Source organism: Coturnix japonica, chromosome 26, assembly GCF_054131305.1.
Source record: "Coturnix japonica strain WE chromosome 26, WE-NBRP24, whole genome shotgun sequence".
NCBI lineage: Eukaryota > Metazoa > Chordata > Aves > Galliformes > Phasianidae > Coturnix > Coturnix japonica.
In genome coordinates this window covers 5,055,677-5,192,150 of record NC_140688.1, presented here as the reverse complement: position 1 = coordinate 5,192,150, position 136,474 = coordinate 5,055,677, and the positions used below count along the sequence as shown (strand labels likewise).

At 46.6% G+C, this 136,474-nt stretch overlaps 12 protein-coding genes and 2 long non-coding RNA genes across 28 annotated transcripts in view; 10 read left to right on the top strand and 4 right to left on the bottom strand.

Moving 5' to 3' along the window:
- LOC146756746 (zinc finger CCCH domain-containing protein 11A-like) overlaps window positions 1–5,276 on the top strand; it is a 10,152-nt gene extending 4,876 nt beyond the window's left edge. Inside the window, exons 3-4 of the mRNA XM_085524252.1 lie at window positions 4,722–4,805; window positions 4,981–5,276. Coding sequence (XP_085380378.1) covers window positions 4,722–4,805; window positions 4,981–5,276 — 380 coding nt within the window. The remainder of the gene's footprint in view (window positions 1–4,721; window positions 4,806–4,980) is intronic.
- A 14,118-nt stretch (window positions 5,277–19,394) lies between these two features.
- Window positions 19,395–21,679, bottom strand: LOC146756745 (uncharacterized). The gene is made up of 2 exons (XM_085524156.1): window positions 20,726–21,679; window positions 19,395–20,353 (listed from the first exon to the last, which is right to left on the bottom strand). Exons 1-2 carry the CDS (start codon window positions 21,651–21,653, stop codon window positions 20,256–20,258), a joined length of 1,026 nt encoding a protein of 341 aa, XP_085380282.1. The 5' UTR covers window positions 21,654–21,679; the 3' UTR covers window positions 19,395–20,255.
- A 748-nt stretch (window positions 21,680–22,427) lies between these two features.
- On the top strand, window positions 22,428–23,754 carry LOC146756744 (protein MANBAL-like). The gene is made up of 2 exons (XM_085524157.1): window positions 22,428–22,810; window positions 23,249–23,754. The coding sequence occupies exons 1-2, from the start codon at window positions 22,592–22,594 to the stop codon at window positions 23,354–23,356; spliced, it is 327 nt and encodes a 108-aa protein (XP_085380283.1). The 5' UTR covers window positions 22,428–22,591; the 3' UTR covers window positions 23,357–23,754.
- An 18,204-nt stretch (window positions 23,755–41,958) lies between these two features.
- LOC146756743 (uncharacterized) lies at window positions 41,959–43,737 on the bottom strand. 4 transcript variants are annotated; one of them, XM_085524296.1, is made up of 4 exons: window positions 42,968–43,731; window positions 42,818–42,881; window positions 42,555–42,665; window positions 41,959–42,457 (listed from the first exon to the last, which is right to left on the bottom strand). In XM_085524296.1, the coding sequence occupies exons 1-4, from the start codon at window positions 42,973–42,975 to the stop codon at window positions 42,383–42,385; spliced, it is 258 nt and encodes an 85-aa protein (XP_085380422.1). In that variant the 5' UTR covers window positions 42,976–43,731; the 3' UTR covers window positions 41,959–42,382. The 4 variants fall into 4 exon arrangements, 2 of the variants coding, with proteins under 2 accessions (XP_085380422.1, XP_085380421.1); XR_014937391.1 differs by lacking the exon at window positions 42,555–42,665 and having other exon boundaries at window positions 42,968–43,737; XM_085524295.1 differs by having other exon boundaries at window positions 42,602–42,665; window positions 42,818–43,735.
- Window positions 43,738–55,313: 11,576 nt separating this feature from the next.
- On the top strand, window positions 55,314–64,254 carry LOC146756742 (hydroxysteroid dehydrogenase-like protein 2). 2 transcript variants are annotated; one of them, XM_085524294.1, is made up of 11 exons: window positions 55,314–55,368; window positions 57,140–57,303; window positions 57,721–57,819; window positions 57,953–58,067; window positions 58,300–58,469; window positions 59,281–59,379; window positions 61,080–61,274; window positions 61,766–61,797; window positions 62,692–62,884; window positions 63,441–63,569; window positions 63,946–64,254. In XM_085524294.1, the coding sequence occupies exons 1-11, from the start codon at window positions 55,352–55,354 to the stop codon at window positions 64,056–64,058; spliced, it is 1,326 nt and encodes a 441-aa protein (XP_085380420.1). In that variant the 5' UTR covers window positions 55,314–55,351; the 3' UTR covers window positions 64,059–64,254. The 2 variants fall into 2 exon arrangements, with proteins under 2 accessions (XP_085380420.1, XP_085380419.1); XM_085524293.1 differs by lacking the exons at window positions 63,441–63,569; window positions 63,946–64,254 and having other exon boundaries at window positions 61,766–61,855; window positions 62,738–62,854.
- An 8,075-nt stretch (window positions 64,255–72,329) lies between these two features.
- LOC146756741 (kinesin-like protein KIF20B) lies at window positions 72,330–76,208 on the top strand. The gene is made up of 6 exons (XM_085524251.1): window positions 72,330–72,365; window positions 72,618–72,704; window positions 72,827–72,943; window positions 73,136–73,274; window positions 74,575–74,759; window positions 76,137–76,208. Exons 1-6 carry the CDS (start codon window positions 72,330–72,332, stop codon window positions 76,206–76,208), a joined length of 636 nt encoding a protein of 211 aa, XP_085380377.1.
- Window positions 76,209–76,796: 588 nt separating this feature from the next.
- On the top strand, window positions 76,797–79,639 carry LOC146756740 (uncharacterized). Its single transcript, XR_014937399.1, has 4 exons — window positions 76,797–76,997; window positions 77,650–77,761; window positions 78,193–78,264; window positions 79,512–79,639. It is a non-coding gene; the product is annotated as an uncharacterized LOC146756740 (long non-coding RNA).
- Window positions 79,640–82,608: 2,969 nt separating this feature from the next.
- LOC146756739 (kinesin-like protein KIF20B) lies at window positions 82,609–90,332 on the top strand. Its single transcript, XM_085524290.1, has 7 exons — window positions 82,609–82,880; window positions 85,315–86,518; window positions 86,959–87,097; window positions 87,827–87,949; window positions 88,349–88,510; window positions 89,461–89,646; window positions 90,260–90,332. The coding sequence occupies exons 2-6, from the start codon at window positions 85,371–85,373 to the stop codon at window positions 89,629–89,631; spliced, it is 1,743 nt and encodes a 580-aa protein (XP_085380416.1). The 5' UTR covers window positions 82,609–82,880; window positions 85,315–85,370; the 3' UTR covers window positions 89,632–89,646; window positions 90,260–90,332.
- LOC146756738 (kinesin-like protein KIF20B) lies at window positions 90,260–95,314 on the top strand. 2 transcript variants are annotated; one of them, XM_085524291.1, is made up of 6 exons: window positions 90,260–90,379; window positions 91,889–92,090; window positions 92,524–92,604; window positions 93,333–93,459; window positions 94,000–94,142; window positions 95,154–95,314. In XM_085524291.1, the coding sequence occupies exons 2-6, from the start codon at window positions 92,082–92,084 to the stop codon at window positions 95,232–95,234; spliced, it is 441 nt and encodes a 146-aa protein (XP_085380417.1). In that variant the 5' UTR covers window positions 90,260–90,379; window positions 91,889–92,081; the 3' UTR covers window positions 95,235–95,314. The 2 variants fall into 2 exon arrangements, with proteins under 2 accessions (XP_085380417.1, XP_085380418.1); XM_085524292.1 differs by lacking the exons at window positions 90,260–90,379; window positions 92,524–92,604 and having other exon boundaries at window positions 91,966–92,090.
- A 560-nt stretch (window positions 95,315–95,874) lies between these two features.
- Window positions 95,875–96,831, top strand: LOC146756737 (E3 ubiquitin-protein ligase PHF7-like). The gene is made up of 4 exons (XM_085524250.1): window positions 95,875–95,917; window positions 96,184–96,275; window positions 96,367–96,453; window positions 96,703–96,831. The coding sequence occupies exons 1-4, from the start codon at window positions 95,875–95,877 to the stop codon at window positions 96,829–96,831; spliced, it is 351 nt and encodes a 116-aa protein (XP_085380376.1).
- Window positions 96,832–99,057: 2,226 nt separating this feature from the next.
- On the top strand, window positions 99,058–116,762 carry LOC146756736 (testis-expressed protein 264 homolog). Its single transcript, XM_085524155.1, has 5 exons — window positions 99,058–99,171; window positions 99,790–99,860; window positions 100,901–101,073; window positions 112,128–112,349; window positions 116,328–116,762. The coding sequence occupies exons 1-5, from the start codon at window positions 99,068–99,070 to the stop codon at window positions 116,463–116,465; spliced, it is 708 nt and encodes a 235-aa protein (XP_085380281.1). The 5' UTR covers window positions 99,058–99,067; the 3' UTR covers window positions 116,466–116,762.
- A 2,290-nt stretch (window positions 116,763–119,052) lies between these two features.
- Window positions 119,053–122,292, top strand: LOC146756735 (protein MANBAL-like). Of its 5 annotated transcripts, XM_085524285.1 has the most exons (6): window positions 119,921–120,016; window positions 120,077–120,552; window positions 120,665–120,763; window positions 120,880–120,919; window positions 121,302–121,495; window positions 121,935–122,292. In XM_085524285.1, exons 2-6 carry the CDS (start codon window positions 120,529–120,531, stop codon window positions 122,034–122,036), a joined length of 459 nt encoding a protein of 152 aa, XP_085380411.1. In that variant the 5' UTR covers window positions 119,921–120,016; window positions 120,077–120,528; the 3' UTR covers window positions 122,037–122,292. The 5 variants fall into 5 exon arrangements, with proteins under 5 accessions (XP_085380412.1, XP_085380414.1, XP_085380413.1 ...); XM_085524286.1 differs by lacking the exons at window positions 119,921–120,016; window positions 120,077–120,552 and adding an exon at window positions 119,053–119,362; XM_085524288.1 differs by lacking the exons at window positions 119,921–120,016; window positions 120,077–120,552 and adding an exon at window positions 119,066–119,362 and having other exon boundaries at window positions 120,838–120,919.
- A 5,612-nt stretch (window positions 122,293–127,904) lies between these two features.
- LOC146756734 (E3 ubiquitin-protein ligase Itchy-like) lies at window positions 127,905–132,539 on the bottom strand. 6 transcript variants are annotated; one of them, XM_085524280.1, is made up of 7 exons: window positions 132,024–132,531; window positions 130,980–131,100; window positions 130,212–130,317; window positions 129,929–130,025; window positions 129,351–129,423; window positions 128,578–128,675; window positions 127,905–128,236 (listed from the first exon to the last, which is right to left on the bottom strand). In XM_085524280.1, exons 4-7 carry the CDS (start codon window positions 129,993–129,995, stop codon window positions 128,058–128,060), a joined length of 417 nt encoding a protein of 138 aa, XP_085380406.1. In that variant the 5' UTR covers window positions 129,996–130,025; window positions 130,212–130,317; window positions 130,980–131,100; window positions 132,024–132,531; the 3' UTR covers window positions 127,905–128,057. The 6 variants fall into 6 exon arrangements, with proteins under 6 accessions (XP_085380406.1, XP_085380405.1, XP_085380410.1 ...); XM_085524279.1 differs by having other exon boundaries at window positions 130,980–132,531; XM_085524284.1 differs by having other exon boundaries at window positions 127,905–128,151; window positions 130,980–132,531.
- A 1,457-nt stretch (window positions 132,540–133,996) lies between these two features.
- Window positions 133,997–135,933, bottom strand: LOC146756733 (uncharacterized). The gene is made up of 3 exons (XR_014937355.1): window positions 135,001–135,933; window positions 134,851–134,914; window positions 133,997–134,698 (listed from the first exon to the last, which is right to left on the bottom strand). It is a non-coding gene; the product is annotated as an uncharacterized LOC146756733 (long non-coding RNA).
- Between the last annotated feature and the right edge of the window lie 541 nt (window positions 135,934–136,474).

Genomic DNA, 136,474 nt, shown 5'->3' with positions numbered 1-136,474 from the left:
TTTTTGTCTTCTTATTTGGTTATGGAGTGTGACATTATAATGCACACTGGACAGAACTGGATTGCCATGAAGATTCTGTACAATAGTGTTACATTGAACTTGGAGAAGTTGTAACTCCATTGTGTACTGTGCTGTTATCTTGAACTTGAATGCACCGTTCTCTACAAGTTGACTAAGTGTTGCCATACAGCATTTCACAATTTTTAGGCAGATTGCTGTTGTGTGCTTTCAGGTTTGTAGTCACTGCAGCTGCATCTCTTTGGTATGTTATTATGACAGTTTCATTGTTTTTTGCATATGTTTAATGATTGATTCATTTGCGGAATAGCCTTAAATGTGCAAATCACCTTTGGGGTAACAGGGAGTATGCAGGGGAACCTTTACAGGGGCTGCAGATAATAAAGAGGGGGGAGATGTTGGGTATTGGGCAGGTGGTGCCTGCATGCACCAGCAGTGGAGTCATGGAGGTCATGGGTATCTGATAGGGGTGGTCACCTGTACCACTATATAGGGTTTGTGGCGCGGCATTAAACTGGTACTTTCAGCGTTACACACTGTGTGTTCTGGTTAGCATTTGGGCTGCTGTGCTAACAGATGTGTCTGGGCTTATCTTGTTTTAAAATGGAAGGGCTCGTAAGGAGCAGAGGGATGTGAGGTATTTCTAGTCCGCTTCATGCTCCCGATTCCAGAACCCTTCCAATTGTGAGGAAACAGAAGTGCTGAGCTGTGTGCGTGTTCCATGGTGCAGAGTCCAGTGACAGTTGGTGCCCGGCGTCTGTGCAGGGCAGCACCGAGGTTGTTAGAAGCATAGGAATCTGCCAGAGAGGAATCTGATGTGAAGGTACTAAAGGTAAAAGGCAGCATTTCTATCAGTACTGGAGGAGGGTAGGAAACTTTGTCCTTAAGTGCTGTTTTTGTTCCCTTTGTCATGCAGTCAATCCAGAAACTAACTTGAGAACCCGACTTCTCCTCTCTTTAGTTTAGATTTGGGGAAATTCTCTGGGGAAAAAAAAAAAAAAAAAAAAAAATTCCTCGAAAATTCACTAGTGTCTGTGTGAGTAAAAGGTTCCAACCTTTATTGACTATCGGAAATGCTTAGCTCAGAAATGTGCAGCACTTTAATGAAAGAGTTCTGAATCACTTGAATTTGATCTTCTGTCTGGCCTGGTTGCAGGTTTTACTGCATTTGGTACCTTAAAAAATACAACAACAAAACAAATCTAAAATATCAAAATATTTGATTTTTACATCAGAAAAGAAAAAAAAAAATGAACCAACCCAAACCCTTGTTGTGGCTGAGCAGAACTTGCTGCAGCTCCATGCAGTGCTGAGTTACAGTATACAGGCACATGTGTGTGGATTTGTGTATTGATACGCACTGTCATGCTTTTGCTGTACAGGTAATAAAGACGGAGGATGGTTTTTGTGGATTCTGCAAAGGTGAAGAATCCTTGAAGACCAGAAATTCCAACTTACAGAATTTGACATAGGCAAAGTGAGGAGGAATATTCTTCCTAACCTGTTATAATTAATTAATTCACGGATTCAGTGTTGGTTCGGCCTACAGGAGAAGTGAACTGCAAAGCTTTGAAGATCACTGTATTTGCTGAGGTTGTCCAGGTGGTTGAGCTTGAAGACCTGCAGCGGTCAGACAAATGTGTTGGGGTTACTCACTGCTGTCACTCGTGGTGTTGAAGGAGGGGCTCCATTGGAGGGCTTGCAGCCGTGCAGCCCAGGGACTCCGTGCTGAGTCAGGTTGATGTTACTAGAGTTTGACCAGTGTTGAGGAGGGCAATGTTTTGAAACAACTGCTCCTGAGAGACTGATTGAATGAAGAGAACAAAGCTGGGAAGACGGGTGGGCATTCCTCATCCTTTTCTGCTTTTTGGTGTTGTGCTTAGGGTTCCTTTTCAAAAGAAGATTTCACTGATCAAGACTGTAGAAGACTTTCAGTCCAAGGAAGCACGAGCCAGCTCTTTGAGAAGCACAGGAAGAGCTGCACAGAGATCCCCGAGACCAGAACTGCTTCTGTGCGCTCGTCCAGCATGTCGATTAAAGGAAATGATTGCTATTTCTACTTCTATTCCACTTGTAAAAAGGTCTGCTTGGGTTTTTTCCTTCATTTTTTCTTTCTTTCAGTTCTGAAGTTAAGAGGAATGGGTAGAATAAGTAGAAGTATTACTGGTCTTCAGCAAACTTCATAACTAATTGCATTGTACAATAGAGCAACTCGCTAAAAATGAGCTCAAAGCATGGCCAGTTCTCAGGCTGTACTATTTCATTTTCCTCTCTTGGTTTCCATTGGGTTACAGGGAGACAACTGTCCCTTCAGGCACTGTGAAGCCGCTTTGGGCAATGAAACCATCTGCACGCTGTGGAAGGAGGGCCGCTGCTTCAGGAATGTCTGCAGGTTCAGGCACATGGAGATCAGTGTGAGTGTTGGCTCCTCAGAGTTTATCACCAAACCCACTTCTCATTTCTTTAGGTGGGCTGAATGTGCTTTTGCAGATTAGGTTCATTTGCTTTGAAATGATGATGGTTCCTACGGTTAAGAATAGGGGAGGAAGCAGAGGGAAGAGAGCTCAATGGCATTGGTATATCATAGCAGAATATTCTTGTAGTTGATACCAACAGTGTTCTATCAACAGATACTAAAGAACCACATCAATCAGACAAGCATTCTGCAAGGTGTGTTAGTTTAACCCCTTCTAAACTGGTGTCCTCACCCACAGAATTCTAGGAAAGCTCAGTGAGCCTGGTGCTCCCAGCCTGCGCACGCTTCAGAGTGGTGTTTGAGTGCTGCTTTGTGGCAGTCTGCTCACTGGCACCATCTGGAGCTCAGTCTCCCTTTGCAGATCTTAGGTCCACATTACCATCAGCTCTTCTTCCTTTCTGTCTTCAGAAAAAACGCAGCATGATTTCCTGCTACTGGGAGAACCAGCCAGGAGGCTGCCAGAAATCCAACTGTGCCTTCCATCACACCAAGGGACGTTACCTCAATGGGGTTTTCTTTCCACCAAGCCAAAGTGAGTTTGTCTTTTTTAGGTACGAAAGATTAACTCTATTACTCACAGGTGGGTATAGTGTCATAAAGAATGCCAGGTAACGTTCACTTGTGAGCTGATAGATAGGTTCAGAGCTGAACTTTGTGCGCTTCTGATACCTCAGTTTATCTTGCATGCTCAGCTTCTCTCTGCTCCTGTGGCCTTTGCCTTGCAGGTTGTTCTCCTGCATTTAAGCTTTTTCTGGGTGTCAGGGAGATGAATGTTGTGTAGGGGGGGATTTCTTTGTTCACAGAGAAGCCATTTGGATGGGCAAGTGGAGACTCAGCATTTATCTGTGTGGGTTTTCAGCCTTGCCTGCCATCTTTGTGCAGTGGATAATCTGATTGAATTCCTACCGCATAACTGAAGAGACTGATTTTTTCTTTGCTTGTACAGACCAGCTTTCTAAGGAGGGAGAAGAAACAAAAACACCTGTCCAGCAATCAGCTGAAGAAAACCATCATGGATTGCAGATAATTTCCACTACAAAATCTGATGCTGATACAAAACAAGGTATTCCAGGATTAATCAGAAGCACTTGCCAATTAACTCCAAAGCAATTCATTGTACAAACACAACAGAACATAGGGTTGCTGAATGGAATCAGCTATTTCCATGATCTTGTTCCTACCTTGTAACTTCATGTGCCTTTCAGATTAGGAAGGTAAACTCCTTTGTTTACATCATTAGAGCAAGACGAGGCCACAGCATGGAGTTTAAGTGCCTGTATGTGCATCTTTTCAACCAGTGGTGAAAGCCACATTTGCTGATAGAGGAATCTAATGTCATATGGATGGGATAAAGTAAGGGATAAAGCCTACTTTTAATATCCAGAAGGATGAAAGGAGGGCAGCAGACAGACATCAGGTCCATGGTGCTCTTAGCTGTTAGGAGAGCTGACAGGGTTTGTTCTGCATGCTTCTGAGCAGGAGGCAGTTTGCAGAGCTGTGGTCCTCAGCGTGTGCCTCTGTCCCTCGGTCTCATTTACTGCTCTGTGTTCCCAGATGACAGTTTGAATGCTGGAATAAAAACACTTGGATCAGAAGGACCTTCAGGAGCTCCTGCTCATCGGCTCAAATCTCAGATTGTTCGTGTGCCTAAGAAGGAGAATGTGCGGACACTGGTCAGCACTGTGATGCTGCCTGCAAAGCAGGGTAATGATGAGTACCTTTGCTTCCATTTGGTGGCTCCTAAGTGGAATGGATAAATTACAATTGGGACTTACCCTGAGTGCATTACAGTTGCAATATAATTTTGTGTCAGGGCTGTCAAAGTGGTGTCTTTTGGTTGTATTTGTTTTGGGTGGGAAATGGGCTCACAAGACAGTAATTCTGTTGGTTTCTGTCAAATAAGCACTTTGTTTTTCTTTGTTTTAGGGGAGGTGCCTGTGAGTCAACTGAATACTGCTGATAAACCTGGAAAACGGAAATCCTCTGTAGGTAAGGGCTGCTTGTGAGCTGCTGTTTGGCTGCCTCCACGTAAATGGGAGGGCACTGCTGAAGCAGGAGGGAGGAAAGTGTGTCGTGGGTCTGTGATGACTCCAAGTGGCACACAAGTGTAGCAGCTGAAAGGTGAATTTGAGAACATACACTTGGAGAAACCAAAGTTTGTGGTTGACTTGTAAAAATCTTTCTCCAAAGGAATTATCTTAGGAATGTTGTTGTTTTCTCTCTGTAGCTGATGTCAGTGGCCTTCCGCTGAAGCGCAGCCTCGTAGAAAGGCTGGGGAAGAAGATCGAGGTTGACAGAGCACCAAGGAGAGGTAAATGGTCATCGGTGTTTGCTGCACAGATTCTCTAGGCTTTCTGCTTATTCTTTCTCAGGAGCATTGTTGTTGGGAACACGTATATTCTGTAATATTATGACAAATCTGGAAACTTGAGCTCTCGTTGTAATTTCTTGTAATCCTTATGCTTCTCCTTTCTTGATGATGACAGAGAAGGGTGCCAAGCCAGCAGGGGAGATCTGGAAGAAGAGACAACTGGAAGAAGAGAAGCAAAAAGTAGAAGAGGTTCTTACTGAGAAGAGATCTAAGGATAAGCGCAAGAAGAAGAGAATTTTCCCTCCACCTGAGCCTGGTAACGTGAAACTGGAAGAGCCACCGCGTAAAATCAAGCGATTGGAAGAAATGCATATTAAAAGCTTAGAAGAAATCAAGCAGGAGAAAGCCCTGCGGATGCAGCAGATCGCAAAGCCAGCAGGTAACGAGGTGTTTCACTGTCTGCTCTGCTGAAGTGCTTCCCCTGTCAAGCAAATGGAGTTTGCTTAGAATTGCCTGGGCTGTTTCTTACCAAATGCAAAGGCAGGAAGTGCCAGGATGTCCATCCATGTGTTTTTCCATTGAATCCGTGGTGTCTGCCTGCTTCATTCTGGAGAATTCATTCGCTGTGAGGTTTTGTAATTCAGTTTCTCCTGTACTTTCTTTCTGCCGTGTTTTTGGTGTGGCATGTTCTGTGTGTTGACGCCAAGGTTATCTTCATCTTTGGCGTGTTGCTTGTTTTAATATGTAAATGTGTTTGTAAAGCCAGGATTGAGTCCTTAACATGGGGGCCAACCTCTGTCAGAAAGGTCAGGGGGGTGAGTTATTCATTGGGCAGGTGAGAGAGGCTTTGTGAAGAGACAGCATGTGAAGGAGGGAAGAGCTTGGATACTGTATGGACTGCGAGATGTCGCCTCTCTCGTGTTCTTTGTTATTGAATGTGAGGAAATAAGCACATGGAGGAAACACTGGCACTCAGGTTTCTTTCTATGCTTGCAGTTGACCAAGTGATTTTCTTTTTCCTTGTTTTAAAGCACCTGGAAGAGAAGAGGAAAAGACTGTGGAATGGAGCAGGGCTGCTCCCAAAGCTGTCTCTGCACCCGCAGAGGTGAGTCCCTTCTGTAGATGGACACAGTGACACAATTTCTTCACATGTTCTTGTGTCTCACTGCTCACCATGTGCCACCATCATGAGTGCATTCCTACCTTCCTGCCTTTGGTGAAGAGCTGCAGCCATGTTTCACAATCCTGGTACTTTCAATGGCTTTCCCAGACAGCTTTGCACTCCTCAAACTCAGAATTGATCTGATTGTATCTGGCAGTGAGGCAGTAACCCTGCTGGCACCAGGTACAACTTGTGAGGTTAAGGTGGGAGCACTGGATACAAAAAGGTCACGATGGCTTCGTGTTCAATGAAATCAGACTGTGGGTGGATATTGTGTAGGGGAACAGGAATGACTTTCTGTTGCTCAAATAGAATGTGGTATGTAACAGCTCTAGCACTGTGCTGATTTAAACGAGCACTGAAGAAGAGGAGCCTCCAGCTAAAAAAGCAGCTTTGGTAAGGAGGGGAAGAAGTGTCAGTGCTGTCCTGGTCAGGCTGATACTGAGATACAACTCCTGTAGAAAGTGTGGAGAACTGAAATGTTCTGCAGGTTTCCTTTCAAAGTAGTCACTGTGTGCAGGATGCTGGATGAATGACAGTGTGTGCACAATGCTCTGCAGCCCTGTGATTCCTCTGTAGTGTGAAGGAATTTGTCCATTAATGCTGCATTGTTAAAAAGACCTGAGGTGCTCTGCAGCCTTCATGTGGTTGTTAACATCCTTCAGGAGCCCCTTAGCCCCTGTGTTGGGTTCAGGATCAGCAGTGCTGAAGGAGAAGCACTGCAGAGGAAGGATCTCCTGAGCAATCATTGACTTTGTCTTCCTTCTTCCCAGACTGCTGCTCCAGCCCTGCCGGAGGTCAGCCTGCTCACCAAGGCTGTAGAAGATGACACTGAAAAGTTCATCTCGGAAATCTCAGGAGGGGAAATGGAAGCAGAAATTGACTTGGACCTGGAGAAGGATGAGGATGATTTCCTTCGTGAACTTTCTGAGATGACTGACTGTTGAACTGCGTAGTAGTTATTATAGTATGTTAAAAAAAAAAAAAAACACAAACAAACAAAAAACCAAAAAAAAACAACAAAACAACAACAACAACAAAAAAACCTTTAATTTAATAAAAACCTTTTCTTTTTGGTTGGATACCCCAGGGTGATACTTTACTAAAGGAGGCTTCACAATAATGAGTCTTAAAGCACAGCTGAACTGGTAAAAGATTGGCAGACTGCATTCCATTGTCCTGAGTTTTCCTGCGGGTCAGAGTTGAGGTCCTGTGCATCCATTCCCTGATCCTGGTTGGCTCCTTTCAGCAGCAAGAGGACAAAGCAGTTCTGTGACAGCCCAGAAGGACGTCCATCTGTGTGCTGCAGTGCCTGGCAATTGATCTCCTGATTCAGTGACGCTTTGAAGGCTTCAATCTCAAGCTCCTTCCTTCCCCCTCCCTTGGCCATGCTCAGCGTTGGGTGCAGCTGGAAGCTTCTTCGGTGCTCCCATTTCTCGGGCAGTCCCCATGTCTAGCCTGGAGTTCTGCCAGCTCTTGAGTTTTTTTGGTGTATGCCTTTGTTTATGACTCGAATCCTTTAAGGCAACTTAATGACAGTGTGGGGGTGGGAGGGAGCAGAATTATTCTGGTGTTTTGGACCAAATGTGCCACCAAGGCGGGGGGGTGCTCCCTGCCTTCCAGTTATCAGCAGTGATGCAGCAGCAGTGTGAGAAGCGGGAGCTGCATGCCACTGCTGCGTTATTCCCTCCTTTCCCTTTTGCTGGATTTCCAGTGCTGTTTGCTGGCAGAGCACGATGCTGTGCTGATGATTTCTGGAAGCCAACACGTGTGCGCTTCGCTTGTCTCAGTTCAGAGTGCAGCCATCCCAGCCCTGCTGTGGGCACAGTGCAGCCCTGGCCCTGCTGGAGGATGCCGTGGTGACTCTGTGCTTCAGCAGGGTATTGAGTGGTTTTCTGCTGCCGCTGGGTGGGACTGTGCCCATGTCGTGTCTGCCATTGTTACTGTAAATATTTTATCCTTTCCTTTTGTATTTGCCTTCTATTTAAGATATTGTATGAACGTAGTCAGGCTCCTCTGTTTGTGCCGGCGGCTCTCAGCTGTGTTTTTAAATAAACCTGGCACAGGACAGCAGTGCTGTATGTCTGCCTGCAGCTCTTGGAGGGAGCAGGAGGGGAGCCAGGAGTGCTGCTCCAGCAACATCCTGGTGCTGCTGCCACCAGGGTTACTGCTGTGCTGCTGTTATGAGCTCCATGGAAGAGATGAGCTCCAGCACGGCCTCCTCACACTTATTTGGCTCTGAAGCCTTCAGTTGCTATTGGCCGTGGCACATTCCATGCAGTGTGAATCTCTCTAACAGACATAACTGTATCAGTGGAATTGTGGGGGCTGGGAGGGAGGACACAGTGCTGCTGAGAGCAGGGCCAGGCAGCCCAGCATGCTCAGCACCACAGCCAGGTGAGGCTGGCAGTTCAGTTACAGGTGTGTGTGCAGCTGGTCACCACTCAGCCTCCCCCATTGCAGCTCCCCGTGTCCCACAGTTCCCCCATCCATGTTCTCCCGCTGTCCCATTGTCACCCTGCCACACCACTGCTGTGTGCACTAAACCTTTATTGCCCTCCGAAGAGGTCCTCATTGTACACCACCTGCGCCCGCTTGTCGCGGTGTGAGCCCTTGGCACTGTTCTTTACGGCTGTTGGGGCACAGGATGGGGGCAGGGACTCAGCACTGCTGGCACCCCCACACCGTCCCTGTGCCCCCCCAGTGCCCCCCAGCTCACCCAGGGATCCCCAGAGCCTGGTCAGCTGATTCCATCTTCTTGTAGGTGACAAAGGCACAGCTGTGGGGGGGTGAGGTCAGCACAGCTTCCACCCCATTCAGCACCACCCCACAACAGATGCACCCATACATCACTGACTCACCCACAGCTTTGCCCACGCCCCCTGCCCCTCTGCCCATCCTGCTCTCGCCTCCCCCGCTCCTCAGGCTCCGGCTCCTGCTCCCAGTCCAAGCGGCTGTCGCGCTCTCCCCTCTCAGGGGGGTCCCCATGTCCCCCACCAGCTTCAGGGTCCCGCAGGTGCTTGCTGGTGCAGACGAAGCTGGTTTGAAAAAATTGCGGGGGCGGAGGGGGGGTGAGCAAAATAAACACAGAGTGAGGGCACAAATATGGGGGAGAGAACAAAATAAAGGGATAGGAACCACAAATAATGAGGTGGGGGCAATAAAGAACTGGGGGGGGGAGGGGGATGGCACTCACCTCTCATCGGGGTACCATCCCGTTCTCTGCCATCCACGATGTTGTGGGAAGCTGTGGAGGAACTGCTCGAATGTATTCTCTCTAAGACAGGGGAGCAGGTATCTCCTAAATGCATATCCGAGCTGGTAAAATGGGCTCATATGAATGGACACCTTCAGGAGGTGGCACTGATGTTCACTGTAGCAGAATGTCGAGAAATAGTCGACCATATGTGGGACTTTGTTATCTCCAAAAATAAGGAATACAAAATAAATACACTGAAGAATATGCAATCCGAGCGGCAGATTGCTGCTGCTGTGGTACAAGCTCTATCCGGACCTAGTGCTCAGTCAAGGTCAGAGCTTGACTCCCTGTTACCAGGAGGTTCGTACTCCGTTTGCTCATCAGCCTCACAAGTCAGGGCTGCCGCAGAAGCCCCGAATAATCCCCCGTCCTCGACCTCTTCAACGTCTCTGGCAGATCCGGTTTTGGCTGGTGAGGAAGGTGCGGTGGGGGGGGGCTGAGGGGTGTGCAGAGCAGCAAGAAGCTCCTGAGAGTGAAAGCGACTCGGATAATGGTGGGAATGAGAAAGCATTGGAGGAACATAATAAAACATTAACTGAGGAGCTGCAGGACTTAGAACTGCGTACGAAGGAGGCATCAGTCTCTTTGAGCGTTTCACCGATGTCTTTACAGCCCCTGTCTATGCGATTCCCCCCCACATGTAGCGATCCTCCACCTTTGCGTTGGTCTGGAGTCATTAGAGACATGATATTGGAGGGACCGTGTCAAGCTGTGTTTCAGCTCGCTTGCCCGCTGATAGACGATCAGCAGGGAGCTGCTCGGTGGGAAGTGCATCATTGGAAATTGTTACAGCAGGCTGGTAAGACTGTGACTGACTATGGGAAACGATCTGAAGCTTCTTAGCAAATCATTCAATGGATTTTCACTGAGGATACTCATATGACACTAGACACTTCTAGTGGGACGTGGGGTTAAAGGGAAAAGAGGGGGTCACGCACTGTGGCATGGTCATGGTCAGGGACATGGACTGGGTAGCCTTCAACTCTTTTCCCTTCTCTGTCCAGAGAAGGAAAAAGCAAAGCAAACCCCAAGCAAACTCCATGCACTTGATAAGGGAAGTGCTTCACCAAGGCAGCTACAACAGCATCTTCTTACTTCTAGCCCAGGATGTACTTCTGGAGCTGGCACACTGCCTCTGCTCTGATGTGGGCTCTGGGCCTTTGCCACACTGCGCTCCACCTTCGCGTGTTTTTTGGCAGGCCACAGCTCTGCTTTTTGCTCCTCTTCCTCCACTCCCTTGCGCTTTCTTGCAGCCACCGTCCTGCAGAAGGAGTGGTTGTCAACTGCAGGGGAAGGTCGTCCCCCTGTCCTGGGACCTGCTGTTCTGTTGTATTAGGCGAAATCGGACCCTCGGGATGTAACGTGATAGGCCCTCCCCTGCTGGGTCATGCATATGTAAAAAAGATAAGGATGAAACTGGATACCTATATAAGGGACCCTCACATTCCAATAAACGCCATTTTACCGCTCACCATAATGGTGTAACAAACAGCTGTGACTTGGTCGGGGCCGTCGATACACATTCACAAAGGGACTTGACTTTCCAGGTTACCAGATCGAGGTAACAAATGGTGCCCCGTGTGAGGCAAAGTCCTGGAGGTGAGTGTGCGACGGCTAAAACCGTGCTGACGGACGCAGTATCCACGGTTCGAGCCCGTGGAAGCACTCTCGGTGGGGTGCAAAGGGGAATGCAGCGCTGCGCCTATCCTACGGCCGATAGTTCGTAGAAGACCAGGAAGACTTCAGGTCTCTGGGTAAATGTATTCCGTCATTAGAGTAGTATTGCAACTTTGTAAAACCTACTATGGTAGGAAAGCTACGCCTTCTAAGAAGGACATTGCAGTCGTCATTAGTTGTCTTGAAAAGGAGAGGGAGCTTTCCTCTCCTCGGGTGATTTTGGATCACAATAAGTGGGACTCTTTAACTTTTTCGCTCTTTGAGCGCGCAATGAATGAGCAAAAAGCTTCTGAGCTCAAAACGTGGGCATTGGTGCTACGGGCTCGGAAAGAGGGGAAGACTGAAACTCAGGTTGGGACGGCGGAATGTGGGTCGGGAAGCCTTTTCTCTTGCAGATCCGAGGATTTGAAAGACAAAGACAAGGTGGCGCCTGCCATCCCAACCGCACCTATTGATCCGGCTGAACAACGAGCAGATGGCCCCGTCCAGCAGCATTCCACACATTCCACATCCTTATCTCTTGACCAGGAGAAGCCTTCCTCTGAGGCCCCATATCGGTATCCAAAGCAACCGGTATCATCTGCACTCCTTCGCCCATCCTTGGGGGTGGGGAAGGGGAGTGAGCAGGGGCGGGAGGATGGGTCCCTTCCTCGAGAGGGGATGTGTTGTGGGTGTGGTTCCGCCCCGGGGGGCGGGGTGGATAAGACTAACCAAGATGGAAGCCAATCCGCATCAGCGGGGGCGGAGGCAGAGGCGTTCCTAATCATAATAACCCTTCCCCAAGAGGGTGGGCTACTGGTCCAGCTCTACCTGGGGGGAGGGAGAGGGGAGAACAAGAGCGACCAAGTCTCGGATTGGTCAAAGATAAGGGAGGCATTCCTTTTTATCGTTAATTGGGGGCCCGGTCAGGGGGCCCCGGGCTCGAGTGGAGCCTCTGAAGCTGAAACAAGACCAGCTGACGAGCGAGCCACGGCAGCCCGAGTTGGAGTCGGTTAAACTTCTGCTGACAACTTGGAGGAGAGGAAGAATGCTTAGGATAAACTGTATTGATTATTGTCACTGTCTTTGTGATTGTTAAATGTTTATGGTATATGGAAGTATAAATGCAAATGGTATATGGAACTGTTAATGTTATAGGGATGTGTAAACATGAATGCTATATGGAAGTGGAATTATTAATGTTACATGGAAGTGTAATTGAGGGTTCGAGTAGTGGAATTATGAAAAACAAAAAACAGCAAAAGGTTACAGAAGAACAGTGAGTTAAAACATTGAATGTGATCTGCTCTAGCCAGAGAAGTTTAAGTGCCAGCAAGAGAACGCAAACCCCCGCGCTGCCCCCCCCTCACTGCTTACCCCCCGCCCCTCGGCTCCGCCGCTTGTGAAAGTAAACAAATCGTTACTTCTGAATGGGGACAAAAGCAAGACATTAGAAGTATCTCTTGCTAATCGGAGCAAGAATGCCTTCATTTTCTCCCAATAATATACACATTTAAGGAACTGAGGTAGGGACTTGGACAAATTTGTTGATGGAGCTTGAAATTGTATGGAGGGGGAATTGTGGTGGTGGAGTTGGATGGAACGGTGGCAGCCGTACTAGAGCAGGTCCTGAAGATCCCAGGATGAGTTTTGCCCGTAGTGGGCTGAATGCAGTGTGCACACAGCAGTGCAAAGATATTTGTTTTCTGACAGTTACAGGTGCATCTCACTCTGTACTGCATCAAGAATTACTATACTACCCATAGATGATTTTTGTAACTATAGTAGGAGTAGGTCAACAAGAAAAAGCTTACCAATTAAAAGAAAAAAGGGGGGGGGAGCTAAGGGTGAAGCAAGTAACAATAGAAATTAGTGACTATAGCTGTTAATAACTTTTCTGAGTAGTTTGTATTGTAGAGAGATCTAATATAGTGGTTTGTTATCTTTTAAGAGCAGGTGTTCCACCTGGGCTCTGTATCATGCACTGGCCATGCATATATGGAGTACATGTGAAAAAAACCCTGCACAGGAGAGAATCTGTGATGGGTGAGAAAGGCAAAGTGCACTTTGAAGCAGGGGACGCCCTGCTGGCACTGCCTATCGCATCCACCACTACTGTGTTCCTTCTCTCTCCTTTTGGTGGTTTGCCACCTCATAGTTATCGATAAGTAATAATACATTAGCTTAGGAATTTTCATTTATAGAATTGTCTAAAATGAATGCTTGAATGAGTGTGTATATGTCAACTCAAAAAATTATGACGTTACATGTAATCTTCTGTTTAGTGTATTATCAGTGAAGGTTTTGACTGAGTGATGGTTATGTTAACATTTAAGTCCCCTGCAGCTCAGCGACACTGGGCCACTGCCATCGTGGTCCTTGGTGTGCTGCGACATATCTAGACAGACAATGGCTCGTACTTCATCTCGAGATCTACTCAAGGAGCATTGGGGAATATCTCACTCGACAGGCATCCCTGGGAATTCCCAGGGGCAAGCAATTGTGGAAAGGGCCAACCGACTCCTGAAGGACAAGATACGTGTCCTTGGGGAGCGGGAAGGTCACAGAGGTAGGATCCTGGTAGCCCAGCAGGCAGAAGTATTGGCACAGCACATTATGCAATCAATCATTTTGAACGAAGAGGTTATGCCGCAGTAAAGGACAGAGAATCAGGAAAAATTTTATGGATCCCATCGAGAAAAGTAAAACCTGATGCAGTGATCACCCAAAAGGGCGGTCTGGGAGAAACAGAAAACTAATCGAATGCTGAGTACTTTTCTTTCAGGCATACTGTTTTACAGAATAAAGCTGCAATAGATTTGCTGCTGCTGGCTCAAGAGGCACAGGTGCAAGGACTTTGAATGAGAAAATGGAGTTCCAGCAGATATATGAGAAGCTTTGAGCAGAAGGATGAACTGTATAATATAGCCCAAGATGCCTTGAAAATACTAACTAAAGAACCACTAACATTATTACACACTGCACCACATACCTCTGCATGTTTACGTCACTTTTTAAATAACTCACCACAAAAATTTATATAAGTACTAACACTTTTATATACTAGGATTAGGATCGGCGCTTGCATTGTAACGGGGCATGGTTTTGTTAAGCATGGGGAGAGGGAGATGTTGTATTAGGCGAAATCGGACCCTCGGGATGTAACGTGATAGGCCCTCCCCTGCTGGGTCATGCATATGTAAAAAAGATAAGGATGAAACTGGATACCTATATAAGGGACCCTCACATTCCAATAAACGCCATTTTACCGCTCACCATAATGGTGTAACAAACAGCTGTGACTTGGTCGGGGCCGTCGATACACATTCACAAAGGGACTTGACTTTCCAGGTTACCAGATCGAGGTAACACTGTTCCAGGAAGCCCTCCAGCCTGGAGAGCAGCTTTCACATAGATCTTGCCATTTGGCTCAGCACCTCTCCCTGTTAGAACCAAGAAAGGGGAAGCTGCAAGATTTAATGAGTCCAGCACTACCTTCAGTCTGCAAACTGGCACAGAATCACAGAATTAGAGGTGTTGGAAGGGACATCCAGAGATCATCGAGACCAACCCCCCTCATCGAGACCAAAGGCCCAACTGGGCCACGATACGGAGAAATCTCATCTCCAGTGTTGACTGCAATGGATCTTAGGCTCTTGGGTGAACTGTGGGCTTGATTTTCCAATCCTGGACAGGAAAGGTCACTGTCAACTCCTCCAACTGCAAGACCTCAAGCAACATGCAATGACAACAGTCGCAAGAAAGGACAGACAGCAAGCCTGACTAGAAAGACAGGACCCAGAATCCAGATGCCTGCTGTGTGTCTATAGCTCTCTTCACAGCTGGGCCACACTCCACACCAGTGTCCTGCCTTCCTGCAAGGCCATGCTTCACTGCAAGCCTGTTTGCTTCAGCTTCTAGCAGAAAGGAAACAAGAAAGACGTGAAGAGCATCTCTTGGGAGGAAGATCTGAGCACAGCCAAACACAAACTTCTGCTCCTCAAGCGTACTTTCTTCCATTCATTCCCATGGTGGGAATCCAGACTCCCTGCAAGTGAAAGAAAAATGAGGCGTGGAAGGGTTATGGGCTGGCTGGAGGAAGAGCTGGAGTTGATCCAGCGTAGGGACAGAGCTTAGGAGTCCTCTCCCAATGTTCAGAGACACAAGCCAGGGCACAGGAAAGGGCACAGGGCACAGGACTCGGAGAGTTTGGGGACTGAGACTTAGGAGAGAGTGAAGAAAGCTGAGGCAAGGGAAGCACTGCTCAGCTGGGGAAGAAGGCCGAGATGGAAAGCAGAAAGCAACGATGAGGGCTTGAGCAAGAAGCCACAAAGGACAGCAGAACCACCTGCAACGCTTCCTCGGAGGTGGCACCAAAGTCAACGGTCAGTATGGTCCGGATTGCAGGCACGGCCGTGTTTCCCTTTTGTGGACAATGGAGAGGAAGGAAGGAAGCTGGAAGGGAAGGGCTTGTGCTGCATTAGAAGAGAGCTTCACCTGTGCAGGACTTGATGTATGGCAAGAGCTGGAGACGCTGCATTCCTTCAGGGTGCTTCAGCTCGATCCCTGTTTCAACGTATTGATTATTAGCTGACCTTATAGCATGTCTTTAGTCATTGTTAGTATCTTACCTACTTAATTTTGTGTTGAAATGTATTTTAGTTGCATTTTGCATCTCTTCATTTCAAATAAAAGCCAACCAAACTTTTTAAAACTGGTGCTGTCTCTTTCAGTAGCTGCTCAAAATGTGCCTGGCTTGGGCTGGCCATCGTAGGGCAATGAAGCGGTCGGCTTCAGGTCCCTCCATGGAAATGCAGCTGCTTTTCCCCCGTTTCCCTGTTGGTGTTCTGCACCTGTGGCCTTTCAGCCCAACTGGAACTGCTAGCAACAGACTGTGAGCATCCCCTTGCTCTGCGAGGGCTGAGAGGAAAGCAAGGGAGAGGAAGCAGGGCGGGAGGAAGAAGGGTGTCCCTGCACTCAGCCTCTTGAGCTTGTCTGTCTTCCCGGCTGGCTCTTTCAGCCTTCTGATGCACCGTGTGTTGCTGTTTGCCCCGGGAAGCCCAGCTGCATGCGTGGAGGAGGACAGGGCAGCTGGAGGGCTGCAGGTGAACGCGCCTCGGGCACAGAGCTGAGCCGTGAGCCGGGAGGGCCCTGAGCCGCGCGGCGCTGCTTCAGCTCCAATGGCTTCAAGCACGCGATGGGCAGCGCTGCGTGTTTAGTGCCAGGGTGCTGCAAGGGCACGTTGCTGAGCCAGAGCCCAAAGAGGAGAGGCTGGATGCCAGGAGTGTCTGGTGGCCATTTTCAATTGGCACCTTGGCATCTTCCTTCTTCCACCAGCCTGCACAGTGGACTCGGTACAATGAGCTACAAGGCACTGCCTCCTGCTGCCTGCATGGCAGCAAGCAGCACTGCCGGAGGTGAAAGAGAGGATTGTTGGGCTGTGTGCAGCAAAGGACCTGGATGTGAAGGAGGGAAACCAAAGATTGATGAGTGGTCATTGCATCTCAGCTGTGGGTCTGGGCTCAGCCCGTGCAGCAGCACCTCGGGGCTGGGGCCGAGCCCGGTGCCCGGGGCTGTGCTGCCTGCAGGAGGCTGCGGGGCTGTGGGGCTGGGGCAGCCGCTGTGGGTGCAGCACATGGGCATGGGGGAGGGCCGGCAGCAGGGAGGGCGTTGGGTCCGAGCACAAATCGTGTTGGTCACAGCACAGGGGCTGCAGGGGATGCCAGGAGCGCAGAGCAGGGAGGGCTGGGCTGTGTGCAGGACACGGCATGAAATCTTCCCTCGGCAGCTGCTGAGCTTTTCCCCCAAGGCTTCAGACTCAGATGATGAGGCTCTGCAGTAAAGCCAGCCGGGCCATCCTGATCCTGCAGGGTTAGGAAAGGGCACAACAGAGCAGTCAGTGAGGAGCACAAGGCAGTGAAGCGCAGCACGAGCCATTGATTGCCTGCACTGATGATGTTCTGCAGCCACCTCCATTGAGATCTGTGTCCTGAGTGCGGATGGAAAGTGAAGGGAAAGGAGGAGCGGGGGATGGAGGGGCAGGAAGCGCTTGGTGCCGGCGGGAGCAGTTCCAGGCCATGGCGGCATGGTGGCGCCGGGAAGGTGATCGGAGCTGAAGGAAGGTGTGTAACATGTCCTTGCTCTGGCTGTCAGTGAGCGGGACGAGTCGGGGCTGCAGTTCTGTGCTGGTGTTTGTTGCTGGGACCGGCTGCCTGAGCAGAATGGGGGCAGCGAGAGGGAGGTTGGACAAGCGGCAGCATCAGGAGCACGGCCCGGTTCTGCTGTGCTGATGGTGCTGTACGGCTGTGGGTCCCCACTGAGGGTCGGTGAGGCAGCGTGGCCCCGTGTGTGTTCCAGCAGGGTGTGCGGATGTGGGATGTAATGAGAGTGAGTGGATGCAAATGGAGTCAGAGGTGTTACAAGGAGAGGCTCAGGATTGGAGCATGGAGAGCAGAGCTGGTGTGTCCCACGCCAGTGCCAGCAGTGCCAGCAGTGCGGCCGCCATGTTAGAACCCCGGCCATGTCTCCTTGGTCACCTTGGTCACCGTTGCCCCACGCAACGCACTCGCCTCTGAGAGCTCTGGACGTTGACAGCCATGTCGGAAGCCAAGAGAGCAAGGCTGGAGGATTCCCATGATTTAGGTGGGAAGATGGAGCCGGGGACCGCAGGGTCAAAGAGGAGGATGAGGGGGCCCGCCATGACCATCAGGTGGCAGACAGGCAAGCGAGACCGTTCCCATCGCGCCTGGACCAGCTGCATGACCACCTCCGTGGAGCCCATGGAGGTGGATCCACCTCCAGATGAGCCCATGGAGGTGGATCCGCCCGTGGCACAGCTGGCCTGGCACCACACCACCGTGCCAGGCCCCACATCCTTACCATCTCAGCTCCGCCATCACTGGTCCAGGCGCTGGGCTCCTTACCGCCTGCACGGCCCCCGCCCCCGGCATTAGCCGGGTGGCTTCATTTAACATCAGCTCCTCCTTTGAGACCTCTGCGGGCCCCCGGTTCCGTCCTAACCCTATTTCTATTGTGGATTTTAGTGTTAAGTTTAGTTGTAGTTTTAGGAGTAGGTTATTGTTTGCGTTTTTTAGTTAGGAGTAGGTTATTGTTCACGTTTTAGTGTTAGTAGATGATTGTTCCTGTTTTAGAGCTAGTTGTAGGTTACTGTTCATGTTTTAGTGTTAGGTGTAGGTTTCTGTTCCTGTTTTAGAGTTAGGCATAGGTTACTGTTCGTACTTAGAGTTAGGTGGGGTCCTACCAGCAGATGGCAGCAAACAGCGCTCACTCGGTAAGCACTCGTCTGCTTTCTCACCCAATGACATGAGTGCTGCTTCATGAGTGCAGAGGTCTGTGACATCTCCGATGGATGGGATTTGCATCTTGTGACTTCTCTGTTGCAGATTGTCGAGGAGCAGAGCGTGAGTGGCTGTGAAATGCATTTGGGCTTCATGGAAACAGTCCGGAGCTGTGTCTGGAGCTTCCTGCGTGGCCGTTGTAAGGTAGGTGTGCCTTACTGTAAGCGTGTGCTGAAGCAGTGTTGGTTAAGCACAGCTCACTCCTCTGTCTTCAACAGATCAGCTTTCTGCACTCTTTATTTCTGTGGCTGGCATTGTAGAGCACAGCAGCAGCAAGGCACGAACACGTCTACAACCAGGTACGTGAACATGGGTAACTTTAATGGCTAGAATAACGTTCCTGTTAGTATCAAGGCAGTGGTCACGCGTGTGTGCTGGAGCTCATGGATAGGTTTATTCTTGCCTGTTAAGCTTTTCCCTTATTGACACCCACCCATCCTCTCTTGTTTCTCTTCCCTTTCAGTTGTTTGAAAGCTCCCTGACTGTTTCCCAATTGATTCTTGCAGGACTCGGAGGGTTTTGAGTATCAGACTTGGGAGACAGTGAAGAAACCCAAGGCAAGTGCTGCTCAGCTGAGCAAGAAAGCCAAGAAGGAAAGCAAAAAGAAACGATAAGGGCTTGAGCAGGAAGGCACAAAGGACAGCAGAATCGCCTGGATTGCGTCCTCACAGGTGCACCAAAGGCAACGGACTGCGTGGTCTGTTTTTCAGGCCTGGCCATGCTTTCCCTTTCATGGACTCCAGAGGGGAACTAAGGAAGCTGTGTCTTTAATCATTACCAGTATCCCGCCTTTTTGGTTTCATATTGAAATGTATTTTGGATGCATTTGGCTTCTCTTTGTTGTAAATAAAAGCGAAACAAACATTTGATAAGTGTTGCTGCCTCTTTCAGTAGCTGCTCAATACAGTGCCTGGCTCGGGCTGGCAATTGCAGGGCCATGAAGTGGTCGGCTTCACGTCCCTCCCAGAATCACAGAATCACAGAATTGTAGGGGCTAGAAGGGACCTCTAGAGATCATCGAGTCCAACCCCTCTGCCAAAGCAGGCTCCATATACCACATCACACAGCTCGGCGTCCCGGCGGGTCTTGAATATCTCCAGAGAAGGAGACTCCACCACCTCCCTGTGCAGCGACTCGGCACGGACTCAGATGTGAACGATCCAAATCGTTTATTACAAGTTCTCACATCCCTTATATACCTTCACAAGTTGTTATTTTCTAACTTTCCCATCCGCCCTTACAATTTTCCCAAACATCTTACATGTCAACAAAGCATTCTACAAAACACTTTTCAACTGTCCATGCAGGCACATAACCAATCAGAGCTGTGAGACTCTTCTTCTCCTTGCAGAGGTGTCCTTGGTTCCCATGCTGTTTATCTTGCTCCACAGCTGCTGCTCTGAACAGCTTTTCTTGTATTCCCACAATTCCCCCTTTTTTGTTTATTGACAAGCTACTACCATACTATAAAATAATAACGCTATTTATATTAATAACATAATCATTATAACTCAATCAAGGCCTCGATTGACAATACTCTAAAAGTGAAAAAAGAGACAAGTCAAATACAACATAACAACATTACTGTTAAACCCACTAAAAAGAACAAACATGTTTGTACTGCAACCTAAGTTTCTGCAACCTGAAAATAAATCCATGAGGGTCCCATTGTGTTAATCCGTAACTGATCAGGAAAAGGCTTCAATTTTTATATACTCTAATATATTGATTTTTAATGACCACTAAAATTTGTGCAGTAAATGCTTTTAAGATGTTCATAACCATGCTCTACCAACTGAGTTATCTGGGCTAATAATTGATTAATGATCGCACAATTTAATGGAATAGCATGTCAAATAGAACCAATTTTAGAGGACAAATGTACTAGAGTATCACTAAGGGCATTATTACTTATTGACCCTTGAGAAACAGCAAGCCATGTTGGTGGTGGATGTGACAGGTAGTGCCAGCAGGGCGTCCCCCTGCTTCAAGGTGCACCTTTCCTCTCTCACCCATCACAGATTCTCTCCTGCATTCAGGGTCTGAAGAATTTCTTCTAGTTGTACACCACATCCGCATGGCCAGTGCGTGATATAGAGCCCAAGTGGAACACCTGCTTGGAAAACAGAATAAACCATCAAATTTAGTTCTATTAGCGTGCACTTTTGTCTAAAATGATGCATGGTTATATTTTCAGATCCCAATTAATTGGATGTAAAAGAGGTATCCGTTCTATGATCCAGGGTCATCTCTTTGCCTGGGATTCCTTTCCAGGTTTTGTCTTTGCAAATTAAGAAAAGCTAATTAATAGGTTAATAACATCATAACCAAACAGTACTAAAACATTGAAAGAGCTATTCCTGTAGGTTCTAGCATTGATTAGATCAAATCCTGTTTAATACACATCTGATCTATTACTAAAATAGAAGAAGCACACAACATCCTAGCTAATGCCTTAAACTCTAAATCTTGAGACTGCATTCACCTGTATGTGCTGTGGAAAATACGTAAGAAGAATGAGTATCTATTGTTACATGTGCATATTTTAGACGGCCAAATTCAGGAACGTGAGTGACATCTGTCTGACACAGTTGAAGAGGTGCTGTGCCACATGGATTTGTCCGAGTCTGAGGCAAAGAGGTATCAGTCAAATTATGTAGCTGATATTCAGTCATAAACACGGTGTATTGCATAGGAGAGAGGATCATTCTTAACACAGTTTTCCAATCGTGAGGGGTCATAGCGTAACTGTCACTGTTTGTAACCAAAAGATTGTATGTAAAGGCTGACTGAACTCCGTATGTTCTCACTGACTCCCTTAGCTCCTTCACTGCCTCATAAGGCAGAGATTCCAAACGGGGGACCTGATTAGGAAAGGTCTGCAACGTGTCAGCATCACCTCTTAATATTGTTTCTTTTTTGCATTGCTCTAAGACATCACAGTACGCTGTAGGGAAATTTGTCATTCCTGCTTCCTTCAAAGTATCATCAGGAGGAAATGCGTCCGATTCTCTTTCTGGATCTTCTGGACCGGGGTCACAACGATCCCCTGGTTTCGATCCGTCCGTGTCTTCAACCACGTTACACGCCGGCTGCACAGACGCAGCAGCGCATGACGTGGGGGGGGAGGAGGGCAGAAGCGGCGCGACGAGCGTCGTAGGCGGAGCGAAGGGCGAGGGAGCCGTAGAGGGCGGCAACGCGGCGAACGTCGGGGGAGGAGCGAACGGCGGGAGCGCGAAGGGGGGCGGCCGCGGCCCCTCGTCTCCCCGAATCGGGGAGGGGTCGGAGCCGCCGGTCGGATCCGGGCACGGGCCGCTTCCCGCAGCGAGAGGCAGCGGCGGGGTTGGGACGGAGGGCGGCAGGGAATAGTCGGAATAAATTCTTTCCCGTCGTGATTGCTTAATCCCTTCCATTATCCGGCTCCAAACGGGCAACAGCTTAGCAGCCTTTCTGTCTTTAGCGAGAAAAGCCTCGTAGAGTTTTGAGCCGATTTTGTCCCAAAGTTCTCCATCGAGAGAGAACTCAGTTTTTGGAAATTCAGGGACATTTTTGTTTATCCATTTAAGAAGAGTAGCTAATGCTGAAGTAGACACAGTCTTATCCTGATACGGTAACACTGACCGCAATACTTCGAGATTTACTTTCTGCTCCTTCGTTAGTGAGCTCCCCATAGTTCCCGACTGCTCACCTTCTGTCCTGCAGAACGGGGCGGGTGCGCGCCAAACAGTCTCTCCGAAGTTCAGTCGGGCGACGCTGCCGGACCGGGCTCGCTCAGCCGCGGGTTGATTTGCTCCACGTTGTGGGCGCCATTTGCAGCGACTCGGCACGGACTCAGATGTGAACGATCCAAATCGTTTATTACAAGTTCTCACATCCCTTATATACCTTCACAAGTTGTTATTTTCTAACTGTCCCATCCGCCCTTACAATTTTCCCAAACATCTTACATGTCAACAAAGCATTCTACAAAACACTTTTCAACTGTCCATGCAGGCACATAACCAATCAGAGCTGTGAGACTCTTCTTCTCCTTGCAGAGGTGTCCTTGGTTCCCATGCTGTTTATCTTGCTCCACAGCTGCTGCTCTGAACAGCTTTTCTTGTATTCCCACATCCCTGGGCAGCCTGTTCCAGTGCTCCGTCACCCTCACTCCCCCCCACCTGCAAGTGCAGCAGTACTGAAGGCTGAGGGCTCTTTTTGTAGGCAGGCGGGCAAAGGCAACTGAAATGCAAGTTTGCTGTCCCTCTTTGTTCTCGCATCAGTAGGCCCTGGATATCTTCCCAGCACCTCTCTTAATCAGCCTGGAAATGTTTGCTAGCAGGAAGTAACCCCATCACATTGCCTTAGACTAATGATGCCTTTTTCCCCACTCACTGCAGGCAGCCTCTGTGAGAGCAGTGGAGCAGCAGCTGTCTGTGCTATGGCTGTTGAACTGCATTTCTCACCACCTGAGATCCCTGAGCCCACGATATTGGAGAACATGCTGCGCTACGGACTCTTGTTTGGAGACCTTTTCCAGCTCCTGTGTGTGCTGGCCATCATCCTGCCAGTTTCCAAGTCCCCAAAGGCAGTAAGTAGCGCTGTGTGAGATTGATAGGAATGCTCAGGCAGTCGGCTGGGAGGGAACCGTCTGTAGCTGTTGCCTACGGCAGTGTGCCCCAGCACTGCTGAGAGTGCCGCACTTGGTTCTGTCCTTCCTTCCGCACGCCAGCAGCCTTGAGCTGCCAGCTCATCCTATCCTGCAGCTGCTGCTGCGCCCTATGAGCTGCCAGGCAGAGGGTCCACCCTCCCAGCACGGACCGCCTTGCTAGAGAGGACTTTAGGCTCTGGTTTGCATGGGATTTTTGGGAACTAGACAGAGGTGGAGTTTCTAATGTGCCTTGAGGTCAGGAAGGCGGTTTCCAGTGCTGGCCCCCAAAGCTGCTCGGTCAGGTGACTTTTTCTCCCAAAGCAGCTGTCAGCCAGTTGTAAGAAAGCTCCCTGACTGTTTCCCAATTGCTTCTTGCAGGACTCGGAGGGTTTTGAGTCTCAGACTTGGGAGACAGTGAAGAAACCCAAGGCAAGTGCTGCTCAGCTGAGCAAGAAAGCCAAGAAGGAAAGCAAAAAGAAACGATAAGGGCTTGAGCAGGAAGGCACAAAGGACAGCAGAATCGCCTGGATTGCGTCCTCAGAGGTGCACCAAAGGACACACACTGCGTGGTCTGGTTTTCAGGCCTGGCCGTGCTTTCCCTTTCGTGGACTGCGGAGAGGAACTAAGGAAGTTTTAGTCATTACCAGTATCCCTCCTATTTGATTTCATATTGAAATGTATTTTGGATGCATTTAGCTTCTCTTAGTTGCAAATAAAAGCGAAACAAACATTTGAATAGTGGTGCTGCCTCTTTCAATAGCTGCTCAAAACATGCCTGGCTCGGGCTGGTAATCGCAGGGTCATGAACTGGTTGGCTTCACATCCCTCCTGGAAATGGAGCTGCTTGTCCCATGTTTCCGTTTTGGTGTTCCCAACTGGTGGCCTTTCAGCCCATCTGGAACTGCTGGTGACGGACTGTGAGCATCCCCTGCTCTGTGAGGGCTGAGAGAAACAAAAGCAGCGTGGAAGGAAGAAAGGTGTCCCTGCGCCTTGAGTTTGTCTCAAGCCCTTTGGCTTTTTCTGGGTTCTGATGCACTGTCTGTTGCTATTTGTACTGGGAAGCCCAGCTGCATGTTGGACTCGGAGGGTTTTGTGTTTACTGGCTGTTTCCAGTACTGGCTTCCACACTTGCTCTTTGAGGTTGTACAGCTGAAGCTTTAGGTGAAGTTTTCATGTGAGACAGGAGACTATGATGCCACCTTCCCTTTAGTTAAAATTGGACCTCAGTGATGTGGTCTACAGTGAGGCAGAGCCTGCAATTGCTGGTGCTGATTCTCCGTTACTCCTCTGTTCTCTTTGCAGCCATCACTACCCATCATTTCCCTCAATGAATTTAGTTGAGATACTGTATATCTTGTGCTTGTTCTTTGGGAATGATGACCGCTTTGTTTGATGTGGGGTTTCTGGCCCTCATTCCTCCAATTAATGCGATGGAACTGACAAACTTGTGTTCAGGTTGTTTGTATGCTCTATTTCTTATTTTCTCTGTATATGCACTGTCCCCATGATTCCCTGTGCATGTGATTAATTCACATGACAATAAACAAAAGAGACAATCTCCATTTCTTAGGAATGATGCTTAGGTTCAGGTACAGATGAGCTTCGTTTTAGAGGCTTCAGGCTTTGGAGACTACCTTGGTTTGAACAGCAGAAGGAAGCAGTGTTCACTTCTCAGCAGCACCAATCTACAAACCTGAGTAATAGCTGCTTGTTGCTCTGTTTCTGCAGAGCCTCGCAGCTCCCCGTGCACTGATTACAGCCTTTGGAAAGGCAGCCAACTCACTTTCCTTGGAAAGCCACACAGATGTGAACCGTAATAGCCCACTGACTTTAGAGATGATTGAACAGGACTCTTTGATTAAAGGATACTGTCAGATGCGTGTCTGCCCCTCTATTATCTGGTGCTCTGTGTTGGAAGCTTGAAGCTAGCACATCTTGCTCTGCCATTTTCTGTGTGTCCTTTTCTAGTTGGCAAGCTCTGACTGCTAGAACCCAAGATGCTAAAGCAATATTTAGACTCAAATGCATTTAATGAAAGGAGGCAATCTGTGTGTATGCGCTTTCTCCAATGAGACTGGCACTGTTCCCTCGTGTCTTTACCAGATAACTAGACTTTATTTCCTGTAGAGAGTTTTATTTACAGCTGGTTAGCTGAGAAGGGTCGTAAACATGGTGCAGTTAAACAAACAGCCATACCACCTGCAAGGACAGCAAGAACAACAGGATGACCTGTGATGGTGAGAAACTGGCCATGATTTTGTGAACTCAGCAAGGGAGTTACTTTCAGGATGATAACAAGTTGTTAAGATACTTGGGGATGGTATGTAATTGGGAACCAATAATGAGCTCCGCTTTTGCAATATGTATGAGCTAATTATCCGTATTATGAATGTACATGCAGCCAAGGTGTCATGGTTTAATAATTTTGTAATTTTGCTATCAGTATTCCACATCATAACATCATATAAAGCATGAATAATTTTACTGAATCTGCAACTTACAGAAGACTACATCTCCCAGAGAGCAACACGATAGGTCACGGGACCTGGACTCTATATTAACTCGGTCGCAGACTAGACTGAGGTCTTTCGAGTTCTGGCGTTCAGGGGAGTGTGTGGGAGCCTTCAGCCGTTCGCCTAGATTCACAGTAGGCCTCTCGGTTACGGGACTCATTCTCTCTCCTATTTTGCTTGATTCGTTAGCTCAATTTTCAATTTTCAATTATTTTGTATTTTATTGTGTTATCCGGTATTTCGATATAGTATTTAGTAAATAAGTGTTCCTCCTTAGATTGTTGCCGCTGTTTTCTTTTCCTAATTAACTTTTTCCTTTCGGCCTAGGGCCCCTCCGGGGCCCACGGCCCCCTGTCACGGACGCAGGTGGATTTTTCGTTCAAACCGTGACACAAGGAATAAACGAGAATAGCTGATCATATGTCAATGACAGGTGTGGTCGTTTGCTTTTCTCCCGCCGTTCTACAACAAATGGTGACCCTTGACGTGGCCTACCAGGAAGGATCGCAGCAGCGAAGGTGTTCGGATCCTTAAGCAGCGGGGATAGCATGAGCCAGGAAAAGAAGGTGCAGGTGCTCTATGTGACCTTATAGAAGGACCTAGTCGATACGGGCCGCCAACGTCCTTAAGACTGCAACAGCGCGCTGACAAATAGGTATGGGAAGGCAAGCGGTTTATTAAACATTTTCTTGCTTTTTTTAAAAAAAGCGTCAGGTATTTTCTTGCTTTTTGAAAAAAAGAGTCAGGTTAAGGGGACAGACTTGCAAAAGGAACTCCCCAAGTTATTAGCGTATGGGTATGCTAAAGGGTTATTTCAGAATCTGCATTTAGTGCATGATCTTGCTGAATGGCGTAAATTTGGAGATGCAATTTTTCAGGGAATGATAGATGGGGAGAAAATGGCTAAAAATTGTGGGAACTGTGCGTGTGGTTTATAATGATTTGCTGCAATATCTGGCAGAAAAGGAAGCGGCAGAGCAAGCTAGTGCTGTGCAGGGGAGGAATAAGAATTATAATGAATGGTCAGATTGCCCGGTGCCCCCTGCTGTGTCCACCATAAAGTTGCCGCCGGCCGCCGAGCCTGCGTTGCCGGTGGCTGCGGAGCCGAGTGCCCCGTCTCCGTCTCCCTGCACGTCCGTATCAGATGAGCCGCCTGCATCAACCATGGCGCTACAGCCGGCCCCCTCGACCCCCCTTTGCAATGAGCCGCTCCCTGGGGCACAGAGTGACCTGGCGGAGGCCATCGCGCGGGAGCGGGGGGGGGGGCTTGGGCTGCGCTGGCGTGGGCTTGTTTAGAGGTGGGAGACGGTGAGGGGTTGGAAGCGGTGTCACAGATGGTGCTGCCGGGGCGGTATTCGCCTGATCCTGCAGGCGGGACACAGGCTGCTATCAGTGCTTTAGACTGGAAGTTGTTGTCACTATTGCGGTCTACGGTCAGTCAGTTTGGAGTAAAAAGTGAGCCAGCGAGACAGATACTGGATTATATCTGGAGTACTCAGGTTTTGTTGCCATCTGATTGTCGGGCTATAGCTAGGTTGATTTTTTCGCAGCACCAACAACTGCTATTTAATGCTTATTGGGAAGAGATGTGCCAACAGAGCACTGCGATAGTTAGGCAGCCTGGAGATCCCTTGTATAATGTAACCGCTGAAGAACTTTTAGGGGTGGGTCCTTTCATCCGGACGGAGGCCCAGGCTTTATTAGGACCTGTTAAATGTAGAGAGTCAATGTATCTGGCCAGGCAGGCTATGGATAAGATCAAGGCACCAGGTGGGCTGCCGTCTTATATGGGAATCCAGCAAGGAAGAAATGAGGATTTTGGAGCGTTCATAGATAAGGTAGCTGGAGCCATAGAGAAGGCTGGAGTACCAGAGTACATGAGGGAAATAATGCTAAAACATTGTGCACTTCAGAATTGTAATGCTACAGCTCGTGGCATTCTAAGTACTTTGAGGAGTAACTGGACAATAGAGGAGGCGTTAGACAGATTATCAAGTGTGCCCACGGGGGCTCAGGCTTTCATAGTTGAGGCTATTAAAGAGCTAGGGGCAGGATTAAAGGCACAGGCTGAGGCTTCCCAGAATCAAGTGTTAGCAGCTCTTGCACCCTTACAAGCGTCTGCGGTAACCAATTCAGGCCCAAGCACCTCTTTTAAATGTTTCCGGTGCGGCGTTAAGGGACATTTGCGACGGAATTGCCAAGCTGTCGGTGTGTGGTGCCAGAACTGCCGCTCGGACAACCACAACACCGTCACCTGCCGTCACCGGTCAAGAAACCTCCAGCCCAGGGCAAGAAAGAACAGCGGCCGCGCTCCGATACAAGCTGCCGTTCCCAGCCAGCGGCCGCCTGCCCCCCCGCACACGTCTCTCGCCGCGTTGTCGGTCTCTACGGCCCCCCCGCTCTCTGCTTCGCCCACGTCGTTCTCTGCGCCTCGCCGTGCTGCCCCCCCCTCGTCGTGCGCGGCTGCGTCTGTGCAGCCCGTGTATAACGTGGTTAAAGACACGGATGGACCGAAACCTGAGGATTGTTGTGACCCAGGTCCTGTAGATCCAGAAAGCGAATCGGACGCATTTCCTCTTGATACTTTGTTTGGAGCAGGAATGACAAATTTCCCTACAGCATACTGTGATGTCTTAGAGCAATGCAGAAAAGAAACAATATTAAGGGGTGATGCTGACACGTTGCAAACCTTTCCTAATCAGGTCCCCCATTTGGAATCCCTGCCTTGTGAGGTAGTGAAGGAGCTAAGGGAGTCAGTGAGAACATACGGAGTTCAGTCAGCCTTTACATGCAATCTTTTGGTTGCAAATAGTGACAGTTACTCTATGACCCCTCACGATTGGAAAACTGTGTTAAGAATGATCCTCTCTGCTATGCAATACGCTGTGTTTATGATTGAATACCGGCTACATAATTTGACTGATAGCTCTTTGCCTCAGACTCGGACAAATCCATGTGGCACAGCACCTCTTCAACTGTGTCAGACAGATGTCACTCACATTCCTGAATTTGGTTGTCTAAAATATGCACATATAACAATAGATACTCATTCTTCTTATGTATTTGCCACAGCACATACAGGTGAACACAGTCATGACACCCGTAAATACTGGTTATCTGCTTATGCTGCTATGGGAATCCCACATACTACAAAAACAGATAATGGGCCTGCATATACCTCTAAGGCCACTCGAACTTTCCTCCAAGAAGGGGGTGTTAAACATAATACAGCCATTGCTCATTCTCCCACTGGACAAGCTATCACTGAGCACATTTATCAAACATTGAAATCCATTCTTATTATTAAACAAAAAAGGGGGAATATGGGAGACACACTACAAGAAATATTATGCAAGGTTTTGCTTGTTTTGCTTGTGCTGAAGTTTTTGAAAATATTATGTAAGGTTTTGCTTGTTTTGCTTGTGCTGAAGTTTTTGAATCGTGTTCATACAGATACAGCTTATGTGGATCGTCATTTTGAGGCTTCCCCAGTGCTAAAGGAACAGCCTATGGTTAATGTTTGGAATATGGCCACAGGACTTTGGGACTGTTCCCTACCACTGACAATTTGGGGTCGTGAATATGCTTGTATTTCCACAGGGACTGGCCCTATGTGGGTTCCAGCATGATATCTTCGGTCTCATCTGAAGGCAGAAAATAGCATCCAGCCTTTATAGTAATTGTAATTGTGTGTTTCTTACTTAGTGGTATTGCTTTGTAACTTGCTGTGTTATAGATAATATTAGTAATAGTTTGACATAGTGTGTGATAGTGATAGAACTAGAGGGAATGGTTTTAAGTTGCATCAGGGGAGATTCAGGCTGGACATTAGGAAGTATTACTTTTCGGAAAGAGTAGTCAGGCATTGGAATGCACTGCCCAGGGACGTGGTGGAGTCACCAACCATGGGAGTGTTCAAGAAACGCTTGGATGTGGTGCTGAGGAATATGATTTAGCCAGGAAGTATTGGTAATGGTTGGACTAGATGATCTTCTAGGTCTTTTCCAACCTTGATAATTCTGTGATTCTGTGATTTTCTGTTTTACCAATGAAGTCTCAAGATTTAGAGTTTAAAGCATTAGCTAGGATGTTGTGTGCTTCTTCTATTTTAGTAATAGATCAGATGTGTATTAAACGGGATTTGATCTAATCAATGCTAGAATCTACAGGAATAGCTCTTTTAATGTTTTAGTACTGTTTGGTTATGATGTTATTAGCCTATTAGTTAGCTTTTCTTAATTTGCAAAGACAAAACCTGGAAAGGAATCCCAGGCAAAGAGATGACCCTGTATCATAGAACGGAGACCTCTTTTACATCCAATTAATTGGGATCTGAAAATATAACCATGCATCATTTTAGACAAAAGTGCACGCTAATAGAACTAAATTTGATAGTTTATTCTGTATTCCAAGCAGGTGTTCCACTTGGGCTCTATATCACGCACTGGCCATGCGGATGTGGTGTACAACTGGAAGAAATCCTTCAGACCCTGAATGCAGGAGAGAATCTGTGATGGGTGAGAGAGGAAAGCTGCACCTTGAAGCAGGGGACGCCCTGCTGGCACTACCTGTCGCATCCACCACCAACATGGCTTGCTGTTTCTCAAGGGTCAATAAGTAATAATGCCCCTAGTGATACTCTAGTACATTTGTCCTCTAAAATTGGTTCTATTTGACATGCTATTCCATTAAATTGTGCGATCATTAATCAATTATTAGCCCGGATAACTCAGTCAGTAGAGCATGGTTATGAGCATCCTAAAAGCATTTATTGCACAAATTTTAGTGGTCATTAAAATCAATATATTAGAGTATATGAAAATTGAAGACTTTTCCTGATCAGTTACAGATTAACACAATGGGACCCTCACGGATTTATTTTCAGGTTGCAGAAACTTAGGTTGCAGTACAAACATGTTTGTTCTTTTTAGTAGGTTTAACAGTAATGTTGTTATGTTGTATTTGACTTGTCTCTTTTTTCACTTTTAGAGTATTGTCAATCGAGGCCTTGATTGAGTTATAATAGTTATGTTATTAATTTAAGTAGTGTTGCTATTCTATAGGCAGTATTGTAAGAAGAATTCTACAGAGCGTCAGTCATGGATCCAGATGAGAAGTTCACAGAACAGCAGCTACGAAGCAGGATAAAACTACATGAGAACTGACTGAACAAATGAACTGAACTGCTTGTTAAATATGATTAATCGGTCGTTAAATCAAACCGTTTTTCATCCTAAAAGAAAACGGGGGAAATGTAGAGAGTGTTTTTTACAGCTAGCTGAGAAGGGTCGTAAACACGGTGCAGTTAATCAAGCAGCCATAACACCTGCAAGGACAGTGAGATCAACAGGATGCCCTGGGATGGTGAGAAACTAACCATGGTTTTGTGAACTCGGCAAGGGAGTAACTTTCAGGATGATAACAACAAGCTGCAAAGATACTCGGGGATGGTATGTAATTGGGAACCAATGATGAGCTCTGCTTTTGCAATATGTATGAGCTAATTATCCGTATTATATATATATATAAAGGTACACGCAGCCAAGGAATAAACGAGAATAGCTGGTCATATGTCAATGACAGGTGTGGTCGTCTGCTTTTCTCCCGCCGTTTTGCAACAAGTCCTCAACCTACCTCACTGTTCACTCATCTTTCCTTATCTTTGTTATAAGGATATTGTGGGAGACAGTATCAAAAGCCTTGCTGAAATCAAGGTAGACAACATCTATCGCTCTCTCCCCATCCACCCAGCCAGCAACAGTGTTATAGAAGGCTACCAGGTTGGTCACACATGACCTCCACTTGGTAAACCCATGCTGACAACTCCTGATAACCTCCTTTTCTTCCAACTGTCTGAAGATGGCATTCAGCACAAGCTGTTCCATCGCCTTTCCAGGGACAGAGGTGAGGCTCTCTGGCCTGTAGTTACCCAGATCTTCCTTCATACACATTTTTGAAGACAGGATTGACACTGGCTATCCTCCAGTCTTCAGGCACCTCCCCCATTATCTAAGACCTCTCAAAGATGATAGAGAGTGGTTCTGCAGTCATCTCTGCCAGCTCCCTCAGCACACATGGATTTATGAGTATTGTTGTGGCCTAGGCGCTCATGGGCCAACTCTACCTTGACTAAAGGCAAGTCCTCCATTCCCCATACCCTCTCATTAAGCTCCAGGGTCTGGGATTCCTGAAGGAGAGCTTTTACACTGAAGACAGAAGCAAAGTAGGCCTTCAGTATCTCCACCTTCTCAACAACCCCCATTACCAGAACACCTCCCTCACTTAGTAGGGACCCACCGTCTCACTAGTCTTCATATTATTCTTAACGTAATTTCAAAAGCCTTTTTTATTATCCTATTTAATGAGTGTCAACCCATTTACGTAATACTATGTTCTGCCTGTGAGGAAGCGTGAGAGGGAGGAGGGCCAGTCAGTGCTGGTTCTGTGGCAAGGTGTTTATCACTGAAGAATACTAACTGTTAATGGAAAGATATATGGTATTAACGGTGTTTATGGGAACTGAAGAACTGTATTGTTTGACAAACTGTTCTTATGGTATAAGAAAGCATAATTGTTAATGGCATATGGAAGTGTTGTTGAGGGAATGTGGAAGTGTATCTGAGGGTACAAATAGTGGAATAGTTCACAGAGGAAAAAGGGTTAAAGAGAAAGTGAGTTTATCTGCACTGACATGAGAGCAAAGCAGAGCAGAGCAGAGTAGAGCAACTGTCCCCATGTAGCATGTAGTGTTATTCTGCTTACTAAATGGATGAGCTCACTACAGAACAGGCAAATCTTCTGTTCTGCTCCATCTCTGGCATACTCTGGAGTCCAAGGCATTTCAAAGCTATGGAACACCTACGTTCTTTCAATGATGACACCTTAGTATGCTCTGGGCTCTCATTTCAATTGCATCTAAGTAAGTTAAGAGTCATGACAGCTGACTGGAAGGCCAATGGTCCCATAAAGTGCATCAAGTAAGTTATTGCCATCTGGGTGAGGGAAAGGGTCGTCCCTGTCTGCTCTGCACTGCTGCAGCCTCACCTGGAGCACTGGGTGCACTTCTGGGCACCGCAGAAGATCAAGTGCATCAAACTATGGGAGAGTGTGCACAGGAGGGCACTGGAACTGAGAGATCAGAGATTCAGAGTTACATTGGGATTGACTGCTTGTTCAGACGGGGCCCTTCTCACATCCCACATCCTCTGATGAGACACAGGGCACATGTGGGTTATGAACTTGACAGCATTTCTGCAACACATGCAGAGCCTGGGATCTTCCCTTCCCATGTCTTTCACCTAACATCATATAGATTTCCAACTCACTGCCACAGGAAGTGCCCTGAGCCAACATGAGAGACAGGATCTCCATGCCAAGGGTCTGGGAATCAGGTCTTGTCCTGTTTGCTTTTTAAGACAAAGGAGGATTTTCTTAGCATCAGAGCCACCATACCAGTGCCTCTGCCTGACTGGAGTCATGGCTTCCAATTATCTGCTCTAACAAGTCCCTTGGGAAGCTTGCTTGCTAATGGCCCTCAGTGGGCCCATTAATACTCCAAGAAACTTCACTGTTACTTCTGACTTTGTCTTGCCAAGTACTTTATGCAAACTTCTCTCTGCACTGGAGGTTGATGGACTCAGCACCAAATGCACCCTGGGGCCCATTATAAACTAAAGAGCCTCTTGTGCCTTGTGCCTTCCTGTTGTCTTCTTCAGGTTTTCAGAACGTGTTCAGCAAAATGGAGAGAGCTTAAAGAGCAAGAATCCAAAATGCATTTAATGTCTGTTTATTTATAGTTTGTTTTATACAAGAAGTTAAAGAAGCACTTTGCAACTGATGTCAATGCAGGATGTCCCCAATGAGTTCTATTCTGTTGCTGTGTGGACAAAGTTCCTCCTCAACCTCCCCACCCCTCTTCTACTCTCATTGGCCCCATGGGACTTGCATCACTTTTCCTCACATCACTCTTCTCTGTTGTCACCCACTCAGTGTTAAACCTCCTTTGTACAAACTCCCACTGGCTTTCCACAGAGAACCAGCTGCACACAGAAAAAGAAAGATTTCTCTTTATTTATGGCCAACAAACAGAAGGAAAGGTGATGCAATTGAATGAACAGAAAAACACAGTGATCAATTGCATGCCACGTCCAAGCTGCTTCTATTGAGGTTTATCTTTCTTAGGGAATATTTGCACAAGAAATGAGTTAGACACTGATAGGATGGGATAGATAAAATCATGGTGAAGGACTTGACAACAGATTTTTGAGGAATGGAGAAAATTCCAGTAATCTCTCTGGGATAGATCAGCCAGGGAGTTGGGAGGTATCAACGTAAAATTGAACAGGACTTGTGAGTATTTCACACACTGAGCATGAAAAATTAAAAAGAGAGAAAGAGAAAGAGAAAAAGAAAAAAAAAAAAAGAGAAAGGATGAAAGGATAAGGAAAATTAAAAGGAAAAGGAGAAGAAAATGACATAGCAAAAGAAAAAGAAAGAGAAAATGAAAAGATAGGAAGGGATAGAATCACGGTGAAGAAGTTGAGAACACAGTCCATCAGACTTTGGTGAGATGGAGCAAACTTGACTCATCCCCCTAAAAGTCAGAAATCAGACCGATAATTGGGAGGTATCTGACTGAACAAAGACAAGGGATGGGGAAATCTGGCAGGCGTGTGTCTAAATGGCCTGCTGAAAACATGCCCTTAACCACGGCCATTTATTTAGGAGAGCTGTGTGGAGAATGTTTATGCAGAATGGCTTCATGAGAAAGGACATGAAGAGATTCCACTAGTTAAATTGTGAAAGAATGAACGTGACTGAAGACAAAGACGGTCTATTCTAGGGCCGATCACGGGCTAGGCAGCTGAGAAGAAATCAGGATGTGAAAAGACAGGGTATGTAGCTAAAGACGAAATATGTATCTAGAGGCAAGGACGGCCTGAGGGAAAAGCAAGATGTGTAGCAAGGTGTAGACAGAGCTGCAAAGAAAAAGTATCCATAAGTCTAACCACAAAGGCCGGATGAAGTAATGTGTAACCCACCAATCCTGAGCTTTACTTTTGCAATATGCATGAACTTATTACTGATTGTATAAATGAGATGCTGTAACACCTAATAAACGAGACTTGTTGACCATGATAGCATGAGACTTGTCTCCCGCGGTTACTTCCAACAAAGCTGTGTTACAGAAAGGCAGAATTTCTATACGTCCTTATCAAACTAGTTTTTTCTTCTTTTAGTTTGACTTCTGACTTTAACTTTGAAATCAGACAAAGACCTTACAGTAGCAGACGTATCTGATGAAGAATTCACCATTTGTTTACTGTTACAGCATGAAATGATTTGTAAAATGAGTACAGAGCAGGTAAAGAACATCTACCATGTGAAATCAAGGATCATCCATTCCTGCCCTAAACACACACTTATTCACCGAAAAAATTCTCCCTCTACATATCCAAAAGCTGATTTTAACAGAAATCAGAGCATAGACAGAAACACACAATCAAAATTAAAATGTTTCTTTGTGAGTCATTATGAAGTTAATAAAACATTTAATAAACACAGTGAGTCCGAGCTTCAGAGATGCTTTGTGTTTTTATTTATTTATCTAGCCGGAAGAATGTACACACACATTTCCTTGGACTGTGGTATTGAGAGATACACTTAAAGCAATCAAGCTGAAGTATAACAGAAGTATATCTAAAGCACCTTTCTTGAAGGACGGCAGGATCACTGAGGATAAGATAATACAGAGCCATAAATGAGAAAGATCAGAAGGACCAACCAAGCTGTATAGCATTTCAGAGTGTAGCTGGTTCTTAGAAGAACGAATGACTCTATGGTTCTATGATTCTGTGACTTAAGGTTGGAAAAGACCACTGAAGGTCATCTAGTTCAACCATCAACCCACTCCCAGCATGCCCACTATGTCCCTCAGAGCCACATCTACACGTTTCTTGGACGTCTGCAGGGATGGTGATTCCACCATCACCCTGGGCAAACCTTTCCAATACCTAATGACTATTTTTGAGAAGTTGTTTCTCTGAACATCCAATAGAACCTCTCCTGGCACAACTCTAAGCCACTCCCTCTTGTCCTGTCACTAGTTACACACAAAAAGAGGTTGAACCTCACCTCACCACAACCCCCCTTCAGGAAGTTGTAGAGAGCAATGAGGTCTCCCCCCAAGCCTCCTCTTTGCTGGACTAAATACCCCCAGCTTCCTCAGCTGCTCCTCACAAGACTTATGCTCCAGACCCCGCACCAGCCTCATTACCATTCTATGAACATGTGCCAGGGTCTTTCTTGTAGTGAGGGGGCCCAAAAATGAACACAGTACTCAAGTCACAGCTTCACCAATGCCAAGTACTGAGAGATTATCACCTCCCTGGTCCTGCTGGCAACACTATTTCTGATACAAGCCAGGCCTTCTAGGCTACCAGGCACACTGCTGGCTCACATTCATCTGGCTGTCAACGAACACCACCAGAATCTAGATTCTAGCCACAAGCCTGCAAAATGGAGTGGCATGATATTGTGATCAAAGTGCAGTACCTGGCACTTGACTTTGTTGAAGCTTATACAATTGCCTTCAGCCCATTGATCCAGCCAATTCAGATCCCTCTGTAAGGCCTTCCTACTCTCAGGCAAATCAACACTTCCTTCCAGCGTGGAGGCATCTGCAAACTCACTGAGGATACACTCAATCCCCCCATCCAGATCATCAATAAAGATATTAAACAGGACCTACCCCTATACTGATGCCTGGAAAAAAAAAAAAAAAAAAAAAAAGTCAATTAATGAAGCTGGGAAACAGCACAACATTAGGCACCTCTTTGTATTCTAAGTGAGACAAGAAAGAATATTTTCCACTTTAAATTCACAGTATGTAATTAGCAACAGGATAATAGTTATCTATAAATACCTACAAAATCCTTTTACTGAAGGCTTGTTTTGTTCTGGAGACAAACCATCTGTGCATTCCACTCAGAATCTGTATTTACAAATGCTCTGACTTATGTCATTGATATCAGATCAAAAGAACCACAAGCTAAAAACTGCTAACAAAGATAAGAACCAGCTTAAGTCAATCTGCATATACTAAAAGTTTAACTCTCACTGGGTTAGTAGAAAAAAACTACAGTACTGGAATGTAGAGGATTTTACAGACACTTTACACCTGTGTTTTTAACTGTGTATCTGAAGCCCAGGGTGCCCAGCAAAGCCACCAGGTGGCACGAACACATAGTACCAGAGGTGCTTTCTCTCACCATCCCTCAGCAAAGGCACTGCCCCAAAACAAACTGTGCGATCAACCCACCAAATGACAGAAGCACAAAATCATTTATCTGAAATGAATCTGAAAATATCTGGCAAACCAATACCCTTCATAAAAAGAGGAAGAGATGATTAGCCAAAAAAATACATTCTATTTCCTCACAATTATTGGGTTCAACTTCAGGCATCTTTTTATTCACTCAACATATCCTTTAAATATCAGGTCACAGTAGCAGCCCCTGTTTTGTTACACAAGATGAAGAGCAGTCATGCCCTGCCCGGCATTAGAGTTCTCATCACCTGTTAACTCATCTGCGAGCTCATATGCAGCAATAATGTATAGATCAATCAGGAAATTAAAAAACAAATAAAAAACCAGCAGGATGCCATAAATGTTGCACTGATTCAGCAACAGGAGATAGTATTTACCTATCTGTGGCATTCGACTCTCTAAGACAAGATCAAACCATTTCAGAAACAATAAATGTCAAAAACCCTCTCAAATCTGTATCAAAGAGCATCAAGACCTCCCAAACATTGTACCCTAGAGCTTAAACTCTCAGGAAAGAAGATGACACATACATACAAGAAAATACTTTAAGGCTGTCAGAGAGAAGGCACCTACTACATTAAAGCATTGCAACTCGATCCTTGCAACACTGCAGTACTTGCAATCCTTACAGTTAGCTGAATTCCATTTCTAGACCATCAGAAGAGCAGTAGAACAGGTGCCATTTGTAAACAGTGAGCTCTTCAGGAGTACAAGATGGATATTAACACTACCCAGCAAATGCATGCCTTGGGCAACAAATACATGCCGCTCTACTTCACAGCGTCAATTGATGTGATATCTAAAGTATTCATAAATAATATCCACATATACTATTGGTTCCATTTAAATCTAATCAAACTTGGTAGAGTGTATATTAACAGTACAAAATTGCAAAAATGGCTTTCAAGTTAAATTTTTCAAAACATGGTCCTTCTACAAGGAATATAATGATTGCACCCTAACACTTCAAATAGCATATCCATGCATCATTTAGATTGCTCAGAGGGATTAATAACTCTTTTGTCCAGCGGTGGACAAGCACCAGGCCCCAGTGTCCGCTGTGCAAACGGGACGTGAAGACCATCATTCACTCCGTGCAAGCGGACGACAACTACAAGGAGGTGGAGGTCAGACCAGCTGCACAGGCATCCGTTGCTACACGGAGACCCGCACTCCACCACGCAGCCCGGCCATGGCCTGCAGTGCCCACGCATCCTCATCCTCTGGGCGGCCTCTCCCCTGCCACCTGGGCTTCCCTCTTCAGGGAGCACCCGGCCCTGCTGCGGCCCCTGCGGTCCTGGCTGCGCCAGAACCTGCACCGCATCCTGGGCACCGAGGGGCCACAGGCAAATATCCTGGTTGACAGTGTCATCTGGGCCCTGCTCCTCGTAGGCTTGGCAGAGGGGATCCTGATAGAAATGCTGGATCCTGACCTGCACGGCCACACAGTGACCTTTGTGAGGCACTTCATCGCCTTTGCGGTGCGGAGGTGCAGCCGGGTGGCAGGCCGCTTCCTGGGCCTCAACATCCCCCCTGCTCCTGGGGCACAGGAGGCCACAGCAGCAGAGCCCAGAGCTGCCACACCAGAGGAGCCACCTGTCCCTGGCTCAGCACCCTCCAGCAGCCCTGCCAGCTCCAACAGGGACGAAATGCACAAGAGGTTCGTGGGCATCCCAGCCGCCCACACGGCAACCCTGCAACTGTCACCACAGAGCAGGCAGCGCCTCAGGAGGAGCCAGGAGAGCCTGTGGCAGGGCCCTCCGGCACCAGCCCACCTGAGGGGACCCGGCGAGCCCCGAAGAGGAAGGCCGGCGACTCACAGGCCTCAGCACCATCAAAGAAGAGGCCACCCCGCCGGCAGCAATAGAAGAGCCCATGGGGCAGCTGAGGAGGCTGGGGCCAGGCAGCACCTGGGACACACACTGGCCCCAACGGACCCAACCATCCTGTCAACACTAATTTTCCATGTTTTTTTAGAACAGTGTCTTTAAATACTGCCCATTTCTCTCAAAAGTGTCAAGAGGAACTGAAATGCCAACAACTTCAATGAGTTAGCCACCTTTGAGCTTGATTAAGTTATTGTTTCTATGTTTTGAACTATGAGAACAGCAAAAGAAGATTTTTTTGAAATTCGGCTGAAGATAACTATTCATCAAGAATGTAGATGTGAAAATACTATCATGCTGAAGTACATAAACTCGTATACTATTAAAGAATACAGTTCTAATCAATTTTTGCTCTTAAATGAATGATTGAATTTTACTATCGATTTTAAAGGCTCGAAAGAGAAATAATATTACTTTGAATATCAGTTCCCTCCAGGAAATACTGACAAAGCAACATCTAGATTTTCTTTTTAAATGAATTTCAGTATTCCATGAATTCCAGGGACTCCAAATAATATAACATTTCCCATTTATTTCGGGTCCATTTTTATTACAATGCACTTCCTCCAACAGACTAGAAAGCAGTCTAGCAGCTCTCAACTCTAAAGAATAAAACCAAAATACATTCTGTCTCTGACACTAGAAGGATACTCTAATGGAAGATATAAGAACTGCTCCTGTCTCCTTATGATTTACTCTCAGGAGATAGCAACTCATCAATAAAAGTGAAATACATTTGTGATCCTCTTTAGTTTGTCCCCACAGGAACAGAATGAACTTGCTAAGCTTTACACTAGCTTCTGTGTGCTGTTCTTATTGGGGCTCATGCAGTAATACCTTGCAGAGATAAAATGAAGCGGTAGAGTATTTCCCCCCAAAAAAGGTTTCCAGTTTCATTCATTTAATTTTATTATTTTTATAATTTGAAAACTATTTGAATATTTTGCCTCTTTCGATAGCAGATGAAGGGATATAGAAATAATGCATTGTGGAAAGACTACATATTGTGAAATAAATCAAAATTGCTACAGCTGAATAGGATCGTACAGTAGGTATGTACATATGAAACACTGACAGTTGATTACTATAGCAGAAATTGCAGCATTTGGAAAAGAAAAAAAAAAAAAAAAAAAGAACACCAAAGAAATAAAACAATAATAACAACAAAAAATAGAAAGAAAGTTGTTGAACAGACAAAGAAAAAAATCAAGCTAATTTAACCTATCGACACTCATTTTAAGCTTGGAGGAGCTACAAGTTGATCATAATATTCATTGGTAAATCTGAACATAAATAACTTTGGAAGAGAATTAGCTGATATATTATTTTATATGATACCCTTAACATATTTAAGCTACAATCTACAGGAGCTTTACTTTCACATAACAGAGCCCAATAAGAAGGCCAGCAACGTGTCGGTCATCAAACTAGTCAGAAAGTTCTTGCCTAGGTTTTATGAAGGCAATCGAAGAGTAGGAAAAAAAAAAAAGAAAAAATAAAACCCACAGTGAAATCATTAAAGGAAAAATAAGGCAAAAGTTGTTACTCGGGGTACATAAGTATACAGCACTTCATATAGGAGTCATTCCTAAGTCATACAGGACTTAGGAACAGAGATAGCTTATGTGGTCTGAGAGCACCCACTGTCAACTGAATCCTCTCCAAGTCCACACACCTAGAATAAAATCTGCTCAGCAAACATATAATTAATATTTACTACTGGTCTACTTTCCATGATCTGACCCACATCAACTCCACAGCAGCTCCTGCCCCATAGATCTGACCCACATCTGCCCCACAGCAGCTCCTGACCAATAGATCTGACCCACATCTGCCTCACAGCAGCTCCTGCCCCATAGATCTGACCCACAGCAGCTCCTGTCCTATAGATCTGACCCACAGCAGATCCTGCCCCATAGATCTGCCTCACATCTGCCCCACAGAAGCTCCTGCCCCATAGATCTGACCCACATCTGCCCCACAGCAGCTCCTGCCCCAAAGATCTGACCCACATCTGCCCCACAGCAGCTCCTGCCCCATAGATCAGACCCACATCAGCCTCACAGATGCTCCTGCCCCACAGATCTGACCCACATGTTCCCCACAGCACTTCCTGCCCCATATATCTGAAGCACATCAGCCCGACAGGAGCTCCTTCCCCATAGATCTGACCCTCGTCTGGGCCAGAGCAGCTCCTGCCCCATAGATCTGACCCACAGCAGCTCCTGCCCCATGGATCTGACCCACATCTGCCCCACAGCACCTCCTGCCCAGTAGATCTGACCCACATCTGCCCCACAGCAGCTCCTGACACATGGATCTGACCCACATCTGAACCACAGCAGTTCCTGCCCCATAGATCTGAACCTCATCAGCCACAAAGCAGCTCCTCCCCCATAGATTTGATCCACATCTGCCGCACTGCATCTCCTGCCCCATAGATCAGAGCCACAGCAGCTCCTGCCCCATAGATCTGACCCACATCATGTCCACAGCAGCTCCTGCCCCATAGATCTGACCCACATCTGAACCACAGCAGCTCCTGCCCCATAGATCTGACCCACATCAGGTCCACAGCAGCTGCTGCCCCATAGATCTGACCCACATCTGAACCACAGCAGCTCCTGCCCCATAGATCTTACCCCAATCAGCCCCACAGTAGCACCTGCCCCTTAGATCTGACCCACATGTGCAACACATCAGCTCCTGCCCCATAGATCTGACTCACATATGCCCAACAGCAGCTCCTGCACAATGGATTTGACCCACATGTGCCCCATAGAAGCTCCTGAACCCCAATTACTTCCAACGGTGTTAAATTACCCCTTGATCTCAAAGCTGAACAAAACAACACAATGCCACACCAATACTGAATACATAGAAACAAACAACTCCTTGGGCCTCAAGGGGAGGCTGATGCACAGGCCACGGCTGCCAGCGTGCAGCTGGGCTTCCCAGGGCAAACAGCAACACACGGTGCATCAGAAGCTGAAGGAGCCCTCAGGGAAGAGAGGCCAACTCAACGGGCTGAGCACGGGACACCCTTCTTCCTGCTGGGCTGCTTCCCCTCCTCTGGTTTCTTTCTGTCGGACCTCAGAGAGCAAGGAGATGCTCACAGCCTGTCACCAGCACTTACGGGTTGGCTGAAAGGCCACAGGTTGGGAAGACCAACAAGGAAACGGGGGAAAACATGCACCATGTCAAGGGAGAGACGTGAAGCCGACCGCTTCATCGCCCTGTGATTGCCAGCCCGAGCAAGGGACGTTCTGACCAGCTACTGAAAGAGGCAGCACCAGGTTTAGAAAGTTCGCTTCAATTTTATTGCGTACAAAAGGACTCAGCTTCTATTTATTACCCCGCCCACACCCCAAAATGAAGCCCCAGTGCCCAGGATTTCCGCTTAGCAATCAGTCGCTCAGCCTCCAGTCAGACCCAAGGAGAAGCCAAACCCCAGGGCTACGTCACCTCCTCCCTCTCCAGTCCCAGCCAGCCCTATTTCAACCTAACCCTACACCAGGCCTGGACCTCAAGAGACACACCCTGAAGGAACGCAGCGTCTCCAGCTCTTGCCATACACCAAGTCCTGCCTATGTGAAGCCCTCTTTGCTTCTAACGCAGCACAAGTCCTTCCTGTCCAGTTCACTTCCATCATCTCCACCGTCCATGACAGGGAAAGCACGGCTGTGCCGGTAAACTGGGCTGTTGAGTCAGCAGCTTTTGGTGCCACCTCCGAGGAAGCGTTGCAGGTGGTTCTGCTGTCCTTTGTAGCTTCTTGCTCAAGCCCTCATCGTTGCTTTCTGCTTTCCTTCTCGGCTTTCTTCCTCAGCTGAGTAGCGCTTGCCTTGCCTCGGCAAGCTTGCTGCAAGAGGGAAAAAAGAGGCACTATTTCACTCACGCACGCTGCCAGCACAGGCTGACTTAGAGAGCTGCTCGCAAGATATCCCTGGGCTACGGACCCAAGAACAAGGAAGGACACAAAACTCACATCTGCATTGTCTGTTACCGCATGCCAAGGAAGAGTCCTCACACTCGAGCACTGCCCCACTTGCAGCTGAGGGGAGGAGGAGCTGGAAAGGACAGGTGGACAGAAAAGAAGGGAAAAGCTGAAGAGGCGAGAATCAACTTCTCCCCGAGGCAGATCACACCTTCGTGGCCAATCTTTTAGGGATGCTCACCATTCCTAATCCTAGCGTTAGCAAGATGAAAATTCACCACCTACCTTTTCACGCTCCTCGGGTACGCACTGAGGGCCGTGCCGTGGCTGTGCTGCACAACACCAGTGACTGAAAGAAAGCACGCAGAGAGCGGATCTGTTGCAGACAGTGCCAGGAGCTGTGCTTGAACAACGCTTACGGTAAGGCACGCCTACCTTGCCATGGCCACACTTTGGGAGCTCTGGGACACAGCCACGTGTTGCTCTCCTGAGTCCCAGTTCCATTTCTCAGCCACTCACGCTCTGCTCCTCCATGTTCTGCAAAGGAAAAGTCCCAAGAGGGAAATTCAGTTCATCGCAGATGTCATCAAACCTCTGCTCTCAGGGCAGTCGCACTCATTGCTTGGGGTGAGCAACCAGCTGCGTGCTTACCCAAGGAGCAGCGGTTACTTTGACTTGAGCGTAGCAGCCAATGCCTGACTGTAAGTACGAACACTAACCTATGCCAAACTCTAAAATAACAACAGAAACCTATACCTAACCCTAAAGAACAAACAGGAACCTATGCCTAACTCTAAAGAACAAACAGGAACCTATCCCTAATGCTAAAACTAAACTGAACACTAACACTAACCTAACACTACCATCAACAACAAAAAACAGAACAAGCACCTAACTCCAACAGGGGGAAGAAGGAACTGGGGGCCCACAGAACCGGAGGAGCAACAAGGAGGAGGAGAAGAAGATGTTAAATAATGCCACCCAGCTAACGCTGGGGGCAGGGGCCGCGCAGCAGGAAAGGAGCCGAGTGCCTGGACCAGCGATGGTGAAGCTGTGACCATGCCAACGCGGGGCCTGGCACGGTGGTGTGGTGCCAGGCCAGCTATGCCGCGGGCGGATCCACCTCCATGGGCTCCTCTGCAGGTGGTTCCACCTCCATCGGTTCCTCTGGAGGGGGATCCACCTCCATCGGTTCCTCAGGAGGGGGATCCACCTCCATTGGTTCATCTGGAGGGAGATCCACCTCCATCGGTTCCTCTGGAGGGGGATCCACCTCCATAGGCTCCACATGGGTGGTGGTCAAGGGGCTGGTCCAGGCATGATGGAATATGGCTCTCTTACCCCTCCTCTGCCTGGTGGTCATGGCGGGCCCCCTCCTTCTTCTCACTCCTAGGGCCCCCAGCTCCATCCTCCCACCTGAAACAGGGAAAACTTCTACCCTAGCCCTCTTAGCTGCTGACATGGCTGTTATCTGCCACAGCTGTCAGAGGCGAGTGTGTTGTGCGCAGCAGCGGTGACCAAGGTGACATGGAGAGGGTTCTAAAATGGCGGCCGCACTGCTGGCACTGGCATTCCACATAGGATGAGGAGGGGGCTGGAGGGCAGGGCACGACATGGGAGCTCCAAGGCGCTCCCTGTGCCCAGCGGGCAGCCCTTCTCTCTGGCCAGCAAGAGGTCACAGAAGAGCCTGCCCCAAGTAAAGGGCCCTCGGCCTCCTTCACTCTCCTTCACCCTCCTTCACCCTCCCCCTTCTTCCACAAGGGAATCTTTTTGGGCTGCCATACTGTCGTGGTTTTGTATTTTTTTCTATTGGTATTCACAGTATCACAGTATCACAGTCTTCTGCGGGTTGGAAGGGACCTTAGAGATCATCGAGTCCAGCCCCCGGGACCCAAAATTAACGTCTTGTTCTGTGTCTTTCCTCTCGCTTTCCTTCCTACCCCTTCCCTTCCTTCCTCGCCCTTGTCCCCCTCCCCTCCCTTCCCTTTGCTTTCTGGCCATCCTCGCTATCCAGCTCTGCCCCGGAGATGCCTCCAGCAGCTCATCTCCACAGGCAATAAATGCTCGCGCTGTGTTTCTTTGGACGTGCGGATCACAAACTCCATCAGCACAAAACAGGCGACCGTCCTTTCCCATCCCCTGCTGGTTTATGCAGAGCAACACAGTGCACCCGGCCCTTCGGCTGGGGGTCCTGATGGTGCTGGGGCTGATGGTGGCTGAGGCCGTGAGCAGCCAAAGGAACAACCAGGACAGCTGCCAGCCCTGCAGTGAGACACGGCTCCCTCTGGAGAACCCCGATGGAAGGTTGTGCTGCCACAGCCACCCAAATGGAAGGGCTCAGTCAGTCTGTGCCCAGCACACAGAGCTCCCTGGAACTGGCGTCCTCCCCCCTGAGAAATATCCAGCAGTGGATATTTCTCCTTAAGTCCTTTGTGATGAAATCAATGAACCATCCCTTCCTTCTCCTACTGCCTCCAGTTGTCACCTCTGTGGGATGGAACAAGGTTTAGGGTGGACTTTGAGCTCTATATGTCTTGGGGACCCAGTGGGCTCCTGGGACACGTACCCACAGCAGCGCTCTGTGCCTTCATTTCCCTCTTGGCAGAGCAGCTCCTGCCCCCCTCTTCTCCTCCGGCTTCTTTCACTGCACACAAGTCCCCAGATCTGCCTCTGCAGCCGTAAACCTTCCCAGAGAACTTGTTCTCCCATAGGGCAGACACAGTCACCCTCCTCACTACGAAGCAGCTTCAGGTTGGCTGCTCTCAAAGAAACAGAGATTTCAGCCTCACCCCATCACAATGCTGACCGTTTCCACAAAGGAGAATCACCTTCTCAAGAGGCTCCAACTGTGCCCATGTACACAGTGTCACCAGTGGACCAGTCACCCCAGAAGTTGCCAAAGTGTGTGGTGGGACAACTCACATGGTCTGGTGATAAGGAAAAGAAACTCTGGTCCTTCTGCCCTGGTCCTGATGCTCCCTGAAAGGGGCTTCCATGCAATGCTCTACGGAGGCAGAGGACTTGCTACATTTAGAGGTGAAGAAAAACCTTTTTCTCCCCGGCTTCCCTCTTGGGACCAGTGACAACTTCTGCTAATGGAGAATGCATTGCAAGAGACCCTGGGCCACCTCCGCGGCCTGAGACCACCACGATTAAACAGTGTCACACCAACAGTGTAGGACATTGTTCTGTGATTTCCCCACGCTGGTACCCACAAACACCTATCCACACACACACACACACGATGCTTTGGGTTTGGTTTAAAGGAATCAGAAACAGCTTCTAGGCTTTAAACAGCAAATAGCCCTTAACAATCTGCAGACCCTGTAAGTCTCTCACTTAAGTGCACCACTGCACCAGATTTGTACCCAGAGGGCTGAGAGGAGTCAGCCTGGGAGGCTGATGGACTGATGCTCAAGACAGCAGGCAAGTGAGTGACAGAGACCATCACTGCACACGTCACCTTCCCAGTGGCACTGGTTTTCCTGGCAGCTGCTCCCGGGGCAGAGTAACAGCCCAGCAGGGACCTGGGATCAAGCTGTGCCACCAGACCTTACAGGGAGGTCAAAAGAAGCCAGGAGGGGAGTATTGCATGGGCAGAGCTTCCTGCTGATGCCAAAGGCTGGCACAGTCTGGAGCACACACCTCTGCCTGTTTGGCTGTTGCCCGGGCAGAGTGCAGCTTGATTACAAAATCACACAGAATCACAGAGTTGTAGGGGTTGGAAGGGACCTCTAGAGATCATCGAGATCATCCAACCCCCCTGCCAAAGCAGGCTCCCTACACCACATCACACAGCTCGGCATCCAGGCGGGTCTTGAATATCTCCAGAGAAGGAGACTCCACCACCTCTCTGGGCAGCCTGTTCCAGTGCTCCGTCACCCTCACTGTAAAGAAGTTCTAAATATGATAACGAAATACAAGATAACACAATATAATATAATATAATTGAGGCTAACAAATCAAACAAACAGGGAATGAGAGAGTCCCCGAAAACCGAGAGGCCGACTGTGAACTCTAGGTGACACGGCTGGAACGCTTCCCACTCTCCGAGAAGTTGGAGAGAAGAAGGAGGGCACTCCAGCCTGGGAACGAGATTATATAGCGTCCTGGTCCCGTGACTTATCATTACCCCTGTTGTTCTCTGGGATATGTAGTCTTCTTCTGTGGACTGCACATTCAATACAAGTATCCATACTTTACATGATGTTATGATGTGGAATACTGAGAGCAAAATTACAACATTACAAGACCATGACAGCCACATCAGCCCCACAGCAGCTCCTGCCCCATAGATCAGACCCACATCTGCCCCACAGAAGCTCTTGCCCCATAGATCTGACCCACATATGCCCCAGAGCAGCTCCTGCCCCATAGATCTGACTCACATGTGCACCAGAGCAGCTCCTGCCTCAAAGATCTGATCCACATGTGCCCCACTGCATCTCCTGCCCCATAGATCTGACCCACAACAGATCCTGCCCCATAGATCAGACCGACATCTGCCCCACAGCAGATCCTGCCCAATTGATCTATCCCCCATCAGACCCACAGCAGTTCCAGCACCATAGATCTGACCCACATCTACCCCACAGCAGCTCCTGCCCCATAGATCTGACCCACATGTGCCCCAGAGCAGCTCCTATCCCATAGATCAGACACACCTCTGCCCCACAGCAGCTCCTGCCCCATAGATCTGACCCCCCTCAGCCCCATAGCAGCTCCTGCCCCATAGATCTGATCCACATCTACCCACCTTTGAAGTACTTTGGTCCTTCTCTGCCAGTCGATCGCCGCAGCATCTGGTTGTCTCCTGCTCAACACTCTGTCCTACATCCCTCCTACACAGGCCAGAAACCAAGGCACAGATAGTATAAGGGATCCTCAAGGGTCTGAGGCGTCTTCCCTGCTGGAACAGCAATGGAGGACACAAGACCAAAAGAAGCCAGATTCAGGCAGAGAAGCTTGAGGGTGCAGCCATCTGCATTAAGGTTGCTATGGTTTTGGCGTTTCAAATACTACTCTGCCTGACTGGGGCAGGGCAGGCTTACGCAAGTGTTTAAGCAGACGTCTTTCTGGTCCTGTAGGAAGCAGCAGGTCTGAATTAAAAGGAGCAATGAGGCAAGGAGTGCCCTGAGCTTGTTTCCTAAATAGAAGGCAGTGTGGGACAATTTGAGGAACAGGAATTCAACTACTGTAATGCAGAGCACTATTTTTGTCGCCTTCCAGCAGTCACCGATTAATGGAAGATTCTTGTCCTTCCCAGACTCCACTGTTGGTAACTCACATCTACAGCCTCTCTGGGCAGCCTGTGCCATTGCCTCACCACCCTCTGTCTGAAAAAGTTTCCCCCTAGTATCTAACCTAACATGTAGCCTAATTCTCCTCTCTTTATTCACAGGAGATGTGCTCTAGACCTCTAATTATCATTCTGACCTTCCTCTGGAGCTAATCCAGAAGCTCTGCACCTTTCTTGTGCTGTGGGCTCCAGATCTGGACACAGTACTGCAGATGGGGACTCATGAAGGCAGAGCGGAGGGGAGCAAGAGCCTACTTCTCCATGCTGCCACTTCTCTGTGGATACAGTTGGTCTTCCAGACTGCAAGCACACACTGCTGGTTCATGTCCATCTTTTTGTCCACCAGAACCTCCAAATCGTTCTCCACATTTCTTCCATGAGGAACAGCTCCATGATCTTCCCAGGCACAGAGGTAAGGCTCACTGGCCTGTAGTTTCCCATGTGATTTCCTTCCTGCCTTTCTAAAAACTGGGAGTGATGTTTCCCTTTTCCAGACCCCAGGGACTTCTCCTGCCTTCTTCTGACAGCCATGACTTTTCAAATATGGTGGAGAATGGCTGGGTGAGCGTATCAACCAGCTCCCTCATGACTCTGGGAAGCACGTCATCCTGCCCCATGGACTTGGACATATCCAGTCTTATGAGGAGGTCTTGGACTTGCTCGTCTCTTACAGTAGGAAGGATTTTGCTCCCCTGGTGTCCACCTAAATGTTCAGAGACATGAATGTCATTCACTTTCTAGGCTCTTCTTGTGGCTCCTTAAAGTCCAAGAAGTCTCATTTTCAGCTCTCCTTATGCTTTTACCACACAAAGTAACCTGTTCCAGTTGCTTTCTCTTGTGGAAGGACAAATAAGATTGACAGTGCACCATAACCGCCTTGCAACACCAGGGCCTGGGGTTCGAATCCCCCCTGTGGTGCAAGTGGTAGAAGTGTCACTTTGCAGCACAGAGGGTCGAATCCCGGGAGTTGGACTCGATGATCTCTAAGGTCCCTTCCAACCCGCACGAGACTATTACTATTACTATAAGTCAGAATATAAACTGCTGCTATGCAGAAAATACTTCTGATTTCTTCAGTATTTGTCTGGAAGACAAAGCTCATAGAAAAATGTTCTAAAGTGTGAAGAACGAGCCCCTTTCAGGACTGAAAATGACTTCTGCTTTAGATGAATAACATGAATGTCTTACAGGCAAAAAATACTAATCTGGAAAATATGAAATAGGAGTCAGAAAAGTTCCTGATGAGCTGCACATGAAGAGTATGGCAGAGTTTCCTTAGGGTAACCATCTTCTTTATTACCCTACAGGAATGGGTAACAAGGGCAGGAGTATGGTTCATCATTCCCTTCTTAGTTTGATTGCAGCTCCCTCTTTGTGCTGGGAAGGTAAATAATGATGTGAGAGACCCCTGGGTTTTGGTGGGACATGAAATATCTGTGGTCACAGCAGGTATGTGTCAGCTGTCACAAGGCAGACATACACAGGTAATGCAGGGTAAATTAAACGAGAGCCTGTACAATGAATATGATTAAAAACTGTGTAATAACAGCTCAACAAGAAAACCACTTGAAAGAAAGCAGGGGATCTGGCAGTGTGAATATATGCTAATTATAGAATGGATATTTGTCTGACGTTAGTAAGAATGTGCAATGTGTAATTTTTATGTGTCAGATAAGTACAATAGGCTGTTTTCTATGTTTAAGAAACCCTGACACTTGGGTCTCCAGGCTGTCTCCCCAAGTTATTCCCTAGTGTGCTTCACAACACTAAGAATGTGTAACTGGATCATTCTCTTAGCCCTCTTGCATTGCTAAGTGTGAGATCCTCTGTTCAGAATTGGATTAGCTATCAATGAGTGATGCACAGATGCTATGGCATACCCACAGTCCTTCCACTTCTGCCCTCCTACTGCTGACCTGTGAGCACAGATGTACTGTTCTATAAGATGCTTTAGAGAGCTCAGGCTTAGCCAGTTGCTGCACCCACAGAAAGGCAGAGGGAAGGGCTGAAAGTCTGTGGTGACAAAGTTGGGCTGCTGAGGGGCTGATTTTCAGTTCTGTCACAGAAATCCCAGGGCCATTTGCAGTCCTTCAGGCAACTGCCCATTTGTAATAGGCTGACAAACTTGCCTTGTGCGTCACATCTGTTCAGGCTGCAGAATTCTTGGAGCAGGGTTCATTTCCTATGGAGAAAACCTCACTCTGTTTGGGTCTCTCCCTTTCTACAAAGAAAGAAAAATGACAGCAATCAAAATGATAAACACAAACATAGGACATTGCTTAGTTAGGATGTGTTTAACAGTCAACAGCAGTGTTACACTTATTCCTCAGGCAAAGAAAATAAGAAAACGAGCCATCTGGGCTTGTCTCTTCCCAGTTTTGAATGAGGCAACAGCATTAATCTTTCATTCCCTCCATTTTGGGCCTGGTAAACTTGGAGTTCTGAGAGATGTGGTTTTTGGTGAATAGATGTGGCCTTCAGTATTCTCCTTTTACTCCAAAGTCTGAATCTCTGCATTCCCCCATATCACATTAATGCTTTCTTTCCCCCTCCCTCCCCCCCCCAATAAATAAATAAATAAATAGAAACAAAAATTAATAATAATAAAAAAGCAAGCTCTCAGCTTATGAAGAAATAGCTGACAACAACCTTCTGGACAAAGCATTTTTATGGAGTACAGTTCATATTTATAGGGAAAAAAGATCCAGAACTTTGTGCTCTGTAGTCTCCCAGTACCACATGCTAACACACCCTTAGGACAAAGATTACAACTGGAAATAATGATGTGGCAGTTATCCTCCACCCTGATAAAACTTCATCCATTGATGAAAATGGTGTGTTCCACAAACTAGTGCTCATGCCATGTGGTTCCTATCAGTGGGAGAAAGTAAGGGGGAAAGCTAGAAGGTACTGTTCAAATTAAGGAAATACAAGAGAAGATTTTTTTGTTTTCCTGCACAGAGGTTGCCTTGCTTAAGCTTTATTCTGCTATGGAGGAAATGCATACACTTTTCTTCCTCATTTTCCCTTGCTAACAGAGGGAAAAGTCTGACAAGAAGAGTTATTGTCACCTTCCTCATCCTTACTACTTGCTGACACTGGAGAAGAAAATCCTCTGGGGACTACATGGCTTTGTTTCTTGGCTGTCTACTGTGCAGTTGTCCCTTCACTTTCTCATTTCCTTAAGGTAACATCAAGCTGATGTGTGCAGCCCACCAATAAAAGTCTGTGGAAGTAAGCCTTTCTCAGGAGGTGCTGTGCTACTGTCCTCACTCATTTGCAAAGTTCCCTCTCCATTCTTTAGCATAATCTCCAGGTGGGAATGGCAGGAAGCAGTTACAGAAGGAACTGCCAGACCCCAAAGCAGAGCTGGTGCAGGAGGGTACCACACAGCCATGACTTCAGGTTGGGAACTCAGAAGACCATCATACTTGAGCAAGGAAGAGTCCCTTTAAATAATGAGATGTGCAGAAACACCAATGAGTAGAGAAATAAAAAATCTAGCCTTTTCAGTTTATCATATTGGCTTATAAGTTGTGAGAAATCTACGCTAGTTCTTTGAGAGGGACAGATTTTGTTTCTCTACTTTTCAGCTTACATTTGCACCACTGAGTTACTGATGAAAAAGGAATGTTACCTATAACAAAGATAAGCTTTATCTACTGATTGCTTTAAATAAACCCTCATTCCTTTCAGCTTTCACAGCTTGTAGTCTGTTAATCACGTCAATCATTGACTTTAAATGTAGGAAATATGTAGTAAATGCATGTAAAGCTCTCTCAGTGTGTGTCAGAGAATCCAGCCACAAGCCTAAGAACAAGAAGGGCCCTAGCCTTAAAAGAAACTGGGGGTGGGGAGTCAAACCACATTTGGGCCACCACCACAATAAATAAAATCCAGGCAAAATATGGGTGAACCATGGGCTGACAGATCAGCCTCAAAGGGTTAAAGTAAAGGGGTCAGCCAGGTTGGATGGCCCTGTTCTAACCTGACCTGCTGGGTAGCAGCGCTCCCATGGCAGGGGTTGGGTGGGCCCTGAGGTCCCTTCCAACCCAACTATTCTGTGGTTCTATGATCCTTGAGAGCCCCTTCCAAATCGGGATATTCCATGATTCAATCTCGTGTGCTGAGCGCTCCCTCTGCTGGCACACACACATAGCTGGATTTTTCCCTACTCAGGCTGGGAAAAAAACGTGCCAGTGGAGCTGATGAAATGAAAGAGGTCATCGAAACAGAGCCTGTGGGGACTTGAAGGCTGAGCTTACCTTTTCTTCTTGGTACAGTTAGCGATCAGCGTCGTTCATTACCTTCAGCACCTTGCAGATAGCGCCTGTATTTTACACAGGCTTTAGAGCTGGTTTTCTTTCACTTATTAACTGGAATGGCCACTAAAAGAATCTGAAGTTTTTCTTCAGTTTCTGATAACAGGGCAACAAGTTTGTTTAGTCACTTCTTTTTTACAAAAGCTGTGACCTGAGGAACGGATTTATAAGCAGAGCATTTCTACACTCATGTAAAAATCCTGTGGAATGCAAATGTCCAGAAGAATTTTAGCACCCACTGTGGGGTTTGTCCTTACAGTGCAGAGCAGACTGGCACATTGTTCAGCCTTGTCTGTTTAGAGCATAAAGTCCAAGAATGGCACCACATGAAAGTTTGTCATGCAAGGATCAAGTACCCCTCATAGTCAGCACCATCAGCTCCCACAATACCCCACAGCACAGCACTGAGGACCTGAGTGGAAGGTGGTGGGATACCTGTCTATGTTCCCATGATGCTGCCTCTAGGACACATGCTCATCCCTGGATAAGCAGTATAGCATAAACACATAATCAGAAAACAAAGATTCCATCTTTCTGTTTTTCCTTGTCTATTGCTACTGAATTTCTTGTTCCATTGGGCTCGAATCCATAATGGCTTATATATGGATATGACAGTCCTGTCCTCTCTCCCCTCTAAACATGTGTACAACCACACAAGCAGCCAGACACAGCCCTGACACAGTTGCCATTCACAATCACTATCCCCCAGGGCAGCACAGTAAGCTTTCATCCCACAGGATGAACTACTGCTTTAATGGAGAGGGGAAAACACAGGGGCAGCCAGAGACAGCTTTGTTCTGCTCTGGATGCATCTCCAGCAAAATCATGTTCAGTTAGGTGGCATACATCTCACAGTAACAGAGGGCAGTTTGCTATCTGCAGAAAAGGTGAAAACCAAAAGAAGTATTATCCACAAAACATAAAGAAATACTGTTATATGTCTTCTCTTTGAGTCATTATACACAGTCATTACAGAAAAAATGTTCTCCTTGCTAGGCATTGCAGCAGGATTTAGTTACGTCTTCTCTTAGAGATCCACATCTTATTCATGCTTACACCATGTCAAGTCAAAATGAGGATGGGCATTTTGTAGATGCGTGGTATGAGAGGCCAATATTCTGTTAGTAATGCTTTCCTCCCAAGGTTTGAAGGCAGCACCTTTTCCAGCCTCATTTCAAATACTGCATCACATTTAAATCCCAGCTTTCCTAACACAGATGCAATGTTAGGAAGCCATGTGAGGAAAGACAGGGATGGCTTTAAGTCTCTAAATAAGAAGAAAGAGAATCATCATCAAGGAGGCTGACTGACTGAAAAAGAATGTGCTTTTCCAGGCCATTTCTGAAGGTACAGCTGAGGGCTAACCCATGACAGTTACTTTACTTGTTGAATAACATTTTTATGTATGTGTTTTATGTTTTGCTTTTTGTCACTTTGCCTCATGATTAATAGCTCTGTTCCAAAGTTTTGCTGAAGGGAACTGAGGAATGGTTTGAATGGCAGTAAATGTGGATATCACAGATCCAAAACATGGCCAGAACTCAACATTGTAAAAGCTGCGATTTGACCCTCGCTCAACAAATACTTTGTACATTTAAACAGGCAAAAAAAGAACCAGCTTTAAACTGAGATGAAACCACAGATCAGAGATGAACATTTCATTAAATACTGGACAAAGCAGTAGAAACTCTTGCTCTCTTCTTGTTTGCAGATCATGAGAGTTCAGAAAAGCCCATGGAATTATATCTGATTTATAATCTGATTTATAAGCAGCACTGCATTGAGACAAGATGGGGATGAAAGGACAGAGCACAGCTCTGGTGAAAAGGGCTGGGCATCACCTTGGGGTGATCATTGTGACTCCATGTTGGGAGTGGCCGAAGCCCCCATCACAAACACGTGCCATCACAATGACACCCCATCAGAACCCCCAGGGTGTTCAGAAGGATTTCACTTGCCGAGTGGCACAGCGAAAACCGCTTTGTCGCAGAAATGTATGCAAGGACAAACTTCAATTGGACTGAGCAAAGACGCTCCCACCCTGCAAGAGGTGGTCAAGGATCGACTCGTGATGCTGCTCACTCCCATGTCCGTCTTTAGCAATTGAAAATCTCCTGTACCTTGCTGTCTTTCAAGCGCAAGGTGATAACAACTGACTCTTCTCCTTTGCCTTTTGCAGCCTCTCGTCAACTGGAACCCAGACTTCGGAGGAGAGAGCTCTCGGCTCCTCGAGCAGCGCAGGCCAAGATCTGCCCGGAGAAGGAGAGCCGAGACGGGCCCCTGCTGCTGCTCCTGCTGCTGCTGCTGCTCCTGCTCCCGCAGGGGCTGCCTGCAGGCAGCGGGTCCGGCAGCCGGCACCCAGGCGGCTGCAGCCAGGGGACCCCGGCCTCCCAAGCGCCGAAGGAGAAACCGCAGCCGATGCCAAGCTCGAGCCTCTCACAGCCGGCCAATGCGTGCTGCAGCAGCTTGGGGAATGAACCAGCCTCTGGACCCATCCCTGCTGCGACCAAACAGCGGCTGGAGCCCTGGAGACATTTGTACTTCCTTGTCGTTCACTGCTTCATCTTACATGGGAGACAGCTTGCCACGCAACCCAGCGCTGCAGGAACGTCCCTGGCGCCCAAGAGAGCAAGAGCAGCGTGCTCCTGAGGCCGGCCTGCTTTTCCACTCCTTATCGCTCACGGTGAACATACAGCATGAAGTCACGGTGATGCCAGAGGAGTGGGAGCCTTGGGAGGACCCGCAGCGCCCACCTTTCACCAGCTCTGTCTGGGTAGAGGAAGGCTGCTGGCTGCGCACCGATGAAGATGACGAGTGAGCACCCTGCAGTGGGGTCATATCGGCGCCCGCATAGTGGCCCGAGGTGGTAGTGGATAGACCGATAGTTGTAAGGACAGGTTGTTTCAATAATAAATCGTTTCAGTTGTCACTTCAGTTTGGTCATTCACTCCTTTCCTTGAGGGCGAGATCTCAGATGCGATTTTAATTTTGTCAGTGAAAACGTGCAAGGCTTTGGCTTGGTTGAACGAGGCGTACTCCCGCAGGGAACTCATCCCGATACTTCCATCACCCGCCCCTCATCCCGCCCCGCTCGGCCCTGGCTCCGCCCGGCTCCCCGGGCCGCGGCTGCGCGGAGGGCAGTGTGAGCGGGGAGCACGTCCCGTGCCGAGCCGACAGCCGCCCCATGGCCGTGCCGCCATGCTGCCCAACACTGGGTAAGGCGACACGGGCTTTCCTCCTTCCTTCAGCGGGGCCGCGAGCTCCGAGCCACAGGAGCTGCCGGGGCAGAGCTGGAGCCGGGGCTGGGGCCGGGTGGAGGGACAGACGCGTGCTCCGCAGCCCCTTGAGGGCGATGGGACGCGGGGTGGAGGCCGCGGCCGGGCACGGTGGCCCCGGAGCAGCTGGGTCGGACCTGGAGTCCCGCTCGGTGCTGTTTGCTCACGGGCCGAGCTGTGTGCACGTCCGGAGGGCAAAGTGCGGCTGTGGGTTTGCTGTGGAATCTGAATTGAGTGACTGCTGCGGCGTTATTTCTGCGCTGCTAATGAACGGGGACATACGTTGACCTTATTCGTTCCCGTGTGTTGCAAGCAGTAGTCATGAGATCCTGTACGAGTGCAGAAAGCGCCCACGGTGCAGCCTGTGGGCTGCCCTGGTTGCGGCCGTGCCTGCTGCAAAAGGAGCCCACCTGCATGATTCTAACTCCCTGAACCTGTCCAGTTAACATTTCTCTTACCCCTTAGGCTGTTCAACCATCCAGACTATTATGTATTTACTTGGATACAAAAGTATTTTGAGAGATGGTAATGAAAGCCTTGCTAATGTGAATGGTGTCAGCTGTTATCACTTTGGCCTCAAATCCTTTCATTCTATCACAGAAGTCAATCAGGTTCACCAGGCTTGATTTTACCTACTGAGATTGATGATGCATTGGAACATGCTGCCCAGGGAAGTGGTGAAGTCACCATCCCTGGTGATGTTCAGGAAGGGTTTAGATGTGGCACTGAAGGACATGATTTAGTGGCCATAGTGGGGATGGGTTGAAGGTTGGACTATATTGTCTTTTCCAACCTTCCAAGTTCTAAGATTACCTCTCATCTATGGCTAGTTTCTCATGTCCTGGTAAACCATGTTCCTAAGCAAGGCACTACCAGTGTCTGCTCTCACTGAATCACCCATGCCACTCAGCAACGCCTTTTCCTTGTTCATGCTCTTCCTACCCACATTATAGCAGATAAACAAGTTGCCACTGGCTTCCCTTGCAAGTCTCAGCTGCAGGTGAACTTTGGTTCTCCTCACACTGTGCTGAAATGCTCATGCAATATTCCCAGTTCCTTTTTATCTCACTGGTGCTTCCACTCTGTGTGACACCTTTGTACACAGGGGCTCAGTCACAAGTCGTTTGCACAGCTGTGTCAGCCTGCTGGTTGGTTGGACAGACTTGTGGGGATTTATTGGGTTAAATGCAGTTACTTGCAAACTGAGTTTTACTGTTAAAGCCTTAAGGAAAATCATGGTCATTTTTGAAAATCTGATTTTTGGCTCTTGTCTTTGGCACCCTGCATTGGGATTGTGATCCTGGACTTTGCCTTTACAGCGTGTTGAGCTACTGGTCCTCTGTGTTCAGAGGGCCAAAAGAATTAAATTACAGAGAGCTGCACTGAGTATCAAAACGTTAGAATTGGTTGGTTTTGTTGTTTTTAGAGGTCACTCCTTTTCTGCTTTTGGAGAATGCAGCAGTTCTGTTGTGGGCAGCCTTGGATTATTGTCTGACTGAAAAGTCTTCAGTGGTGGTGAAAGGCTTTTCTGTAGCTTTATCCATTTATTCTGTATTTTGGGTCTGTTTTCCTTGTAAAATGTTGAAGGCAGTTGCCTCTTGCTAAGACTGCAGTGATTGTTTTTGTCCCCAAAGACTGCAAGAAGTCACTGAGTTCCAGATTTTGCTTTGTTCCCCCTCTTGTTTCCCCTCTACCTCCTTCACATCTTCAGGAAACTAGCAGGCTGCACGCTCTTCATCACTGGTGCGAGCCGGGGAATTGGCAAAGCCATTGCTCTGAAGGCTGCCAGGGATGGTGCAAACATTGTGATCGCTGCCAAGACAGCAGAGCCCCATCCTAAACTATCTGGGACTATCTACACAGCTGCAGAAGAGAGTAAGTTGTAATCAGGGTGGGCTTCAGACTGTGGGCTGTGTGTGTGTGTCATTGCTTAGTTCTTGCGTATGAGTGGGAAACTGCTCTGACTCTCCTAGCTCCCATTCAGCTTTAAAAGAATGAGCCCAAGTGCTTCTCCTGCCTCCCAGGAATTCTGTGAGGTATTTAAGTTTGATGTTAATGAATACACATGTGCATAAAGGTAAAAATGTTATGTTAATTAAAATGTGTGGTGAGCCATGTACATTCTCAGTGTTAGGATTTTGTTGTGGCATCCCTATTCATTATGCAGTATGTAAAAGAGTCAGAGTTTGAAAGGTGTAATTTTTAATGCATTCACTGAATGAGAAAATCTCAGTAGTCAGTTTGTGCAGTCTGAGAGACAAATTCTAAGTGTGCTTTTTTCTAATCACGCAGTTGAAGCAGCTGGAGGAAAGGCATTGCCATGCATCGTTAATGTGAGGCAAGAAGAGCAAATTATCAGCGCCGTGGAGAAAGCTGTGAAGACATTTGGAGGTATGCTGAGGGGCAGGGGAGTCTACCAAGCAGATTATTCAATGAAGAAGAAGAGGAAAGAACAGCCTAACCTGCTTTACTCCTGTTTTTTCTTATTTCACTGCTAATGTGAGGTGACTTACTTTAAAACCAGGGATTGATATTTTGGTGAACAATGCAAGCGCCATCTCTTTGACCGGCACTTTGGAAACAGAAACCAAGAAGGTCAATCTTATGATGGATGTCAACGTACGAGGAACCTACCTCACGTAAGTGCTGAGGCAAAGCCATTTTGACAAAATGTTTAATGCTGTCTCAGTTTGTCTGAGATCTTGGTGCAGAGAGTAATAATAACTAAACGCATATATACTGTATTATTTTTCAAATGTGGTTTTAAAAATGAGATAAATATGTGAGCAGAAGGTAAGAAATATGGGACTAGATGATTCTCTACACTGGTAATCTGGCTTGTTAGCACATCATGGTTTACTCCCTTTCCAGAACTATTACAAGGAGACTATTGCTTCCGAACATCTGGAATATCTGCTTTAGTAGAAGTTGCTGCACAGAAGTTGTGTGCCTTCCCCACTTACGGAAAAGTAAGAACCCCCATATCCTGAACCTCAGCCCACCTCTGAATATGAAACCCACGTGGTTAAAAAATCACTGTGGTAAGTAGCATCCATTGCCTTTGCTGTTATGTGTCGAGAAATGTGTGAGTAACTAATGACGTGTGCAGGAGCGCCAGCCAAGAATTCCAGATATTGTGTTTTTAGTGCTCACAAGAGACTGACAGGAATGGTTCCTCAGAGTGTTTTGCACTGAAAGAAAAGGTGAAAGAAAATTGTTTTCTGATAAAACACAGTACAAATCTCATGCCCCTAGCGTGGCATTTATATTTCCAAGAAGGTTCTGCAGGTAAGAGATAAGAGTTTTTCATAGGATTTCTTAATACTACACCATGTTTTCTATTCCCAATAGAGATAGGAAAGCAAAATCTTTTTTTCTCTGTGCTTCCACATTTGATTTGATAGCGATAAAGCTCATTGCTGTCTTTTTAAATAGAAATTATCTTTGAGGAGTGAAGGAGGCCCCAATTGCGTCTTTGGGCTAGAACATATGTTGCTCATCTTAAACCTGTGGATTATCTTTTAAACTTCAACACTTGGAACATGGTTAAACTCCTCTTGCAAGTCCATGTTCCTTCTCTGCAACATCCTCTTCTCAGAGTATACAAAAAGGATTTACAACGTGCTTTTTTCCTTTTTTTTTCCTTCCCCAATTCAATACTCAAACTCAAAAGGGTCAGTTTGTATCTGAAGGGGGTGGTAGGAGCTGGGAGAGTTTCTGTACTGTAGGAAGATGATGCTCTGACCCCAGAAAGTTGATTTTTCCGTGACTTACATCCTTCAAAAGTAAAATTCTATGTGTAGACTAAATATGTATCCTACTAAATATGGGATTTTTGTGTGCTTTTTGTAGCCTACACAATTTGTAAATATGGCATGTCCATGTGTGTCTTGGGAATGGCAGAAGAATTTAAAGGAGAAGTTGCTGTCAATGCTTTATGGCCTAAAACAGGTGATTATTTTGAATTGTTGTGTTTTGTCCTATACAGGTGGTCTTATTTAGGACTGATTCAGAACACCGAGCACTTCTGTGTATTTTTTTGTGATCAAAGATGTTGTGTGGGTATTGGCTTTCTTTCCTAGTTCTCACTGTTGCCTTCCTATTTTCACTTAAACTTGCCTTCAGCCTGAGCACATTCTGCTTTTTCTCCTGTCTTGTCACTGCTCCTTTCAACATGACTCAAACTTTGGTTTGCACACCATCCCTGAGTAGTATTGGACATTTATGTTAATATTTAGATATTAATATTATGTTAATATTTAGAATCCCCAGCTAGTTAGATTGCCAGGAAATAGATGAAGCTGACAAGATATGTACCTCTGTAGATGTAAAAAAAAAAAAAGTTTTGGCTGAGTGGGAAATCAATTGCTTCTTCACACAACCATCCAACACTTCTTGCAAGTCACAGCACACTGAAGGGCCGCATAGCAGAAAAATAACTTGGTGTGCCCATCTTATACTAGCTCCAGTTTATTGTCCATGGGTCAGTGAGGACCAGGGCTGCTGTTGAAGGTTTGGTAGCTGCTGAACAAAGAGACCAGTGTCTTGAAAGCATTAGAAGCAGTAAGTGAGCTTTCAAAATTTGTATGTATCAGTGTTTCCTTGATGAAAACTGTTCATGTTCTGAAGTATAAAAGTTTGTAATGTTCAGTCTAGGAAGAAAAATGTTGTTTTGAAAGGTTTATCTGCCAAAACAAAAGTTAACTACTTTAGAGAGTGAGAGAGGTGACTTCTGTAGTATCTACATTACAATTACAAAGTTTTTAATTTAAAGAACATCATATATATGTGATCAGCTTCAATGCTGGAGATTGACACTGTGCTAGTATGGTTCTATTGGTTCATCCAGCTCCTTGAAACAAGAAAATATGCTGATAGTGAGATGTTACGAGCTCTCGATTTAACTAAAAGTGAAAGAGGTAGCCTGCCAAAAGGATGTAAGAGTGTGAATGAGTAGTAGAGGTACTGCAGGGTCAAAGTGGAAGATGCTGTATGTATGAATTAATGGAAAACCAGCAGCACTTTGTATGAAATAGATGGAAGGATGTGCAGATTGCAGGACAGTAGATGGTTTTTCATATCAGTCTTTGCCCATAGTTTTGCTATATTTAGAACAATAATAATTGGCTGTAATGTGAAAGTAGAGGAGCATAAGCCAGGAAAAGTTTGAGTTTGTGCTATTGAGTTTCTCATCTTTAACTTAGAGTCCCTTTGTTATCTCACAAGTTATTGTGGGGCTAAAATTGAGATTTTCAGTATGGTAATGGCTGCAGAAAATGTTAATTGCTGATGCACATTCACTTTGAGAAAGATAGTTGTCCTGTTAGTTTTTCATGTCCTGAATAAAGCCAGAGGAAGTCTTTGTGTGGAAAGTATTGATAGAAGCATTGAATAATATGAATATTACAAGGAGTTCTTCCCTTTATTCCTCTTTTGGTTCCTTTAATACTTTTCAAGTAAGGGAATCTTTACACTTTGAGGATTGTTTGCTGGTTGACCATTCTTCGCTGGTTGATGGTATTTCACAGTTTAGTCTTCTCATGATTTACTTTCACGTGAGAGGAGAATAAAGTTTATGCATTTGCCAAAGAGATGAGTATGTGATGTCATTAGTGTTAAACTTGTAATTTCCTGTCCTCTGAATTTTCCAGCCATACATACAGCTGCTATGGATATGCTGGGAGGATCCGGAATAGAGAAGCAGTGCAGAAAAACTGACATAATTGCAGATGCTGCATATTGCATTTTAACAAAGCCGAAAACTTTCACTGGAAACTTCATTATTGATGAAGTTCTACTGAGAGAAGAAGGCGTTAAGGATTTTGATGTCTATGCAATTGCACCAGGTAAAAGAGATCTTTAAAATGAGAAGCTTGCAAAGGAAGGAAGGCCATATGGGGAATATGGATATATTCCTTTGACTCAGTCAAAAGATGCTTTGCCTCACGTTTGAGAATGTGGATTCTGGGAAAGCACATAATAGTCCACTGAGGCTCTAATAATCAATGCCTATAAAAAAAAAAAAATATATATATATATATATATATATATTAAACCCATTAGCAAAAAGAAAATAAACCTGCACCACAAGCGCATGTATTACTATTTTCCAAATAGTGAGATAGTGTTTCTTCATCTTCAGATGTTTCTGACTGAATTTGTAAGAGGCTTCTGGGTCTGATTTTAAATGTACCAGAACCTAAACATGTCACCTCGTCTTCTTTCAACCTGTAGTTCATTTACTGGTAAATTGAGGTGCTGTTGCCTTCAGAATGGATTCCTGTTTGTGCTGTTCACCCTTACTTGGGCTTACTGTTATTGTTCAACTCCCCTTTAGGTCACCCCCTGATGCCTGACTTCTTCTTGGATGCTGAAACTGACATGACAGCCACATAATCAGAAGGCCGTGGAAGGGCAACCTCTGCATGTACACGTCGATTATTTGTGATGATAATGAATGCCTCCTCTATTTCAAGTTACTTTTGGACTACATTCAAGCTATGTGGCAAAATCTATTGTATTTGGGCTGTTTGATTTATGGAAGTGACTTTAGTGTCTGCAACTTTCACAGTTCATAATCAGCACCTTGTTTTGAACAACCTTTTTGCTTTTTACCACCAGAGTTAAGTGGCATGAAGATTATGAGTAAATATTGCTGTAAAAAAATCACAAGCAATCAGCATATTTTGCAGGAGTGTTACATCTTTCTTGCAGTGTGAGAACTTGAGAAGCTTCTATTCCTACATGAAGTTCTCACAGTCGTACATGATGTGAATGTCTACAAGATGAAATAGAGAAGTTGTTTTTTTACAAAAGCATCAGGTTCACTTTTTCAGAATAGTGATGTTTCTATTGGAGGGCAAATAGGAATACTGGATATGTTTTATAGGAGTGCCAAAACAAATATAGGAAAGAAAGAGGCTAAGTTTGAAAAGAGCCCAGTTCCCTTGAAAATACTATTTGTGAGTGCGCACTTAGACTTTTCTGCCAGGAACTGATACTGCCAACTGCCCAGATCTCCAACACAGTAGCAATTCACTGAGTAGAATAATTATTTCCTGATACACTGTCCTTCTGCATGGCTTTTAGGGGCTGCTAAGCATTACATGCCTTATAAATTGCAAATGCTCTTTCTTAATGTTAAATGAGCACATTCACTGCAGTGTACAAAGTTGCTGATTAAAGTAGTGAATTGATTCACACCTTAGAAGCTTTTGCAGAAGAACTGCTGAAAACATATATATTCTTAGAAAGATAAGTGAGATAGAGCGTTCCAGCATTTTACAGAGAATCCATCTGTTTCTTTTAGGTGCTTCACAGGCATCAGGTGGAGCCAAGCTTAATAAAGAATCAGCTTCAGCGGGGCCTGTTGCAGAAACATTCAGAGTTATTCAGGGAGAACTCAATAAAGAAATAGTGAAATCCACGCAGGGCGTCTTTCAGTTTGAATTGTCAGGTAAGACCATCACTTGTAAAATTCTCAAATGCTCACTTTTCTAGCAAGAGTCAGTCTGTATTTTCACATGTAAATACTTGTCTTTTATAACTGGTCTAGGAACAGGGACATCTTTGGGTGTGCTCTGTAAGATGCTGCCTTTCAGAGCCAACTTCAGCACATGTGGGATTTACCCTGCTGCTGTTGTCACAGGGAGATGCTTTCTGCATCAGCAGCATGTGCTGCTCTTTTGGGGACTGTGGTGTGTTTTCGTGGTGTTTCATTTCTGCTGTGTCACCCTGCTGGCCGTGCTGCACAGGGTCAGCATGGTAGTTCTGTTCCAAACCCCTGCTGCCTCCAGCTCCACCAGCAGCCACTGCCTTGTCCCCTGACACTGTGGCACTGTGGGGCATCTGCTGGGGCTGACCTTGTCTGCACAGAGAGTGCGGGGCAGCTTCTGGCACAGCACCTCCAGCACGTCTAGCACGAAGATGGGAGAGAAAAACAGGCGGGGGTAGCAAAGGGCAGGGCACACAGTCCTTGTGGTGCTGCCACAGGTTCTCCCTGTTCCACTCAGGTGATGAAGGAGGCACTTGGTACCTTGACCTGAAAACCAGCAGTGGGAGTGCTGGGTTTGGGAAGCCTCCTGCAGCAGCTGATGTTGTGATGAGCATGTCGAGTGGCGACTTTGTGAAGATGTTCACTGGTGAGTAACAAACGGGTTTGGCAGAACTGAGGCAGCTACTGGTGGCAGGAAACATCTTGCTGATGGATGAGCTGACAGGCTCACCTCTCTTTGTGGTCTTGGAATTGGATGAGCTGTAGCTGGAAGTGCATGGCCTTTAAATTCCCTTCCAACGTAAGTCACTCTGTGAGTCCATGATTTTATAATAAAAATATCTACTGCTTTGTTCAGTAGCTATTGAACTTTTCAGAGCGTAGCTTCAGAAAGCATCCAGTCAATCTGTTGAACCTCTTTTCTGATGCTTTTACAGTAGAACTTGGTAGCAAAGTAACTACTATATGATATCGCAATCTCCAGTTCCTTTCCTTTTCCTGATGATTCTGTGTCTTCTTTTTAGGTAAACTAAAGCCAACCATGGCCTTCATGTCAGGAAAATTAAGGATTAAAGGTAACATGGCACTAGCATTGAAGCTAGAGAAGATGCTGACACAGTTTAATGCTAAACTGTGAGGGAGAAGCTGTACCAGCAGAACATCCAGCCTTTCTTTTATAATAGCAGTGCTACATTTTAAAACGATAATCTACTTTTTTCTCTTTATTTGTGTGTATAACAACTGTGGATAAAATGCTGATCTGTTAGAGAAGATCTAATTTAGTTTTATTAAGACTGAAAGGTGTTTGTGATTAAACAATTCCTTCTTGAGAATACTTCTATTATGTAACTGGTGTTTTCCTTTCTTACACTCCTTTGGAGCAATGCAACACACCTGAAGTGGGTTTTCTTTTACATATTTGCTTGCATGCGTGCATGTCCCATAAGAAGTCTGGGAGGAGCAAATATCACCTTGCAGATCTTCACACAAACACACCCCCAGCCCAGACTGCCACAAACAAGGTAATCCCTCCCACAGCACCTGCGTGCAGCACCAGAAGGTTTAAACTACAACATGTTTACAGGCACATCACCTTCCCTCTTTAGCATGGAAAGAATGGAAACTCATGAGAAAAAGCACAAATGCTCTCTAAGTGGACAAGAGCACAGATCCTCCTCCTGGTTCAAGAGCACGTGCAAAGCCAGAGGTAGCAACCTCACAGTGTTGCCAACAGAACTGCTCAAAATGTAGGGCATTTTACTCCTAAGTATGTAGAGAATATTTCAAGACTTAGAATTTATTTTCTAACTCGTGCAATGGTCAAATAGTTTATAGTCTTCAAAGCCTGGGCTCAAACAAAATTATTTGTGCTGTAAAGGTTCCATCCCTGTTGAATTCTGGTAATAATACAGAGAATGTTGAATTCACTTATGCACTCTGCAGTCCCAGCGCCATGAAAAACATGAAGGAACTTTCCTTTTGAGGTGACAGCTTGCCTGTGGCTGTGTGGTTGTTCCCACACTTGGCTACATTATGCAATACTGTATGTGTAATGCTGGTTGCAGCAGTGCAATCAGGAAGTATGCCTTAGGATTGCCAGGGCTGTTACATCTGGAAGGAGATGTAAGCAGATGTGGCTTGTTCTCATCTAGATAAGATGAAGAGTATTGAGGGGATAGTGCAAGAAAAAGAATCTTTCAAAAGCAGTCAAACAAGTGCTTTGCTGCATGACCTGAAAGGGTGATGGTACCAGATTGTCTTGGTGTGAGCACATGGTAAGATTTTTGTGTTAATAACTAAAGACCGTTAGATACGCTGCTGTTCTCTGAGCTGAATAAACATCAGCTGGCGGTACCTCATGTATGAGCAGAGGATGGGTGAGAAGGTGGTGTGTTTGGAAACTGGGGGTGGCTGGGATCTAGAAGATGCAGAGTGAGCTGACAAAAGGTAAAGGTTGAAAACAAAATGGGAAAAGAGTTTTGCCAGTTCCTCAGCCGGTGACCCTCCTGAGAACTGAGAGTGGGGAAAAATTAATCAGATGAAATTCCAGCTCCCTCCCTTGAAGACTGACAACGATTTTAGAGGCACATGTTCATGTTGGACTACACCTCTTTTCCCCTATGAATAAAAAACTTGCTGCCTCAAAAAACAGGGCACCTTACCCTTCTTTGATCCAGTCTTGCTCAGATCTGGAGGAGCTGGAGAGAGCTGCAGCATAAGTATTCACATATAGTAGTACTTTTAAGCACAACCTGTAGGTGACAGCAGGGCAGCAGCACCTCCAGTGCTGTGGGCTGCTCATGGGTGTGTTGCTCAATTCTATGCAGCTGGGAGCTGCTTGCAAAATGCTGAATGTGCTGTGACCAGCACAGTGCAGAGCTTTTACTCTATCTCACTTTCTGCCTTCCCTCGGAATAATGCACCTACTCTATCACAATTGCATTTGTGTAAAAATGAATATTTGAAACCCTGTTCTTTTGGTTACTCAGCTGATCTCCATTCCCTTGTTAGTAGTCCTGTGTTTTTTTATGGCTTGCACCATCATTAGTCATCTGCCTGTGCTATAAGATTCTCCTTTATCTCTCGTTTGCCTACGCCATATTCAAGCATTTCCAGGAAAAGCTCAGGGTATTGAAATATCCTTGAGTGGTCTAAGTATTCTTTCAGAATATAGGGGGAAGGAATGTGCTTTAAGCACCCGCATCTAAGTAGCTTCTGCTACACTCATAAATTAGATCTAATCCAACACCTGTGAATAACAGCTCCCCTCTGCTTTATAGTTTAGCTGTTCTTTTGGAAACCTGAATTGTGAGTATTGTGTGAGAAACAATTGATGCAATTACATTTGCTGGAAAGAATAACGACTGTCACTTCCTTTGGAACAAGAGGAAGTACACCATTTTGTGCTTTTTCTGTCTAATACAACAGCACATGTGAGATAAGTAGTGACTAGATCTAAGGGAAGACATGTAATATGTTCTCTCCACAAATAATTCAGCTTCAGCAGATCCACTGCAGTTAAATTTTCTAAGGTACCTCAAACGAGATCAAGGCTTGGCTTTTCAAAAGATGCGTTTGCATGTGGGAGGGAACCTCTGAATGTTGTGCAATGAGCTGCAGCCTCTCTTCAGCCCCTAAATTAATGAATATCCATGTAAGTATGTTCAGCACACAATCAAAGTGCTGCCAAAACAGTCCCATTTAATGCAATTATCAGCTACTTTGCACTGTCCGTGCTTTCCCTTTGTTGGCACCTACAACACAATGCTGTCACAAGGGGAGCACGCAGGCACACAGCCCTTGGCAGCCCTTCTACATGATGCTGGGCAGAGGTGAAAATACAAAGAGGCTCAGTGAGGCAGGCACAGAGTGCCAGTGTCAGGTGCTCAGGTGGGGCTATGGGCATTCTGGGGACCTTCCCTGCCCAGAAAGTGTCTTTTTTGGCTCAGTGAGAGTGTTTTGAAGGCCCTCCAGGAAAGCATGATTTGGGAGTGGAAGATTGGTATGTCATGCTGGTCACACATCCATCCTAGTGCAGAACAGAGAGCATTCATTCACACTCCTACTACTGCTCCTTTAAGCTCTCCTACAGTCTGCAGTTCTGATTTACCAGCAGTCAGCAAAGAAATCATAGCTTCTTCCTACTCATTTGTCTCTAGCAGTCAAATAAAACCATTTGTGTCAAACCTTTCTCTCTGTAGCACCTGCTTTGGCCTGGACGCGTCTCCCTCAGACTCACAGATAAGCATGCTGGCCCTGAAGGATTCCAAACCATGGCTCTCACCACAGCTCCCCTCCCCCCAAGTTGAAACAGACCTTTTTACAGTTATAAACTGCATGTAAAGATCATCATACTCGAATAGAATGCACATGTTTTGACTTAGCCAAATGGAACTGTGTGGTAATAGTTACTTGCAAAGAGTTTGCTCTTCTCTCCAAGCCATTTTGAAAGCTGTGTGCCTTGAAGGCCAACTGCTCTGATTTTAATGCCTCTTTTCTCCATATTTCTGTGCCTAATTCAGTCATACTGCAAAAGTGAAGGTAGTTATATGGATTTACAGCACCTTTGGGTCTCAGCAGCAGCCTAGAGACACGAAGCACATGTGCTTGGAGACTCATACTGCCCAAGTGCTCTTTTCTTCACCAAAGGTCCTCTTCCTTAGTTAGAAGGTGCCATGGTGGGGCTGCAGGATCCTTCTTCGGGGAGATTTTATCACCAGAGTGAGGAGATGATTATACAGAATTTGTCCACATGGGTGTGTGTGCATGATGACACTAAGCTGAGTGGTGCAGTTGAAGGAATGCCATTCAGAGGGACCTTGACAGGCTTGAAAGGTGGGCCTGAGTGAACCTAATGAGGTTCAACATGGCAAAGTGCAAGGTTTTGCACTTAGGTTGGAAGAACCCCAGGCACCTGTACAGGCTGGGAGGAGTGGTCCTTGAGAGCAGCTCAGCAGAGAAGGACCTGGGGGTGCTGATGGATGAGAAACTTAACATGAGCCAGCAGTGCGCTCTGGCAGCTGAGAAAGCAAATGGGATCCTGGGCTCCATCAGGAGATGGGTGGTCAGCAGGGATAGGGAGGTGATCGTCCCTCTCTACTCTGCTCTTGTGAGGCCCCATCTGTTGTACCGTGTCCAGGTGTGGAGCCCTCAGTACAAAAAAGACATGGAGATTTTGGAAAGGGTTCAGAGGAGGGCCACGAAGATGATCAGGGGGCTGGAGCACCTCCCCTATGAGGACAGGCTGAGGGAGTTGGGTTTGTTCAGCCTGGAGAAGAGAAGGTTGCGGGGTGACCTCATTGCAGCCTTTCAATACCTGAAGGGAACTTACTCCCAGGAGGGGAGTAAACTCTTCGAAAGGGCTGATAATAGCAGGACTAGGGGAAATGGTTTTAAGTTGAAGGAGGGAAGATTTAGGTTGGATGTTAGGGGAAAGTTCTTTACTAGAAGAGTGGTTAGGTCCTGGAACAGGCTGCCCAGTGAGGTTGTGGATGCCCCGTCCTTGGAGGTGTTCAAGACCAGGTTGGACGGGGCCCTGGGCAACCTGATCTAGTAAAGGTGTATGTTTGGTGGCCCTGCTAGGCAGGGGGGTTGGAACTACATGATCCTTGAGGTCCCTTCCAACCCGGGTAATTCTGTGATTCTGTGTGATTCTGTGAGGAAACCAAACCATTTAGGTACCTGAAATGCTTCTGCTCCTGCAGTCTGGCAGAAAGCAATGCCCTCTGTCTCATGCCATCTCTGCACAAACTGGAAGGGAATGGGGAGACATATGTCAGATCCAATGGGACAGGACTTCACTGGCTGCAGTTTAAAGCAAATCACCCCAGCTCTTGTTGCCCTCTATTGCTGGGTACCCCTTGCCCCTGGCCACTGGATTTCCACGCATGCATCCTTCCTTGGAGCTAAGTGTGCCTTTCCCAGCAACAAGCAGCGAGCTGGAGTCAGCACCAAAACCAAAACCTCCTTGTGCCTTTCCCTGTCCTTCTTTCACACATTGTCTTTTAGTTTCAGAAAATAGGGCCAGACCCCAACGAAACAAGAGCTCTAAGACAAAGCAGCTGCTTTATTTTCCTCCTCCCCTTTCCTCATCTACACCCCACAGAAAGACCATTTGCCAAGTAAGGGATGCAGTGATCAGGTGTATGAGGGGCAAAGCGAATCAAGCTTAATTTCAAAGGCTTGTCTCTTCCACGTGACTTCCCTGAGGTCTGATACAATTGTACAGCCATAGACTCATAGAATAACCTGGGTTGAAAAGGACCACAGTGTGCAGGGTCTCCAACCAGCAGACCAGGCTGCCCAGAGCCACATCCAGCCTGGCCTGGAATGCCTCCAGGGATGGAGCATCCACAACCTCCATGGGCAACCTGTTCCAGTGTGTCACCACCCTCTGCGTGAAAAACATCAACCTAATATCCAACCTAAACGTCCCCATATCACTTTTAAAACATTCCCCCTTGTTCTATCACTATCCACCCTCGTAAACAGCCATTCCCCTGCCTGTTTATACGCTCCTTTCAAATACTAGAAGGCCACAGTGAGGTTTCCCTGGAACCTTCTCTTTTCCAAGCACAACAAGCCCAGTTCCCTCAACCTGTTCTCATAGGAAAGGTGCTCCAGCCCTCTGATCATCTTAGTGGCCCCCCTTAGCATTATCTGCATTTCTCTTTTGCCTTCCTAAAAAGCACACCTGCTTCAGGGCACATTTCATCCCAGTGTTAGGCCTTGTAAGAAGCACTATGGCAAGTCCATATGCAGAAAACATTGGCATTCCATTCACTAACAGAGAAACTATTCTGCCCTTGCTCCTGACTCTTGTCCCTGCCTCCTCCTGCACTGGGCAGTGTTTGTGGGCAATGAAAGAAATACCCACATTCTGGAAAATACAGACAAAAAAGAAACAGGCAGAAAAGCGGCACTAATACTTTGTCACTGGTGGGAATCTCCACAGAAAGTGCTGTGCTAAAGGTGTGAGGTTAAGGGATCATCACTATCAAGATAAAAGTCACAGCATGGAAGATTTAGCGATGGCGTGCTGACTAGAAGGAAAAAACAACACTTACCTTGGAGCTTGTTCATTTTCTCTCCTATCATCAGATATCTTCTCATCATCTACGTAGCTCTGAGGTTGGCCAAAGCCTGTTGCCATGAGCTTTGCTAAACGCAACAGTGCTGTGGCTCAGAGGTATTACACCAGCACATAGCATAGGAGAACTCCATAACCCAAGTGTCAAGGGAAGAAGAAAGGGGAACTGTTACAATTAATTACGTTCACTAAATTGATAATTATAGGCTTCTTGTCACACACTACTGCCTACAGCAAAACAGCACAGGTGTTGACAACTGTGATTTCTGCATACAAGCAACCACTCGAGGCTGAGCACACTCTCCTGTCTCTTTGCCATGTCTAGAAAGACCCAGAAGAGCTCAGTGTTCTCTTGCTGTTAGTTTACATCCTCCAAGCACTTCCAAAGGCACGCTGCTCTGTAGAAAAAGCTGAGCTGCCCAGAAAGTTTGTGCAGGAAGAAGGCAGCAGTGTCAGTGCACGTCATCCTGGGGGATCTGAAAGCATTTGTGAAGAGAACAGGGAAAGAAGAGGGAAGAGAGCAAAACCAACAGGCACTAGCACTGCTGCCCACAGGGGGCGGGGCTTGAGGCAGGGCCTGTGCCAGAGGGGGGCCTGGCACAGTTAGGGCCAGCTCAGGGCCCGGAGCAGAGGGGGAGCAGGCAGAGGCAGGGCCTTGGGGCCCAGGATGGAGGAGGACCAGGCACAGCTGGGGCCAGCTCAGGGCCCAGAGCAGAGGGGGACCAGGCACAGCTGAGGCCACTGCAGGGCCCAGGTGATAGGGGAACCCAGCACAGTCGGAGCTGCTTTGGGGCCTGGGCCGATCCCCCTTTTTGGCACATATGAAATGCTCCCAGCTGTGCTGCACAGCAGAACATCTTCCAATGGAGATGAAAGCCTGTGAAATGAAAGAATCCTTTCTTATTTCTTTCACGTTTGTGTTTGTTGACTGCAGTTCCAACCAGGTGGACTCGCAGTGTCTTGCAAGTGCCACCTGGAAGCAGGTACAGACTGGAGACACAGCACCCTCAATGTCCAGGTGAGTAACAGCAGCCAAGGAGGCCTTTGGGCCCTGCAGGGTCCAAGTGTGGAGCATTACACACAGGAGCAGCTGAGTATAAAGACAGTGGCAGAGCTGCAGAGCTTGCCATAGTAGGGAGGCACAGTGGCTCAGCTTATTTCCCACAGTAACGCAGGAAATAAGAGCCATGAGGGAAATGCAGATGCCTTCTGCCCCCATCAGAGGGGAGGAATGAGCTGCACTTCCACAGAGACATTCCTCTCACAGCCACTCACACCTCAGGTGTGGAGGGACGAGCTGGGGCTGCTGGTGGCAGCTGTGGAACACTGCCATCTGTGGTGCTCCATCCTACCTTGGAGGTGGGCATGTAGAGCTGAGGACCTTTGTCACTGCACAAATGACTGCAAGCAGAGATGTAGCAGAGGGAACATAAAGCATTTAATAACTTATCATACAAAGCAATGAGTAATAGAAATGACAGTATTTCCAACCAAATATTCCCCATCCTAGCAGTCATATCTGATCTCTACAATCCCACCCAAACAATTTCCCAGCCCCCTCCAATTCCTCCTCACTATCCCACCCCTGAATTTCCCTCCCCCAATTCCCACACAGTAATTGCCCACACTAATTACCAGTATGCAGGGCATGGGGAACACCTGTTCCTTGTGTGCAGACACCTGGAAAAAAAAGAAGTGGCAGGGAACTGGAGGTCTGTAGCAGGTTGTGGAGGCTCTGCATAGAACATAACCCCAGACCACAACCCCATCAGCTGCTGTGGCAGCATCATCCCTGTCACTGGGGGATGTTGCCAGTGGTGGACAGGGACACAGGGAGAAGCCACACCTTGGTGTAGCTCTGATCTGCTCATGTCCAGTCCAATCCTCTATAGCACTTTCCATCTTATGTCCTTTGTTCTTAACCGTATCCTTCCTTCTCTTCTGCTCTTTTTCTTTCTTTTATGTGTCTTACCTGTATCTGCTTTTCCCCTCTTCTGTTCTTTTACTGCTCTGGTCAGCATCCAGTGTCTGCACCACAACTCTAGGTTTTGGGATGGAGAAAGGTACCCAGGGCATAGATTTGTACAAGAAAAGCTCTCTTGCTATGCCCAACAGGTGACAAAAAGGGGCCCTCAGGACTACAAAGGCAGCTTGTTTCTCCAAAAAAAAAAACCACCTTAATTCTTTTCTTTATAAGAAACATTAGAATCTTACAGAGGAGATGAAAATCATCTTCACTATGCTTTTAGACTGTGCATAGACTAGACCAAGATGTGTGGTGTTGCTTTGATACCTTATGAGGAGCACCGGTATTAGTTGATGAAGCTAACATTGTCTCAGAAGCACAATAATGGAGTACTTTTGTTTATAGTTGGCCTGAATGCAGTACAGGAGTGTGTTGCAGTAGTACTTGTTCTGAAATTCTAGGCTCTGACAAAGAAGTTTAGCAGGGTCCAAAGCACTTGTGAAAACAGTAAAATATTATTACTTCCTGTGTTAACAAATGAGTCTGTTACAATAGGATGATGAAAATAATACTGCTTTAATGTGCTAATCATCAAACAGAGGATCTAGTCAGATTTCTAACTTCCAGCTCTTTAATTTTAGAGGTCTAGGTTGGAGCCTAGGGGACACATACAAGTTTGCCTGCGTATTAAACCCTTTATGGCACGGGAGAGAGCAAATGGATCGCAGGTAAGGCATTTATTTAATCATAAACAAAAAAACAACCCTTAAAGTATATATGTTTTCTTTCCTGTAAGATGACCTTTTAAAACTTTTTTCATGCCTGCATTACTTGTGCTTCCTTGTAATAGGGATGTGTTTCACTTGAGGACTCAACAAGCATTATACTGAAGTCCCCTAAGAGCTCATTGGGAAGAATGAGCGATAAAACTTTAGGGCAGACAACACAGAAGTTCACCTTTTCACGGGTAAATTAATTGTCTTTAAATGATATTAAGTTATTTATGGAAAAAGTTGCTTGTCTTCTGTTACTTCATATAAAGCAAACAAGTTTTTCTTAACTGTCTTTAGAATTATCAACGTGTATCTGACTCCTTACAAGTACCTAAATATTGCTTAAACAAAATAAAGAGATTAACCAGCTTCTTGGTAACATTCAGGTGTTTGGACCTGAAGCAACTCAAGAAGAATTCTTTGAAGGTACTGTGAAGCAACCAGTGAAAGAGTTCTTAGAAGGATGTAATCGCCTTGTTTTTACGTATGGCGTTACAAATGCTGGGAAAACTTACACATTCCAAGGTATGAGCAGAAATGCTTTTTCTTTGAATTAATTTCTTATAGTGAGAACTACTTCTAGAAGAGAGAGATGTTATGACTTCTTACCTAGTTACTCAACAGGCCTTGTACGTTGCCTTCTTTTGAATATTAGTAGCCTTGAAAAGTCGTCTTCTTCCATAACAAATATTACTAAATTTACAAGTGTGTAAGACAGTCTATACTACAATAACTTTGGTTTTTGTTCCTACTATAAATGCGTGCATCTTAAATGCTGTTCTTTATTTGAAGGCAAAGTATGTCTGAGTTTGATTTATTGTAGGCAGAAATTAAACATTCTGAAACATTTGATCAAAGTATTTCAATCTTTTTTCAAATTTCTGATTTTAGTAATAACAGCAGCATAGAAGATTGTGTTCCCTGAGCTTTAGTAGTACAGAAATAATACATCAATGTCCTTTCTGGCTGGGAGCAGTTGTTTTTTATGTTTAATATCGTCATAACAAATGAAACGATTGGGTTCACAGGAAACAAATTCCCCTTATTTCTGTTATTTAGTGTTCTGTTACTATGTATTTCCAATAGTTTTATATGCATGGAGCTGAAGACTTTCCCACAGTAATACCTTTTTAGGACTTAAATATTAAGAATCAACAGGGTAGTATGTTCAAAAATTATCTTTCTATGCACCTTCCATACAGCACTATAGAAATTCTTCTGCGTATTGTCCTCTCTTGTGTTCATGACTGACTTTAAAACACTGAAGCTTGCTTGGTATTTAGTGACAGTGGAAAAACTAAGGCGTGAAGTAGGCAAGATGTGGAGGTAGTTGTGTGCTCCAAGAAAAGGCAATGGGAAAGGAGCTGAGTTACTTTAACAGTTTTTATGAGACTTGTAGATATTTATAAATAGGGTTTGTGGGACGAACGGGATGTTGTAGCAGAGACATCACTCTGGTTGTTATTTCAGGGTTGTTTCAGAGCGGGAAGGGAGCCTGGTAAACAGTTGAAAATCTGCACATCTGTTAAATGTGGGAGTTTGCTGTGGGTTATTTTTTCTTCTTAAGGCTAAGCTTATGCAGAATATTCTGGCTGTTTTAAAGTGATGCCCTGTAATGTCTAAGGAATGGGATGTGAGCTGTTGCTTAAAGCCAGTATTTTTCAGGGAACAGTCTAGTAACACTGCAAACATTGCTTCAGACTGTAACTGGCCTCTAAATTCTTTGTGTATACTTTGAGATTAGAATCAGTTATCTTTGTCTTCATTTATGTTTATATGTTGCTTACAATAGTAACCTGGCCCTTCTTTTGTGTATTGCTTACAGGGACAGAAGATGATGTTGGTATTTTGCCAAGGACAATGGATATGTGGTTTAAAACTGTTGGAGGAAGGCTATACACAAAAATGGATCTGAAACCTATTAGGTGGAGAGATTACGTAAAACTGACAAATGACAAAGTGAGAGAAGAAATTGCTCTTAAAAATTCGTTGCTTCGTCTGACAAAAGAGGTAGGAAACTATAAAGAAATGATGAGTACATGCATCTTGTGATAGTTCAGTGTTATCCTTTCCATTCTGTAATGAAAGAGGGTTCTGTATTTACACACAGTTTTCTATTTGTCTTTCTGTTCCTGCTGAAAAAGAATGAAACATCTTATTAGTGGTGTGCTACACCGCACTGGGGTATTTTAGTTGTGGAGTATATTAACTTGATCTTACTGATGAGTTGGTTAAGTGTGGACTTCACAGTGTGAAAGGCAGGTGGCAGTAAAATTCCTTCTGAATTATTTCAAGAGCACAGCTGAGTATGAAGTCTGGCTCCAATGATCTTTAAGTATTTCGGGGAAAAACAGCACGTGTCTTCTACATGAACCAAAGATGTGTAAAACTGTTCTAGGTTTAGTGAGTATGTAGAAAGAAAATGCAGTGGACAGCTATATGCTGATCTCATCCTACTCCATTAGAGAGTTAAGATGCGATCGTGCGATATAGGTGCCTCCTCTAGTTTCAAGAACCGTGCTCCTAGGTAAAATACTTGACCTTATAAGCTAAGTAGGTACAAGCTTTGCTGACTATACAAAGCCAGATCTGGGTGAGTGTCATGTAGATGAAAACTTCTATGTTAGAAGTTTTACTTCTAAGCATACTGTATCTGGTAGGTGAGATTCCTCCTCTTCAGTAGATGAGAATTTCTTTCTACTTTTGTGCTCTATAAAAAAGCAACACAACCTGAAGCCTGGGAACTGAGTATACATCTATGAACATCATGAGATCTACATGTTGGGAGCTATTCTGTATTTTCTATGACCAAACTACTTAAAAATATTATATTTACAAAATTTAGTCATAACTTCATTTGTGTAACACTTTGATAGCCCGAGTTAAGAAATAATAAGCTGCTTATCTACATTAAGTGATCGAGTATTCTACCTTAACTTCCTTTTCTGAGAGTTGACCTAATAAGCCATAGGATATGGAAGTCCTGAATTAAGAAAATCCCAATAAGAAAAATATTTCAGGAGTCCAAGATTCATGAAGGGTAAAATGCAGATTATAAATGGGCTATTGAAAATCATCTTATTAAATAACTCCTTTTCCTGTTGGGGATTCTCTCCCTATTTGTTCTTTTTCTTTCTGAATCAGGAAGCTGAAGTGCATCAGATCTTATAGTAAAGGAATTGTCAGAAATGAGTAGTAAGGTGAAACCAGTCAAAATGTGTAGCCAGGATTTTTGTGTTGGCACCTTGGAACTATACTGTATTGTTTTGTGGTAGAGCAATACAGCTGCTTTTAAATAAATAAATAAATAAATAAATAAAAGCAACCAGTGGTGTATTGGTGCTGTACATCAATAATAAATCCTAAAGTCTCTGTTTTCTTTCGTAGGTAGACCATCACAACAGCACTAATGACAAATCCCCAGCTGATTCTAAGGGTATGTTTTATATTAAACAGTAGCAATTAGAAAAGCTTCTGTAAGGTCAACGACTGGCTTTTTTGGCTAATGCTGATAATAAAGGGATTATTTAGCTTTTATTTGTAACAGAACGGAATAATGGGCGGGACATCTGGGCAGAAAATGGCTGGAGACTACTGGGACATCTATCATAACCTGGTTTTATGAGGTGAAAGTAAAACAAAGAAAAAGAGTATGATTTGTGATAAGATCCCTAGTGGTTTTCCGACAGGCCTTTAGGGCACTTAAGAACTCACTAAATACTTTTTTTTCCCTAAAAAGTCAGAACGAAGTGTCCTTACTAGTTCAGTTCTCTATATTGTAAAGACTGAAGAGTTCTGAATATTTCTAGCCCAACTATAAATGTTAGATTGGGTTTTGGAAGTGAAAAAGCAAGCTTTATAGCAGGCGTGTCTTTGCAAATGTGTAGGGCAAGCGTCTTGACTTCCAGATACTTGGTGTTTGTATGAGAGGTGGGGATTCTCTGTGTTTATGTTCTGGGAAAAGTTTTAAGCTGTAAGCTTAACTATTACTTATTTTTAAATGCAGCTAGTTTTACTGTCTCTACATTGACTTGTAATATTTTCTACTTTGCAGGTGCAGAAAATCTCTCAGAAGGATCAGACCAACTTAGCAGATTATCTATAGATGATTTTGTGAAGTTCTCTGGGTTTCATTTTTTGAGATTTACAATGAATGTTTTTATGATTTACTGGCTCCTTTATCAAATGACAGAAAAAAAAGGACACTTTGCCTTGCTCAAGACATCAAGGGATATTCTTACGTAAAAGGTAACTAGAATACTTTGCAAACTGCCAAGCTTGTCATGGAATAGTGTAACATGTTTCTTCTGAGATAGAAAACTCTTAAATGTGTTCAGTGTAGCTCTAGAAGTGTCTGCTTGAATGCGAAGGCAACAAGCTACATGTATGTATCTGCATCTTCAACAGTATTCTCCTTATTCCTGTACTTTGCCCATAAAGCCTGTGTGAACTCCACTGCCTTCATCATCCTTGAAAATGAGAGCCATACAGTCGTTATAATGCAGACAAAATCCAGATAACCCATCCCCAATAAAAACTACAAGCTAAAACAAAAAACTTCTCAGATTGACTTCTGCACCAATGAATACAAACTCTGGGCTTCTGTAGTTTAAGAACTTAGCTTTTGTACTTTCAGTACTAAGGCTGCTTGCTTAATTTGGATGGAGCATACTTTAGTATACTGGTAGGATAAACTGTTGTGCTATACTATAACTTGCCCTTTTCTGTGGGAGGAAGAATCTTAGTCTTATCTGCCATCAGCTTGTCGTATGTTTGAGGCAGAGTTAATGAAGTATTTTATTGTCTTAACTAAATGTTCTTAGTTTGTATACCTTATTTCTTGTTCACCTTCTCTTTTGCTAATGAAGCTTGCAAAAATCACTTTTCCTTCTTTTGAAAGGTTTGCAGTGGGTTCAGATTTCTGATTCTAAAGAAGCTTTCAGGCTTTTTAAACTGGGACAGAAACACCAGAGTTTTGCAAGCACAAAGCTAAATACTTGCTCCAGCTGAAGGTGGGAACTTTCACTAACATTGGGTGTAACATAGTGTGGGGAAGAGGGATGAATGAAAATATTGTTTATGGCTTTTTTTTGGGGAAGAGGCTTTAAAAAGGCTTGATATCTAGTGTTCCATGTGATTCTAGTGCTTTAAACTAGAAGGATTAGTCCTTCAAGCAGATAAGCGCATACAAAAGCTAAGTGTTTTATCAAAAACTCTCAACAAAACAACTAAGCCTTCTTCCATGTAAGTAATGGTGGTTCATGAGGGGGAAGAAAAGCAAAATAAAGTAAGAAAGAATGTGTCTTTAAAAGGCTTAATGCATCTAGTAGAATTATTGTTAATTGAATCTGGAATAAATCCAGCAGTGTTTTGAACAGATGTTATAGATTTTAGAAAATGTGTGTATTTCTGGCTATTGACCTTGCTTCATTTCTCCTTTTAGCCACAGTATATTTACAATTAAGGTACTAAGAATCGGAGACCTTGAAATGCCACGAGTGACACGAGTCAATGAGTAAGTTCAGAGCAGAGTTCCCTTCTTCTTTTAGGATGAAATTGTCAGTTACTTTCAGTATTGATGTATTGATATTAGGCTGATCTAGCTAACCAAATTCAGAGAGAAGAAAGCCTGCTTGCTACTTCTGTCTGAGATTGTGCTCTAAATGAGTGCAGACAGAGCTTTCTGTATTTTAAACAATGTAGTATTTATTTACAGTCACAGCTGGATATAATTGCAGAATTCTCTGCTGATTCTCATTTGAAGGTGTCTTTCTGTCCCAAAGATTAGGTGAGCTCTGTGTTCATGAAATGCCACACTGTGCCTGGTAGCCTATTCAAATTCTGTTATGCTTAAAAGTAGATGAAAATAGGCCTTGCTACTGGATTAGTCTCTTATCTGTCTGTCCTTTCTAGGGAAGAAGGATTCCTTAAAATTAGCTGCTGCTTAAAGTGCTTTGATTTATTCAGAACTGTTTTATTTGTTGGTCCTGATCACTTGAAATTTTAACAATATGGGGGAAATGTAGTGATGACTTTGATAGTAATTTTCTTTAAAATAAGAACTCATTTACCACTCCTGCACTAAAGCTACTTATGGGTCACGTGTGTTGTGACAGGAGCGTAGCTATGTGAAGCTTTTAGCTCTGTTTGCAGAATTCAGTAGCTGTAAAGAGTCCAGCAGGTAACCTCACTAGAGAACAGTGTGTTTAGTCACGCTTTAGGAGTTCTCTCCTAATTTTCTGTACATCACCAGCTGTTTGATTCAGTGGCTTAACCTTGGTTTAGGAAACACCAGAGATGTTGTGATAAGTATATGCTTCTTTATTTCCAAAGTATTTACTATTGTCCTTTCCTAGAGACAATATACTGAGAGAGTGGTTATCTCTGATTTTGTTGGGTACTGTTTTCTTAGAAGTAGATAGGTCAGTTTGCCAGATGTGGTAAGGGAAAGAGAAAGGTGAGAGAGAATTTAAGCTAACGTGAGGCTGTATGACCTATCTTAGGCTGGATGTTGAATGTACTTTTTGTTTTAAATGTTCTTGTGGGTTGTCTAAGAAGATAATGGCTGCATAGTAGCTGGAACAATCATACAACCTGTCTGCAAACTAGAAGAAAGATTAAATTCAAAACAACCCACAACTCAAAATGATTTAAAGACTAGTGCAGTTATTAATGTGTTGTCTTCCACTTGGATAGCTCTCACATTGAAATGAAGCTGTTAACTTCTGCTAATGGGATTTGTTGTGGTTTTTGTCTTCAAAGGGTGCAGCAGCACATACCGTTTTGTGAAAGTAAGTTAACACACTTTCTTCAGGGATTCTTCAGTGGAAAAGGGAAGATACACATGTTAGCAAACATCAGCCAGTGTGCTTCAACCTATGAAGAAACACTCAATGTGCTAAGATTCTCAGCTATTGCACAAAAAGTGAGTATGTTGTAGTCTGTTTTGTTGATCAGTACTTATGATTTGCATTTAAAGAAAAAATTCTGTTCTTCTAAGAATATGAATCTATTTGTGTAGTATCTGTAGTGAATCTGGGTGTTTGTCTCCATGCAGCAGTCAGGTTTTTTAATTTAGTGTTTTAGTTGAGCTTAATTTTCCTACAGAGTTTTCTAAAAATCTCTACTGGGGTCTTTGTGTTTCTTTGGGGTGTGAGGGCAGAAGCATCTTCTGAGAATCTCATTCCTAAAAAGTATTCAACCTAACAAGAAGCAACTTGTTACATCTGGAGGAGATTTTATGCTATTTACTTAATTTTTCTCTCTTCTCAAAATATGATCCCATGTAGGAAAGCAAATCCAGCTACCCCATATGTTGCTGCTGTTGTAATTTTGAATATTGTCCAGTTCAAGTGTTGACAAAAGAAGTGGAGCAGTAAAGAGTTTGAAAAGCTGTGTTATGGCCATCAGATGCTTCAGTGGGAAAGTGGGGGTTAAGCGGAATGGGTAGGATTGAGTGCTATGATATAACACTGAAGAAGTTAAGCTGTCAGATCAGTGCTACAGTCTTGATGGAAAACTTTGAAGTGCTGAGAGTTTGTGTTTGAAGCACTATTGATGGATGTGTGCCCTTGGATTGTGGCCTTATCTGAAAGAGGTTAAGTGTGAAAGTAGAGGGAGCAGCCTATGAGGGTGATGTGGCGCTGCAAGACAAAGAACTGAAAAGATGATGATCAGTTGCATTGAATGCAACTGGAAACTCAAAACATAAAAAAAGCAGAAATCTATGGCTGCATGAAGTGGCAGTTCTTGTACATTGTTTGCCTAGTGAAACTCTTGAGGTTAAAAGCAGGATTGGAGTCTGCAATAACTCTTTTGTAATTTCTAGAAAACTGGTTTAAGTAGTGACCAAACATCAAATACTATAAAATATATTAACTGTTACTAGAATGCCACTTATCTTCCCCCCATACGAATCACTGTCATGTTGTATGTGAATTTGTGAGGTGGGTTTTGAAGCTGAAATTAAAAACTTCTTGTATGGCTGTCTTCATAGTGGCTATCCAGACTATGTGTAGAAATAACAGCTATTATGTAGTCAGCTATTCACCAGTTTTAACTGATTATAAATTACGTTTCAGGGTGGAGAACATAGCATAGTGCCTGACACCTGTGTTGATCCTGAGGGCATTCTTGATTCTGTGCATTATGATGTCATGGATATTAAAGAGCAAGCTGAGGCAGCACATAGTTCCATTGTATCCCTGGAGGACCCGAAGGAAGATACTGGCTGGTTTGAAAAGCAGCTGGAGAAAACTAACTTTGAACTGATGGAGACCAAAGAAGAGCTAACAGAGAAAAACACCAAACTACTTAAAACTGAAGAAGAGCTGATGCAGAAGAACAAAGGTGAGTTATGCGATGTGAAAGGTAGAAGACAGAAATAGTTCATTAATCTAAAAGAGAAATAACCAGTTTGAGTAGGAATTAGAGGAGATGTTCTACCTTTGGAACCATAGCCTGTAGATAAGTGATAGTTTGTTCCTTGTGTATATTCAGGTTCAGCAATTCCACGGTTTTTGGTTATTTCTTTTCTTTTTTCCCCCTCTCCTTTAAACTGCAACTAGCAGCTTTACGCTTTCGTAAGTATGGGGTTAAATGTCTATATCTTGATTTTTACTTTTATATTGTAATCTCTACTCTTCTTTATGTCTTGTTGATGCAATGTTTTCGTTCCAAGAAATATAGAAAACTTTTGAATCACTCCCAATAAGTGAAGACCACATGCAAATTAATTAATCTGTTCAAAAGCTACCTAAACGTTAGAATATCTGGAAAAATTGATTACTTAATAAACTATCTATTGGCTACTTATGTAATACAACCTTTTCTGTGTGTTACAGACTTTGAAATGCAGATGATTAAATTGGATGAGTCTGATGAGCAACTTAAAGAAGCAACTGAGGTAACTTTATCAAGAAGATGTTGTGTAAAATTGTTTTAATACCAACTTGTGGTAGCTTAAAATGCTATTCCAGTAGGCTTCATTATCAGGATATCTCCAAGTTCTATGCAGTCCATAAAACTTTATCCTGACTAATGTACTGCGAGCTACTGAATATGTGAAGACTAGCTTGATTAAGTATGTGTGCATACCACTTCTGATGGTTTTTGTTCATTTTTTGATGTTTGGTAGCCTGAAGTAGCTCTGAAAACATTTATAGTTAATTCTGTCACTCAGATCTCTAACCTTGTAAGCTTAGCAACTTGACCCTTCTTAGTCTTTGACTGTCTGCATCACTGCAACTTAGTATTTCCATGGTATTAAAGCTGACTGTGATGAGTAGTCGTGTCCTCACCTATTACTTCTTCCAAGAACAAGGCTCCAACTCTATCTGTGAGATTGTGTGGCCTGAACACTTCTGAGGCTTTTCTTTTCATAAGCTACTAAAGATGAATAATCAGTCCTTGGCAGTGCCAGCATGGCTTAACAATCGTCATCTTGTAAGTAAGGAAGCTTCACTTGTGGTCAAGGACACAATCTAAAATATGCGTGACAGAGCTGACTAAGCTTTAAGGTTGGATTATATCTGTCACGATGAAAGTGATTTTAGCAGCTTAGCAGAAGTGTGATGTGATGAACTTGTATGAGAGCTGACCGTTTGCTCTTTGACCATGTTTGTAATTTTGTTGACTTCTTGGAAACAGGAAATTCTTTGATAAACTGGTAAACTCTTGATTGTGTGCAAGTCTTTTACTTTGTAACCTGCTAGGCTCTTGCTTTCCCTTGTATACTCTACCGAGTATTGCACTTGTCATTATCTGAAGGTGTACTTGTTCTGTCTGCTATTGAGATTTGTAACTGATGTCTATAGAGTCACCGGGTTAATATTTTAGCTGTATGGTTTTGTGTAAATATTTGCCTACAGAAGATTACTGAGACTTAAGTGCTCCTTTTGTTAAGCTTCAATGTAACTGATCTTATATCAATACAGGAAAAGACTACCTACCATTTAACTACCATTAAAGCAGAACCGGCAGAAGAGAACACTAATAAAGGAACTGAAAGCAGCCAATTTTCAGTGCTTTCAGTTAAAGCACTGAAACAAGAGAAAACTGAGTTGGAAGTGGGAAGAAAGCGCAGTACTGATGAAGATAAGCCTACTGTGGAAGAGCCACCTCCAAAGAAAGGTACAGTTTCTTCCATCCTTGAACAGGGTGTCTTCCAAAACAATAAATTGCTTCCTATTCCGGATAGGAAGCAAAAGGCTGTGAAGCGCGTACCTTATGGTATAAGGAGAAAAGCCACTGTGTTAAACTGTAAATAGAAGTAACTGTTATGTAAATATCCCTTTTTCAGAAGGTCCTATGCTGTTCATTTTTGAATGCTTAAAAGTTTTTTGCACTATTTTTTTCCTTTTTTCTGCTTTTTCCTCATCTGTTGATGCACTTGCAGATTTGGTAATAGTTTTAAAGCAGTTTCTTTAGGATTGTTTCAACTGCTGTTGCTGATCTTCTGAGTAGCATCGGCTGCTCAAGTGCCTTTTTTTGTTTGTTTGTTTTGTTTTTCCTGAAGCAACTATCAAAATTGTTGACGACCTGCTAATTGCTCGCTCATGGGCAATATTTGAGCAAAATGGTTTGGATAAGCTCTGATGCATTTAACTTCACTTCTGGGCACAGCTGAGCATCAGTGTTCCTAGAATTACGGAAGGCATATACAATGTAGAAGGGAAAATCTAAAACTTAGCTGTAGTCCCTTCCTTTCTTGTATTCCTCTTGCAAAATATGTGCAAGGGAGAAAGTCAGGGCCTTCTTTGGATGAGATGCTGTTCTTGGATGATTTGTCCCTGCTGCCTTTATTTGGCATAAATATTGAATCCTAATGTGACCACTGAATGGCATCACATATAAGCATCTTACCAGAGACTGAGGGAGGGATGTGGACTCCTCCATACTCCAAATAGTAGTGGGTTTGTTCTAATCATATGACCAAAGCTCTCATTTAAAAATTAATGACAGCAATGCTCCACATAGGAATTAAAATGGGTAGCTGATAGTCACAATGTCATCATGAAGTTTTCTGTTAAGAAGTACTGAGTATTCAATCATGTTAAAATTTTCTTCTATTTGTGAGTATTAATAGCGTCCAATTTCAAAAACCGCTTAATATATATTCTTTAGCTATGTTAAATATACACAGTAGAACAATGAGCACAGGTATGTTGTGCTGGTTCTTTTGTAGAATTAGTTATATAAGTAGCACGAGCAAAAGTGTTTTAGGAGATGCTAGGTTATCTCAGCTTCAAGTTCAGGGTATTTACACCATTCTCTGAGCTTTTAGGTCTTGTTTCCTATGCTCTGTAATAATGCTTTTTCCCTACTTCCTGTGTAAGGAGCTTCTAGACTGAACATTACACATCTTCTCCCTAGTCTTATTTATCTTGCTTTAGTGCTTGCTTGTTGTTTTCAGCATAAAGTGTTTAGATTACTTATAAATCATATTCCCCTCACTAGTGTTGCTGGGAGCAGCAGTCAAAATCCAAAACCTGGTTTGGGGTGGAATATGCCACTGCTGTTTCTTCAGTATGACTTTTAAATCAGTTGAGGGCTGTATATAAAACTCCTTAGATGAGTTAAGAGGCTGTTTCCATGCAGTACATGTGAATCTGTGTGTAATGCAGGCTGCACGTGGGCGCTATAAAATTCTGCATTTCTGTAGTTGTAGTAATAAAAGGACTGTACAAGAATCACCATGGAATATATTGTTGTGGTGACACAATCCCTAGTAAGTCTTGACTTTTATTTTTCTAATACTTAAAGTATGCATATTATGGAATGGACGTAACTGGATTCTAAAGCAGTGATGAAATACAGCAGAAGTCGCTTTTGATAGAAAGAAAATGCATGTGATTTTAGCTAATTGCTCACCAGTTAAAGAAAAAAACAGCCCCAAGCTAATGGAATATTTATGGAAACTTGAATCTGCAAATTTGTACAACTTTATGAGTGAACTTAAATGCAAAAGAGTAAGTGTGGACAGAAGTAGGAATCCTCATATTTTGTTTAGAGATCAACTGAATAAGAGAGACAGATATCAACACTTAAGTGATCAACTTGTCCAGGGTTTTATCTTTCTTTTGAAAGTAAGAGGACTGTGAGTTGGAATGAAATTTCTTAGAGAACTGTTTATCTACCATTTAGATGTAGATGGAGTGATTCCATCTGCCTTATAGGGATTGCTGAAGCACGGAAGATAGAAAGAATATAGCTGTGAATTATCTATCTCGTTCCCATGTTTCTTAAATCTAATTAGATTTTCTACTGGTGTGGAGTGGAAGGTTTGAGTAGTGCCATGGTAAATGTGTTCTTCCAGACTGAAAACCTTTTGCTGTTAATTCTGTATAGAAATCTGAGGCACCTGATTACGTGTTCAGAGGACTTTAATTCCTTCACTAGTATCAAATACTATGTGATGTGAGGGCATGGCTTGCATATTACGACAGTTTTTCACTTAGAAGTTGCTACTTGGTGTTGTGAACTGCTATGTAATAATGATTTTAATCAATCTGAGCTACATTCCTTTTCCCTTTTTTTTTTTTTTGTTTGTTTGTTTGTTTTACAGTAGTTGTAAATGAGAGAAAGAAAAAGAACACTGTAGAGCAAAAGAAAATTGAACACATGAAACAAAAGTGCTCCACGTACCGAAAGGAAGTACTAGCACTGAGGGAAAGAACTGAAATCTTGGAACATCATTTAACTGTGCTTGAAGAACAATGCAGAAGAGAAAAAAATAAAAAAGAAGATTTCAGTAAGCAGGTAACAAGCCTGCGTATTGAGCTTTCTTTTTCTGAAGAAACAGCTGATGCCCTCCGTGAACAAATTCTGCAGGGTCAAGCTGACTATCGGGAAATTGCTTCTGAACTGGATGAACAGAAATCTATAAATATGACACTAGAAGACAAAAATGCCCAACTAACTAACAACATAGAAGTTGCCAAAGAATATATAATTGATAAAGTGTCACAAGTAAAAGAAATGCGGACCAAATTAGATGAATTATACAAATGTCACTTAGAGTTTCACGCCATCGGTACTGACTTTGTCAGTGTAAAGGATTCCTCAGACTCTGAAAAAGATGAGCCAGGGACATCTCAAATTAGTTCTGCATGCATTCAGTCACAGACTTCTTCCATCTCAGATCTTGTGCAGGACCTCTCCTTTAACTATAGTCTTGAAAGGATTTGGGAAGTATGCAGAAGTATTGTTGATGTTTCCTCACAAAAAAGTCAGCACATCAAAGCACTGCTTCAAGACAATGAAAACCTAAAGGCGGGACTGAATAATGCTGAAAATCATAATCGTCAACTTGTAATGAAGCTATGTGAGATTACAACTCACACTAGTCAGGAAGATGATCTTGTGAATCAGTTACATGAGCAAATAGAAAAGAAAACTCAGGACTTTGAAGAAAAGACTGCAGAAGATCAGAGAGTGATTGCACAATTTCAGGAGGAAGTTGCCAACTGTGAGGTAAAAATAAGAGAGCTTGAATATCGCCTGGAGGCTTCCAAGACAATGGAAGACAATGTGTCAAAACTCAATGAATTACCTAAAGAAAAAGAATCTATTATTGTTAATCTGGAGACAGTTACAGCAACTCTGCAGGAGAAGTCTGCAAATGCAGACAAAAAGGTTGAAGAGTTAAGTAGCAAAGAAGCAAATCTGATTCAAGAAGTTATGCAGCTGAAAAACAGCTTGGAGCAGATGAAACATTCTCTTCGGGAAAAGGAAAAGAGTGAAATGGAGAAAGTGCAACGTATAGAATCGTAAGTAACCACTGAGTTAACTTAGAGCCCTTTGAGAATGAACTAGAGTTAAAAATAGTTAATGGGAACATCCCTTCGACTTAATGCATCTGCATGCTTATCAATGGCCAAACTACTACTTTAGGATGCTTTGGTATGCTACTTGAGTTCCAAGGGAAAACAGGAGTGTGCAAGGAAATAAAGAATAATATGGGGATTGCTGGTGGTTTTGTTGTCCATCCCTCAGAATAACATCTGAATAATTTATTGCTTCAGCATCTGATTATGAGAAGCAAGCTGAAATTCAAAAGTAATTGTTTAAATCTTGTCACTGGTCTAGATAGATTTAAGAGTCTATTTACAAATAGAAACCAACAGGCAGGGCATGGATTAAGCTGTAATTGCTGTTTCCATGAGATGTATAACAGTAATGTTCTTTGTGTCTTTATTTTTAACATAAGGCTAGAAATTATTCTTTCTGAGAGTTCTGCCCTTGTACTGAATTTGAAAAAAGATTTGCAGAGGAAAGAAGAAGAGTATGCAGATCTAAAAGACAAACATTCTGATGCCGAGAAACAAATTCAGCAAGTACAAAGCGAGGTTTGTAGTCAACTGAGATATTTTTTTCTGTAAGATTATGCTTGGCTTTCTGCTGTTAAAACTTCTCAAACTTTAACTATGAAGCTGGAAATTTCACACTAGTGTGGCTAGCAGCAAATCTTAGGTAAAGTTGCCATTGAAGCTCTAGAGGGGACCAGAAGTTAAAACATGGTTTCACATAGATAATGAACAGAGGAAAGTAAAGTTGGTTAGTAGTCTGGAATAAGGTTTGTGAAGAGAATAGCTAATCTGCCTCTGGAGGGGACTTGTTATTATCTCTAAGTTACTGGTGACTTGCCATTGGTATCCGTGGTAACTCCAAAGCCTAAAACCTAAGTCTTGTGAAAAAACGCTGATAACTGGGAAGAAGAATGCTATTTACTTGAAGAGAAATAGACTGATTTCCAGAGGCTCTTTAATATAAGCATGTATATTTTTTTAATTCAATTTCAGCTTCAGTGATGTTAATAGTTAAAATTTAATTATTAAACAAGTAGATATTTTAAAACCCATTTTGCAGGTACTTAGTCTGAAAGTTTATTGGGTGTGCTTGGGGTGGAAAATTGAAGCTTAAAAATGAATTCATGTCTTCCTTGGTAACCTTGCACTTGCTGTCGTTTTCCTACTCAGCACTTGTTTGTGAATTCCTCTTTATTTAACAAAGAAGTATTTGGCCAGGTTGGATTACAGAAGTCTTTTAATGAACCGTGAGCTGTGCTTACATTACAGGTGTCCACGATGCGTTCTGTGGAGGAATCCCTCAGGAACAAGATGGATGAACTTGAAAGGATTGATAACCAGTTTAAGGATGAGCTGGATTATAAAGACTATACTATCCAACAACTTAAACAGGTATTTTTCTTGCTCTTAATTTTTATTAAATGAATGATGCAGGTTTTCCAAGCAACAGGAAAAAGGTCAAAAAAAAAAATAAAAATTAGAGCAAAATGAAAGTGGCCAACTGAAATTAGTGGTAGACCATGAAAGATATTCAAATAATTAGTCACTACAGAGCACTGGCAGATTGCTTTAAATACAATAATCTGCATAGTAAATACATATGTAATACATGCATGTTACCTGATCTTGTTGAGTGACATCACGATATGTTAATTGAAATGTCTTACCATAAACTCTTTCTATCAGCTTGAGTCCTTATTTATGCTATATGAAAAACTTATTAATTCTAGGCTGTCTTAAAGATTCTGCTTGTTTCTACTGTGTATGCTTTTCTTTCAACATGAAATATAGGAGCTGGAGGAAAGGGACCATAATATTCAAAAGTGGCGTGAGGAGAGAGATCAGTTAGTAGAAGCTTTGGAAGAACAGCTCAAAACTTTGGCTTCTATTGCCATACAAAAAGAGACAGAAATAGCAGAACTGAGACAATCTGCCTTAAAGGATTCAAGCAAGGTCAGCTCTCCTTTCCTCCTACCTGATTAGCTACCCATAAATTCTGTAAGACTCCTGTACCTGCTCTTTGTATTCTGGGTGTGGTTCTGTTCTTGAACACTGTTGTATTGACATCATGTGCAACTAACCAAAAAAAGCACCAGCTTTTATTTTTGTTCTTCAGAAACAGAATTTCTGTTAATTACTAAAATTTCAATTTTTTCAGTAGTTCAAATAAACAGATGTCAGTTTGATGCTTATGATCCTACAATCATACTGGACATCTGTAGCTTTTTCCGATAATTCACAGCATTTCCGGATCCCAAGCTAGGCTCAATACTCAGACAGTAGTTCTGTCTCAGGTTTCTTACTTTCTTTGCTTTCTCTGAGGTAGTATCTACAATGGCATGAAAAGACAGAAGGGGACGTGGAGAGAGATTAAGGGAAGCATCAAAAAGCAGAGGGGGGATGATCTCTGGAAGTTGCGTTTCTTATTTCAACATCCAGCTTTTAATCAGGATAGCCAATCTAAGCCGTAGCATAGAATTTCAGAAGCTAAACAGATGACTAAATGAGTTGTGCTCTTTTGAGAATGTTTGGATTCACTTTCTCTGAGAAGAAAGATGTTCTCATAGCAAAACTTCCCCTACAACTGCCGACTTTCTCACAGTACCGAGGATTTGGGAACAAATAAAAGCTCGGGTTATTATATCTTAAGAGAGATGAAGGCTGAAGCACATAAGTAAAATAGAAGAATCAAAATATATTGTATTACAACTTCCCAGGCAATTCTGTGACTACTGCACTTGTAACAGTGACCGTACAAACCCGTGAAATGTTACTGTTCTTGAATAGTTAAGTGTTCTAGCCTGCAATTCTAAAACTGATGCTACTAAGTAATTGCAATACTGCTTGTGTGTGTTAATTCCTTTTGCCAATCCCACAACTCAGCAGTTTTTACTGTTTATTAGGATAATGCAACTGTGATAGAAGAGTTAAGAAAAGAACTGGCTGACAAAGATGACTTTATAAAGGAATTAAAACAACACATTAACCACAGTAGCCCTCAATGTTTGCCAGAAATACCTTTACTTGAAGAAAGACAAAGTAGAAGGAATGACTCTGGAAATGAAAATGTATGATTATATTTATAGAAAGTCAGTACTTAACATCTTGTTAACCCCTTTTTGTTCTTCTGTTTTCCTAGGAGATACTGGAGCTGGAATTATTTTTCTTAGCATACTGTCCTTGAACTACGTATTCAGTGATGAATACTTGTTGGTTCTTTTTGTCTTCCACTCAAACATGAGCTCTCATCTTCTCAAAAATATTTTATTTACTAGAACACCATTTCTCTGTGTACATTATGGAACTTTTCCATGCAGTTTTCCATGTATTCGTATGTGGATGCTGAAGATTAGGCAGAGGTTTAGCCTTTGGTGTTCTAACATAGCAGCTGTGAGCGTGCAGAGTATGGGGGGAATGGATGACAAAACGACCAGCGTTACAGATTTTGTCCCTAAATAATGTCTCGCTTTCTCTCTTTTGGAGGCAGAATACTGCCTGAGACTGTTAGTGAGACCCAGTAGGGTGTATCTGAAGATCACACAATGAATAGATGTTACTACCTTCCCACACTTGTGCTGTGTTTCAGCTTACGTGTTCATGTGGCGTCTGAGCTTGAGGTTTTACACTGTAACTTTAGAAAACTCGAGATATTTTGGAGGTCTAATGCATAGCCTAATCTTTACTCCTTTTAAATATTTACAGCCTAGGAAACAACAAAGCAAAACTAAAACTGGAGAAAGTATTCCATTAAGATGCAAAGCTGAAGACAATTATTTGTCACGTCGATGTACTAGGAGCCTCACTTCATTAAATGAATCTGAGGTTAGTATGAAACTTCAGATCTGAAAATGTTGTGATTGTATTGCTTTTGATAAGGAATGAGTAGGAAAAGATCTCATGTTCTCTAAACAATTCCCAAGTTTTAATTTATTTATCCCTTTCAAGGTGATCAGATCACCTGTTTTTATAGCCTTTGATAGGAATAAAAGCTGTTGAAACAATTGTGTGATGAATTTTTGTCAGGTGCTGTTGAAAACTCTCCTCATGTTAATGCTTATGAAGTGGCTCATGATTAGATAAGTTACTTGGAAAAAATTCATGGAGCCACTGAAACGGGCACAGCAAATTGAACTTATTTTCTTTCTCTGCAGGATTTCTGGATATTGTTTTGTTAGCAGATGATGTTAATCATTCCTATATAAGTTTTTAATTGCTGACTTTCATAAAATAGCAGTTACATATATTTTAAAAACAAAATGTTTATTAACCAACTTAATTCTTGGAAATACAGTGGGTGGTGATACTCCATTCAGATTCTTAGCAGAGCCTGATAAAGTGGCTCTGACTACTTTTTGTCTTTCTGCAATCTTTGGTAACTTTTTGAGAGGAAGAAGACTCCCCTCAGGGGGTTGGAACAGTGTAAGTAGTAAAAGCTGCTAGTCTGTGTTTGGGACACTGGAGTTTGCTAGTTACTAGCAGCAGTAGAAGCAGCCATCTACCATTTTCTGATGTCCCCAGCAGCCTGTCTTCCATGTGTTCAACCAGCATCTGAACTCATTTTTGATATGCTAGCTGAATTCCTGCCATAGAGAAGGAGGAGTCCAGATGATCTCAGTTCTGACTTTGTTGTTCCTGTTGAGAAAAACAGGATTGGGTGGATTGTGGACAGTAAGTGCTGCTGGGGAAATGCATACTGACATTTCCCTGTCACTTAGCTGTGCATTTGCTGCCATTTGACCATGAGCAGGTACATGGTAGCCTTCAGCTTAAGTACGGTGTCATTGCTTGAATGTCTGTATTCTCTCCAGGGTAAAGATAGCAATGGAGTTCTTTAATGACTTGTACTGGGCTTGCACCTTGCCAGCTGGACCTTACTTATGTAAATAACATCTCTAGTGTAGAAGAGGAAGGGCAAATTCCCTAAGATTAAGCTGGAAGTTAATCAAACACTTGAATCAAATGCTCCTGTTCCTGCCCAGTTCTGACACAGCAGAGTTGAGATGAGGAAAATCGTGTCAGTTCTACCACCATTCTCTATTAAAAAAAAGTGTAGTTGTCTGTGCCCTTGAGAAAAAAATGACTTGTAAAGTATCAGGCTCAGTTTAACATGGAGAAATTTTTTTGTGATCATAGATTGGAAATAATTTTAAATGTAACAAGTTCTAGGAAAGAAGGGTAAAACTCTGCTGTAACTGAAATAGACTCCTTCTGTTACAAGTGTTCTTACAGCAGGAAAATTGAATGCTTACATATCCTTTTCCAGATGCTTTATAGCTTTTTAATCTCATGGCTACCTTAACACTTGCACTTAAAATTCTTCTGTGCTATCAGGATCATTTGGAAACTGTCCTCGACTCTTCTGGAGTGTCCACAGAAAATGGCAAAACTAGTCGGTTCCCAAAACCGGAGCTGGAAATCCCACTGACACCTTTGCAACCTGATAAGATGGAGATAAAGCAGCACGGCAGCATGATACCTTTAGGAGTGAAAATGCCTAAGGCAAAAAAAGAAAAGAAGTGATGACATGGATGAGGTATGACCTAGACCCAACAGAAAACAAAATATCTGATGCCTTTTTACCATTCTCATTTAAGCATTAAAAAAATGCTATTTCTACCTCAGTAAAGTAGTTGAAGAATTTAATCAATGAACTGCTTTAATGAACAAAACTAATAGCCAAGCTCAGTGATAATGGTTTAAGAGAAGGGAATTTCTCTTAACTCCATTGTGTATTTTCTTTGAAACCTGTAGACATAAATCAGCTTTTTAGACATCATGAGATGTCTAATACTGATATCTTAATGTCCTGTTTTTATAATTGAATGCTTATTTATTATTTACAGTGGAATAGTTACCACTAGCAAATACTTCCCTACTATTAGCAAAAGTGTTTAAAGTGTTCACTTTTGTGACATCAATTGTTCTTTCCAAAAGAATCATGGCTGAAACTTGTCTTATTTTCCCAGGATTTTGTGAAAAGTGAGAACACGAAAAATACAAAATCTGTCATGGCTTTTAATTCACCCTCTGCAAGTGACGAGAAAATGGTTGGTTTTTGTCCTAGTTTTGAAGCTAGCTTGGGACTTCCTGTAATTGTGTGGTCACACGAAAGAAGCAGTGTCTTATCCTTATGTGTATACCTGAATGGGAATCTTACATGCTTATGAGCTCTTCCTATTAAATTCCATAAGCTAACCAAAGGGCAAGTCAGTCTGTCCCCAGAGCGTGTAATGGCTGTACTGTGTAATGATTTGGAGGGAAGGATATTGCACACTGAATGGTTGGGAAGAGAAGCTTTAGTGTATTATCGTGTGCTTTTGTAAGTGAAGCCCTTGTATTAAACTAAGGTTCATATCATTAATATGCATGGCAGTTATTAAAAACAGATGTTCACATGTGATAGCAGTATCCTTGGCATGGTCAGAGTATGAGTAGTAGATTTTTCCCATCTGTTGTCTTCTGTTTTGTATGTTTGTTTATTTTATGTAATTAGAACAGCTTATGTAAGAAACAACTCCACAGCTTGGGAGCTACTTTTAAAGAAACTACTGCCTTATTAAGAAACTTTAAGAAACGTATGCCTTGAAATAGCTGAGATTTTGACAACTCCCTAAAGGGTATAAAATTGTCTACATTACATGCCGTTGTGGTATCATCAGCATAATGAACAGAGGTGTCAGTAGTAAAGCTCAAAATGTCAACTTAAAATAACGTTGAACTAAAATGAAGTTTAAACAATGCTCTTGTTTCACATGTTCACATCTCTGTTTAACAGAAATCTGGAAAAGACTACTTCCTGAGAAAACGAGTACATGCTTCAAGACTGACTAAAAAGAAGGATGAAACACTGCAAAAAGTTGGAGATTTTATTCAAAGCTCTCCTTCTATTATACACTCTAAAGGTTGGTGTAGAATAAGTTTTATTCCATGTTTTCTAGACATTGTAGAATGGCTTGTTTCTGCTGTAGGCTATTAATGTATGTGTTCTTAGAGAACTTGTCTGCCATGTTAAGTTGTCCTTTGATTTATGAAGTAAATGCATTTATTCGTCTCTTCAGAGATTCATTATTACATTTGTGAAAACCTACAAGTATACAGAGAAAGTTGCTTCTGTCTTGTGCTTCTGTCAGCACGAAAGTTAGGCCTGTTGTTTAACTCCTGCTGAAGTTTCTGACTTCCAGCAACTTCTGAGCCATGATTGTCTTTCATACTCCATTTTAATGCGTGCTTTAAGCTGCCATACCTGAAGCTATAAACTGTTTCAGCTATAGAAGCAATAAAGAACCTCGATGAACAAATACAATTTCTGAGTATTTTCACTTAAATTTTACGTGTCATTTATAAACCAAGTTTGTTACGAAGCTTTTTTTGCATTCAGTGATTTAAAGACTCACAAAACCAGTAAGTTGATTGGTTTATGTATCAAAACAAATTTCTTCTAGCCAAGAAGCTGATGTCAGCAGTAAGTTCTCCTAAATCAAACGAACCTGAAAGTCTCGAAGAAGGAGAGACCAAGCCAAAACGATCCAAAAGGAAGCTGTATTCAACTGTCGTTTCTGGCCCTCTAGATATACCTGCTTCTTCGGTAAGCGATTATACTGTAGTCTTGGCTTAAAATAAACTACTAAGGAGTCCAAACAGACTGGAGGTTTCATCTATTTGCAGGAGGAGGTTGAAAGTACTGAGGTATTTCTTTATTCTACCAAGTCATTCTTGTTGGTCTTCCTGCTGTTCTGTTTTAGTTTGTCCTCAAAGATCTCTGTGTTTGGCTGGCTTACAGTTTACTAAGTAGGTGATGTAGCAATCACGGAGATGTCTTCTAATTTGGAATCATAGATAATTTCAGTGTGTTGGAGTGGGATTATTCTGCTACACGCTTTTCTAGAGCACAACTTAGACAGCTTTTTAGGTATGCTTAAACTATGATCTGTCTAAGCCAACTTGCAAAGGATCTGATGTGCCAGTTTCATGACTCTGTCGGCAGCTATTGTGCTAAGAACATTCTTGCTCTGTTGGAACTGCATCTTTTAATTATATTAGAGTCCTTTTTCTGTTCAGCATAGTGATCATTTGCCCATACTGTAATATCCCTCTGAATTTTTTGATGATTTGACGAATGATAGGGGCAGAAACCAAAATGTTATTTTTTTTCTGTTAGAGGATGAAGAAGATGAGATAATTTCTTCTCTCACTGTAGTTCTGAGAACAGGGAACTGAACCGAGAACTGAAATTCTGGGCAAGTCATAGCTACAGGGATTGAGGCTAAAAATGTTTTCTGAACGCTTCATGTTTCACAAAACAAGTATTATAATACTCTTTTGAAAAGAAGTATTTCAAAATGAAAGCTGCCTTCAGGCTTTCCTCAGATGTGTGTGCTTTTTTAAGATAAACAGGATTTTGTACATTCTCCATATTTGTTCCTTGTGATTAAGCTGCATTAAAATGATCTCGGTATCCCATAGTTTTCTGAATAAAATATAATAAGCAAATTCCATTCTGAAATCCATTTAGCGGAAGAAATATGTTTGCGTGGGTCAAGAAGAGCTTGTCAGTCTTGTGTGAAAAGATGAGTAACTTTTGAAATGTTTTCTTCAGGAATCTGAGGAACAAAAGAAGGAAAGTGATCATCTGATCATCAAGCGACGGCTGAGATCCAGAACAGCTAAAAAACCTTGAAGAAGCATGTTTGTTCCCCTTTCTCAGGACATACTTTTATCATATTATTAAAACTGGTTGTTAATAAACAGTAACAGTTACTCCGTTGTGTTCTTAAATATGTATGTAGGTGTACCGTGTCTCTCTGACAGTTTCAAACTGGCTCCATTGAGGCTGAAATAAACACAAGCTTTCTTAAACTGTGTTTGGATTTTATTGTGGTTAAGGGTTTATTTATTTTTGTCTTGCCTCCCCTGTATAGGAACAGTATCTCTAGGACTGATTGCTATTTACCCATTGTGCAGTAATAACTGTACTTGTTCAGGATGGCTGCAAGAGCCACTGCCCTCCTGCTTGGGTGCCCTCAGCCCTGTGAGGTGTGATGGTTCCACAGGGGGTGGCACAGAACAGCCATTGTGACTTGCAGGGTGTAGAGCAGAGCTGAGGCTGCGGGGCTCAGGCCCAGCTCAGTGCGACTTGTGAGGTGAGCAGGGAGAAAGGGGCTGCCTGAGGCTGCTGACAGAGGCCGGTTCCCCATCACTCGGGGGCCTGAGCTGCCAACTCAGCCTCATCCCGATTCTCCCATAGGTTGGCACGCAGAGGACGAAGCCTTGTACTGCTGGGATAGACACTCTGCGAGTGCTCGCTGTTGAAGCGCATGATGTCCGAGGGGACACAGGAGGCCACCGGCTCCAGAGAGCCAGGTGAGAGCAAAGTATCCCTGCACACAGCTCCCCGACACTGGGCAGAGAGGTGCTGGGGTTCTGCCTGTGTTGGAGAGGGGAGCTGGGGGAACATAGAGGCTCACATCTGCTCCGGGCAGGGCCCCCCTGTTCCTTGGCCAGGGGGGCTGCAGTTGGGCGGTGGTTGCCTGCTGGCACTGCTGGGCCTACAGTGCCCCTTCCCCTCCATGGCCCCTGGGGCACCTGGCCCTGCAAGGTGCTCACTGCTGTTACTCTCTCCTCTCCAGCATGTGTGCTCTGTGGTCAAGTGGAGGACGACTTGAGCATATATGGGCACAAGCATGAGAAAATTGGATTCTGCTTCCATACTTTTTGTGTGGTGAGTTCCCTCCTGGCTGCTGCCAACTTCATCCAAGGAATGGTTGCCTCTTTTCTGCCCTAACAAGGTCATGCTTTTACTTCTCATACAGATATTTTCCACTAGTCTTTGTCAACCTGGAAATGCAGGTTGCTTTGATGAAGACCTGATATGTGCAATCAGGCAGGCAGAGCAGACGGTGAGCACTGGACCAGAACAGGGAGCTTGGTGCCAGGAGAGCTCAGCCTGGTCCCCAGAAAGCAATCCCAGCCCCTCCTCCCAGCTCCAGGAGAAATCCCTGCTCTTGCAGACCAGCCCTGTTCACCAGGCAGCTCTGCAGAGTGCCACCCAGCCCTGCCCTGCCCTGCCCGCATCCTGCCCAGAGGTGCGGGGCCCGCTGCGTAGGCCCTGAGCCTGCAGCTGATGGGGGCTGCTCTGCTCTTTCCAGCTCTGCTTCGTCTGTGGCAGTTCGGGGGCCAGCATCACCTGCGCAGAGCCGGGATGTGAGAGGAGCTTCCACCTGTCCTGTGCCTCTGGGGGTGAATGCATCTCCCAGTACTTTGGGGAGTTCAGGTAAGGGCTGCCAGGTGTGTCCTGTGGGCCTCCAACCCTGCTGTCAGCACCAGCCAAAGCAGTGAGGAATTGGAGGTCCTTGTCCTTGGAGGTGTTCAAGACCAGGTTGGACAGGGCCCTGGGCAACCTGATCTAGTAAATGTGTATGTTTGGTGGCCCTGCTAGGCAGGGGGGTTGGAACTACATGATCCTTGAGGTCCCTTCCAACCCGGGTAATTCTGTGATTCTGTGATTCTGTGAATGCGCTGTGACACCTCCCAGCAGCCTGACAGAGCCAGAGCCAAGGCCTGGGGCTCCTTCCCGTTCCTCTGCCCTCCTCGCAGCCCTTCTCACCTTGCCCAACCCTTCCATCTTCCCCCAGGTCCTACTGCTGGGTCCATCGTCCGCATCAAGCACTGGAACCAGCATCAGCGCAGGACACGACCTGCATCATTTGCATGGAGCCCATGGATGACAGCAGGTCGTATACCACCATGTCATGTCCAGCCTGCCAACACGCCTGGTTCCACCGGGCCTGCATCCAGGTAGGAGCCCTCCCCTCGCCCTGCGGGCACCGCAGGCGCTCAGCAGCACCAGGCCCGGCTCACACCCACACTGCTTGTGTTTCTGCTGCAGGAACAGGCCCTGCGTGCAGGGATTTACTGCTTCCAGTGCCCCAACTGCAGAGACAGGGACTGGTTTGTTCCAGACATGCTCAATATGGGGATCCGAATCCCATTCAGGTTGGTGTCCTTCAGAGAGCTCTTGAGATGCCTGGCCCTTGGCAGCCATTAACATGGGCCTCAGCGTCATTGAGAAGCTGGAAACAGGGGTGGATGGGGATGGGGATGGATGGATTTCATGGGTTAGTTTTAGCTGTGGGCCAGTGAGCTCTCATCACATTCCCTCTCTTCTCTGGCAGAAATCCAACATGGGAGGACAACAACTCCTATGCAGCACTGGGAGATCGGCACCAACGCTGCGATGCCAGCAGCTGCCTTTACCCCCAAGGCAGGGAGCAGTCAGGAGAGGGGTGAGTGACCTCAGCTGCCCTCTGGGGCTCTGCGTGTCATCGCAGCCTCACCACGGGCTGGGGGAGCACAGACTGAGCACCAGAGCTGTGCCGGGCACTCCCTGGCTCAGGGCACTTTGTCCTCACGGCCACAACCCATTGCTTTCCACAGGCCCTGGCAGCTGCTCCTCTGCAGCTCCTGTGCTGCACAAGGAACACACCGTCTCTGCTCCAACGTGAGTCAGGGCACAACCAGCTGGGAGTGCGACAGCTGTGCTGGAGAGGGCACCAGTAAGAGGCAAACAGCCACGTGCTGCTGGGCTGGGGTCAGGCGAGGCATTGCTCAAGTCCCTTTGGCCCAGGACGGATGGGAACGTGTCCCACCCCGTGGCTGGAGATCTGTCCCATTCACCTTCTGTCTCTTCTTACAGCCTCCAGCACCAACTTGGACAGCGCTGGCCCCAACACCACCAGCCAGCACGGGCTGCAGGCATCTCAAAGCTCTATGACACCAGAGAGCAGCAGCTCCGGCAGCACCAGCCAGGCACCATCGGGGCCAGATCCCAGTTCCCAGGTGCCTGAGCCACTGTCCATACATCCAGGGCGGGCCAGGACTCGAAGCCGCTCGCCTCTCCATCATCGGGCTGCCGAGACCAACAGCCAGCCCCAAAGATGCTGCAGGAGCCGGTCCAGGCGGCGAGGGCCAGCCCAGGGGTGGAGCCGCTCCCGGGTACCACATCGGGCCCGGCACATCACCAGCCGGCCCTGCTGATGCCGTAGGACAGCCGTGTACAATCTCCCCTTCCTATCCAATGTCATCTGAATCCATCCCAATAAAACTTAATTCCTTATGCCACTGTCAGTTTTGTTCTTCTCTGCCTTTCCCGAGGTGGGCAGCTTTAGTGCCTGGATCCACGGGCTTCCCTTCCCCAGCACCCAACCCATTCCTTCCTTCCCGCAGCCCGGTTCATGCTGAGCTGGGTTCTAGCCCCGACTCCAGCGGGACACAACGTTTCCAAGCGGAACAAGGAGAAGGCCAGGCTGGGCATTGTGGCTAATAAACGACACAATTAACAATTTCCCCGGTTCTTCCTTCACGTGGTTTATCTCCCATTGTATCACAGTCGGCATCACTCGGGGTGACACCCGCTCTGCCGCCCGCCCGCCAAGGGGCGCTGTTCCCCGCGGGGCGCTCCAGCTTCCCCTAATAACTATAGGGCAACCCCGCCCCTTGCCGTATCCCCGCCCCATGGCGCGCTCCCGTGCGGGGTTGGGGCGGGTCAGAGCAACGTGGGGCGGTTCGGGGCGGGGCCGGGGCGCGGAACGGTGCGGCAGGGTCTTCGCCCGGCCCAGGTGGGTGCCGCGCTGCCCAAGGGGGCTGTCCGTGTTCTACCGGGGCTCCCCGCCCCGGCCCGGCCGCCTGTTGTCGCCGCAGCGCTCTCCGGTGTGGGCCGTGGGACGCCGGGCCCGGTTTGGTCGGGCCGGGCCGAGCTGACGGCGCGGGGGTGGCTCCATTCCGGCCCCTCCGGGACGGCGGGCGGCGGCTCGGGGCTGCCCGGGGTTTGGCGGAGGCCCGGCGGGGCGGACGGCCTCGCAGCCCGGGTCCCGTTACGGCCCGGAGCCGCCCCGGGCTCAGCGGGGTCAGAGACGCGGCGAATCCCACGCGTGCGCGGAGCGGGGCGGCCCCGGGCCTCGGAAATCACGCGTGGATCCGGCGCTGCGATGCGGTGCCGCCGGGGAACCGCACCCGCTGCTCCCCCGTGTCCGTGCCTGGCGCGAGGCCTCGCTGTCACGCGTGGGTCCCCGTGCGGGGCCGCAGGGAGAGGGGCTCGGGGGGCGTTAATCCCGCTCACGCGTGGGGCAGCGCCGAGCATCGGGCTCGGTCGGACGCAGTTCTGCGTCCCGATGGGTTTTGCTTTTGCTCCGCTGTGCTGGGGAGGAAGCAGTGACATGTATTTTTTCCTGTTGCAGAGGTGTGGGGCCTGTGGCTGTGCAGGGGAGAGATCATGTGCAGCTCGTAGCTAAACGTGGCTGGCTCGCAGGTGAGTGGGGCTGGTGAGCCCCGTGCTGAGCCCCCCCACCACGATGTGGTTCCTCTTCAGCTGCACAAACAGTGTTGGAGGTGGAAAGCTCCTCTTGGACAAAGCGTTTGTCACAGCAAGCTTGAGGCAGAGTGCTTATTTGCAGTATGGGATTCAAGCATTGCTTCAGCCAGGAATCCCATAGGGCTGTGGCAAGCAACCCTCGTCGTCAGTGCTGTGGTTTGAGGGAGGGCACGGCGCACACAGCTCTGTTGTGCTGGGTTTGGATGTGCTCCCCAGGGCTGTTGTGCTGGGGAGAAGGTGAGCTGTGTCCTGGCTGCTGCACTGCACGGGGAGGTGGGATGTGGGGCAGAACAGGAAGGCTTGGGTTGTAAACTTGGAGATGAATAAAAGCCACCTGGACTGAAGGGCAGCAATGCATTGCAGTGCAGTGTGATAGGGATGCTGTTCCAGCTGGGCCTCCTGCTCTGATCCCAATGCATGGGGATCAGCCCCAAACCAGCTCCATCCTTGCTCAGCTCTGCAAATCCTGTGCTGCAGCCCACGGCCTTTATAACCTTTATTTGGTTATGGAGCCGTAATCTCCAGCCCAGCACTGTGTAGATGATCTCTTTACAATGATGCAGCCTCACTGTTTGTTGATCCCCCATGGGAGTGGGCTGTAGGCAAGGCTGTTTTGTATGCTCCTGGTACCAGGAGAGATGGTTCCTGGTGCTGGGGATGGTTCCTGGTGCTGAGGACAGTGCCTTTCTATCCCCACCCCCACAACCACTTAATTGCTGGGCGGCACCACAACAACATAATTGGTGTCTGGTGACCAGGCTGGAACAGGGGAGCTTGGCGCAGGGTTTATATACTGAGCACTTTGTGCAAGCACTGCCTTAATACTCTCCTTCTCTTTTCTCTCTGCTCTCTCTGTCAGCACGCAGGACAGATGTGGCACCACCAATCCATCATGTCCAACTGGATGCTCCTTGGGCTGATCGCCGTGCTGGTCGTGCTGCTGCTGCTCACCATCTTTGCCTTTGCTGTCTACTCAGGACTCTTCACAGAGGTGGTGGTCAGTGCCGGCTCGCCGCCCGTCGGCAGCACCACACTGGCTTACAAGTTCCGGGTGGGCCCTTATGGAGAGTCGGGGCAGCTCTTCACTGATGGCTGCAGCATCTCCTCGAAGCTCTGCTCCATTGGTGTTTACTATGACAGCCCGCACACGGTAAGGCTGGGGCAGGGCAGCCTCTGATGGTCCCAAGCGGCACCTGTGGCTTGTCCTGCTTTGGTGAGCACTGGGGCTTGTGAGGTCTCCAGACCTGCAGAGGGTGATCTGTGTGCCGAGGCACCTGAAAGCTGAGGGTTTCTTGGATAATGCTTGTGGGGATGTGTCAAGTGAGCAAAGCTTGCTGTCACTGGCATCTTCTATCAGCCAGACCTTATGTCTGCCCTGGTTACAGGGCAGAACCTGGTGCTTGTCATCCCAGCTCCATGCCTCATAGAATTAGAGAGTCATAGAATCGTTATGGTTGGAAATGACCTTTAAAATCACCAAGTCCAACCATGAACCCGTTACCACCATGCCCAATAAACCATGTTGCTACAGGTGACACACTGCTGTATTGTTTCAGCACCTCCAGGGACAATCTCAAAGTGAGTGGTCTCTTTGGTTTGCTGGATCCATATCCATACTCCTTCTCTTGTTTCTCTTGCTCTCTCTGAGCTTCCTTGTAGTTGTTTAGTCCCCTGAGTCTTCTCACTGAACTCTCAGCGGGCTCGTGGTGAGGTCTCTTGGCTGATGAAATAGCACTGTAACTGCAAAGCAAAGCAAGTTGGAACTTGCTGTAGGATGAAAGGCCTCCAGGTGGGCTTCTGCTGGAAGGGTGCAGGGCTGTGCTGGGTGCTGCCCTGCAGGCTGTGTCTGCCTGTGCATCACAAGTGTCAACAGTGACTGCAGAGGGATGGGTGGCAGAGAAGAAGCAGGCTGGGATGGCGGGAGGTGCCATCTCAATGTTGTATGCACCTGAGCTTTGATGGTTCTGCATGCATCTGCCAGGGCAGCTCAGGGGGTGTTGTGCAATCTCAGGGAGAGCCTCCTGTATTCCAGGCTGTGTCCATTACCTCCTCCTGCCCCTGGGCACTACTGACAGAACCTGGCACTGTCCTTTCTTCCCCTTCCATGTGGGACTTTTGGACACAGACAAGTGTCATGGTTTAATAATTTTGTATTTTTTTGCTATCAGTATTCCACATCATAACATCATATAAAGCATGAATAATTTTACTGAATCTGCAACTTACAGAAGAAGACTACATCTCCCAGGGAACAACACGATAGGTCACGGGACCTGGACTCTATATTAACTCTGTCGCAGAACAGACTGACGTCTTTCGAGTTCTGGCGTTCAGGGGAGTGTGTGGGAGCCTTCAGCCGTTCGCCTAGATTTACAGTAGGCCTCTCGGTTACGGGACTCATTCTCTCTCCTATTTTGCTTGATTCGTTAGCTCAATTTTCAATTATACTGTATTATATTGTGTTATCCTGTATTTCGATATAGTATTTAGTAAATAAGTGTGCCTCCTTAGATCGTTGCCGCTGTTTTCTTTTCCTAATTAACTTTTTCTTTTCGGCCTAGGGCCCCTCCGGGGCCCACGGCCCCCTGTCGCGGACGCAGGTGGATTTTTAGTTCAAACCGTGACAGATTTTGGTGGAGAATGCGGGCAGATTGAGTTGCTGTTTTTCTGTGTTTTCTTCTGTTGCTCTTTTAGCTTTTAACAGAGCTACGAGTTTTTTTCCCTGTTAAGGAGCTATCTCGTGTTTGCGATTCTGCACCTGCGAGCTTGACCTTGAAAGTCCAGGCGGACTGCCAATACTCCGGTATATTTTATAAACACTGCTGAGCTTTGTTTTCTTTTACTTTTTTCTCTCTATTGGAGGAAAAAAATGTTTTCTCTACTAAATTTGTTTTACCAGGGACTGTGTGCCATTGGTTCTTTTTTTGAGACGCTCCGAACATATTGGGCCATGTTTAAGCTAGCCACTTTTTCTTATGGAGCTATACAATTGTATAATGGATTGAAAGCATGGTTAGCAATGCTCACTTCGTATCTGTATACAGCTCCAGAGGGAGCAACTAATGCAACTAATTATACAGAAATGGTGATTTTTAAGCGTGCTCCTCTTTCTTTCTATGAATCCTTTATGCAGTTTTTGAATGATCAGTGGGCCACACTCTTAATCTCCCTGATCTTACTGTTGATTATTGTAATAATCTCACTCAGTATCTGGATTTATAACATCCGGAGGAAGTCTTCCCTAGAACCAGAGAATACTGAGTGGCAGGGAATTGAAGAGATTCTCAAAGGACAGACATCTTCAGTGTTATGGAGCTTCACTCCTGAACACTTGAAGAATCCTGAGAGTTTGATTGCATATTTGAGGCAGGAATGTTGTGGCTCAGGCAGATCTCAGGAGGCACAAATGATTTTGGGCCTAGCTAATGCTTATTGGGCCTTAGTCAATACCATTCCTGAGAGGGAAGTTTTTGAAGCTGAGAGAGAGAGTCTCAGGGCCGAGAAGGAGAGTCTTAGAGCTGAGGCAGAAAAACTTTGGGCTGAGAAGGTAGAGAGAGAAAAAGCTTTTGAAGCTGAGAGAAAAGATCTCCTGTACCAACGAGACTCAATCTGGTACGAGAAAGAGAGTCTTAGAGCTGACGCAGAAAAACTTTGGGATGAGAAGGTAGAGAGAGAAAAAGTTTTTGAAGCTGAGAGAAAAGATCTCCTGTACCAACGAGACTCAATCTGGTACGAGAAAGAGAATCTTAGAGCTGACGCAGAAAAACTTTGGGATGAGAAAAGCTCCCTGCAATCCCAACTCAACACTCTCCAGTCCGAGCACAGCGCCCTCCGGTCCGAGCACGACACTCTCCAGTCCGAGCACAGTGCCCTCCGGTCCGAGTACAACACTCTCCAGACTGAGCGCGATGCCCTCCGGACCGAGCACAATGCCCTCCAGACCGAGCACAACACTCTCCAGTCCAAGTATGACGCCGTCCAGTCTGAGTGCGGCACCCTTCAGGCCAAGCATGATGCCTTCCAATCCAACTGTGACACCCTCCAGTCCGAGCACAACACTCTTCAGTCTGTGCATAATGCCCTCCGGTCCGAGCATAACGCTCTTCAGACTGAGCACAATGCCCTTCGGACCGAGCACAACACTCTTCAGTCCGAGCATAACACTCTTCAGACCGAGCACAGTGCCCTCCAGACCAAGCTCAACACTCTCCAGACTGAGCACACTGCCCTCCAGGCCGAGCATAACGTCCTCCGGTTCGGATACAACACTCTCCAGTCCAACTACAACAGCCTCCAGACTGAGCTTGGTGCTGTCCAGTTTGAGCGGAACGCTCTCCGAGACCAGCTATGTGCCCTCCAGGGTGAGTTGAATGTATTTAACCAACTACCAGGGGCACATGTAGTCCAATTTGGCCAGCCATTGGGGGCACATGTAGTCCAATCTGACCAGCCACCGGGGGCACAGGTAGTCCAATTGGACCAATCATCTGGGACACCAGATACAATGTTGGTTGCCCCTGTAAGAGGGCGAAAGACAAAACAAGTTTCAACTCAGTTAGAGAAAATGCAGAAGGAGTTAGAAGAGCGGAGGGAGTTAGGAGAGCAGGACTCAGGAGACTCAGGGGAGCAGGGGGAGTCAGAAGACCAGAAGAAGTTGGAGGAGCAGAGGATGTTAGAGGGATATAAGAAGATGATAGAGGAGCAGAAGATGATAGAGGAGCAGAAGGTGATAGAGGAGCAGAAGAAGTTAGAGGAGCAGAGAAAGTTAGGAGAGAGGAAAAAGAAGGAGGGTTACCTGGAGGAAATAACACAAGCATCAGGGTCAGGGTCAGAGTCAGAAGAGGAGCCAAAAGCTACTTTTTCTTTACGAGAATTTCTCAAGTCCAAACTTGTAGATGGGGCAGCCTCATCAACACAGTTGCCACCATCAACACCTGGGACTCTTGATAGAGCAAAAGGTGAGCAAAGTATTACGACCATTATTGATCGATCTTTTAAACTGAGTGAAATTCGAGATCTAAGAAAGGATTACACACGTCAGCCAAAAGAAAATATGGTCACTTGGTTACTTCGCTGCTGGGACAATGGTGCCAACAGTGCATGGCTCGATGGCAGTGAAGCTCGCCAACTGGGTAGCATTTCCAGGGACCCACGTGTGGACAGAGGTATTGGCACATGCCAAAATCGGTCCTACACCCTCTGGAAGCGGATGTTGATAGCGGTAAGAGATAGATTCCCCTTTAAACGGGACTTGGAGCCTGAGAGAAAGAAATGGACTGATATTGAGAAAGGTATCCAATTTTTGAGAGAAAATGCTCTGGTGGAAATGCTATACAGCCGCGAGTTCAATCGTAATGATCCAGACCAATTACATGATCCTGAAGCAGTCCGCGTTCCACGACAAATGTGGCGTGACTTTACAAAAGCAGCTCCTGAAAAGCATGCCAGTGCACTTGCATTAGTATATGGCAAAGGGGACAGGAAACCCTTTGTGAATGAACTAATTGGCAGACTTCAGGAACTTGAATTGTTTATAAGCGCCACAGAAGTTAATCTGTATACTTCAGCCATTGTCAAAATTGTGGAAAGGTTAAACGAAGTGGAGGGAACACAAAATGATATTATTGACAAATTGGCTAATGCGCGTGATGTAGATGAATCCACGGTGGTACAAGATGATGGAAACCAGGATTTCCACAATCGCCTATTGAGGAAGCTAAACAACATGAGTTCCTCTCGACCTGTATCATCGAAAATCTCAACCATTAAAAAGAGACGTCCTCGTATTCAAGCAAATGACGATGATAAGTCACCTCGAATCAACAATGAGACTACACGTCTTGCCTTGTTGCTTTTCCTCTGTAGTCATGGGGAGGACATGAAGAAGTGGTGTAATTCATCCACTTCTGCACTTCAGGCACGAGTGAAAGAATTACAAGGTGAAACAACTACCAAGGTGAACTCTTCCAAGAAGGGGAGAGTTCCAGTTGCTGCAAGTCAACGAGGTAAACAATAGAGGGGCCCTGCCCCCAGCCAGGGGGGGGAAAGGGACAACAGAGTATACTGGACTGTGTGGATTAAGTGGCCTGGCACATCTCAACCACAGAAATATAAAGCCTTGGTGGACACTGGTGCACAATGCACCCTAATGCCCTCAAGTCACCAAGGGACACAACCAATATATATTCATGGAGTGACTGGGGGTTCCCAAGAATTGACTATGTTGGAGGCCGAAATAAGCCTCACTGGTAAAAACTGGCGAAGGCACCCTATTGTGACTGGTCCAGAGGCTCCATGTATACTGGGAATCGATTACCTTAGGATGGGATATTTCAAGGATCCCAAGGGGTATCGATGGGCCTTTGGGATAGCTGCTGTAAACACAAATGGTGTTAAGCAGCTGTCAACTTTACCTGGTCTGTCAGATGATCCTTCTGCTGTGGGGTTGCTCCAGGTAAAAGACCAAGAGGTACCAATTGCCACCAAAGTGGTTCACAGACGGCAGTACCGCACCAATAGGGACTCATTGCTCCCCATTCAAAAGCTAATTCGCCAATTAGAAAATCAGGGAGTGATTAGCAAAACGCACTCGCCTTTTAACAGCCCCATATGGCCAGTGCGTAAAACCAGTGGGGAATGGAGGCTGACGGTAGATTACCGTGGCCTGAATGAAGTCACACCTCCATTAAGTGCTGCTGTACCAGACATGCTAGAACTCCAGTATGAATTGGAGTCAAAAGAAGCTAGGTGGTATGCCACCATTGATATTGCTAATGCCTTCTTCTCCATCCCATTGGCTGCAAAATGTAGGCCACAGTTTGCTTTTACCTGGAGAGGTATTCAGTATACCTGGAACCGTTTACCCCAGGGGTGGAAGCACAGCCCAACAATTTGCCATGGATTGATCCAAGCTGTTTTGGAACAGGGTAATGCTCCTGAACACTTGCAGTATATTGATGACATTGTAGTGTGGGGCCATACAGCAGCAGAGGTTTCCAAGAAAGGGAAACAGATAATCCAAATTCTTTTGAAAGCTGGTTTTGCCATTAAGCGCAGCAAGGTGAAGGGGCCTGCCCAGGAAATCCAGTTCTTAGGCATAAAATGGCAAGATGGACGTCGTCACATCCCAGCAGATGTGATTGACAAAATCACTGCTATGTCTCCGCCCACAAATAAAACAGAGACCCAATCTTTTCTGGGAGTAGTGGGCTTTTGGAGAATGCATGTCCCAAACTACAGCCACATAGTGAGCCCTCTCTATCAGGTAACACGGAAGAAGAATAATTTCTCATGGGGTCCTGAGCAGCAGCAGGCTTTTGAGCAGATAAAACAAGAAATAGCCCGTGCCGTGGCCTTGGGGCCAGTACGGACGGGACAGGATGTGAAGAACATCCTCTACACTGCTGCTGGAGAGAAAGGTCCCACCTGGAGTTTGTGGCAAAGAGCCTCCGGAGAGACCCGAGGCCGACCCCTAGGATTCTGGAGTCGAGCATATAAAGGGTCTGAGGAGCGCTACACTCCGACTGAGAAGGAGATCTTAGCCGTGTATGAGGGGGTTCGGGCTGCTTCTGAAGTAGTTGGGACAGAGGTTCAGCTTCTTCTAGCACCTCGCTTGCCAGTAATAAACTGGATGTTTAAAGGACAGGTTCCCTCCACCCATCATGCTACTGATGCCACTTGGAGTAAGTGGATTTCATTAATTACTCAACGAGCTCGAATGGGAAAACTCAGCCGTCCTGGAATTCTAGAAGTGATCATGGACTGGCCTGAGAGTAAAAAAATTGAAACACCACCTACAGAAGAGGTATCACGTGCTAAAGAGGCACCACCATACAATGAGCTACCAGAAAATGAAAAGAAATTTGCCCTATTCACAGACGGATCATGTCGTATTGTAGGGAAGCATCGCAGATGGAAAGCTGCTGTATGGAGCCCCACACGACAAGTTGCAGAGGCCACTGAAGGTAAAGGAGAATCAAGTCAATTTGCAGAGGTAAAGGCTGTTCAGCTGGCTTTAGATGTGGCTGAACGGGAGAGGTGGCCAATGCTTCATCTTTATACTGATTCATGGATGGTGGCAAATGCCTTATGGGGGTGGTTGCAACAGTGGGAAGATGATAATTGGCAACGAAAGGGTAAACCTGTTTGGGCTGCTGAACTGTGGAAAGACATTGCTGCCCGAATAAGGAACATTGTTGTAAAGGTGCGCCATGTAGATGCTCATGTGCCTAAAAGTAAGGCTACTGAAGAACATAAAAATAACCATCAGGTTGATCGAGCTGCCAAAATTGAGGTGGCTCAAATAGACTTGGACTGGCAGAACAAGGGTGAATTATTCCTAGCTCGGTGGGCCCATGAGACTTCAGGTCATCAAGGAAGGGATGCAACATATAAGTGGGCCAGAGACCGAGGGGTGGACTTAACTATGGACGCTATTGCTCAAGTTATTCATGATTGTGAAACATGCGCCATAATTAAACAAGCCAAGAGGATGAAACCTTTTTGGGGGGAAGGGCGATGGCAAAAGTATAAATATGGGGAGGCATGGCAGGTTGATTATATCACCTTGCCACGATCTCGCAATGGTAAGCGTTATGTACTCACCATGGTGGAGGCAACCACTGGGTGGCGCGAAACATACGCAGTACCCCATGCTACCGCCCGAAACACCATATTAGGGTTGGAAAAGCAAATCCTGTGGCGGCATGGCACTCCAGAAAGAATTGAATCAGATAATGGGACCCATTTTAAAAATTCCCTTGTAACCACTTGGGCCAAAAATCATGGCATTGAGTGGATTTACCATATTCCCTATCATGCACCAGCTTCTGGTAAGATTGAACGATTCAATGGGTTGTTGAAAACTATGTTAAAAGCAATGGGTGGCGGAACGTATAAAAATTGGGAGAACCATTTAGCAGAAGCCACCTGGTTGGTCAACACTCGAGGATCTAGTAATCGCAATGGTCCTAACCAATCCAGCTCCCTACGTACCGTGGAGGGAGATAAGGTTCCTGTAGTACACATAAAGAGCGTGTTGGGAAAGACGGTTTGGGTCCTTCCAGCATCTGGAAAGGGCAAACCTCTCCGGGGTACTGTCTTTGCCCAGGGACCTGGGTGCACATGGTGGGTGATGGACAAAAATGGGAATGTTCAATGTGTACCACAAGGGAATTTGATGTTGGGGGAGTGCAGCCAATGATTTTCCTGTAAATATATAGGTAGAGTCTCAGAAAATATTTCAATTAGGTACAGAATAGTTCAATTAGGTATAGGACTTAAGATAGAGTGGATTAATGTTAAGGAAACACTTTTTCTCTATATACCTTAATTAGGCATTCTGTAAGCAAGTTTTCCATCTGGACTCTATATCCTGCACTGGCCATGCATGTGTAGAGCACACATGGAAAGAAGTATAAGTCAAAAGGAAATCTGCTGTGGTGGCTGGGAAAGGATGAGTGCACCTTGATGTGGGGGACGCCCTACTAGCGCTGCCTTTCCCCTCTACCGCTGACATGTTTTCCTTTTTCTGGCAGTTTTGCCATTTTCTCAAAATTAATAAATAGTAGGTTAGGTTATAGAGTTTTGTTCTCAACTTAGGGATTTGTATGGAATAAATATAAATTGTTGAGAAAAATAAGGTTGCTGATTATTCACAATTATACATATGAGTGTGTATGTATGTATAAACATAATGTAATGATGTAGAATAAGGGGTGGAATGTCATGGTTTAATAATTTTGTATTTTTTTGCTATCAGTATTCCACATCATAACATCATATAAAGCATGAATAATTTTACTGAATCTGCAACTTACAGAAGAAGACTACATCTCCCAGGGAGCAACACGATGGGTCACGGGACCTGGACTCTATATTAACTCTGTCGCAGAACAGACTGACGTCTTTCGAGTTCTGGCGTTCAGGGCAGTGTGTGGGAGCCTTCAGCCGTTCGCCTAGATTTACAGTAGGCCTCTCGGTTACGGGACTCATTCTCTCTCCTATTTTGCTTGATTCGTTAGCTCAATTTTCAATTATACTGTATTATATTGTGTTATCCTGTATTTCGATATAGTATTTAGTAAATAAGTGTGCCTCCTTAGATCGTTGCCGCTGTTTTCTTTTCCTAATTAACTTTTTCTTTTCGGCCTAGGGCCCCTCCGGGGCCCACGGCCCCCTGTCGCGGACGCAGGTGGATTTTTAGTTCAAACCGTGAAGTTTAGTTCAAACCCCCTCTCCATGCTGAGCAGTCCCAGCTCCCTCAGCTTCACCTCCCAGGAGAGATGCTCCAGAGCCTTCATCCCCTTGGTGGCTCTTCCCTGGGCTCCTGGCACTGGGGAGACCAGAACTGGGCCCAGTGCTCACAGTGTGACAGTCTGCTGGTCCTGGTGCTGTGGCAGGAAAGGGAAGGTGACTGCTGGGCCCCTGCTGGGTGTCTGCAGCTCTGGCCACCCTGCTTGTGGGCTGCCTTGTGGCCCTGGAGGAGGGAAGGCAGGGCTGCAAGAGCAGGGGAGCAGCAGGGAAAACACTGCTGGTATCTTTGAGTGCTGCAGAACCCCTGCCAACAGTGCTTTAAGCGTCTCAATGGACAAGATTAATATTAATACTCCCTTTTTCTTTTTTTCTGTTTTTTTTTTTCCTTTTTAATTCAATATTTAGCAACCCAAAGGGCTTCTCCCACCTCTGGCAGGGACAAAAATAGCTGCTCAGCAGGGGTTGGATATGGCTGGCAGGCTGCTGCTCAGCTCCAGCCCAGTGCTTCTGCCCAAGTTCAGTTTGGGGCATGCACTGGCATCCCTTGCAAGCTGGTGCTCTGCACCCAGCCCTGCCCCAGCACTTGGTGGATGAGGCCAAAATGCTTCCTGGTTAATTCCCACCCTTAAGAGTGCCCGTGAGGCTGGGGGGAGATAGTCACTGCTTTGTGCATACGGAAGCTGTTCCTTACACATCTTCCTGGGTGTGTCTCTAACAAGGTGCCCTGTTGTCTCGACTGCATTGTGATGGGGATGTGGCCCAGGAGGAGGTTCACTTCCTGGTTTTGTGTGCACTGAAGATGCTGTACATGGCACTGGGCTGGCTGTAGAACTTCCAGTGAACAGAGACAGTCACCTTCCTGGTTCCTTGGGTCTCTGCCCAGTGTCTGCTCTGCCTTTCGTTGCTCTGACCCCATAGCTGGGGCAGCTGGGTGTCTGCTGAACCTTTCTTCTTGCCACTGATCTGTTCTTGTGCGAGGATTTGGGGAGGCTGGGTCTTTCCTGCATCCACAACAGGGATCCTGTGATGCACTGGAGACCAAGAACAGCTTGGCTTGCTATATTACAGATGCCACTCGTCCGTTGTCCGATGCAGCAAACCAGGAGCTATTGCTCCGTGGTGGAGCATCTCCTTGTTCCAGCCTTTCCTTGCGAGCTACACAGAGCTCATCTGCAGCTCCTCCTTGCAGCACATGAGGGCAAGAGTGAGCCATCTTGCCTGCAGATGGATGCTGCTGCTTCTGACTCTCTGCTCTTGTTTTATCTCTTATCCTCTGTGCTCATTTCCTCTCTGGGATGTCCCATTGCTCATGCAGTGCTAGAGGATGCTTGAGGGGCAGGGGAGGTGCGAGAGCCCTGTGATGTTGGTTGCTGCAGGGTTTCCATCTGTCCATCTCACTGCTGCTATCAGACATCCTGGCAGGGCCCGAGGAGCTGTGCTGCCTTGTTCAGGGTGAGTTTGGAGGCTGTGGTCCTCTGGCTCTGGAGGCAGCAGAAAGACACACTCATCAGGAGGCAGCTCTCCTGATTGCTGACCACCACATCTTTTATCTGTCCAGCAGCCTGGGAAGCTTTGTGGATAGCTGGCAGCTCCCCCTGTGCCCAGTGTGTCCCTGCAGTGTGTCACACATGAGCTGTGAGCCTGAGTGCTGGGACTTTTATGAAACATAAAAGGACACCTCGATCTGGTTGTGCTTTGCCAGGGAGGTGACAGCAGCTCTTTGCCTCAGTTTCCCCACCCCGTTGTGATGGAGGCCGTGAGATGTGCTTTCTGCATGGCTGCCAAGTGTCGAGCACCCAGCGTGTGCCTGCACTGCACTCTTGTCCTGGAGAGCACGGCTGGTTTGAGGCTGGGTCAGGCACTGTGAGGAGCAGGTGCCAGCTTCACGTGTATTGATCTGCTGAGTCTTGAATGAAGTTCAGCTGCCCTGTCCCTCTGTCCCAAAACCAGGTGTCTCCTGAGAAGTGCCGCTTTGCCATCGGCCGAATCCTGAGCGAGGGGGATGCAAAGCCATCAGAAGAGCAGATCAGGAGGTTCCAGAAGTACGGCTTTAAGATCTTCACCTTCCCCACGCCCAGCCATGTGGTCATGGCAAGCTTCCCGTTCACCACACCGCTGTCCATCCATCTCGCAGTCAACCGTGTGCACCCAGCCCTGGACACCTACATCAAGGTAAGCAGTGGTGGTGCAAGGAGTGTCATGCAGTGAGCAGCAGTTGCTCTCCCTGCTCCCTGTCCTTGTCCTCCTCCAGAGCAGCCATGGCAGGTGTGTTCCTGAGCAGCTTATGGGACGTGGTACCTGTAGGCTGGGGCTTTGTAGAAGGTCCTGGTTGCTGCGTGTAGAAAGGAAGAGGAACATCTTCCCTCCATGGGGAGGATGCTGGGGTGGAGATGGTGCTCAGCCTGCGGCTTATCTGGCTGTTGAGTTCCGTCGTTTTCGTTTGTTCGTGTTGAAGCTCACTATTTATAAACTTGCTTTTCCTGGCGAAACTCCCAGCCCTGCGGGAGAACCGTGTGAATCTCCCAGCCTGCGCCATGCTGCAGGACCGCTGCATGGGTGCCAGCCCTTGGCTGTGCTCCTGGGGATGGTGTCTGCCCAGGGATGCCCAAACACCAGCTGCCACCACTTGTGCCATGCTTTGTGATGTGTGTACTCTTGCCTGTCCCCCTCCTCATGCTCTGTCCTTTCTGTCCCCTCTCAGGGATCTGCTGGCTGCTTCAGTGTGGGGGTGTAGAGAGCGCTGCCAGCCCTGTGAGGGACGTGTGGCTTCAGTGGGGACGTGTGGGGAGGGGGCAGCAGGCTGGTGACGTGGGGAGGGCAGCCTGTTGCTTGGGGACAGGTGCTGGCGAATACATCTGTGCCTGGAATTGAGGCTGGAAAGGGACCCATGGGTCGTGCTGGGAGCATCCTGCAGCTTCTAAGGAGAGCAGCCACTTCTGAAATAAAATAATCAGCTGAAATCCCACGCTGCATGCTGAGCAGTGTTCAGAAAGGAGGGGACACATCTCAGTTCCTGCCATCTGGACCAGACCAAACACTCTGGCCTCAGGCACACCTCCAACATGAGCACCTCCACTGTGCTGGGTTCATGGGGAAGAGAGCATTGCTCAGCCTCAGTGAGTCACAGGGTGCAATGGGAAGAGCCCCGAGCCTGGCTTGGGATGCTGGTACCATTCTGTGCTGCCTGGCCAGGACCCGTAAGTAATCTTGCTCCCAGCTGCAGGTGGTGCTGGCTCTGGCTGGGGAAGGGGAAGGAGAGAGGGGGAAACTTTTATGGAAACAAGCAACCTGTGCCTGATTTGTGTTGGGAATGGGGGTTGCCATGGAGACAGCTTCTCCAAATAGCATCCTTCATCCCACCCCCGGCGCCCAGCTCCCTTGAGCGACCCCAGACAGCAGTGAGACAGCTCTGCTTTATTTATTTATTTCACACTTTGCCCACTTTAAGCAGCACGGCTGTTATTAATGAGAGCTGGGGTCAGGAGTGAGGTGCAGGATCCTCTGCTCCTGGCAGCATCTGGGGGATGCAGAGGGGCAGCAACAGAGCAGAGTGGGCAAGGGAACCGGTTCATGTTTTGTCATGAGAAGGGGAAGTAGAGAGAAGAGGTGTGGGAGGGAGGGTGGGGAAAGGGCTCTGGGATTGCTGAGGAATGGAGAAGTGAATTAGGGAGGTGCACTGGGGAAGGTGCCAGGGCTGGTGGAGCAGGATGGTGGGAGCAGCCCTTGAGTATCAGGTGGGTGAGCCCTTCCCTGACTGTGGGACAGGGTGCTGTGCTGCAGTGCACGCCTCACCTTGGCTTCAGCCCTGACCTCTCTGCCTACAAAACAGTAAAATCTGAAGGAGACATCTCTCTTCATGAGAGACTGAAGGCAGTTGGGCTGGCACAATGCAGGACACGGGGTGGCTGAAGTGTCTCAGGGCCAGGGCTTTGTGCCTAGGGCAGGTGACAGCTGGGGTCTGTCCTGCTGGGGCCTGAGCCCACTCCTGGCTCCGTGCTTGGTCCTGAGCATGGTGACGGCTGTTCTTTGGTGCCCTCAGCCACTCTGGGATGGTGATGGAGAGCCCACACAGAGCCCATCTCTGGGGTGACCATCCTTAGCAGCTCAGGGAGCTGGTTATTAAACATCGACCTCCTGCCATTTCAAGCAGTGTTTATTCTGGCTCAGGTTTAATTAGCTCTCTGCAGCAGGCTGCATGCACTGCTTTGGCGAGCCCTGCACAGTGGGCAGCCTGGCATTGCCTGTCCCCAGGGCTCCGTGGGCAGCCAGACAGGCGCTAATTGCAGCCCCAGGTGCTTGTAGGAGCCAGCAGCCCTCTTTCCCTGGGATTTTGGGTAGGAGACTTGGGCTGGTAGAGGTGTGTGCTCTAACCAAGGCTGGCGTGCATGTGGAGCAGGGGAGGAGAGGTGCTCTCACTGTCCCTGTAACTCCTGAGTACCAGCAGTGTGCAGCAAGCCAGCAAACACTCTGCAGTACCACAGAGCTCTTACTCCATCCTCAGGGCACCCCAGGGTGCTCCCAAGTCCATGTACCAGGTGTTGCTCTTGCTGCTAGGAAGGCTGCACTCATGCCTTGTTTCTGCTGCTACACAGGGAACCTCATTACTCCTTTACCCACTGGCTTGAAGCGCCTGTTAGCTGAGCTCTGTTCCCCTTGTCGGCTGAGATAGTTTAGGATGCAGTCATCTCTTCTCTTTGATAATCAAATGTACAGAGCTTGTAAAACCTCACTGATGTACTTTCCAGTCTCTTCTGGGTGCCTGTTTTTGGCCCATTTTGAGCTCAGGAGACTCTCTGAAGTGCCACCTGCAGGAGAGGACACTTGATTTCAGCCATGGTCTCATTGCTGTGGGGTGCTGATGCCTCTCAGGGTGCATCCTCCCTCGTGTGACCTGCTCTGTCTGCAGAGGGAACCCACAGCTGGGTCTCATTGCCAGCACCTTACATGGGTGTGTGCGTCTCCCACTTCTCCTTTTGTTTCCTTTACCCCTGTTGCTACGGCTTCTGGCTTTGTTCAGCTTTGCCAAGGTCAAACTTCTGCTTGTTATTATAAATGATTGTCTTCAGAGCTGTGTTCCCATCCCAGCCCGTCTGCATTCTAAAGGCAGAACCGCAGAGCATCCTTTCTATGGGACTGTGCAAGAGGAGCTGGGGTCAGAGGGCTGGCAGCTGCATGGAGCGCTCAATTATTGTGACATTTTCCTGCTGAAATTCCTTCTCCCAGCTGATTTTGTTTGTTTATTTCATGCTCTGCAAATGAAGCCCTGTAAAATACCAACTTGTTTTGTGCAAGCGCCGGGGGCTGCAGGCTGTGTGGGTTGGCTGCTGCCGGTCATACTGCAGCTGGGAACCAGTGCATGTCCCCTTGTCCCCTCCTGTTTGTCCTGCAGGGATGAGCAGTGCCTGGGGTGGCTGAAGTGACCCCAGTCCTGAGCCTTGGCAGTTTTCTTCCCAGCACTTCCCGTGAAGCCACGTGTGCTGGGAGGCAGCCCCAGGAATACAGGGGATGGTTGGATGCTTCTGGTAAAGTGGTCCCCGTGCATCAAATCAAAATAGGAAGAAAGTTCTAGAGAGTCACAGATGGTTCAGCATGTCCAGTACATCTTGATGGTAGAGATGAGACCAGTGCTGACACTGACAGGCTGTGGGCCTGGGGCTTGGCAGGGATATGGGGCAGGGGGCTGTACTCTGGGAGAGGTGTTTTGAAGGTGTGCTTGGCCTTATGAGAATGTAGGATGGAAGTTTTTCTCACCTTCATCTCCCCTCCAGCACTGACACTGTGACAGCATTCCAGTGCTGTGTGCCCAGCACTGCTGGACCACAGTCGGCTGATGTGAATTTCTTGTCGGTGTGGAGGGAAGGACTTGTTTTGTTCACCAAGAATGTGTTTGTGAGTTGGGCACTCACCTCCCAGCTCTGCTCTTTGCCAGTGGCTGGGTCTGCACAAGTTCAGCAAAGTGAAGTCCCTAAACCTTCTCCTTCTCAGTTTTCTTGTCTGTGAAGGAGTGTTGTGAGGCTGACTGACTTCAGCTCATCATGAAATGTCTTCCATAAGGTCTTGGACCTGGGAGCATTGCAAAATGATGAGGTTGTTCTGGGAGGTGGGGAAGGACAGGAGGGTATTTATCCCATTGTGCCATTTTCTTTCCAGGGATGTGAATGTGACACAAGTCCTGAGTGTGTCCTGCTGACATCAAGGTGTGGAAGAGCAGCCAGGGATGCACACCCTCCAGAAAGCCTGTGGAGCTCTGAGATTCAGAGAAGACAGCCCAGATCTGAGCTGTGGTGACTGAGATCTCCTGTGGCTGTGGGCAGGCAGCAGCAAGGCACAGCTGGGAGTTCGTGCTCCCAAAATATCACTGGGGCTTTAGTTTTAAGCTAAAAGGGTTTCATGAGGGATGTGAGAGGACTGAAAATGTCAGAACTGGAGCATTGTTCATGATGTGGAAGGGCAAACTCAAATGTCAGATCTGAAATCCATGTGGGTTGGTACCAGTATTGACCTGGGCTAAGAGCTCTTCAGGTTTTCAGCTGTGAGTTGGCCATGGAAGGTCTTTTGCCACAAGAAACAAGGATCTGCTGGGCATCCCATGGCTGATGTGTTGCTGTGCTGTAGATCTATCTCAGTCTAATGGTGAATGCGTGGTTCAGAATGGCTCCTTTTCATCGTGTAATGCCCCATGTAGGGTGGGAGTCTCCAGCAATGAATCCTTCCCCAACCAGGTGCTGGAAGGCTCTGCCTTGACGCGAGGCAGAGAAATTGCCACAGCTGCTGCTCCTGGCAGCCTTGCCAAGGCAACAGAGCAAAGCAATTTAGCACCTCTCCAGTCATCCGTGATGGCAGAAATCATCGCGTCAACCTCTTCTTCGGCTTTGTGATTAATGCTGAAAAAGCATCCTCTGAGGGCTGAAAGGAGAGCACTGGTCCCTGGAGAGCTGCGCTGCCGAGTGGAGGCAGCACCTCCAGCTGTGGTCCTGACCTCCTGTGGGCTCCTCTGAGCCTTGGGGCTGTGTGCTCCTGCAGCAATGAAGGTAATGGGGATGGGAGCAGAAATGCAGAGCTTGTTCCTTGAGTGAGAAGAGGTTATGTGGCTTTATGCAGATTCCTTGTCATATAATGAAAACCTGGTGTTTGAGCTTTCCAGTGAAAGTCCCCTTCAGAAAGCTGCCATGTGGAAGTGATGTGGGAGAAGGACAGATAGGAAAGGTTGTGGTCCGGGCATCTGGGCTGGAGCATAGTGTGAAGCACAAAGCTGAGCTCCAGGAAGCCTTAGAGAAATGGCTCCCATTGCTGGGACAAGGCAGAGTGGGGTGGCAATGAGTTTTAGGAAGCTGGGGAAGAAAATTTATTTCAAATGCAATGCTTGCTTTGTTTCTGAAACTCTCTGCTCCGGGACTAGTTGCTACCAATACCCATGATGCTGGGAGGACCCCCTCGCTGTGAATTATGTGCTCTGTCTTCTCTTCCTTCTGTGGGTAAAGGTCCCATGGTGGAGGGCATGAGTTATGTCCCTAGCAACACAGGGATGCATGCACCAGCTCTTTCTCGGTCTCTTCTTTGCAGGTGGAGGTAGTGCTAGCCATGCTGCAGGGTTTTTCCTGCAGGTACTGTGTGAGTAGGGGAGAAGAGGCTCTGAGTGTGTCTGTGCAGCAAGGCTGGAGGAAGGCAGGGTTGGGTTTTCTGTGTCCGTCCTGCAGACGAGCATCCATGGTTCCATGCTGCTGCCAGCAGCTCTCAGTCCCCTTGGGGGGCTGTTTCCTGCATCTCAAGAGCTGTGAACCCCCCAATCCACATGGGATTGATCCCATGGCTCAGACACACTGATACCAGCCTCTTCCCAGCTCCTCGGCCCCCAGAGGCACCGGGAGGGCGAGATGTAAATTGCATGACGGGCTGCTTCTGCAGAGGTGAAAATGAAAAACTTTCTCCCTGCTTGAGCCGGGCGTTTCGCAGCTCCCACAGCCCTCATTTTTCTTGGTCACAGTATCTTCTGTTTGTGCAATGCTTTGCAGCTCTAAGGGCTTTGGAGGGGAGAGGAAAGCAGAGACAGAGCCCACTCTTGTCCTACTGAGGAGTGCTGCCCTGCAGTGCCAGGAGCAGTGCAGGTCTGGTGGCAGAGTGTGCTCCTGGTGTGAGCTAAGGCAGGATGACACACTGAGCGTGGGGCGTGCAAGGAGAGGAGGAGGATGTGGCACACAGCACCATTCCTGCAGGGCTGACTGGTGGCTCACTTTCAGCTTGCTGAGCTCTAGCTCTAATTTTAGTGCCTGATTCTGGGGCCCTTCAGTTCCATGCAGTTGGGGCTCTTTCTGTCTGGGTTTGTACTGCAGGTACCCCCGAGGTGGGACAGCGGGTTAGCTCCGTGTGGAACAGAAGGTTGGTGTATCTGGAATAGATGCATGTGTCAGCATCAAACCCATGGACTCTGGAAGCATTGGTCTTTGCTGTATGTGTGGCTTGTATGGACCATATGCAGTAAGTCACAGAATCACAGCACGTTTGGGTTGGAAGGGATCTCCCAGTGCCACTCCTGTCATGGGCTGCCTGCCCCTCTGCTCAGCCTGCCCAGGGACCCTCCATGGCCTGGGGCACCCCCAGATCTGAGCAGCACTGCCGGCACCTCACCATCCTCTGAGTAAAGAATTTTCCAACACTGACAGTTCTGTGATTCTGTGAAATGTTGATGAGTGGTCATTGCATCTCAGCTGTGGGTCTGGGCTCAGCCCGTGCAGCAGCACCTCGGGTCTGGGGCCAAGCCCGGTGCCCGGGGCTGTGCTGCCTGCAGGAGGCTGCGGGGCTGTGGGGCTGGGGCAGCCGCTGTGGGTGCAGCACATGGGCATGGGGGAGGGCCGGCAGCAGGGAGGGCGTTGGGTCCGAGCACAAATCGCGTTGGTCACAGCACAGGGGCTGCAGGGGATGGCAGATGTGATCCTGCGGGGTTAGGAAAGGGCACAGCAGAGCACCGAGGAGCACAAGGCAGTGAAGCGCAGCACGAGCCATTGATTGCCTGCACTGATGATGTTCTGCAGCCACCTCCATTGAGATCTGCGTCCTGAGTGCGGATGGAAAGTGAAGGGAAAGGAGGAGCGGGGGATGGAGGGGCAGGAAGCGCTTGGTGCCGGCGGGAGCAGTTCCGGGCCATGGCGGCATGGTGGCGCCGGGAAGGTGATCGGAGCTGAAGGAAGGTGTGTAACATGTCCTTGCTCTGGCTGTCAGTGAGCGGGACAAGTCGGGGCTGCAGTTCTGTGCTGGTGTTTGTTGCTGGGACCGGCTGCCTGAGCAGAATGGGGGCAGCGAGAGGGAGGTTGGACAAGCGGCAGCATCAGGAGCACGGCCCGGTTCTGCTGTGCTGATGGTGCTGTACGGCTGTGGGTCCCCACTGAGGGTCGGTGAGGCAGCATGGCCCCGTGTGTGTTCCAGCACAGTGTGCGGATGTGGGATGTAATGAGAGTGAGTGGATGCAAATGGAGTCAGAGGTGTTACAAGGAGAGGCTCAGGATTGGAACATGGAGAGCAGAGCTGGTGTGTCCCACGCCAGTGCCAACAGTGCCAGCAGTGCGGCCGCCATGTTAGAACCCCGGCCATGTCACCTTGGTCACCGTTGCCCCACGCAACGCACTCGCCTCTGAGAGCTCTGGACGTTGACAGCCATGTCGGAAGCCAAGAGAGCAAGGCTGGAGGATTCCCACGATTTAGGTGGGAAGATGGAGCCGGGGACTGCAGGGTCGGAGAGGAGGAGGAGGGGGCCCGCCATGACCATCAGGTGGCAGACAGGCAAGCGAGCCCGTTCCCATCGCGCCTGGACCAGCTGCATGACCACCTCCGTGGAGCCCATGGAGGTAGATCCACCTCCAGATGAGCCCATGGAGGTAGATCCACCTCCAGATGAACCCATGGAGGTGGATCCGCCCGTGGCACAGCTGGCCTGGCACCACACCACCGTGCCAGGCCCCACATCCTTACCATCTCAGCTCCGCCATCACTGGTCCAGGCGCTGGGCTCCTTACCGTCTGCACGGCCCCCGCCCCCGGCATTAGCCGGGTGGCTTCATTTAACATCAGCTCCTCCTTTGAGACCTCTGCGGGCCCCCGGTTCCATCCTAACCCTATTTCTATTGTGGATTTTAGTGTTAAGTTTAGTTGTAGTTTTAGGAGTAGGTTATTGTTTGCGTTTTTTAGTTAGGAGTAGGTTATTGTTCACGTTTTAGTGTTAGTAGATGATTGTTCCTGTTTTAGAGCTAGCTGTAGGTTACTGTTCATGTTTTAGTGTTAGGTGTAGGTTTCTGTTCCTGTTTTAGAGTTAGGCATAGGTTACTGTTCGTACTTAGAGTTAGGTGGGGTCCTACCAGCAGATGGCAGCAAACAGCGCTCACTCGGTAAGCACTCGTCTGCTTTCTCACCCAATGACATGAGTGCTGCTTCATGAGTGCAGAGGTCTGTGACATCTCAGAGGGATGGGATTTGCATCTTGTGACTTCTCTGTTGCAGATTGTCGAGGAGCAGAGCGTGAGTGGCTGTGAAATGCAATTGGGCTTCATGGAAACAGTCCGGAGCTGTGTCTGGAGCTTCCTGCGTGGCCATTGTAAGGTAGGTGTGCCTTACTGTAAGCGTGTGCTGAAGCAGTGTTGGTTAAGCACAGCTCACTCCTCTGTCTTCAACAGATCAGCTTTCTGCGCACTTTATTTCTGTGTCTGGCGTTGTAGAGCACAGCAGCAGCAAGACAGCAAACACGTCCACAACCAGGTACGTGAACATGGGAAACTTTAATTCTGTGAATAATACTGGTATTAATATTAATAAGGCAGTGGTCACACATGTGTGATGGAGCTCAGGGATAGGTTTATTCTTGTTTGTTAAGCTCTTCCCTTATTTGACGTCCACCCGTCCTCTCTTGCTTCTCTTCCCCCCACCTGCAAGTGCAGCAGTACTGAAGGCTGAGGGCTCTTTTCCTAGGCAGACGGGCAAAGGCAACTGAAATGCAAGTTTGCTGTCCCTCTTTGTTCTCGGGTCAGTAGGCCCTGGATATCTTCCCAGCACCTCTCTAAGTCAGCCTGGAAATGTTTGCTCGCAGGAAGTAACCCCATTGCAGTGCCTGAGACTAATGATGCCTTTTTCCCCCTTACAGCACGCAGCCTCTGTGAGAGCAGTGGAGCAGCAGCTGTCTGCGCTATGGCTGCTGAACTGCATTTCTCACCACCTGAGATCCCTGAGCCCACGATATTTGAGAACATGCTGCGCTACAGACTCTTGTTTGGAGCCCTTTTCAAGCTCCTGTGTGTGCTGGCCATCATCCTGCCAGCTTTCAAGTCCCCAAAGGCAGTAAGTAGCGCTGTGTGAGATTGATAGGGATGCTCAGGCAGTCGGCTGGGAGGGAACTGTCTGTAGCTGTTGCCTACGGCAGTGTGCCCCAGCACTGCTGAGAGTGCCGCACTTGGTTCTGTCCTTCCTTCCGCACGCCAGCAGCCTTGAGCTGCCAGCTCATCCTATCCTGCAGCTGCTGCTGTGCCCTATGAGCTGCCAGGCAGAGGGTCCACCCTCCCAGCATGGACCGCCTTGCTAGAGAGGACTTTAGGCTCTGGTTTGCATGGGATTTTTGGGAACTTGACAGATGTGGAGTTTCTAATGTGCCCTGAGGTCAGGAAGGCAATTTCCTGTGCTGGTCTCCCAGAGCTGCTCGGTCAGGTGACTTGAGCTCCCAAAGCAGCTGTCAGCCAGTTGTTAGAAAGTTCCCTGACTGTTTCCCAATTGCTTCTTGCAGGACTCAGAGGGTTTTGAGTCTAAGATGTGGGAGTTGGTGAAGAAACCCAAGGCAAGTGCTGCTCAGCTGAGAAGCAAGAAGGAAAGCAAAAAGAAACGATAAGGGCTTGAGCAGGAAGGCACAAAGGACAGCAGAATCACCTGGAATGCTTCCTCAGAGGTGCACCAAAGGACACACACTGCGTGGTCTGGTTTTCAGGCCTGGCCGTGCTTTCCCTTTCATGGACTGCGGAGAGGAACTAAGGAAGCTTTGTCTTTAGTCATTACCAGTATCCCGTCTATTTGATTTCATATTGAAATGTATTTTTGATGCATTTTGCATCTCTCTATTGCAAATAAAAGTGAAACAAACATTTGAATGGTGGTGCTGCCTCTTTCATTAGCTGCTCAAAATGTGCCTGGCTCAGGCTGGCAATCGCAGGGTCCTGATGTGGTCAGCTTCACGTCCCTCCTAGAAATGGAGCTGCTTGTCCCACGTTTCCGTGTTGGTGTTCCCAACTGGTGGCCTTTCAGCCCATCTGGAACTGCTGGCGATGGACTGTGAGCATCCCTTGTTCTCCGAGGGCTGAGATAAACAAAAGCAGCGTGGGAGGAAGAAAGGTGTCCCTGCGCCTTGAGCTTGTCTCTATTCTGTACTTCTGTAGATACTGTATATCTAGAGCTTGTTCTTTGAGAATGATGACTGCTTTGTTTGATGTGTAGTTTCTGGCCCTCATTCGTCCTATTAATGCGATAGAACTGACAAACTTGTTTGTGTTTAGGTTGTTTGTATGCTCTATTTCTTATTTTCTCTGTATATGCACTGTCCCCATGATTTCCTGTGCATGTGATTAATTCACATGACAATAAACAAAAGAGACAATCTCCATTTCTTAGGAATGATGCTTAGGTTCACGTATAGATGAGCTTCTTAGTTTTAGAGGCTTCAGGCTTTGGAGACTACCTTGGTTTGAACAGCAGAAGGCATCAGTGTTCACTTCTCAGCAGCACCAATCTACAAACCTGAGTAATAGCTGCTTGTTGCTCTGTTTCTGCAGAGCCTCGCAGCTCCCCATGCACTGATTACAGCCTTTGGAAAGGCAGCCGACTCACTTTCCTTGGGAAGCCACACAGATGTGAACCGTAATAGCCCATTGACTTTAGAGATGATTGAACAGGACTCTTTGATTAAAGGATACTGTCAGATGCGTGTCTGCCCCTCTATTATCTGGTGCTCTGTGTTGGAAGCTTGAAGCTAGCACATCTTGCTCTGGCATTTTCTGTGTGTCCTTTTCCAGTTGGCAAGCTCTGACTGCTAGAACCCAAGATGCTAAAGCAATATTTAGACTCAAATGCATTTAATGAAAGGAGGCAATCTGTGTGTGTGCGCTTTCTCCAATGAGACTGGCACTGTTCCCTCGTGTCTTTACCAGATAACTAGACTTTATTTCCCATGGCTGAAATATGATCTGTCATCTGCCCTGAAGGAAACAAGCTTTATAGCTTAGGATTCCTTGTTAGTCCAGGTGAAGAGAGCTTTGCCTTCGGTGCCCTGCCTGGATTTTGGTCTTGGTGTAAAGGCTCTGACTGTGACATTCTGACTGCTGTTTTGAGGCTTACCTTTTGTCTCGCACGTGATAAGGATGAAAATTTAGCAGAAATACCTTTTCAGTGGTTCAATACATGCTGGTGATTCTGTGATATCTTTTTCTGGTGTGAGTAATTGTTGTTTAGTGTTGGTTTTTGTCCTGCTGTTAAAATGGGGGTGTTTTTTCTCTACAAAGCCTGATTTAGGCACTTAAGCTTATAACAACCTCTGTGGTAACAGGCTGTGTGTGGATTAACACACAGTGATGGTGCTGCTCAGGTCTTACTAAATGTAGGCTCAGCCTGATATAGATGCATTCCAGCGGAGATACCCAGCACTTACGTACTTTTGCTTTCACATAAATGCCCGAAATGAGCTGGGCATCAGCACGTTGTTAGAAAGCTCCCTGACTGTTTCCCAATTGATTCTTGTAGGACTTGGAGGGCTTTGAGTCTAAGACCTGGGAGATGGTGAAGAAACCCAAGGCAAGTGCTGCTCAGCTGAGCAAGAAAGCCAAGGAAAGCAAAAAGAAGCGATAAGGGCTTGAGCAGGAAGGCACAAAGGACAGCAGAATCGCCTGGAATGCTTCCTCAGAAGTGCACCAAAGGCAACGGACTGCGTGGTCTGTTTTTCAGGCATGGCTGTGCTTTCCCTTTCGTGGACTGCGGATTGGAACTAAGGAAGCTGGAAGGGAAGGGCTTCCAATGCATTAGCAGCAAAGAGGACTTCACCTATTTGGGACTTGATATATGGCAAGAGCTGAAGACACTGCATTCCTTTAGGGTTTGTCTCTTCAGGGCCAGGGACAGTCTAGTGTTAGCCTGAAATATGGCTAGAAGGGTCTGGAGAGAGGTGGTGTCGTAGCCACAGAGTCTCTGAAAGGCATCTGGAGCTTCCTGATGCCAGCTCACTGCTTGGTTTGTTTGATCACAAATGAGTCAACGGGAGGAGAACCTGATGTGTTAGGTGCCCCAGAGCTTACAGTGGCTTTGAAGAAAAGGGTTCTGTGGTGGGGCTGCAAGTCTGCCATCCTTTTGCATACACAGACTGCCATCCTCAATTGACAAATGCATTGTGAGCCCAGGTCCAGCAGCAGTGCTGTGCTGTGTCTGTTCTCTACCAGAAGACTAGCAGCACATTTGCTGGAACCATCAGTGTGAGAAGGACCGCGTTTGCTTCTCTCCCTTGCTGTTGGTGGATGAGTCAGGTGGGCAGTATGAGGAGAACAGAACAAAGCATGCGAGACAAAAGCACTCCGAAGTTGCTTGGAGATTTCAGGACAAAGAAACATGACAAAAATATCTGACACCAATTACATATAATCTTTGTTTCAAATTAAAACAAAAGTAACTTTTTAAAAGTCATGCTGCCTCTTTCTGTTTACTATGAAAGCTTCTTGAGCTCTGTAGAAACACAGGGACATCCATGGCCTGTTCACGAGAGTGACGCGTTTAGGGGAGGCCTTTCAGCTCCTTCGATCTGTGTGAGGGTGGTTGGCTCAAACTTTCAAGCATGCGTGAGTCTGTGCTTGACTTGGAAGCAGCAAAATGTCTGCCAGAACACCTCCACCTTCCTGGAAAGAGGAAACAGTGCAATGTCTTAATTAATTTGCCTCTCATGAGGGATGTTGGCTCCAAGAGCCCCCATGGAGGTAGCAAAATAAAGGCAGTGTTTGTTAATAGGATCGGGGGATTAGATGGGGATTCAGTCGATTGATAATGGGGATTTCTGTAGGCCCCATGGCAAGTGTAGCTGTAGCAGGGAGCTGCCTGGCAGCCACTTGGACTGCAGGAGGAGCGGTGAGCTGGGTGAGCTCTGGCTGGTGTTACTTGGTTCCCTCCCCAGAAGAGGAAAGGAAGGAAAGACTGTGCGGTAAGTCCTCAAATTCCCAGGCATCTATCTCAAGCAGTTTTTCTCTTCCATTTTTGACTGTTCAAGCAGGTCTCCCTCTCTGACCACATGCTGTCCCGCTCACAATGCATCCTTGTGCTCCTCCAGTGCAAGCTGCATGATCCCTTGAGGCAGGCTCATAAGCAGCTCGTGACCCGAGTTCCAGTTCACATAGTTCAATTAAATCCCTATTAATCCTGCTCAGACCTAATTGACTTTCATTCTCATACATGTGCTTCTCTCTGCTTTAGAGATGCTCTCTGCTGATGTTCCCCACTGGCAGCAGCGGAAGAGCCAAGGCTGTCTGTGAAGAGAACCAATACTTCCTTCGTGCTGCTCTGGAAGTTTTGAAGCCAAGATTCTTTCCCAGCCTGTTGTAAAGAACATGAAAAGAGCCCTTTGATGCCTGGGTGCCAGGGAGGGTCAAGGCTCCGTGTGGTGATACTTAAGGATGGTGATGTTCACTTCCTTCCCCTCAGCTTGTGGGGTTTCACTTGGAGCCCGAAGGCCCTTGTGTGGCTCTGGAGCTTTCTATACCCTGTGTGAACAGCAGCTGGCTGCAGCCAAAGGCCCTCAGACTGCAGCTGAAGCAGAGCCCAGTTGATTCCTGCACAGCCTGGGTCCAACCCACCTGCCAAACACAGAACCATGCTGCTGTGTGAGAGCCTCCAGGCCGGAGAGAAGGATCCCAGCATTAGTCCCCCCGCTTGGCAAACCTAAACCAGCCCTAAGCTCATAACCATGGGTTCCTGATGCTGGCCATGCTAATTGCTTGCTGTCACACCCACACTCTTTGCATGTCTGCTAAGCTCAGTGATTGTAAAATGATAGAATTCCTGAGCTGGAGGGTCCCTGCGAGGACCACTGAGTCCAGCTCCTGGCTGCACGCTTCAATGGCTCCAGGTGGGGATGGCAAAAAGCTGCTTGAGTTCCTGAAAAGATCAGAGCAAAGGCTCTGCTGCATCTGTCTGCGACTCAAACACCACCACTGTGTTATTCATAATAATAATTCCTACAAATATAGTTGGAATTTGCAGCGAGCAAAGCGCAGCTCACCTCAGGAACTGAATCAAAGGCTGGCACAGTCTGGAGCACACACCTCTGCCTGTTTTGCTGTTGCCCGGGCAGATTGCAGCTTGATGACATCCAACAGCAAAGCAGTTCTCCTTCAGCAGGTATCTTCTGAACTCACAAGCACCTCTGCACTGCAGAGCAGCCCTGTGTTTAACAAGGCTGTCCATCATTCACACTGCTTTCAGATCTGACATTCCTCTCCTAGCACCCAGGACCAACGCTTAGTCACTTCCCCGTGAGGAGGAATGACTTAGAATTAGGTAGTAGATGAGTACAGGATTCTTTCCTATGTTGCTCCCTTATAAGCTCAATAACCACATGCTGCACGTGGGTAACAAGAGCCAAACAGGAGCCGTTCCATCCCAGACTACACCTGCAGATGTCTCCACAAGGTCCGTCTGAAGAGTCTCACAGCTGAAGGTCCTGGGACTGCTCTTCCTCTCTCCAAACACACGGTAGCTGAGGAAAGCTCCCTATTAGCTGAAGAGACCAATTTCAGGACCTTCACTGACTGGAGGAGCCACTGTGGGACACAGGTGTCCCCTCCCACTCACCCTCTCTCCACAGCCGACCATGGCGCAGCTCTTGAAAAGATGACGGAGCTGTCTAGATCAAACCCTAGCACTGACTACATAAACAAATACATGGACTAGCTGCATGAAGAGCAAGCAGCAGACATTGCAACAGCAAGTCAAATGCAACCTCAAAGATTTACTAACAAAGAGTCAAAATGCTACATTTCCATGGGAAGCCTAAAACGGATCAACTCAGGTGTGACAGTGGCTCCCAAGGCGGTTCTGCTCCACACATTGCTGGTGCACTTGCTAAGACACCTCATCTCTGTCTTTGGACACTGGGAAAAGGGGAAAACATATTTTGCTACTGGTATGTCATTCTTGGGGACGGGAAAGAAAGTGAGTGTGGGACTTGGGTCACATCACTGCAGCCTATGGAGAGCCCCTGGGGTGTGTAGCTGCCCTGCAGCACCGCACTGCCACTCCACTGCTCCAACAACACCTACAGCAGCTGTGCACATAAAGATGGCAGACTACAGGGAGTGCCATGCAGGTGCTGCAGGGCTTCATCCCCTAAGCCTGCAGTATCAGCAGTGCCCAGCTGGCTTTGCTGCACAGCCTTATCACCTGAGAGTCTGAAGACCTGGGGGAAAAGCTCAGCAGCTGCGCAGCTGCCGAGGTTCCGTGTCATGCCCCGGCCTGCACACAGCCCGGCTCTCCCTGCTCTGCTCTCCCAGTGTTTCCCGCAGCCCCTGTGCTGTGACCAACACGAGCGGGGCTCGGGCCCAACGCCCGCTCACATCCCCAGCAGGCAGAAATAGCACACGACAGAAACCCAGCCTACCTGCAACCCCCAGCAGCAGTTCAATCCTTCATTTCTACACTTGTGCTTCGTAACACCAAACCAATAACGACAGGACGAGCATCTCTTTGAGTCATTTTATAAAAATATTTGACTTACACAGATATTGTTACAGTTACTTGAGTATTGGAAATTACAATACAAGGAAATGCCGACAATGAATTTCAGTAAAGTATTTTACCATCCAGTGCTGCTGATCCCAGTTCATGTCCTTGTTCAATAGAGCATATATACACAAACAGCGATGCTTGAAGAAAATGCAGAAGACACCACAAGAATCAGGGGCTGGAGATACCAACAGAACCAAGAGCTGAATTCACAGACAGAGCGCAGCATGTCAGAATGATGCAAACAAGACAATTTTAACAGACTTTTCGTTTGCAGTTTTTCTTTTTCTGGAACAGAAACACATTAAAATATCAGCTCCCGCTGCTTGATCAGATGAAGACATGACTCATTTACTGTGCAGCTTCATATAGGAACACCTGAGCTACCTGGAGCAATAAGGCTTTGTTAATTCGTCCATCAGCAGCTCAGCAGCTCATTCAGTTTTTCATGTCATTTTCATAAGGCAAACAACGAAACAGAAGTTACTTTCATGTTTGAGAACTGGGATTAGTTGGCAGCTACATACGAGTATGTATTTGTTATGCAGTATGAATTCACACAGATCAGGTTGCTCAAGCAGTGCTGGGAGCAGTAAAGTCATTCATCTCAGCTGGAAGTCCAATATTACCTGGGGTAGCAGATGCTGTGGGGTTATCAGTTGCAAATAACAGCTTTTCCTTCAGCTGCTCATAATTCTTATAGGCTGGAAGATCCAAGCGACTGAAACTGAAAACAAAGAGAAACCTTAATTATTGAACAACAGTTTAAACCACCAAATATCCATGAGGAACACAGGCATATGAACTGTCCTGTTCAGAAGGAAAACTGCATTTGTACCCTCTAAAACACCTGTATCTTGACATGCACTTGTCTATGAAAGTGAGAGTTAAAGCACAACAAGCACCTGAGCAGCGATAACTTTCCATAACTGGCAATGTATTTAGGAACAAGTCTCACCTAATCTCTCTTCTGTATCTGAAACTTAAAATCTGAGCATCTTCACAAAGCACCAGCGTAACTGAGAAACTGAGCAGAAGCTACATTTTCTCCAGCCAAGAGGGAGCATGAGCGTGGCTATTTATTTTCATTGCCAAGATCGAGCGTGGTGATAATGAAATATCAATCCCAAACTCTTTAAAAAAAGGACAACCTTAAGTACTAAAAGTAGCTTTACGTTTTTAGTGATGTGCAGATCCATGGCGTTTACAATGGAATCAGCTCCACAACAAAACTGCTTTTCAGAAGTTCAACTATTACTCAGCAGAGCTTACTGCCATAGCCCAGTGCTTTGCTTTCACACAGTCTCAGACACTTCCATATCACACCCACTTCCTAAAATCTCAAAGTAGATTTCTATCCATAAGAACAGAACCACAGCAGAGTTTGATCCTTCGTACTTACCAGGTGTGACTTCCAGGTAACCAGTTTTCTTTTCCAACTTTCTCAATGCAAAATTTTTGGGGTCTGTTGCTCCCTGTACAAAAATCAAACAATGAATTCTTAGGTCTAACTGCCCGTGTATACCAGTAGGTAATACATGAACACAGCGCGTGAAAACAAGACTATAACTACTTGCAGAGCACAAAGACATTTGTCTCTCACTACATCCCTCTGAAGAAATCCACGTAGTGAAATGCATAAATATGAAGCGGTTTTCAAAGAAACTCAACCACTGAATCACATCGTTGGTTTGGTACTGGAAGGAATCTCTGGAGTTTACCTAGTCCTGCCACTCTGATCAACCAAGGATACCCAGAGCAGGCTGCCCTGCCAGGACCATGTCCAAACCATGGATCAAGTCACTGATGCAAGGCGTGTTCACATTCCATCCATCCCTTTTTCTATCACAGCTCTACCAATATGCAAGACTCAGATTCCATATAAATTCATTAAAAAATACCCTTAAACACACAGCTTGGTCCTTATTAAGAAAAAAGGAAATAACATGAGCATAAAATGCATTAAAGAGGGCTCGTTACCCGTGAGGTCAGCAAATCCTCCTACTGGTAATCTGCACGTTCCAGTAACAAACTGTAGAAATCTCATTCTCTTCTCATTATCTATTTATTTCCCAAACTGAAAAATAATAATTAACATTGATGTCAAGTTTAATATTGAAATGTTCACTTCCCCATCCCCCATGGGACAGCTGGATTAGCAGTTATCATTTACATTTACATGCTACTTATCTGTTGAGTAATTCTGACTATTGCTCATTAAGCTGTTGCTGCATTCTTGTGTGGAAAAAAGAAGTCTACAAACCTGCCAGAACCACAATATCTGTCTGCAGGTTCTGCTATCATGCCGGAAGATGGTATTGCCTCTGCCAGTCATTCAGATCAATTTCTTGAATTCCACACAGGAGCACCTTTAGGGAAGAAAAATTTCATAAACATGGAAACTACAAGCTACTACTTTGCTTCTACAGCGAGACTATTGTACTGAAATACTACTGTACTTCAAAGCACCCGCAATCACAGTACGCTTGGTTTTAATATTAAACTCTGAAACTTCCACAGCAAATAATAACATCCGTGGCAACAAAGAAGATACACCAGTCATGAAAACGAATGCATTTAGACATATAAACCATACTTTCTCATTGCCTAACCGTACAATTTTGTGCTAGAAATACGATGTTCTGCTGCAGAGTATAATTTGGAGAGACCAAAAGCAGCTAAAACCTGCTCCACTCTGTAATTTGACCATCCGCTGATATTTGGTTCTTATCTCCCTTGCTTTCCAGTCACTCACTCTTTAGACACATGCAAATCACATTGTCAAGGACTACAAAAACACTGTCAGCCAAAAAATTTATGCTGGCAGAATCTTAACGTTAGAAATGTGTCTAAATTGGTTGCAAAGAAGAAAGTGAAGAACAACACAGTAACCAAATACTACCTGATACATAAGGCTTCTCTCACACATCCTGAAAGCAGAACCACCAGCCTTAATGAACTCTGCTCTTCAGACTCTGACTGAAATTCAAGTATTACATGTAGCAGCCTGGATCTGACAATAGTCTTTTACTTCCAGCTCCTTAGCATCAAAGGACCGCAGATACTGCTGGGGCAGAATTTCATTGAAGCCTTCAAAAGAAGCTTGTGTCTGTTCCTCAGCGCCTCAGGAAAGTCTCCATTCTGCTACCAGCCTGGAAAAGACACAGAAGGATCATTTAAAACGGGCTACGCTAACCCAAGTTCATCTTTGTTAGTTTGTTTTGAAATGAACCGTAAGCTGTGTTAAGAAAAATGCTGGAAAGTTCTGGGGATAGAGCACTGTGTAACTGTATTCTAATTGTGTTCCCAACCTTCACCCTGCACAAACAATTTTAAGTTAAAACCCTATGTTTCCAACCACTCAACTATGGAAAGCATTTTAGGCTCCAATAGCAGGCAGCATCTACTCACTGTTGATATTAATGAGAGCACAGGAGTCCCTTGCTACCCAGAGGAAGAAAAAAATGCAGAGCTATATTCATCTAATATGTTCCATATTTGTTTCTGTTAATCAGGAAACTTTGCTCTGTGGTAGAAACTCCACTCTCCATTAAGAAAAGGGAGAAAAGCAGGCAGGAGACGCAAAGAACCTGAACCCAGGGAGAAGCAGATATTATGCTGAATTCAAGCCTAACCTGTCAGGAGAACTGGAATCGAAAGGAGAGATGAAACTCTGGGGAACGCAACACAGGACACAGAGTGTGACAAAAGAACATTGCTTAAGCTGCAATCTGAGCTCTCCCTGGCTTCCTCAAAACCAGAAGAGAATGGTCTTCTGCAGGTACTCCCTCCTCTCTATCCCAATGAGTATTTTGCACAACTGCCAATGCCAATACGTTCCTTCTGCAAATGTCGCTGTTTCTGTGAAACCTTTCCAGATGACTCATGACAAAAGCAATTTCTATCCCTCAAAACCTTCCCACAAAGAAGCCTTCACAGATCAGATGGTAAGAAAGAGGGAATTCTACGGCCACAGCAATAAAGCGCGCAAAAAAGCAACCAACACAACCATGCCAAACCGCAGCCCGGACTTGTCCCGCTCACTGCAATCCAGACCCACTCCATCCGTACAAACCTTCATCCACGCCCACTGCCCCAGCCCAACACGGCACCGAGGCGTGCGGATCCATCGGCACCAATTCCAGCGGGGAGTCCTCATTCACACCCCCGGAACAACAACGCACACCAACACGGCCGGGGCCGGCTCAGGCTCTGCCTCCAGGCTTTTGGGGCCGGCCGGGTGACTCCGCAGCACAGCGAGACCGTGGAGCCGCCCGGGAGCCGCCTCTGGGTGCCGGCAGCGCCGCGAGCTCCTCCCCCGACAGCCCCTCCGTGCCCCCGCACCGAGGCCCGACCCCGTTCGCAGCACAGAGCCCGCTCCTCCCGGCCCCGCTCATGGCCGCCATGGCCCGGAAGTGCTCTCCGCCGCCTGCAGGAAGCACTTCCTGTCACTGGCACTGGCACGTGGCTCAGGCCGGGCTGGGGCCTGGTGGGGGGGGGCGGCTGCCGGAAAAGGACCCAAAATTCACGTCTCGTTCCGTGTCTTTCCTCTCGCTTTCCCTCCTTTACCTTCCCCTTCCCTTCCTTCCTTCCTTCCTCGCCCTCGTCCCCTTCCCCACCTCCCTGTGTCCATTCCAGTGCCTGGCCACCCGTTCTGAGCATTTATACCTCGTAGTGTCCAGCCTGAATCTCCCCCGTCGCAGCTTGAAGCCATTCCCTCTGGTCCTATCATTAATGACACGAGAGAAGAGGCCGAGCCCCAGCTCACTACAGCCTCCCTTCAGGAAGTTAGAGAGAGCAATGAGGTCTCCCCTGAGCCTCCTCTTCTCCAGGCTGAACAATCCCAGCTCCCTCAGCCGCTCCTCATACGGCCTGTGCTCCAGACCCCTCACCAGCTTTGTTGCCCTCCTCTGAACACGTTCCAGGGCCTCCATGTCTTCCTTGCACTGAGGGGCCCAAAACTGAACACAGCACTCGAGCTGCGGCCTCATCAGTGCTGAGAACAGGGGGACAATCACCTCTCTGCTCCTGCTGGCAACACTGTTTCTGATGCAGGCCAGGATGCAGTTGGCCTTCTTATTATACAGAAAGGAATCTCCTGAAAAGGAAACCAGAATATCTGGCAACATGAAACAAAGTTCGGATTCATAAAAGACTGGCAGCAAGGCCTGAATCTCTTGTGTAATCTGCTCTTGATGTATCACATTAGCACTAGGTGGAATGCAGAAGCTTCCTGAGATGTGATAATCAAAACTTAGTCCAATGCCTTAAAAAAAGCCTTTAAGAGATTACTCCTCCTTGGCTGTTTAAAATAAACTTAGGTAGTACAAAAGGTTGGAAAATCTTTGGACAGCTCCCCAGGGCCAGGCTTTGGAAGGCCGTATTGACGAGAGTCAATCAAGCTCCGGCTGCAGGCGTATATGTGTGTGCCAGTTCTTTAACACAGTAGGAATCACAACTTGCTGCATGATCAAAATTCTACATATGCTACTCCCGAACCCCAATTACTTCCAGCAGTGTTAAATTACCCCTGATCTCAAAGCAGAACAAAACAACCTAATGCCACACCAATACTGAATACATAGAAACAAACAACTCCTTGGGCCTCAAGGGGAGGCTGATGCACAGGCCACAGCTGCCAGCGTGCAGCTGGGCTTCCCAGGGCAAACAGCAACACACGGTGCTTCAGAAGCTGAAGGAGCCCTCAGGGAAGAGAGGCCAACTCAAGGGGCTGAGCACGGGACACCCTTCTTCCTTGCGGGCTGCTTCCCCTCCTCTGGTTTCTTTCTGTCGGACCTCAGAGAGTAAGGAGATGCTCACAGCCTGTCACCAGCACCTACAGGTTGGGAAGACCAACAAGGAAACAGGGGAAAACGTGCACCATGTCAAGGGAGAGGCGTGAAGCCGACCGCTTCATCGCCCTGTGATTGCCAGCCCGAGCGAGGGACGTTCTGACCAGCTACTGAAAGAGGCAGCACCAGGTTTAGAAAGTTCACTTCAATTTTATTGCGTACAAAAGGACTCGGCTTCTATTTATTACCCCGCCCACACCCCAAAATGAAGCCCCAGTGCCCAGGATTTCCGCTTAGCAATCAGTCACTCAGCCTCCAGTCAGACCCAAGGAGAAGCCAAATCCCGGGGCTACGTCACCTCCTCCCTCTCCAGTCCCAGCCAGCCCTATTTCAACCTAACCCTACACCAGGCCTGGATCTCAAGAGACACACCCTGAAGGAACGCAGCGTCTCCAGCTCTTGCCATACACCAAGTCCTGCCTAGGTGAAGCCCTCTTTGCTTCTAACGCAGCACAAGTCCTTCCTGTCCAGTTCACTTCCATCATCTCCACCGTTCATGACAGGGAAAGCACGGCTGTGCCGGTAAACTGGACTGTTGAGTCAGCAGCTTTTGGTGCCACCTCCGAGGAAGCGCTGCAGGTGGTTCTGCTGTCCTTTGTAGCTTCTTGCTCAAGCCCTCATCGTTGCTTTCCGCTTTCCTTCTCGGCTTTCTTCCTCAGCTGAGCAGCGCTTGCCTTGCCTCGGCAAGTGCTGCAAGAGGGAAAAAAGAGGCACTATTTCACTCACGCACGCTGCCAGCACAGGCTGACTTAGAGAGCTGCTCGCAAGATATCCTTGGGCTACGGACCCAAGAACAAGGAAGGACACAAAACTCACATCTGCATTGTCTGTTACCGCATGCCAAGGAAGAGTCCTCACACTCGAGCACTGCCCCACTTGCAGCTGAGGGGAGGAGGAGCTGGAAAGGACAGGTGGACAGAAAAGAAGGGAAAAGCTGAAGAGGCGAGAATCAACTTCTCCCCGAGGCAGATCACACCTTCGTGGCCAATCTTTTAAGGATGCTCACCATTCCTAATCCTAGCGTTAGCAAGATGAAAATTCACCACCTACCTTTTCACGCTCCTCGGGTACGCACTGAGGGCCGTGCCGTGGCTGTGCTGCACAACACCAGTGACTGAAAGAAAGCACGCAGAGAGCGGATCTGTTGCAGACAGTGCCAGGAGCTGTGCTTGAACAACGCTTACGGTAAGGCACGCCTACCTTGCCATGGCCACACTTTGGGAGCTCTGGGACACAGCCACGTGTTGCTCTCCTGAGTCCCAGCTCCATTTCTCAGCCACTCACGCTCTGCTCCTCCATGTTCTGCAAAGGAAAAGTCCCAAGAGGGAAATTCAGTTCATCGCAGATGTCATCAAACCTCTGCTCTCAGGGCAGTCGCACTCATTGCTCGGGGTGAGCAACCAGCTGCGTGCTTACCCAGGGAGCAGCGGTTACTTTGACTTGAGTGTAGCAGCCAATGCCTGACTGTAAGTACGAACACTAACCTATGCCTAACTCTAAAATAACAACAGAAACCTATACCTAACCCTAAAGAACAAACAGGAACCTATGCCTAACTCTAAAGAACAAACAGGAACCTATCCCTAACGCTAAAACTAAACTGAACGCTAACACTAACCTAACACTACCATCAACAACAAAGAACAGAACAAGCACCTAACTCCAACAGGGGGAAGAAGGAACTGGGGGCCCACAGAACCGGTGGAGCAACAAGGAGGAGGAGAAGAAGATGTTAAATAATGCCACCCAGCTAACGCTGGGGGCAGGGGCCGTGCAGCAGGAAAGGAGCCGAGTGCCTGGACCAGTGATGGTGAAGCTGTGACCATGCCAACGCGGGGCCTGGCACGGTGGTGTGGTGCCAGGCCAGCTATGCCGCGGGCGGATCCACATCCATGGGCTCCTCTGGAGGGGGATCCACCTCCATCGGTTCCTCTGGAGGGGGATCCACCTCCATAGGCTCCACATGGGTGGTGGTCACGGGGCTGGTCCAGGCATGATGGAATATGGCTCTCTTACCCCTCCTCTGCCTGGTGGTCATGGCGGGCCCCCTCCTCCTTCTCACTCCTAGGGCCCCCAGCTCCATCCTCCCGCCTGAAACAGGGAAAACTTCTACCCTAGCCCTCTTAGCTGCTGACATGGCTGCTAACTGCCACAACTGTCAGAGGTGAGTGTGTTGCGCGCGGCAGCGGTGACCAAGGTGACATGGAGAGGGTTCTAAAATGGCGGCCGCACTGCTGGCACTGGCGTTCCACATAGGATGAGGAGGGGGCTGGAGGGCAGGGCACGACACGGGAGCTCCAAGGCGCTCCCTGTGCCCAGCGGGCAGCCCTTCTCTCTGGCCAGCAAGAGGTCACAGAAGTGCCGGCCCCAGGTAAAGAGCCCTCGGCCTCCTTCACCCTCCTTCACTCTCCTTCACTCCCCTCCTTCACCCTCCTTCACCCTCCCCCTTCTTCCACAAGGGAATCTTTTTGGGCTGCCATACTGTCGTGGTTTTGTATTTTTTTCTATTGGTATTCACAGTATCACAGTATCACAGTCTTGTGCGGGTTGGAAGGGACCTTAGAGATCATCGAGTCCAGCCCCCGGGACCCAAAATTAACGTCTTGTTCCGTGTCTTTCCTCTCGCTTTCCTTCCTACCCCTTCCCTTCCTTCCTCGCCCTTGTCCCCCTCCCC

Excerpts from the sequence above, each read along its gene's own strand:
- LOC146756745 (XM_085524156.1), bottom strand. The coding sequence starts at position 21,653 with ATGGAAGGGATTAAGCAATCACGACGGGAAAGAATTTATTCCGACTAT. Across the intron at positions 20,354-20,725 it reads ATTTTCCACAGCACATACAG|GTGTTCCACTTGGGCTCTAT; the intron begins GTGAATGCAGTC and ends TTTTCCAAGCAG.
- LOC146756744 (XM_085524157.1), top strand. The coding sequence starts at position 22,592 with ATGATGCCTTTTTCCCCACTCACTGCAGGCAGCCTCTGTGAGAGCAGT. Across the intron at positions 22,811-23,248 it reads TTTCCAAGTCCCCAAAGGCA|GACTCGGAGGGTTTTGAGTC; the intron begins GTAAGTAGCGCT and ends TGCTTCTTGCAG.
- LOC146756743 (XM_085524295.1), bottom strand. The coding sequence starts at position 43,036 with ATGGAACTGGGACTCAGGAGAGCAACACGTGGCTGTGTCCCAGAGCTC. Across the intron at positions 42,666-42,817 it reads TACCCGAGGAGCGTGAAAAG|CTCCTCCTCCCCTCAGCTGC; the intron begins GTAGGTGGTGAA and ends TGTCCTTTCCAG. Across the intron at positions 42,458-42,601 it reads GGACTCTTCCTTGGCATGCG|CAAGCTTGCCGAGGCAAGGC; the intron begins GTAACAGACAAT and ends TCCCTCTTGCAG.
- LOC146756742 (XM_085524294.1), top strand. Across the intron at positions 59,380-61,079 it reads TGCTTTATGGCCTAAAACAG|CCATACATACAGCTGCTATG; the intron begins GTGATTATTTTG and ends TGAATTTTCCAG. Across the intron at positions 63,570-63,945 it reads CTTTGTGAAGATGTTCACTG|GTAAACTAAAGCCAACCATG; the intron begins GTGAGTAACAAA and ends TCTTCTTTTTAG.
- LOC146756741 (XM_085524251.1), top strand. The coding sequence starts at position 72,330 with ATGAAGCTAACATTGTCTCAGAAGCACAATAATGGA. Across the intron at positions 72,366-72,617 it reads CTCAGAAGCACAATAATGGA|AGGTCTAGGTTGGAGCCTAG; the intron begins GTACTTTTGTTT and ends CTTTAATTTTAG. Across the intron at positions 73,275-74,574 it reads GAAAACTTACACATTCCAAG|GGACAGAAGATGATGTTGGT; the intron begins GTATGAGCAGAA and ends TATTGCTTACAG.
- LOC146756739 (XM_085524290.1), top strand. The coding sequence starts at position 85,371 with ATGAAACAAAAGTGCTCCACGTACCGAAAGGAAGTACTAGCACTGAGG. Across the intron at positions 86,519-86,958 it reads AAAGTGCAACGTATAGAATC|GCTAGAAATTATTCTTTCTG; the intron begins GTAAGTAACCAC and ends TTTTAACATAAG. Across the intron at positions 87,950-88,348 it reads CTATCCAACAACTTAAACAG|GAGCTGGAGGAAAGGGACCA; the intron begins GTATTTTTCTTG and ends CATGAAATATAG.
- LOC146756738 (XM_085524291.1), top strand. Across the intron at positions 93,460-93,999 it reads TTCTATTATACACTCTAAAG|CCAAGAAGCTGATGTCAGCA; the intron begins GTTGGTGTAGAA and ends AATTTCTTCTAG. Across the intron at positions 94,143-95,153 it reads TAGATATACCTGCTTCTTCG|GAATCTGAGGAACAAAAGAA; the intron begins GTAAGCGATTAT and ends TGTTTTCTTCAG.
- LOC146756737 (XM_085524250.1), top strand. The coding sequence starts at position 95,875 with ATGTCCGAGGGGACACAGGAGGCCACCGGCTCCAGAGAGCCAG. Across the intron at positions 95,918-96,183 it reads CACCGGCTCCAGAGAGCCAG|CATGTGTGCTCTGTGGTCAA; the intron begins GTGAGAGCAAAG and ends TCTCCTCTCCAG. Across the intron at positions 96,454-96,702 it reads TCAGGCAGGCAGAGCAGACG|CTCTGCTTCGTCTGTGGCAG; the intron begins GTGAGCACTGGA and ends TGCTCTTTCCAG.
- LOC146756736 (XM_085524155.1), top strand. The coding sequence starts at position 99,068 with ATGGCGCGCTCCCGTGCGGGGTTGGGGCGGGTCAGAGCAACGTGGGGC. Across the intron at positions 99,172-99,789 it reads AGGGTCTTCGCCCGGCCCAG|AGGTGTGGGGCCTGTGGCTG; the intron begins GTGGGTGCCGCG and ends TTCCTGTTGCAG. Across the intron at positions 112,350-116,327 it reads CCCTGGACACCTACATCAAG|GGATGTGAATGTGACACAAG; the intron begins GTAAGCAGTGGT and ends TTTTCTTTCCAG.
- LOC146756735 (XM_085524285.1), top strand. The coding sequence starts at position 120,529 with ATGGCAGCAAACAGCGCTCACTCG. Across the intron at positions 120,553-120,664 it reads CAGCAAACAGCGCTCACTCG|ATTGTCGAGGAGCAGAGCGT; the intron begins GTAAGCACTCGT and ends TCTCTGTTGCAG. Across the intron at positions 120,764-120,879 it reads TCCTGCGTGGCCATTGTAAG|AGCACAGCAGCAGCAAGACA; the intron begins GTAGGTGTGCCT and ends CTGGCGTTGTAG.
- LOC146756734 (XM_085524279.1), bottom strand. The coding sequence starts at position 129,995 with ATGAGATTTCTACAGTTTGTTACTGGAACGTGCAGATTACCAGTAGGA. Across the intron at positions 128,676-129,350 it reads TTACCTGGAAGTCACACCTG|TTTCAGTCGCTTGGATCTTC; the intron begins GTAAGTACGAAG and ends CTTTGTTTTCAG. Across the intron at positions 128,237-128,577 it reads CACAGCATCTGCTACCCCAG|AAAAAGAAAAACTGCAAACG; the intron begins GTAATATTGGAC and ends TTTCTGTTCCAG.